Source organism: Engystomops pustulosus, chromosome 5 (genome assembly GCF_040894005.1).
Source record: "Engystomops pustulosus chromosome 5, aEngPut4.maternal, whole genome shotgun sequence".
Taxonomy (NCBI): domain Eukaryota; kingdom Metazoa; phylum Chordata; class Amphibia; order Anura; family Leptodactylidae; genus Engystomops; species Engystomops pustulosus.
Window position 1 is genome coordinate 187,204,759 of NC_092415.1, and position 137,398 is coordinate 187,342,156.

Sequence of the window (137,398 nt, forward strand, 5' to 3'; positions counted from 1 at the left end):
TAGACCATGAGTAGGGGCATGCATGAGGGAACATTATACCATGAGAGGGGCATGCATGAGGGAACATTATACCATGAGAGGGGCATGCATGAGGGGACATTATACCATGAGAGGGGCATGCATGAGGGGACATTATACCATGAGGGGGGCATGCATGAGGGGACATTATACCATGAGTAGGGGCATGCATGAGGGGACATTATACCATGAGTAGGGGCATGCATGAGGGGACATTATACCATGAGGAGGGGCATGCATGAGGGGACATTATACCATGAGGAGGGGCATGCATGAGGGGACATTATACCATGAGTAGGGGCATGCATGAGGGGACATTATACCATGAGGAGGGGCATGCATGAGGGGACATTATACCATGAGGAGGGGGGCATGGAGAAGGGGACATTATACCATGAGGAGGGGGGGCATGAGGGGACATTATACCATGAGGAGGGGCATGCATGAGGGGACATTATACCATGAGGAGGGGCATGCATGAGGGGACATTATACCATGAGGAGGGGGGCATGGAGAAGGGGACATGCATGAGGGGACATTATACCATGAGGAGGGGGGGGGGGGGGCATGGAGAAGGGGCATGCATGGGGGACATTATACCATGAGTAGGGGTATGCATGAGGGGACATTATACCATGAGGGGGGGGGCATGCATGAGGGGACATTATACCATGAGGAGGGGGGGCATGCATGAGGGGACATTATATCATGAGGAGGGGGGCATGCATGAGGGGACATTATATCATGAGGAGGGGGGGCATGCATGAGGGGACATTATATCATGAGGAGGGGGGCATGCATGAGGGGACATTATACCATGAGGAGGGGGGGCATGCATGAGGGGACATTATATCATGAGGAGGGGGGCATGCATGAGGGGACATTATATCATGAGGAGGGGGGGCATGCATGAGGGGACATTATATCATGAGGAGGGGGGCATGCATGAGGGGACATTATATCATGAGGAGGGGGGCATGCATGAGGGGACATTATACCATGAGGAGGGGGGGCATGCATGAGGGGACATTATACCATGAGAGGGGCATGGAGAAGGGGACATATTATGAGGGGGGACATGCATGAGGGGACATTATACCATGAGGAGGGGGGGCATGGAGAAGGGGACATCATATTATGAGGGGGGCATGCATGAGGGGACATTATACCATGAGGAGGGGGAGGCATGCATGAGAGGACATTATACTATGGGGAGGGGGCATGAATGAGGGGACATTATACCATGAGGGGGGCATGCATGAGGGGACATTATACCATGAGGGGGGCATGCATGAGGGGACATTACACCATGAGGGGGAAATGTTTATTATGAGGACATAAATGAGTGGGGCATGTTAATGATGAGGGGGCATGTTTATACTGAGGGGACATATTATTGACTACTGGCGGAGAGCATATTACTGACTATGGGGGCATATTACTAAAATATTATTAAATACTATTATTAAAATAAGATATGTGCAGTGTACAGAGGAATTTCTTCTTTTTTTTAACTTTAGTCCGGCCCTCCAACGGTCTGAGACACCAGGGAACGGCCCCCTATGTAAAAAGTTTGGGGATCCCTGCTTTATTGGATTGAGATCTGGTGACTGTGGAGGCCATTTGAGTACAGTGACCTCATTGTCATGTTCAAGAAACCAGTCTGAGATGATTCCAGCTTTATGACATGGGGCATTATCCTGCTGAAAGTAGCCATCAGATGTTACAGGGTACATTGTGGTCATAATGGGATGGACATGGTCAGCAACAATACTCAGGTAGGCTGTGGTGTTGCAACGATGCTCAATTGGTACCAAGGGGCCCAAAGAGTGCCAAGAAAATATTCCCCACACTATGACACCACCACCACCAGCCTGAACTGTTGATACAAGGCAGGATGGATCCATGCTTTCATGTTGTTGACGCCAAATTCTGACCCTACCATCCGAATGTCACAGCAGAAATCGAGGCTCATCAGACCAGGCAATGTTTTTCCAATCTTCTACTGTCCAATTTCGATGAGCTTGTGCAAATTGTTGCCTCAGTTTCCTGTTCTTAGCTGAAAGGAGTGGCACCTGGTGTGGTCTTCTGCTGCTGTAGCCCATCTGCCTCAAAGTTCGACGTACTGTGCGTTCAGAGATGCTCTTCTGCCTACCTTGGTTGTAACGGGTGGCGATTTGAGTCACTGTTGCCTTTCTATCAGCTCGAACCAGTCTGCCCATTCTCCTCTGACCTCTGGCATCAACAAGGCATTTCCGCCCACAGAACTGCCACTCACTGGATGTAAACCCTAGAGATGGTTGTGCGTAAAAATCCCAGTAGATGAGCAGTTTCTGAAATACTCAGACCAGCCCTTCTGGCACCAACAACCATGCCACATTCAGAGGCATCAAATCACCTTTCTTCCCCATACTGATGCTCGGTTTGAACTGCAGGAGATTGTCTTGACCATGTCTACATGCCTAAATGCACTGAGTTGCCGCCATGTGATTGGCTGATTAGAAATTAAGTGTTAACGAGCAGTTGGACAGGTGTACCTAATAAAGTGGCCGGTGAGTGTATATACACAATATTTGTGTTAATATGGCACCTGGTGCTAATTTCCTTAATTATCACAAACCTCATAAAACTGGCACTCAGTTTTCACAGAGTTTGCAAAAATGCTGTGCCGTTTCCAAGTGGCAGGAACCCTCCAGATGAGGGCCAAAAAGCGTGACCCTATAAGCCAAAACAAGAGAAGTTTAGTTTTTCCAAGTCTTTGATTTCTAGAATATTGCGTCATTACAACATCACAAACTCATTTAAGTCCCCCTGTAGTCACCCTCAAAATACAAATGCAAGAGAGGACAGGATAATGTGGAGAATCTCCATTTGTAATCGTTTCAGAACTGCAATTGTTTGAGAGTTTAGCACTGAAAGGATCTGTCTTGTGATACAATATCCCAACATTTAACAGCATTTGGTCTCAAGTCCACTCTGCAGTGACCATACCACACATTATTATAAAGGATCAAAAGGCTAGACTAACTTTTTCGAAGGAGCATATTGTGTAAAATAGGAGAAGTGGTCTACAGTTCATTTCATTTTAGTGATTTCATTAATTTGGGTCTCATGGGAAACATTATGTTGGTCAACAAACTGGGGAAAGACTGAACCCAAAGTGTGTAAAGAAGTCAGTGAAAGTTGCTCGGTAAAGTGTCATGGTTTGGGGAAAGTTTTGAGTTGGACCTCTGATACAACATATGGTTCCTTCCTGTAGCAGTAGACTTATGATTCATCCTGCTCCCTCTGTCCTTTCCTGTTTCTGTAACTGAGGACTGATAGTGATAAGAGGGATACAGTGGGTGATGCCATGACAACAGCCTAGAGCAGTTAGAGAGTGGAAGCTGTATATATTTGCAGAGGGCAGCATGGTGAGAACAGGGAAATGCTGAAGCTCTCAAAGTAGGCAAAGACACAGGTACATATACATGCAGAGACATGCCTAATGGAAAAGAATTGTTGAAAATATTTTTACCTCTGCTGGGTAGTTCCCAGTAGGATGAATACAGCCCTATGTTTATTTGGGGATTTGGACTACAACTTTAAGTAAAAATTGAATTAGATTTTAATGTAAATCAAGCCCAAGTGTTGCAGGGTGTCTTCGGGAGCTCTGGCAATAAGACGCCCCCCTCTGCACTCCTCCCCCACCTCCCTGCTCCCTCTGCACTCCTCCCCCACCTCCCTGCTCCCTCCGCACTCCTCCCCCACCTCCCTGCTCCCTCTGCACTCTCCCCTACCTGATGTGTGCTGAAAACTTAGGGCAGGGCAGAGCTCTACTCTATAACACATAATGGGAGCGGGTAGGGTTGATGTATGTTCACTTATTTTTTCTATATCTATTTATTCTACAGGCGATTTATTTGACTTGCACAGATGGTCAAATTGTGGCGTTTTGTCAGACAAAGGCTACATGCACACTGCCGTGTGCCCGCACACGGCAGCGCGGGGAGAGGAGGAGGTGAGCACGGCTCACCCCCGCCCCTCTCCATAGGAAGATATGGGCCTCGGCGCCGTAATACGGGAAAAGATAGGACATGTCCTATCTTTTCCCGGGCTACGGAGCGGTACGGTGCTGCACGTGTGCTGCACCGTACCGCTCCCGTAAGGGCTGTGAGCCCATAGAAGTGTACGGGGGACGTATATCGGCCGTACATACGTCGGACGTATATATGTCCCCCATACATGTGTGTGAATGCAGCCAAACAGAGATTCTGAGATATTTAGCACAAATTATTTCCTTTGTGCTTTTTGTTTTGAATGAAACTCTACAATATATTACAGTCTCTGACCCAGATTCAACATTAGTAACGCAACGTATTTACAGTATTAACACATTTTAATTGAGATGACATCAGTCTATATTCGAACTGTATAAATAGCAATTTATAATAGAAATCAAATTAAGGTATTCTTTTTTTCTGTTGAGTTTCCTTCATTACAAATACTTCATTCATATTTTAATTGGGTACAGCAGTGAATTGTGTAATTATCTCATTGAGATAGCAGCATCAAAGTTCATGAAGGGGAGGGAGAATAGTGAGCAGATGCACAGAAGCAGAACGGAGACACATAGAGATGCTGGTGGCTTTCAGCTGTATAGGGTTCACATCTATACTGCTCAGTACTGCTGTGTGGTGTCATTCAGGCTGCTGCTATTGCAAATGAATTTAGAGGTTATAGTCAAGGAGACTCTCCTGATTTTACTCCACATTCACTGAGTTGGAGACATACAGATACAGTACAGACCAAAGGTTTGGACACATCTTCTCATTCAAAGAGTTTTCTGTATTTTCATGACTATAAAAATTGTAGATTCACACTGCAGGCATCAAAACTATGAATTACCACATGTGGAATTATATACTTAACAAAAAAGTGTGAAATAACTGAAAATAGGTCTTATATTATAGGTCCTGCTTTGATTACTGCTTTGCCAACTCTTGGCTTTCTCTTGATGTGTTTCAAGAGGTAGTCACCTAAAGTGGTTTTCACATCACAGGTGTGTCCTGTCAGGACAAGTGGGATTTGTTGCCTTATAAATGGGGCTGGGACCATCAGTTGTGTTGTGCAGAAGTCAGGTGGATATACACCTGATAGTCCTACTAAATAGACTGTTAAAATTTGCATTATGGCTAGAAAAAGGCAGCTAAGTAAAAAAAGGTGGCCATCGTTACTTTAAGAAATTAATGTCAGTGAGTCTGAAAAATTGGAAAAACTTTGAAAGTGAAGTTACAAAAACCATCAAGCGCTACAAAGAAATTGGCTGACATGAGGACCACCCTAGGAAAGGAAGACCAAGAGTCACCTCTGCTGTGGAGGATAAGTTCATCCGAGTCACCAGCCTCAGAAATCACAAGTTACTAGCAGCTCAGATTAGAGACCAGGACCCTGCCGCACAGAGGTCTAGCAGCAGACACATCTCTACAACATCTGGTAAGAGGAGACTGTGTACAGCAGCCTTCATGGTAACATAGCCGCTAGGAAACCACTGCTAAGGACAAGCAACAAGCACAAGAGACTTGTTTGGGCTAAAGAACACAAGGAATGGACATTAGACCAGTGAAAATCTGTGCTTTGGCCTGATGAGTCCAAATTTGAGATTTTTGGTTCCAAAGAAGAAGGTGGCTACTTTGAAGAACCTAGAATATAAGTTGTTTCAAACTTTTTTGTTAAGTATATAATTCCACGTGTGTTAATTCATAGTTTTGATGCCTTTAGTATAATTTTTATAGTCATGTTAATACAGAAAACTCTTTGAATGAGAAGGTGTGTCCAAACTTTTGTTCTGTACTGTATAGTAGCTGTATAGTCTCCATTACTGGCTAAAAGAAAAATGACAAATACAGATAGAGCCTGTTCAATGGAAATCTGGTGAAAAATTGTGTACAGAAAGTGAACAGATGTCAGTATATCCAGAGATATCACCTGAACCAACATATAAGATCTTCAGATCCATAAGGTGAGGGGCAGTGTGCTCCCTTATAATGATAAACAATAGGAAATAAGTCTTGATCTGGAATTTTGGGAAAGTGATGATAATTTACTTTATTGTACAGTGAGAAAATTGTTGAGACTTGCAAAATGCCAAGGTCAGATCCATCAGTAACAAGTCACTGATATCCGGAATGTTAACCACAAATCATACAATGGGGCACATTTACTTACCCGGTCCAGTCGCGATCCAGCGGCGGGTTCTCTGCACTGGATTCGGGTCCGGCCAGGATTTAATAAGGTAGTTCCTCCGCCGTCCACCAGGTGGCGCTGCTGCGCTGAAAAGCATTTTAACGCGCCGGAATTCACCGAGGCCGTCTGAGTGAAGGTAAGCGGGTCCCGAGCGACACATTTTCGGTTCTTAAATGCGGCGGTTTTTCCGAATCCGTCGGGTTTTCGTTCGGCCACGCCCCCCGATTTCCGTCGCGCGCATGCCGGCGCCGATGCGCCACAATCCGATCGCGTGCGCCAAAATCCCGGGGCAATTCAGGTACAATCGGCGCAAATCGGAAATATTCGGGTAACACGTCGGGAAAACGCGAATCGGGCCCTTAGTAAATGACCCCCAATGTGTCATTATCTAGAGATTAATATGACATCCTTTCCTTTCCTCCGGATCAGCACTGCAAGGAATCATAATGGGTTAAAGCTAATAGCCTGATGTGACCTTTCTTGCTGTCTACCCCACACGGCACATAACCTGAACTATTTTTACTACCTGATGATTATGACAGCAGGCACAGTATAAGTGTTGGCTCTACTTTACTCCTTTTTTTTACATTCTATAAACATAATTTACCATATTTTAACATTATCAGATTCATACTCCTAATGTCCAAGTTTACATACTGAACTAAGAAACGTTTCACAATGACCTTTTAATAAGCCATCGTTTTAAATATTCGTGCTTGGAGGGTACAAAACAGGGATCTGCTCTGTAAAAACAGCTGCTTCCCTGGCATACCTGGTATGTCTATTCATTAAAGGGACTCTGTCAGCAGTTTAGGCCATAAAAAGTTGTAGACAGTGTTAGGTAGTACATCTGGAGATCTCTGTAACCGTGTCTTTCTTTGTGTTGCTGGTAGCAGCAGGACTGTGAAAATTTATATTCCAGGATTGTATCTGGACTTGGAGTACTGGGGTGCAGTGGTGTGCGAGATATCTTCACTAAATACAGCACAGCCTCTCCCCTCTGCTGTAGCAGTCTTCTTTATAGACATGCAACATAAGTTTCTTAGGGCAGGGTCGGCACCTGCACTGGGCGCACCTGGGAAATTGTCGGGGCCCAGAGCTGCTGGGTGGGCCCACATAAAGCTCTACATGAGGAATACAGTTACTTAGGGCAGGGTCGGCGCCTGCACTGGGCGCACCTGGGAAAGTGCCGGGGCCCAGAGCTGCTAGGGGGGGGGGGGCACATAAAGCTCTACATAAGGAATCCGGGGGGGGGGGGCTTTTGTACATAAGGAATCCAAGGGGGGCTTTATATAAAATAGGGGCTGTTTGGTATGATAAACTGGGGAATATTTTAGGGAACAGGAGCCTGTTTTAGTTTTTGATGCAGCCATGTGAGTTCACTCCAAAGGGGCCCAATGACGCTCTGTCTCCTTTAAACTTGGAGTCGCCCTGACTTGGGCGATAGTGGCTTTGCTGTGAGATCTCACACACCAAATCCAGTGTTCCAAATCCAGTTACAGTCTTAAAATATCAATTTGTTATTTACAGTTCTGCTGCTACTAACATCACACGCAAAGGTATGGTTTACACAGATCTCCAGGGCTAATAGCTAACACTGTCTGCAGGTTTGTATGACCAAAACTGCTGACAGGTTCCCTTTAACTTGAATGTTATGAGCCTAGTTGGCTACAACGTAATGTTATGTTTACCCAGTTGTGGTTTAGGCAGGTGAAGTGAATGGCTAGACATTTTCCCACTGGTGATAATGGTTTTGTAATGCAGCGGATGTGGACCAACTCTACCACTAAACTCCAAAGGGGTTGATTAAGTTGTCCCCCAATTTTCGTTGCACTGAGAGAAATGGACATAGCTATGGTTGATGGTGAAGCTAAGGTCAGGACAGGCAGTGTTCTCTCCTAACTCCAGAACTGGCAGAGGTCGGGGCATGTAGGACACATTTTATGGGGGTATTCAGGAATCTAACTGGTGGCAGTGCAAAGGATCCCATCGCATCTGGGCTCAGGAGGCTTAGAGGACCCATAAGGTGCATCTTTTCCATGTGAGAAGGTATTTTAAGCAATATATTAAAATTTGGGGCCTGGCACAGATTTCTACCAGCTTCTGACACTGTTTCTGTTTGCTGTGTGTTGCGTTAATCACGTGACAAGTAAGTAAAATTAATCTAGGAGGGTCTTGAGGGCTGGTTAGAGGATCCTCCCACACAGCTATGTATAATTGTTTCTGTATTAAAATAGAATTAAATTTTGTAAGATTTTGTATATTTGCTGTTACCATAGAAACACAATCACAAGGCAGCAGTAAAATCACATTGTTGACTATAGCCAGAGGAAAACTATTTCATATGCTTGGAAAACAATAGCAACGCTCATCCCTGTTCTTAACCTGTTTTGAACAAGTTTTTTTTTACACCAATGAAGCAATATTGGGCTTGTTTTTTGCAGTATATATTGTAGTTCTTACAGATAGCATTTGTGGGTACATACAGTACCATGTATCAAAATGTTTTATAATTTAAGATGACAAACCAAATCACTATTTTGCAATGTTTTTTCCCTTTTGTTCATAACTGACAATGGCATTAACATTTATATTTGAATAAATATTTTAAATGTATAGATATATGTGTTATACTGTATAGAACAAATATATTCTATGTTTATGGACAAAACGTGTGAATATTTACAGGAAAAATTGTTGATCAGAAACCTCTGCCTGATTTTAGATTTGTCTACTTGGAAAACCCTCAACGGATTGAGGAATGGGCCAGTGTAAGAAAAATAAAAACGAACTTACCTTGCTCCAAGTGCCGAGTCGCTTGGTATATCCGTTTACAGCCTGTTCCAGTGGATCAAGTGACCCACTTCATCCAATAAGTTGCATTATAGGACAAGAACATCACTTCCGTTTTCCAGGGGACAACTCACTGGATGAAGAGGGTCCTTGGACCGCCACAGGACTTGTGATCAGACGCAGGTCTGAAATCCGGAGTACCAAAGCAACATGGTAACAGGTTGTGGACCCACTGTGCTATCCAACCGGTCTGACTGGACAACAGACTAAGGCTGTGTTCACATGAATGTATGCCTGCCGGGCTGTAGATGCCGCGATAGAGAGGAGGAGGGGTGACCCCTCTCCAAAGCGATGCATGGCGGACCGGGCCGTAACACGGTGAAAGATAGGACATGTCCTATCTTTTCCCTGTGCACGGAGCAGTACATGTGCGGCACCGTATAACTACGTGCAGCCATTGCCGTCTATGGGGGACGTAGGTACGGCCACAAGCTTGTGGCCATATATACGTCCCTCTGACGGTCATGTGATGGTCCCTGTATGGATAGCAACGTTGGGTATAAAATGGGTTGTCATCATTTTATCAGTTTGACTCCTCTCTCTGGAAGAGTTCTCCCAAATGTTGATGGATCTGACACATTACAAGTTGCACATGTCTCACTCGGCATGTTCTGAGCCAAATACAGCCTTGAAAATTGAAAAGATTATTGTACTGTACCAAATGATTCATTGGTTTGTTTCCTAGGAAACCTGACCTGACATATGCTGCTTTGCAATGTGTACCTAGTGAAAGTTATGTAAGTAGCTCTGCATGTTCCAACAGATTATCTTGTATGAATAATAACCTGCCCAAGTCAAGGGAAACATTGCCTTTCCCCCCCGATAAGCTTCACACTTCTGGATATTTTAGAGCGGATGTGTCCTTTTCTCAATGTATATTGTTTTGTTGGCTTTTATAATGAGAACAGTAGCATACGGCTGCCCATAGTAAAAGGATAGCCACAAGTAGAAACCAGGGGCTGCCCCTGTGATTTATGGAGATTGGCCAAATTTTTGCAGCTTCACCCGATCCTGTGTGCTGGTGCCAACCTTCTTGTAGTGTGAACAACAGGATCTGGCAATTATCCATCTGTTCTGATTGAAGTCGACCCTTAAAAATTGCAGCGTAGGGATGTGAGTGTAACAGGCTGAGACAAGCCAACGCATTGGTGAGGTGATAAATCCAGCTATGTATGTATTGTATGGGGCGCCTAAGGCACACGTATAGCAGCGAGTGCACATACCAAATAGTTAAGAAGTAGTGAAGAAATTTAATGCACTTTATAAGTTTTATAAGTGTGCGCTATAATAAATCATTAACCCCTTAGGGATTTGTGTCGTATACTATAGGGCAAAAGTTGAAGAAACCGCACACTTATTAGTAGTTGGTGCTCCTGTTGGACTCTCACTCCCAATACATATAGGGGCTCATTTACTAAGGATCCGTCAGACGCATTTCCGTCGGGTTGAGGAGGCCAATACAGTTGAAAGAAGAAGGGCAAATTTGGGCTCTCATTGCATCTTTTCTCCAGGGTTCTCCTGTAAATGAAGAAACATGGGTCCAGCAGGTGGAACCTCAAAGATAATCTGGCCCTTTTCCCATGATCTTGTGATGACGTGAAGCCAATGATGTGTTGCTTTAAAATAGTGCTGCATATCTTGAGTTGCCTGGGAATGCAGGAAGATTCTTTGAGTCCTCTCTGGTGATCTCTGTGCTGGGTTGATGGCTTGTGTGTCCACATAGAAGACTCTTAGTGCCACCTCTGGCACACATGCCATAGATAAGTCACCATATCTGTCATAGAGTTTGTAGTCTTAACTGGCCCCAGGAGCCTTGGGGGGGGGGGGGGGTCTACTAGTGCTCTCTTCCCTCTACGAAAAGACCAGAACCATAAATTATACATTATAGTTAGGGTACTATTATAGACTTTAAATAAGGATCCAAGATCTTAAAAGTTACACTTATAAGCGTACTGCCTCTGCACCTAGGAAGTCAATTCTTATACAAAGCCATGCTCCCATTACAATTTATGGAGATAACTGTATGTATGGCACTGCCAGTTTTGTAATGACCAACCGAATAAAAGCTGACACAATGGAGCACATTTACTAAGGGTCCGCGGACCGTGATTCTGTCGGGTTTCCCGAATATTTCCTTTTTGCGCTGAATTGCCCCGGGTTTTTGGCGCACGTGATTGGATTGTGGCGCATTGGAGTCGGCTTGCATGGGACACAAATCGGAGGGCGTGGCGTCGGACAACGCGACTGATTCAGACAAACCGCAGAATTTAAAAACGAAATTGTGTCGCAAGATCGAGCACTCACATGCACCAGGAAGAAGATGGTGAACTCCGACAGACCTCAGCGGGGAAGCGACACATGCAGGAAATTGGACACACGATCTTAGTGAGTCGCGGCAGACCCGAATCCTCTTCGGACAATGCACAGTGGGGATCACGACGGGGCGGGTAAGTAAATGTGCCCCAATATTCGAACCCCATGGCATCTAGATACATAAAAAAGTTAAACAATGTTGTATTTGCAGTTTTTTTTTTATCACAAACTGCACTACAATGGTGCCAATATCCACTACAACCCATCCTGCAAAAAACAAGCAAAATATTATAAAAAAGGTTATCATTCAGTTCTGGTTCTTGCAATGAATCAATGAAAAATTCCTGGGTCGTAAAGGACTGAAAGAGGCTGGGATTGAAGAGGTTAATAAGCATTGCTGTATGGTACGAGTTGTCGCGTTTTAACTGTGCATTTTCTGGAGACCTAATAACTTTGTGTGCGTTAACTTAGGAGTGGTTAGTTTCTTTTTTTTTTATTGGAGTGTGCCGAAGTTCACAAAGATTATTTATGAAAATCATTTCAGGTGACTCAAGTTGCCGATTGCAAAAATTCCAAACATATTTTTCAGGGATTAGCTATGATTTTCTCTCTCCGTGTAGCTTAAAGCTGAACCCAGAACAGCAATGTAAAGAGCCGACCACAGGTTCTTTACGAGACAATACATAGTGACTATAAGGGGATGCACAGATACAGCGCAAGCCACAGCAACACCTAAAGGAAATCTACAATTAGTTGTTATGCATTGTGAACCAAACATACCTTGAGAATGCTGTAGCGACACTGATGCAGAAACATATCTTGTTTAATCCCTTATCCAAGTGGTTTTGTTTAAAAAAACATTATAAAATTCAGGACCTTGGCTTGGGAAAGCTGGATTACATGCAGGCTGCCTACATAAACACATTACATGGAGCTTCCTGAACAGTCCAGACAGGACTAATCAACCTGAGGTGGATGACTCATACACAGCAGGTGGGGGATGGTGCAGCGATTGATTACTTCACCCGTCAGGGACAACGCAGTGATGACGTATTTTCGGCTAATGCTGGAGCAGTGCATAATTAGGGTGAGGAGAAGCTCCGGGCCAGCCACAGGAGCGACAGAGACACATTATCATAATTTTATAATAGTTTTTTTTAGCAACACCACTCAGTTCAGGGATAAAACATGATATGTTTCTGCATCAGTGTAGCTCCAGCATTCCCAAGGTATGTTTGGTTCATAATGCATAAAAACAAATAGTAGAATTTCTTTAAAGTATGTCTAACTTTTCAACAACCATTGAAGAAATCAGTAGTGCAATCTTTAGTTTGATTTCCTGTCAACGTTAGTTGGTGGACACCTAGCTGCTATGACTCTCTCCTCCCCTCTCTGGTAAGGGTTAGTGGAGCCAACTTCCTTGCTGATTTCTAGATCTCTGCTTGTTGTCCTCCAGTGTATAAAAACGGGGTCATGGTCATGTGATATCACACAGGTGCACTGCTGGTTATATCCTTGGTCATGTGACGTCACACAGGTGCACGGCTCATTATATCCCTGGTCATGTAATGTCACACAGGTGCACGGCTCATTATATCCCTGGTCATGTGATGTCACACAGGTGCACGGCTCATTATATCCCTGGTCATGTGATGTCACACAGGTGCACGGCTAATTATATCCCTGGTCATGTGATGTCACACAGGTGCACGGCTTATTATATCCCTGGACAAGGGACCACTTATTATCCACAGGAAGTAAACAATGAAGCTTCCTACAGAATAACAGCAAGCAGAGATCTCGAAAACTGTGGGGAACTGATACAGGAAGCATATTTTAAAATGGTTTAACTTTTCATCATACAAAAATATCAAGTATTTGCTAAAAGCAGACAACCCCTTTTACTTTTATATGTCTCTTTGTATCTTGCAGTAAGCTCGGCCAAAAAATCTCACAGGGAAAAGAAAAATTCCTCAAGCTGCCAGGCCTGTGGAAGCAGCCTACACGTCTGCATAATTACTTGCTTTCTTGAAGATTATGAAAGATTATGTACCATTATTTCAGAAACCCTCCGTGATCCACAGCTAGATAACTCCCTCTCTCCGACTTATTTCTAGATTTCAGCATTTCTTAGAGGCTTATATGGATTTCACCAGGGGATCTGAGGACTCCAGGAGATCTTGCATCATCTCTAAGGTGAAGGTTGGTGGAGACCTGGTAGATACAGTGGTGGGTAATAAAAGTGGTCAAAATTATCCCTACTGCCAATAGTGTCAATTAAATTATTATTTTATTATGCTGCCCCCACCATTAATTATTTCCTATGCTTCCCCCACCATTATTTCCTATGCTGCCCCCACCATTAATTATTTCCTATGCTTCCCCCACCCATTAATTATTTCCTATGCTGCCCCCACCATTAATTATTTCCTATGCTGCCCCCCACCATTAATTATTTCCTATTCTGCCCCTCATAATCAATTATTTCATATGCTACCCTCCACCATTAATTATTTCCTATGCTACCCCTCATAATAAATTATGTCATATATTGGTCCACACCGTTACTTCCTATAATGCCCCCTGTCACGGTTACACCCCCAATCCTCGGTTCGGATCGTGGGTGCACCCTTGCCCACTGCTCTGGTCCCCGCTCCCTGGGTCTGTACTTACTACGTCCCGTCCAGGCTGCGGGCCTGCTTCCTGGCTAGGCCGAGCGCTACCGATGTTAGGGCACGCTCGCACCGACTCCCCAGGAACTTAAAGGGCCAGCGTCCTCCTCATTGGCCCTGGCTACTTCCAGGCTCCTATATAGCCCGTCGGCTCCCAGCATCCCCTGCCGGATCTTCAAGTCCTTCCACTGAGGTGAAAGCCTCCTGAGCGTTTCCAGGCGCCTCCACGTTTCCTGTGTGTTTCCAGGTGCCTCCGTGTTTCCTGTGTTCCTGTGGCGGTCCTCTGTTCCTGTGGCTGTCCTGTGTGCTGGTGACCATCCAGAGTTCCTGCCATCCAGAGGTTCTGCAATCCAGAAGTCCTGTCGTTCAGAGGTCCTGCCATCCAGAGGTCCTGCCTACCCGAGGTCCTGCCTACCCGAGGTCCTGCCTACCCTGTGTCTCTACCTTGGCTGCCACCGCGGGCCTAGTTGCACCCGTGGGGACGAAGACCAGGAGTCCACTTAGACTCTGCTCCCGGGTTGCAGCTAGTACCATCTTTCCCCGCGGTGGTCCAGGGAGTCCACAGACTCTTATGTAATATATTGTGCCCCACCATTATTCCCTATAATGCCCCCATAGTAAATGTCATATATATCGGTCCCCCGGCCGCCACAATCTTTCTACTGCTGTTAAAAAAAAAAAACAACAACAACAACGTTGTACTCACCTCAGTCTCTTGCGTGATGGCGTCGTCACGCGGCTGCACAGCCTAGTTCATGGAGCGATGTGCACGGAAGTTGTCTTCCGGCCACATCCCTCCAGTAACAGTGCTCAAGCGGACGTTTCCGGCCGCATCGAGCACTATACAGTGAGGGGCAGGAGTTTCCTGTCCGGACGGACGAAAGCCCCTGTCTGACTGTCGAAGGCCGTGGGGGCCGTAGTTTGGGGACCCCTGCTCTAAAGTATAAGGGAGGTTGCTGACTATCGGCAACTTTGGACCTGACACATCACATAAAAATAAGAATGTAAGAATGAATTACAGCTCAGCTTTCATTTTACCAGTGCTCATGAATATTTTAAAGGGGAGCTGTGATTGGTTGCCATGGGCAACTAAGCACATTCTTACTTTTAGAAAGCTTGATAAATCTGCCCCAATTATTGTTCTCCTCAATATTACAACATACAAAGTGTCCCTCAGCCGGTATCTGCCCCCTGCATTACTGAATATGCTTTTCTGGGAAACCCTGGCATCTGTTTCCATGCTTGATGCTATTTCTGATCAAGATGCCCCAAAATATAGGAATTTCTGGTGAATGCTCCCTTCTTAACACTCAGTATAAGGCTAGACTTAGTTTCAATCTACACATCCGGATGGAGAGGCGGAGGGATGAGCGCTGCTCGCCCCTCCATTCTCCATAGGGACTAATGGAAACTGGCCGTAAACGCGGGAAAAGATAGAGCATGATTTATATTTTTCCCGGCGATGGTATAGTGCGGTGATGGTACCGCGGCTGGGCGGCATAAGTGTCTATGGGGACATATAACTGGCCTCAAACTTGCAGCCAGATATACGTCCCCACGCCGTCAGTGTGAAAGTGGCCTTACTCAGGTCCATTGGCAAATCCTTGCCCAAAAACTTAAATACAGCCAATCTTCATTTCTGGCCACTTCATGACAGGACATGGCTGCCTATTCCGGACTGGGGGTAGTCAAATGATTTTACCACATGTTTTGCATGTAAATAATGCAACTTACACGCCATATGTGAACGCAGCATCAGGGGACGTTCGCACGTGGCGTTTAGCTTGCGTTTATGCATGCGCTTCTTTGTTTTGAAGGAGACGCTGTGGCCACGTGTTTCGTTACTTTCTATGGGGGAATCGGTTTAGGGGTTGGACTCCCTGCAATGTCATCATATCAAGTCAATCTCTGACCTCCATAGTCACATGACGTTCATTCACATGAGGATGTCATGTGCACAATTGTTGTGATATCATCACTTATTGTCAGTCATGTTCACACTTAGCGTTCTAAAACACAAGACCCAATCGCAAATGCGTGTCTTCTGAATTACTTGCTACGGGCACCGCGTGTTTTGTATTGTTTATATGCAAAACGCATGGAGATGGTTCCTGATATCAAGTGAAAAGCTCCTGGAACACAGCGTTTGCTTTTCAACACAAACACTGAGGGGCACATTTACTTACCCGGTCCAGTTGCGATCCAACAGCGCGTTCTCCGACTCTGATTTGGGTCTGCCAGGATTCACTAAGGTCCGTGCACCCAATATCCACCAGGTGTCGCTGCTGCGCCGAGGTCCGCTGGAGTTCATCGGTGCATGTAAGTGCTGATCTTGCGACACAAATTTTTTTTAAATACTACGGTTTTTCCGAATCCGTCCGGTTGTCCGACGGCCATGCAACACAACCCCCCCCCCCCCCACCGCCCCCGATTTATGTTGCGTTAAAGCCGCGCCAAAATCCCGGGGCAATTCAGGGCAAATCGGAAATCGTTGGGAAACCTGACGAAAGTGCGCAATTCGGACCCTGAGGCCGGCCACGCGTGGCGCTTTGTCTGCACTTGCAAACGCAGACAAAGTCGCGCCCACCGGGGCGGGCCTCGGCCTGATCGCATCGGCGTTTCTATGGAAACGCCTGCGATCGGGAACGAGCCGCAGGTGTTTTGCATTAATTTAACGCGAAACACCGGCGGCTCGTTCCTGATCACAGGCATTTCCATAGAAACGCCGATGCGATCGGGCCGAGGCCCGCCCCGGTGGGCGCGACTTTGTCTGCGTTTGCAAGCGCAGACAAAGCGCTACGTGTGGCGCCAGCCTTAGTAATGAGCCGCTGTGTGTGAACACGGCCAGAAAGTTCTGGAACGTAGTGACGCTTTCACTAAGTGAAGGGGTTAAAAATTGATGAGGCAAATTTTTTTTTTTTGTTTATTTTAATTCATAAGTCTATTTTTTTTCTTGGAAAAACTTCTTTAATAAGACTCCTTAATGGTGTACAACTTTGTAAGATGCTTTTACATGGTATTTTCCACTCTATACATGATGATGTGACTCAGTCACAAGGGAATGAACCTGTGGATACCATTCAGTGACCATTTCCCTCACTTTCTAGTGAGACTACAGCAGAGACCTGTGACTGGTTTATGAGGGTTACATCCATCTTTCCTGTCACACAGCTCTACAGTGTAATCTCCCGCCCTCTCCATACACAGAGAGGAGTTCCGGCAGGAGGTGGGGTGGGGCTTAGTCAGGGACAAGGGCGGGACGGAAATGCGAGAGTAGGAGGAGTTGTGAGGTGACGTCACGGGAAGGCCGTGACCCGGTACTTGTGGGCGTGGCGTTGGCGCAGCACTCGGGGGGCGGGGCTGCAGCACAACACACAGAGGAGACTGCGTGTTGACTTCCTCAAAGTGGTCACTGTGGCGGCTGCTGCTCCGTGCGCTCTGCCCGCCGCCCCAGGAGCTTGTCTTAGGAGGTCACTCTCCGGTGGTCAGTGACGGCGGTAAGTCCTGGCGGAGGGAGCGGGTCACTGAGAGGTCGGGGTAGTATTGGGGGGGGCTGCACTTGCCCCTTTGTTAGAGGGGGCTGCTATAAGTTACGGGAAGGGAGGGGGATCAAAAAGAGTAGAAAGTCGCATCTGATAAAAACAAAAGCATCATACAGTACAGTGTGGGGAGAGATGTGTCAGTGGCTTCCTGTGCCCTGTCCTGAGCGGACACTTCCTCCTCCTCCTCCTCTCACCTGGAGGAATGACAATCCTGCCTCCACCCTGTCCTGGTGTCACCTGCCACCACAGTTACGTCACTAGCCCCCTGGCCGCTCATCAGCTGTGGACACATTGCCCTGTGTCCAGGACACTATTGCCCCTCTCACATTTTTAGGGTGCTGCCCTTTAGGACATGTTGTACATAATGGGCAGCGCCGTGTCACCCCCTGTGGGGCAGCGCCGTGTCACCCCCTGTGGGGCAGCGCCGTGTCACCCCCTGTGGGGCAGCGCCATGTCATACGGCATAGCTCGGGTTCAGGGCGGTCATTGATGTCGCGCTTGTGTCCCCGACAGGTAGAAATTGTGTGCAGGTGACGAAGGGATCATAAGTCATTTATATCACTCCCCTTGTGCCAATTCTATCCTGTGCCAAAACATAAGAGCTTTTATTGATCAGGTGCCACCTTTGGCATAAGCGTTTTGGGTCACCGTATTACTGAAACGTTATAGCGGAAATCGGAACCGGTGGCAAACCATATACCCGTCAGAAATCAGGGCAAAGGTGCCAGCAGACAAGATGGCACGAGGTTTTTAGTCTCTGTATAGATAGACGGGTATCATCTGACAAATCCCTTTTGGGTACTGAAGAAGTCCTGCTGCTAAAATATTTGACATCTGACTTAGTTTTTTTAGTTGTTGTGAGGCCTAAACCATAGATCTAACATGCAGGTCACAGTGCCACCTAATGGCCAGAAAATTGTGATCTGTACAGCCAAGTTCTGTTTCTTAAAACTTATGCTGTAGCCCCATAGGTGCCAGGGTGACTGCTGTGACTTATTTGTCTAATATTTGTTTCGGGTTGATGGACACTTACACACATTACTAATAATCTGCTCCGCTGTTTCCCTGCCACACACTATATACATGTATTCAATGCTAACATGCTATTGCAGGAATTTGGGATACTTTGACCTCAGCATCAATGGTGGTACCAGAGGTCACCCCCTAATATCTGACTTATACCACAGAGGGTCCTTGCCCATCTTACCCATTCACTTTCCTGCAGTGTTATTGTATTGTTATAAGGGACTCACAGGTAGGTACTGTAGTTTTATTTTTTTGTTTTACCCCCCTCCTTATTGGACGCTTTCCCTGCAGTGACTTTGCACTGAATGTAAATGTACAGATGGCAGCCGCATTCTTATGTAAAGCCATTGCAACGTCACCTCAGCTCTGCTACATCTGCTCGTGCTTTCAGGTTATGACAAGCAGGTTGAGCTTGCCGTGTGACGCGTTTCGGCGTACGACCTCTGCAGTGCCCTGCTGTCTGTACTGTGACTTTATGTAGATTTCCTTCTGCGGGATGTTTGTTTTTGTGTATTACTAATGCACTTGTACAACAGCCTTCCCCGGTAGAACTGCTTTTCTTTCTATTTTTGGAGCCACATTATTGGCGACGTTGTGGAATTGCATCGTTAGCGATTGCATCGTGTGATATGTAATTTTTTTTATTGGTGTCAGATTTTACAGGCAGGACGAGTTTTGTGACTAGTAGGATACAGATTAGTCCTGCTAAATCTCGTAGACCATATGTTCACCTACTTTTCACGGTCTATGGCCTTGCTACTTTGCTGCAGTAGTCTATAACGTATAGGCTGCTGGCTGTGCATGCTGGGAGTTGTAGTTATGCAGCAGATTAATTGCCTTACAGTATGTCCTATGCAGCATCCAGAAGATGGTTCTGTATTTGCAAGGATCTATGGATAAAGTGGAATTACGCTCCTATAGGAGACCTGATTGTCTGCGTCGGTGGTTAAAGGGGTTGTCAGAGGTTGAAAACCACAGGTGCTTTCTTCCTGAGAGGGCGCCACACGTGACTGTGGTTTGTGCCGGTATTACAGTTCAGCTGCACAAAAATTTGTGGTGCTTAGATGCAATATGAAGCATTGCCCTTGGTCAGGTGTAGCTTTGTTTTTGTAAGGATAGTGTTCAATGTTTTTCGGACAACCCCTTTAAAAGCCTGAATCTATGAAGGGGGTGGGGGGGGGTGTCAGGAACAGCTAATTGGTGACCCACCACGTGTTGATTAACTTTTTTGTTGAAAGGGTATCAGTATGGGAACGAAATGGTGTGTATCTATCTATCTATCTATCTATCTATCTATCTATCTATCTATCTATCTATCTATATCGCTTAAAGGGATTGTCTTGTATCAGTAGTGCTCATTTAAAGACACTATAATTTCTAACTTTTACCCAGTACAGTGGCTATGCAGAGTATTGCACCGTAGCCTTGGGCTTGCGGATAGGAAACTGCTTCCAGCTTCCCCTCTGATGTAATATTGTATTTCGTAAAGCTAGAATGCTCCTTTAAGTTTCCCGTACTCATAGATTGGGCACTTTTTGGGTATACACTTTTGTCGCTGACTACCTGTTGATCTCTATGGGATTTGTTGAGTGCAAGCAGCAGAGCAGGCGGCTAATAAGCGCAGAATAGCGACTATAAAGACTTGCCGGTGTATTACACGTATAATACATCATAAATAGGATAAAGGGATTTTGTACGTTTCTCACTAAAGGGATGTTTGCCGCTCTGTGATTCCAGTCCAAGGTTGATTTTGTCAAAGGGGCTTACGAGGCATTAACGCGGTTAACTCTGTCGCGACCAGAGGCGCCGCACGCTTGCCCGTGTCATCTGCCTGGTACCACCTGTGTAGCGGTGGTTACATTTGCAAAAAAAAGTGAGTCAAGTGAATTCCTGGCCCGAGGTGCTTTGTAATGGGGGGGGGGAGCGCTGGATACACGGGCACATGGAGCTGGAAGCAGCAACATGTGGTGGGAGGAGGCGCAGGCATCAGTGTTTGCTTCAGTTGCTCGGGAGTGCGTTTTCTTTTCATTGTCAAACCGCTTAACCCTCACCCTCCCAGCAGGAATTTTAATTTGCACTGTAAAAATGTTTTTTTTTTAAATTTTTCAGTGGTTGCACTTGCTCGCGTCTTTGTCGTACAGAAAGCGGTTCTGTGCATCCTGATCTGCTCTGCGGAGGCTTGTCATAGTCTGCAGGATGTGGTGGCCAGGTTGGCACAGCCATTGACTGATACCAGTAGAATTAAAGGGAACCTGTCACCAATGTTTACCCCGTTAAACCACCAGCCCTCTCCGGTAGGTGTCAAATTTTGTTTGTAGAATTCCCTATTTTTTTTGGTGAAACGTATAAGAAAAAAATCTTCAAAGTCATGTGCAAATGAGCTGAGAAGAGTCTTATTTGCATGGGATGAGTCAAGTTTAGAGGCTGCAGGAGGAGTGATACATCTATTTTTGGTTCTATAGCACCTAGAAATATGCTTCTGGTATCATATTAAAGATAATAATCTCATCTTGCAGATCTCATCAGGCTCGTGGTTCTGTGATATACACCCCAAGCATGCATGTATATGGGATTATCTATCTATCTATCTATGTATCTCATATCTATCTATCTATCTTTGCTGTCTAGTTGACTGTTGTCTATTGTTCCCTGTTATCAGTCATCTCCAGTTTCTAGCTTATGTGTAAGTGATATAAGGGGCCCTTTTGTTAGTTTGGCAATGGGGCTGTCAGCTTAGATATTGAAGTGCACAGAAAGCCGCTCAGACTCGGGACATCCTTCGAAGTCTTGTAACCACAAGATTGCTTCCTTTTCCTGCTACCTGTTTGTGTATTTCTTGCTTCTGAGCAATGCACAGCAAGCAGAGGAAACGGCCCATGTATATGAATGCAGAATTTTGTATTTTTGTAACAAGTTGCTTTTAATATAATATATGAAGACATCGCCCTGGTCACTTTAATGTAGAATATCTAATGTAGATGTGATGTTTGTCTTGGAAGTTTCCAGGCCTAGGTCTGTCTTTATTCTTAGACCCTATTCACACATCAGTTTTTAGAATTTTTAGAATTAGAAGAAAGACTTGAATTTCTGTTATAAACTTTTGATGATGGGGGAAGATGTCACTTAAAATGCAAATGATCTTTTTACTTGCGGTAATATGGCTCCTTCGTTGCGTTGATTCATTCTAGGGTTAAACATTGTTTATTTGAGCCATTAACATAAATGTGATCATTCTGGACAGAAAACCCTCTGTGCAAGCGAAATGTAGATTCCCGGGATTCTGGTGTTGACTTTAGGCTTTGGACAGGCCGAAACACGTCCCGCTCTGCTGTAGGTGCTGTCTGCTTCCGTAAATTCGCCACGTGATGTTGGTGCAGCGAATTTCTGATGTAACTGTAACCGTTTTCTTTACATGTTGATATTTACGTGTCGGCGTGGCATCGGTTTAAAAAACGGTTAGGAAAACGGTCGACATCGGTGGTCGTGTGCATGAAGCATAAACTTCACGGCATTACGGCTTTGTAAATTCCATCAAATACAAAAGCTGGACTATGGGTATGTTCACACTGCAATATAATGATCAGTATTTCGCATCCGTGATGGCAAAACCTGGAGATTTTCCAAAATATGTCTTTCCATTATGACTTCTGTCCAATGATTCCTTTCCTGATCTTGGTTTAAGACCTCATTCACACTACTGTGTTGTCCAAAATGGACCCTAGTTTGCGTTCCGTTTCGGCCAGTGGGCATTGGATGTTTGGTGGGGTACCACTTCCCCATCATTCACACTACCATGTGTCCGAAACGGGTGGTAATATAGATCAGTATTTCGCATCAGTGAGGGCAAAAGATGGAGATTTTCCAAAATACGTCTTTCCATTAAGACTTCTGTCCAATGATTCCTTAGCTGATCTTGGTTTAAGATCTCATTCACACTACTATGTTGTGCGAAATGGACCCTAGTTTGCGCCCCGTTTCGTCTAGTGGACATTGGAGATGTATGTAAGGGCACTGCGTCCCCTGCCGTTGTCCACATAAAGCAAGTGGCTGTGTGGCAATCCGGCAGGAATAGTTCCCGCTCTATATTTTGGGCAGTGGTCACCCGACATAGTCACAGTGCAGTGATACAACAAAAGTCTTCCGTCAAAATTATGGTCACAGAGCCTTAAAACTACTGACCAGAATACTGCAATGTGAACAGACTCTTAGTCTCGCTAGGTTACCAGCACCTGGGTAGAGGACAATGCAGGTCTTGTATAAGAACATCTGTTCACCAGAAGGTCCCAGCTATTAGTGCCACGGGGGATCTGGTCACTTCTGGCCCCAGTAACTACCGGTTAATGATTGTGGTCTCTTCTGTTCCTAGTTAAATATTGGCCAAAATTCTGTATCTTGTGAGAAACTTTTTTTTTTTCTACTGTTTTTGTGTGTTTTTTGTTTTTTCAAGGTTTTTCCCGGGATAAGTAAAGATGTCAGACCAGAAGCATGTGGCCGGCAACCATGTTGTAGTCTGATTTTTGCCGTTGCTGAACCCCCATTCTTCTCGGTGCATCGTCATCCGATACTCGCTCTCTACATTCAGCCATTGGCGTCTGAGAAATCTTTGAGACCTTTCACAATGCACCTACAATTTCTAGTAAGCGACTGGAGCCTCGGATTACCAGTGTCTACGTGTTTCGCGTCAAATGGTCACTCGAATTACTGCATTTTTTTCTTCCTGTTTGGATGTAGAGAAGTAGTTGAATGATAGAGACGCTGGATTGTTTTTTTAAATTAATTTTTTTTTTTTTTTTTTGGTGCGGATTTTGCAGCAGGAGATACAAGTCTAAAGAACCTGTAACCAAAACAACCCCTTCAGTGGGAGATTTCGGTAAAATAAAGACCTCCTATCCTATTGGATAAGAATGATGTGAGACCCTCACCAATCCTGAGTCCTGGGGACCCTGTGTATCTTTGTTTCAATGGGGCTGTAGGAATTTACGGCAGTTCATGTTTTACTGCTTAAAGAGAACCCGTCATGCAAAATAACCCCCCTAAACTAAATATATTTTCATAAACTGCCATTAGAGAGCATTGCCTCTATCCCTTCATTGTCCCTCTACATGCCTGTAAACCTAAGCAATGAGGTCCTAAAGCTGTATGCAAATGACCTGTGAAATGTCCAATGAAGCATTAGCATATTCAAGCTGTCCACTCTATTCATGAGTGGGAGGCACAGCCACACCCCCAGTGCATGACTGACAGCCTGTATAATGAGGTGAGGCTGTATAATGATGTGCTTCCTGGTGCTGGTGGCCACGCCCCCTGCAGCCTGTGTGTGCATGTGTGTGTGTGTATAGGAGAGATACAGCAGCTCCAGGCAGCCATGTTACAGCAGAACATGTCAGATCCATGTGTAGCTGATGTCTGTGTCTCTCACCTGTATATTAGGAGGATGCAGCATGTCAGCAGGTACAGCACACACACTAGCCATGCTTTACTATACATTACACACAGACATGAGCAGGGGGAGGAGAGGGGAGGGGTAATGGGTGACATCACTGCCTCTGACCATGTGACCAGCTTCATTTACATAATAAAGAAAAGATGATTTTATAATGATTAATGTATGAAATAACTAGATAAAGGCTGGGATGGGATCCTTGTGAGCTGCTCCAACAGGTAGAGGTGACAGGACTAGTGACAGAGACCTGATGACAGGTGTCCTTTAAAGGAAGTCCTATCACCTCCCCAGCATTATAATGTTGTAAAGAAATGCACCCTGAATCAATATTTCTTTATTATTTTTGTCCGTTATACAATTTACTGGAAATGTCCTATTTTAATCTGTATGCTAATGAGGCAGTTGGTGCACCAAGAGCATGTCCTCAGCACCCGGAGCACTGATAATCCTGCATGAATGTCTCACCACTCCATCCAATAAGCGGGAGATGTGTCTTGTGGGAAGCATGGTGCAACGCTGGGAGAAGAGGATAGTGGCCAATACAGGAATAGCAGTGCAACGGGTCCTGATGGTGCCTCATTAGCATATGGATTATATTGGGAATATCTTGGAAATGATAGAAATAATAAAGGAATGTTGTTTATTTTTGCTAACACATGCTGCCCGCAGATTATAATGCTTGGTGGTGGTGGCAGACTCCCTTTAAAGAGGAGCTTTCACCATCTCCAAATCTTTGCATCTGTTTCTAGGTGCCGCTTGTACTGCTGTAATACTTACTACATCCCCCATCATTCCTTAGAAATCGGTACTGCTAGTTTTGCACCGAATATGCTAATTATGATACTATGAAACGGACAGACTTTGACTATTACTGGGCTACCTACCACTATTAACACCAATATCTGTCATCTCTCTGTGGGGTCGATTCGGCGAATAGCTGTCCAATTAACCCATGCCCCTTATCCAATCATAAGGGGATGTCACGGGGGTCGCTATAATCGGACCTGTCCTGTATGGGGACATAATCGTTCAATCATGGACTTCCAGTTTCCAGATGACGACGCGTTTTATTGTCTTTTTTTCCCCTTTTTTCTTGTGCTTTTTCCTGTCCTGTATCTTGTTTTGCGCTGTTGCTTCTGCCATTGTACTGGATCTATTTTCAGTTTTGTGTTTCTGGACTGTAGATGAATGAACCTTTCATCCCCTTTGTGTATCGCCTGTAGGTGACATAATGAGCTCCTTCTGCTTTATTAGTTGTATTGTTTGTATTTCTGTACAGTAGTTATCACCTCTGTCAATTCTTCATACTTCTTCCTTACGACACTTCTGCAGTGAAGCCGGCTATGCCTTTGTCATTTCTATAGATAGATAAGCTGAGACTTACTGTATTTATGGACAGAACGACGGTAATTTTTTTTTTTCTGTATTTTTGTTGCATCACAAAATAAAATCGGATCAAAGGGAAGTGTGGAAGTTGCATTGCGTTCCGTTACTGTATGGGTTCTATGTTTCTCATCTATATGAGCTCTCATTTGGGACAGGGTGGTGGTTGTATACCCCCTTGTTGATGGTAATTGCTGTGCGTCGGGTGAGCCCCTCTGTGCAGGGGTATGGATGTGGTCTAGGTACAGTCTGTAGGGCTACATTCTCTCTCTATGAGGATGTTCTGCAATGTAATCACAATTCTCTAGTGCCAATTTGCTGTGTGGGCAGAAGCCGTGGCAGCTCTGCTGTGTGGGCGCAATCTCTCTGTTTGAACTGCGTTTTGAAAGAACATATATTCTTGACAGTATTGAACGCTGGGAGGCAACTTTTTGTCTCCCTTTGGATTATAAGCTCTGTTATTTTGGGTAAATGTTTGTTCCATTTTTTATATCTTTATTGTGTTAAAGGGTTACTCTTTCACCTTGGGATAAGTGATCCATCATAAAGTGGGAGAGGACGACTCCCAGCACCCCAGCTGTTGTAAGAGGGCACTGCATTTGCATGGGTGCTGTGGGCTCCTCACTGTCTACCAAGCATCAGGTACTGCAGATAAGATTGGGGCTCAGCTCCCTTCTCTTGAAGCCAACTGTGATCCCCTCATCACAGGCCCTGGATGCAAAAGTGACATTAATTGCATATTGATATTCTTAGAATAGGTGAAGAGTAAAAACTAATTCCAGAAAAGGGGTTGGCCAGGGATATGAAAGTTTTTAGCCAGGTAAGTGCAAGACACTAATAGGGTCACCTATATCATAATAAGACTGTCGTTGCGGGAACGCATGCTCTGTTTCCCTGTGTTTATGCCTCAATATGGATATGGAGAGGGGAGGGGTGAGGAGCGCTCATCCATCCTCCTCTGCAGCGCACTGCCACGCATGCACAAGGCAGTGCGAAACTAGCCTAGGCCTCATGCCGTATAACATAGGTGGACAATACAGCTCCCCACCCATGTCTGTAGGAGCTGGAGGGACTCTACTTGCATACGGTGCACCATGATCGTGCTCATTAGAACCCTATGGGTGCAGCGAGCTAGCCACAATTCCCCTGGTAAACCATGCTCTATCCCAGTGGTGGCGAACCTATGGCACGGGTGCCAGAGGTGGCACTCTGAGCCCTCTCTGTGGGCACCCAGGCCATCACCCAGGTCACCATTTAGGACTCAATACCTTCTCGTGCAGTCACAGGCAGCCCAGGACGTGCCACGTTCAGCGCTATTTTAAAGTGACTAGAAGTGCAGGAGGAGCACGAAGGTGTGAACAGAGCTGGATTATCATTGTAGACCCTTCTCCGGACCTGTGATTGATCCTGTTAAGGAAACTACAATAATAATCTGAATTTCTTCTTTCTACTGTATAGGTGTCCTCAGGACGCCAGTACGTTTGAAACCTGTGAGTTACTTTAGTTACTTTAAATTGGCATTTCGCACTCTGTGAAAAATATGTGGCTTTTGCTTGTAGCTTCGGCACTCAGTCCCCAAAAGGTTCACCATCACTGCTCTATCCTATTTGTGGCCCCTGTACGTTACAGTGAGTATTCGTTGTGCTCACCGTACCGAGCCCGGGCGCCACAGCCGCTTATGGTGTACGTATAGCTGGCCGGCTGGATATACTCCCCCTATACGTTTGCATGAATACATCCTAACCCTAACTTACATGTTCTTCAAAAAAAAAAAAATTTATGTACATTATATAGTTTTTTTTTTTTAATACCTTTTTGTCCTTTGCCTGTAGAATTCTCCTCTCCCGCTGTCATAATGTGCACAGTCCTTCTAAAGAGGTGATCAACATCCTTACAAGATGGCTGACAAAACCGGCAGGCCCGCCCCCGGACCTGTTTTCATCGAGGTTGACTACGACTACGAATATGAATATAAGAACAAGAGGATTGTTATAAAACAAGGCGAGCGGTATATTCTCATTAAAAAGTCCAATGAAGACTGGTGGCAGGTCAAGAAGGATGAAAACTCCAAGCCCTTGTACGTTCCGGCTCAGTATGTAAGGGAAGTGGGCAGAAAGGCTTTGATGCCTCCTATCAAACAGGGCGTCCTGCCTAATAGCCCCCTGAAGGTCATGCAAGGACTGCAGAGGTCCACTGAGAATGTTAATAAATCCCCAGAGCTTTCGAGTTTTGGGAAAACCTCCTCTATTCGGGATGCCAATCAGAACTTTGGACCCAGTAGTAGCCCTGGCCAGACGAGAGGACTGACTCTAGATCTGGTGCATAACAATGGTAAGCTGTGTACAGATTTGCATTCACCAAAGGCCACTAGCCGGAGCCCCTCGGCCATGCACTTTCCTGTGCCGGAACTTATGGATATTGAGAAGACTAGCTTTTCTAATGATCACTCTGATTCTGCCGGGGAGAACTCCGAAAAGCTTCTTGCGGATTCTGAATCTGGAGATGAGCTGAGCAGCAGTTCTACCGAACAACTACAGGTAACTTTCTCACTTTTTTTCTTTTTGGATTCATCATTGATGTTTCTTGAGAAAAAAAAATCTATAATGTTCGAGGGGTTGGTGTAATCTCTGCCAATTACCCTGCTGCCCACATTCTGGTAATAAGGTACCCGCTGTTCTGTACTACTGGCTTATAGTAAATGTATTGTGCGGAATTCTCTTTATTGACTCTTGTAGTTCCCTTTGTTGGAATGAAGATACACGTAGTGTATGTGATTTCATAATGTTTTATGGGAGACCCCCTGTCATGTAAAAAAAAACCCTGTATGCAGCATGTTATAGAGCAGGAGGAACTGAGCAGATTGTGCATAGTGTCCTATCTGCAGGCAGCATGTTATAGAGCAGGAGGAGCTGAGCAGATTGTACAAAGTGTCCTATCTGCAGGCAGCATGTTATTGAGCAGGAGGAGCTGAGCAGATTGTATATCGTGTCCTATCTGCATGCAGCATGTTATAGAGCAGGAGGGGCTGAGCAGATTCTGCATAGTGTCCTTTCTACAGGAAGCTTGTTATAGAGCAGGATGAGCTGAGCAGATTGTACATAGTGTCCTATCTGTAGGCAGCATGTTATTGCGCTGCAGAAAATGAGCAGATAGGATACTATGTACAATATGCAGGCAGCATGTTATATAGCAGGTGGAGCTGAACAGATTGTACATGGTCTCCTACCTGCAGGCAGCATATATTAGAACAATATGTATAATATGTATAATCTGCATCCTCCTCCTGCTCTGTGGACAGGCCATTATAGAGCAGGAGGAGCTGAGCAGATGATAAAAAGTTCATTCATTGAACTGTCACGCCCACTGGACTCCTTGGGATACAAAAGGGAAATGTCATTGAATAAAATACAGTTTCTACAAAGTGTTTTTTTCTCAGACCTGTATATGTTCAGCTCCTCCTGCTTTATAACCTGCATGTAGGACACTTTGTACAATGTGTATACTGCCCCCTGTGATGTGATGTATAATGTGTCTTCCTCCTCGCTGAGGGCTGATAGCAGTGACTCATTTATTTTAAAGTGCTCTAAATTATATGAGTTTTTTTTTCTTTTTAATTTCTGGCATGTAGTTCTGGTTGTACTACTTTTGTGTCCTAGATACAGCCGAATTACACCCCCCCCCTCTCTTGATTGTAATATCACCGCGTAAATTTGTCGCTAGGAGCAACGGGCCTCTTTAGGGATTTTTGGCATGCTGTTCCTTTGTTGCATAGGAAAAGCAATTTGTATGATTTCTGCTTGTAAAATAAGGTCACGCTCTCGAGACGAAACGTCCTGCAGCCTCCGCGTTGGTAGCGTTACACGTGTATTATCCTGAGAAGCCGAGGGCGCCATCCTGGCTTATATGTAGTGCAAAAGACAGAATTTAGGGCAAATATGGACGCTTCTTGTTCCTAAGGAAACGCATTGTGCTATTCCTTCAGGAAATTACCATATACATTGTATACATCGCAATGTTTAAAGGGCACCTACCGCCAGGATGAAAGACTGTATGCAAATGAGCCTGAGGGGCTCCAGGCTCTATTAATACCTATGAAGCCTGGAGCCCCTCAGATTCATTAGCATTCTGTCCTTCATCCTGGTGGTCGATGCCCTATAAGGATGTGCATAATTGATAAGGGGGCAGTAACACTTAGTTGTAAATGTATTGTCTAGGATGGCTGATTGGACGGGTGCTATGTACAGATATAAGTGCAGTCTATTAGTCTATTAGGGGCAATCTAACCACCAGCAGGTCTTTATATGCGGCTGGGGTTTAGCTTTCCAAACCTGTATTGCTCACCCCCCAATTGTCACTGTAGAGAACGCAAAGAGCAGATGTAGAGGGGTAGGGGTGACTTAAGTCCACTTTGACCTCCCCAGTGTGTGTGCACCAGAAGAAGCAGAAGTCCATGCATAGTATATTGAGGTGTACAGCGCCTCGTCTTCACCAGGTCTAATGCGCATGCACCAGGCCATCGGACCTCATGGACTTCTCTTCTATAACTGACTCGGAATCTGACAATCTAGGGTGATCCCTAAGCAACTGGCAAGTTCACTTTATAGGGATTTACCATGAACTTTGGGTCTGGGTAAGATGGGGAAAAAAAAACGCACTCTCCCTTTCTTTGTCTTTCTGACAAATTTGGTTTTGGGCCGGTCTCCAACCGAAATTTCATGGGACCTACTTCATACAATCTGTGGCCTCCTTGGACTTGGGGGAGGGGGGGGGGACACAAAGTAGAAATGTCTCTGGGAAATATAGTAAAGTTTGTGGCCACTTATTGGTAATGTAGATCCTTTAACCCTTTAATTATCATTTGAAACCAGGTCCAGAACCAGAAGTTTTAGGGTGACTTGAGAGCAGGAGTGGGGTGAGAATACATTCTATTTATTTTTTTTTTTTTCTTGCCACGTTGTGCATTAGGTTCATGGGACCCACCTCAGTCCATGACTGGCCTCTTCGGATCGGCGGATATCACTTCCGTTTTCCAGGGGACATCACTTCCTGTGTTGTCCCCTGGTCCGAGGAGGCCAGTCATTGGGTTAAGCAGGTCCTGTGACCACCCCCAGAACTTCTGGTCAGCACTGGGCCTGAAAGTGGAAGTCCTCAAGCGGCCCAGGAGCCCGATTGTGTGTACTTTTAAGAAATTAATGGAAAACTCCTTTAAGAAAAGTGGCTCCGGCAAGTGTCATGTAAAGCGGATCAGGAGAAGTTCCCAGTCCTCTATGGCGCAGCTCTGACATTAGATTGCCAGCTGATCCCATCAAAACCCGCGCTCCCTGCCAGATCCAGGCTAGCGCCTATGATCCACTCTCTCTCCTCGGCGCCCCCCCCCCCCCCCCAGCGCCGCTGCTCTTTATTTCTGCAGAAAGTCTAAATAAATGATTGATGAAGAAAATGGAAATTAGGCGGCTTTTTATTTTCCTGAAAGTCCAAAACCATTAAAAATGTGTAAATATTTCATGTTCTCCGTGACCGGGATTCAGGTTTTTTTAAAGCTTTTTGTAAATTGTTTTAATTATCTCGGCCAGAAAAAAAGAAAGAGCAAAAGAACAAAGTGCGGAGCCTCGCTGATCTGTCATTACCTACATTTATTTACAGTGGGGTTTTTTTTGTGTTTGAACGAAAAATTGATCCCTCTGTATTGTATGTTAATGGTTACATAGACGGGCAGAGAACGAGCTGCCCCCCCCCCCCCCATTCCTGAGATCTTTGCAATCGTCTATTATCTATGGTGAAACTTTGACATTACCCTGCAGCGCCTCCTCAGGAGAAATGAAGCATTACACTCTTTGCATTAAAACTTTTTTTTTTTTTTCCTTCATTCAAATATATTTTTATTTACAGTTTTTTGCATAAAATACAAAACGGAACATTACAAAACATTCCCATCCCAACCCCCTCAAGCGCGTACCAAGTTTGGATTGGATATAATTAACCAATTACAAATCTCCTAATCACATATCAATTATTTTTTTTTTTTTTTTGTATTAAAATCTGTGTTGCCTGTTCCTATAATGCATCAAAGACATAAAGGAGCGGAACAGAAATTGAATCCTTATGGGTCCCATTATAGTCACTGGGATCATTGGGCCCACGGATATCCTGGGCACACCTGGCTGTAATATGGGTACAGAAGTGTCCTCTATGCTGTACCCTGCAGGTGCTCTCTACTAGGGGGTGATATGGGTGTATAATATGGACTTGTCGATCTTCTCTTGACACGTCGGATGTGTACCTGATATATTCGGATGTGCAGTGACTCGGGTTCAGTGAACGTTGCCTGTATATGGAGCGTCAGTGTCGGTGAGTGGTTTATAGTTCCTTCTGTTGATCTCTACAGCAAGCGCCTTGTTATTTGCTCTTGTAGGTGTACAGCGGCACTCCCTCCGTATTAAAGGCACGTTATTATCCTTCACTGTGATGGTGAAAGATCAAAATGTTTCTTCCCACTTCTGTAGGAGTGACAATAAAAAGCCTTATATTCACAAGAAAGCACGTGAACGCCCCGCACCACGTCAGGACCGGATGGCCGTCGTCACTTTCTACACTGGCCACACACTATGAGGATGAGTCAGGGCCTGACGGCAGCGACTCCATTGCTTAGTGTCACTGGATGAAGCTCTATGGCCCCCTTACTATAGCCCAGCGTATATGTGGCTTAAAGGGGTTTTGATTTATTTAAAGTCTCCTATCTGCAGCCAGCTTGTTATAGAGCAGGAGGAGCTGAGCAGATTGACTTGCCTCCTCCTGCTTTTTAACATGCTGCCTGCAGATAGGACAATATATATAATATGTTCACCTCCTCCTGCTCTATAACCTACTTCTTGTATGCATGTTATACAGCAGTGATGACGAACCTTTTAGAGACCGAATTCCCAAACTACAACCAAACCCACTTATTAAATGCAAATTGCCAAAATTGTAATTTAAGCAGTAACCTGTTTCTACCCAGCTATTAATCGTATTGACGTCCTGAGGACACCAATACAATTAAGAGAAAGAGGAGAAATTCAGACTATCATTGTAGCTTCCTTGCAGAGTCCCCTGAACAGGAAGTATTGCGGGGATTGCAGCCTTGTCTGCACTTTCTTGCATCTCCTGTAGTCCCAGTCAGCTAAGGATGTGTAGCTTTAAAATAGCGCGTATCACCGCACCTCCTGGGTGGCCAGGGACTGCAGGAGGAGGTTTTGAGTCTTGTCTGGAAACTCTGTGCTGAGGCGATGGCCTGGGTGCCCACAAGGAGTGCTCTGAGTGCCACAGGTTCGCCACTACTGTTATAGAGCATGAGCAGAGGAGCTGAGCAGCTAGGGCACAAAGAAGAATCTGCTCAGCTCCATCTGCTCTATAACATGCTGCCTACAGATGGGGCACAATGTAGAATTTACTTACCTCCGCCAATATGTACAGTTTGCTTTGCTCCTGCTACATAGCATACTGCCTGCAGATATAATGTGTTCAACTCCTGCTGCTTTATAACATACTTAATCTGCAGGAAGAATTCTATAGAGCAGGAGGGGCTGAGCAGATAGGGCACAAGATAGAATCTGCTTACCTCCTTCTGCTCTAGAACATGCTTCAGATTGTACATGATACTATGCATAATCTGCAGGTAGCATATTGGAGAGCAGGAGGAGCTGAGCAGATTGTACATGTTGCCCTGTCTGCTTAGCCCCTCTTGCTCTATAACATGCTGCCTACACATAGGACACATGTGTACAAGCAAATGTACATTCTACAGGCTGCATGTTATAGAGCAGGAGGTACCTCCTGAACATTTAGCTGAAATTTCAGGTACAGATTGCTGCCACGCAATGTGTTATTTGGTGGGAACTGGAGCCAGCGATTGGGTGTAGTAGTAACCGTCCCCCTCGATCAACATGTTATTTGACCACAGAAGAGGAATTGTAGTAGTCAGAGGTCATTGCCTGATTCTGCAATGGAGGGGCGACGTATGATTGTTTCGTAACAGAGCGATAAAACTGCAGCAGTGTGAACAGAGACCTACATTTCATTCCTCTTTACATAGTGGTGGTAGTCCTCATCGGTGATGGCATCTGACACGGACAGGATCTTATTTGCCCACATTCCCCCTTATCAAAGATCATGTGAATTTCTTCGCGTGAAGCTTTCCTGACTCACCGTATGCGGCTCTGTGATGCCGCTGTCATCTGTTTGATATTTAACTATGATCTGCGGGTTAAGATGTCATCCGGGAGATGTGCGGCCCTGGTATGAGTCAGGCAGTGCGCGGCTAGTGCCAGCCTTCTCCACGGGCGCAGCCCCCATACTTGTTATCATTCAATAATACTCATTGTTCTCCATGAATCAGCTGTGCAAAATGAGCAGAGTAATGAGCAGAGTAATGGGCTCCTTTTCCAGTCTCTCGCTAGAACACGACGTCCCCCCAGAAACTCGCAGCACATACCAAACCCAACGCCCGGCTGTATCCTAATTGAAGAAAATAGGACACTTCTACCAGGCTGCTGCGTCTATCTGTGGCATCAAAATAGGGAGACGTCTAATAAATCAACAAATGCAAAAAATGGCAAACTGAGCTGCGACCCTCCAATCTACCTGTTCCACCCCAGATGCACCTGTAGCAGCATGTTATAAAGCCGGAGAAGCTGAGCAGTTTATACATTAGTATACTATCTGCTTGTAGCATGTTATAGAGCAGGAGGGGCTGACCAGATTACATAGAATATCCAAACTGCTTGTAGCATATCAAAGAGCAAGAGGAGCCAAGCAGATTGTACATGGTGTCCTATCTGCAGGCTTCATGTTATAGAGCAGGAGGAGCCAAGCAGATTGTACATGGTGTCTGCAGGCAGCATGTTATAGAGCAGGAGGAGCCAAGCAGATTGTACTTGGTGTCTGCAGGCAGCGTACCGTAATTTAGAGTTTGTGACAAGATCTCTCCATTTCTTCTATGCTGCATAATTAGAGTTACTGTCTCATTGGTGACAGCGCGATCATAGAAGGACGAATGTTTATCACTGATTTCTTTGCCAAATTGGCTTATAACTTGCAAAGAACCGATTTTTCAGTAGATAAATGACAAGTTCCACTGAAACTTTTTCGCCACTTTTTTTTTTTATATCACTCTATGACCTGCAGGTGAGAAAGTATTGTCCACGTGGCATGTTTTCTCTAAAGTATATCCTCTTCTGGGTCTTCTGCACCAGGAGGATCAGGATGAGCAGACCTGTAGGTAATAGCAGAATGTAACACTATGTATATAAACTGCGTACATTTGAATAAATAATGGTAGTTATCATTAGTTTGGATTATTTTGTCTTTCTTTTATGATTCCATAAGGATTCAGTATACAGACGGTCCCCTACTTAAGAACACTCTCATTACAGACGACCCCTAGTTACAAATGGACCTCTGGATATTGTTAAATTACTGCACTTTAGTCTTAGGCTACAATAATCAGCTGTAACACAGGTGTTATCACAGGTGTCTGTGTCTGTAATGAAGCTTTATTGTTAATCCTGATTCTTATGACAATCCAAAATCCAATGGTCACAAAGACCAAAAAAAATTCTGTCTGGGATTACAATTATAAAATATACAGTTCCGACTTGCATACAAATTCAACTTAAGAACAGACACTATCCTGTATGTAACCCGGGGACTGCCTGTATATGCATTTACCTTCGCTCCTACGTAGATTTTTGATGTTCCTGCTATTGCTGACCTTTGATCCCTGGCACCCACTGACTCATATCTATAAATATTAGTGGTGGTGGATGTAGAGGGGCGTGGAGATACAACCCCTCGGCTCCCAGGCCTCATAATGAGATCTTCACCTCCGCATGTCGTATAACAGATGGAGAGCTGCATCCCGTGATCGGTGCCCGCAGTGCGGCTCTACACGGGGCATGACGTGGGTACAGAGCAGGATGGAGGAGGTGAACGCTGCTCTCGGCTCCTCCGGCGTCTTCTGTGTCGCATTAGATGGAGGCGTTATAGTATAGCGGAATAGTTTATAGGAAATCTACCATGATAAACCAGGGACATTACTCATAGATCCAGGCACCGGGACTGTGGGAATCTTCTTATATGTGTTGTACATGGCCTCCTGCCTACTAAGATCAACTTTTAAAATTAATGAGCCAGAAGGCCGCTGGGGGGTGTTAAGAGAGCCCCTCCATGCTGCAGATTGACAGGCTGTTACACTGTGCAGGAGCATTTTCCCCCTCCCTCTGTGTGCTGAAACTTCCCCTTCCATCTGCCTAATGCAGTGATTTTCAACCTGTGTGCCGCGGCACACTAGTGTGCCGCGACACAAGGTTGAGTGTGCCGCAGGGGAAAGTTGCCCGAACTAGGCTGCCCCGGTTTTCTGCCCCATACTTACCTCCAAGTCCCACGTCGGCGAGCCGCCCGTCTTCTGTAGCTCCTGTACCGCGCGGCCCATGTCACGTGACTGACGCGACCTGACGTCAGGTCGCGTAAGTCACGTGACCAGAGGCGCGCGGTGCAGGAGCTACAGAAGGTGAGCGGATCGCCATTAGGAGTGAAGGTACGCGGAAGAAGACATCAAGGGTAAGTATATAGGGTTATTATTTGTATAAGGAAGGTAGCTAGGGTCTTTTTTTTTATTAGTAAAGGTAGGCTGGGGCTTTTTATTCGTTAAGGGGGGCCTCTAGGGCCTTTTAATTAGTAAAGGGGGGCCTCTAGGGCCTTTTAATTAGTAAAGGGGGGCCTCTAGGGCCTTTTAATTAGTAAAGGGGGGCCTCTAGGGCCTTTTAATTAGTAAAGGGGGGCCTCTAGGGCCTTTTAATTAGTAAAGGGGGGGCTCTAGGGCCTTTTAATTAGTAAAGGGGGGGCTCTAGGGCCTTTTAAATAGTAAAGGGGGGCCTCTAGGGCCTATTAATTTGTAATGGGAGACCGCTAGGGGCATTTTATTAGTAAAGGGAGGCAGCTAGGGCCTTTTTATTAGTAAAGGGAGGCTGCTAGGGGCTCTTGATTAGTAAAGGGAGGCCGCCAGGGGCTTTTTATTAGTAAAGGGAGGCATCTAGGGGCTTTTTATTAGTAAAGGGAGGCCGCCAGGGGCTTTTTATTAGTAAAGGGAGGCCGCCAGGGGCTTTTTATTAGTAAAGGGAGGCAGCTAGGGCCTTTTTATTAGTAAAGGGAGGCAGCTAGGGCCTTTTTATTAGTAAAGGGAGGCAGCCAGGGGCTTTTTATTAGTAAAGGGAGGCAGCCAGGGGCTTTTTATTAGTAAAGGGAGGCATCTAGGGGCTTTTTATTAGTAAAGGGAGGCCGCCAGGGGCTTTTTATTAGTAAAGGGAGGCAGCCAGGGGCTTTTTATTAGTAAAGGGAGGCAGCTAGGGCCTTTTTATTAGTAAAGGGAGGCATCTAGGGGCTTTTTATTAGTAAAGGGAGGCCGCCAGGGGCTTTTTATTAGTAAAGGGAGGCAGCCAGGGGCTTTTTATTAGTAAAGGGAGGCTGCTAGGGCCTTTTTATTAGTAAAGGGAGGCAGCTAGGGGCTTTTTATTAGTAAAGGGAGGCAGCTAGGGCCTTTTTATTAGTAAAGGGAGGCAGCTAGGGCCTTTTTATTAGTAAAGGGAGGCTGCTAGGGGCTCTTGATTAGTAAAGGGAGGCAGCTAGGGGCTTTTTATTAGTAAAGGGAGGCAGCTAGGGCCTTTTTATTAGTAAAGGGAAGCAGCTAGGGCCTTTTTATTAGTAAAGGGAGGCAGCTAGGGGCTTTTTATTAGTAAAGGGAGGCAGCTAGGGCCTTTTTATTAGTAAAGGGAGGCATCTAGGGGCTTTTTATTAGTAAAGGGAGGTGGCTAGGGGCTTTTTATTAGTAAAGGGAGGCAGCTAGGGGCTTTTTATTAGTAAAGGGAGGCAGCCAGGGGCTTTTTATTAGTAAAGGGAGGCCGCCAGGGGCTTTTTATTAGTAAAGGGAGGCAGCCAGGGGCTTTTTATTAGTAAAGGGAGGCCGCCAGGGGCTTTTTATTAGTAAAGGGAGGCATCTAGGGGCTTTTTATTAGTAAAGGGAGGCAGCTAGGGGCTTTTTATTAGTAAAGGGAGGCAGCTAGGGCCTTTTTATTAGTAAAGGGAAGCAGCTAGGGCCTTTTTATTAGTAAAGGGAGGCAGCTAGGGGCTTTTTATTAGTAAAGGGAGGTGGCTAGGGGCTTTTTATTAGTAAAGGGAGGCAGCTAGGGCCTTTTTATTAGTAAAGGGAAGCAGCTAGGGCCTTTTTATTAGTAAAGGGAGGCAGCCAGGGGCTTTTTATTAGTAAAGGGAGGCATCTAGGGGCTTTTTATTAGTAAAGGGAGGCAGCTAGGGGCTTTTTATTAGTAAAGGGAGGTGGCTAGGGGCTTTTTATTAGTAAAGGGAGGCAGCCAGGGGCTTTTTATTAGTAAAGGGAGGCTGCTAGGGGCTTTTTATTAGTAAAGGGAGGCTGCTAGGGCCTTTTTATTAGTAAAGGGAGGCCGCCAGGGGCTTTTTATTAGTAAAGGGAGGCTGCTAGGGCCTTTTTATTAGTAAAGGGAGGCCGCCAGGGGCTTTTTATTAGTAAAGGGAGGCCGCCAGGGGCTTTTTATTAGTAAAGGGAGGCAGCCAGGGGCTTTTTATTAGTAAAGGGAGGCAGCCAGGGGCTTTTTATTAGTAAAGGGAGGCCTTTTATGACTGTTTTAGTGTCATTTTGTGCTATTTTGGTTGGTGGTGTGCCCCAGGATTTTCTAAGTATAAAAAGTGTGCCGCGGCTCAAAAAAGGTTGAAAATCACTGGCCTAATGTAATTTCACTGCAGCAGAGGAAGTGCTGAGGGAGCAGTAGGGGAGACAGTGTAACAGCCTGTGAATCTACAGCATGGCTGAATTTTGTTATGGAACATCAGTCATCTCATGACCTTCAAGGTGTTTTCCTGGATTTGTTCATTGATCACCCATAATTGAGTAAGGTGGTATCCCTGGTGATGTGATGTCACACAGGTGCACAGCTCGTTATATATCCCTGTGTGACATCACAACATGACCAGGAAGATAACGAGCCATGCACCTGTGTGACATCACATGACTAGGGGTATAAGGAGCCGTGCACCTGTGTGACATCACATGACCAGTGACCTGTGTTTTTTCATAGAAAGTAAAAAAATTTGTAGAACTTTTTCATTACACAAACAATATCCATTATTTTCTGAAAGTGGAGATTTCCTAACAGTTTCTCTGTGATCTCCGTCTGTGAAGGACATGAGGACGTGTCGCCCACTTACAATCTTTTAATAGAGCCAATTCACATAGGAGCCATGATGCTGCCTCCAGACACAGATGATGGGTACAGCTAATCCGCGCTCCATGAGGGGCCTGCGGCTTATCTCTAGTACCGGGAAAAGATCTGTCATAGGAAAAGCTGGAGTTATGTAGATTGTCAGCAGTGTAATCTATTCTCTGGTGCCGGGGTCTCTCCGGGTTATTCTGCGCTTCCCTTTTGTGGTCAGTGGGAGATTTGGGACTTTGCCATGTGTCCTGACAGCTGGCACTGGGAGGCACGGGCTGGCATTACCATCTCCCACAAGGTTCATGTATGTGTATGGGCTCTATGTATTCCATTATAGTACAGAGGCAGCATGGTGGCTTAGTGGTTAGCATTACAGCCTTGCTGCGCTGGGGACCTGGGGTCAACATCTGCAAAGAGTTTGTATGTTCTCTCCGTGTTTGTGTGGGTTTCCTCCGGGTCCTCCGGTTTCCTCCCACAGTCCAAAACATACTAGTAGGCTGATTTTATTGTGAGCCCCATTGGGGACAGGGACTGATCTGACAAGCTCTGTGCAGCTCTGCGTAATCTGTGTGCGCTATATAATTAAAGGAAGAATAATAATAATAAGCCCCCGGCATGACCGGTTACCCTGCACACGGTGACCCTTATACCCGCCCTCTCCCAATACGTTTATGGCGTTTGCCAGCACACGAGGCGCTGACCTATTTGCAAAGGTTGTTGTTCGTCTTTTATCCTCTTAAGTAGTTGACTATTGCTTCAATTGTTCAGCCGGGGGATTATAAGGCGGATGACTGTCTTATTTTGATTGATTGTGAGTGGTTAAGCCCCTCTCGTCTTGTACGACACCATTTCTGCCCTTTTCCTTGGCGGCGAATGTTTCCAAACGCCATCAAAGCTATTTCCATCACTTTTTATGTAAACGGAGGTTAAACTCTGTGTCCAATGACGAATGAAGTTCTGCTTTTTCGTTTTTAAATAAACTTTTGTGTTTCTCAGTTCCTCCCTGTTTTTTAGTATCCACTTGCTGTCAGTAAATGGAAACCTGCATCCGTGCAGCGCTCTGGCGTTTGCTACAATGTATCAGCCTGCAGGTTACACTGTATAAAGGGGTCGGACCATGGAAATATAGAATTCTTATCACCTGCCGGAAGGTTTGATGGCTTTTACCTCCCCTCATCCCAATCAATCATAAATATGAGGGTCCTGAGGTGCCAGAGAGAGAACATAGCAGTGGTCATACAATTACTCTTAACCCCCCAACCCCACACACATTCATTGTGTCAGGGCCATAGACATGGGATATATGTCTAATAACTTCTCCCTCTCATAATTATTGGGGGGGTTATACATTTACCACCACATCTTTGTCGAGGTTAGGTAAAACGTAATAGTTGAACACCTTTAAATTGCCCTGTCAGCAGATTTTACCCCGTTAAACTACCTGATATCATAAGTTCTATGGATGTTAACCTTCCATAGGCTGCTGTACGCACACATAGTCTTATAGACACTTCATCTGGACCACGAATTATGCCCCCCCACTCTGCGTGGTTGCAGTGTGATGCCCTGACCAGGCAGCTTCCCCTTTCTATGTCGGGCTACTTCTCACACTGTTTGCAGCTCTTAGCAGCGTGTTTAGTGAAGGCGTGATAATCGCTCTGCCAGGAGGAGGGGGGAGAACAATTGTAGAGCCAAGCGCTGGCAGCGGAGACTGCGGTTTCGTAATGCAGCAAGTAATCCAGGCTGGGCCGAGGTCACAGTGTCACAGCTAGGGGTTAGAGGCCGTTCTGTGCTTATCCGTGCGCCAGTCTCGCTACCAGTGTCTGGTTCTATGATGGGTTTGATCCGTAATGACTTGGTGTGAAGCTTATAACCATAAACAGGTAGTGATGCGTCCTGTACTCCATACACGGACCATAACTGTAATGATTACATCTGTTCTAACATTGAGAGCAGGAATGGGATATGTCTATGCCTTGATGGAGACCGGACCTACCCAGTCACTGATCAGACTTTGATGTAGACGCTGATGCCTTGGGCACATTGGGATGGCACCACGATACTTCCTACATTGCTCGTCCTTCTGCCAAACCACTATAGACCCTGTCAAGTTGAACCCCCATTGAACTTGCTTGAAGGTTACAAAGTTTGCCAAAGTTTTTGTTCCTTTATAGTACTAGCTCCAACTTGTGCCAATTTATAAGCATATACTGTGTAGATGTATACCATGTACCAATGTATACCAGCCCAATGGAAGCCAAAAGTTAAAGGAACCTGTCATTATATTTCACCCCATTAATCCACCAGTCCCCTCAGGTAGGGTATAAGGTGCCCATTTACCTATTCAAATATATATCCTCCCAAGTTATGTGAAAATGATCAGAGATGAGTCACTTTTTAGAGATTTGGAAGGGGAGTATCGCTTCAGATGCCCCTGTCTATGGTACTGTCTGCATTTCCGTTTCTGTAGATCACCTTAACACAAGCATAATGTCATCTGGAAGATGAGATTTTTATCTTTTAATATGACAAGAAACATATTCTAGGTACTACAGAGCCGAACAAGGCGGGTGTTTGAAGTGACACTCCTCTTGCAACCTTTAAAGGGAACCTGTCACCAGGAGACCCATTTTTATCACTCCCCCAGTCCCCACAGAGCACAGTACATACCCTGCCAAAGTGTTTTTGTATAAAAAATAGGTTTTGCAGAAAAAAAGATTTGTTATATTGTACCTTTCATTAGCATCTGCTGTGTGACTAGGTAGTTGCCAATTGGGAGGGGCTGGAAAGGAGCAGTCCCCCCCACCCTTGGGAAACAGCTTCTCCATGTGACCTTTTCAAATATATGAAAACACCCATCACTGGGCTTAGCGACGCCCCCTGCTCCTCTACAGCCAATCCCGAGTGTGAAAAGGTCACATGTTTCCCAAGGGTGGGGGGGGGACTGCTGCTTTCCAGCCCCTCCCAATTGGCAACTGCCTATCACACAGCAGATGCTAATGAAAGGTACAATATAACAAATCTTTTTTTCTGCAAAACCTATTTTTTATACAAAAGCACTTTGGCAGTGTATGTACTATGCTCTGTGGGGACTGGGGGAGTGCTAAAAATGGCTCTCCTGGTGACAGGTTCCCTTTAAATTGTTTCATCTTTTGGTCTTCTCTGTTACTTGATACTTTGTATCCATTTAATTGGGTTATGTTAAAGGAATGAAGCCATTTGGATACATTTGACATAAATCCAATAAGCTTTTCTATTATGTTCTGTAAACGTAAAGGCTCAAAACCGTAATATTCCCTGCCTAGAACTTACTGACCGCTCTGTATAAGCTGAAATGTGACAGGTCTAGTTGATATGTTTTGGGGGAACCTTCTACATTCCAGAGAATCTTTGCTGGAAAACCCTTCCCTAGTGATACATTCCTGTGTGTGTCAGGCGGGTGACTCACATACATGCTCCGGTTTTGTCACATATTGATGGGTGTGTTCCAGTAAGGCCCAGCTAACATAGTGTACAGCTACCCCCTCCTTATACAACAAAGTACAGCGCAAATCTAGAGACCGCATGGCTGTAATGTCTCCGGTGTGTCCTGAGGTCTTTGCATTGAACTGTTACAGGCCCCCCCCTGCTCTGCGTCACTGCTGTATATTTCAGACTTTACTCAGAGGAGTAGTGTGTAGCTTGATATCTCTCTCTCTTGAGTTGATAAGAAATCCTTTATCCCATATATAAGCCTCTGCGGTGCCCACACAATATCCCCTAACACTGCCCATCACTTTCTGTAAATGAGTAAAATATAGATCTTGCAGATTGAGGGAAATACAGATTTTGGAGAAGTGTCTGGGAGAAGGGAGTTCCTGCTACTGTATAGCGAGTCAGCAAGTCCCCAGATTATTCTCATAGACGGCTGTCAGGAAGATACCGGACCTATCACCAGATTATTAGTAGTATTAGTATTAATTATTTATTATTTTAAGGAAAATATGATTTTAACGATCGCCTCGTATTACATAAGTGTTGGGAAATTTGTACTAATAATGGAGTGTTGGGATTTCGGCTGAACGTTCTGTTCTCATAAAGTAGTTTTACTATGATAAGTGATGGATTTTTTTAGCAGCTTGTAATTTATAAATGTGATGTCCCCTCAGACATGTGATCTATAGTCTCCCATTTCTTCTCTACCTGGGTGTAATGACCTCACCGGGCCTAGAAGGAGTATAAGTTCTGCCTTTTCTTTTCCCGATTCTTTTTCTTGCTCGCTTTAGCTCGCTCGCTGTTGCTCACAAACTCTCGCTCTCTTTTGTTGCCCGCCCGCGCTCTGGTTTGTCGCCCGCCCGCGCTCTGGTTTGTCGCCCGCCCGCGCTCTGGTTTGTCGCCCGCCCGCGCTCTGGTTTGTCGCCCGCCCGCTCGCTCTGGTTTGTCGCCCGCCCGCTCGCTCTGGTTTGTCGCCCGCCCACGCTCATGTGCTGCAGGATAACATGACTGTGTTGCCTTACAAGAGTCTGGAAATCCCAGAAAATAAGTCCTGTATATTTTGACTTGCCTGCAATATCCGTCACACTGACGCGTCCTCTCCAGTGACCATGTACGGATGAGAATCTAGTCCACCTTCTGTTTGTTGAACTTTTTAGACCAATTGCTTGAAATGCGAGCTGGATTTCAGGTGGATTAGAGGCGGATTACTGCAGCATGGATGGATATCCTGATCCGGTTGTATCATCAGGTGATAATATCCCATAACCATCTTGTAAATACCCGGTTCAGACTAATTAGAGATTTGCCTCCTAGAAAACGTTTAATAATTGCCTTGTGTGTCGTTCCGTTTGCGCTGTCAGGATTGACTTTTATGAGTGTTTTTTGCGCAGGTGGAGTTTACTTAGTGCTTCTGCAGCGTTTGTAAGGAACGTGAGGACAGACGTTGGCGGAAGTGGGCGACTGAGGCGGAATAGCATAAAATATGTGACTAGTAATGCCGAGATCAAAGGAGGAAACTAGCGTCCCCATCAAGAGACGGCATAGAGGGAAATATTGTTTGTGAACTGTGTATTTATGCTTAAATGGATGCTTTAGGGTCAGCCATCCTTAAATGAGGGTCAGTTACTCGTTGCGTGACCTTTTTGTAGCCCGGCCCTATTCTAACTAATGCCGTCGAGTAGCGATACCAAGCATAGCCACTGTACATTGTACAGATATGTACTGAAAGAGCTGATAGTGGGGGGTCCTAGGGAAAAATGAGCAATTTAAAAAAACCCTTTAATAGGCAGCTGATAAAATTATATGTGTATTTAAAGATTTGAACATAAATTTTTTTTATTTCTATAGCGCATATCATATTCATCAGTGATTTACAGATGATGGTGTACATCTTGTACATGAAGCTGAGTATATCTGTGTAAGTCCGCTAAATTAATCTTTAGTGTCGCATTTGTACAGTCACCTCCTCTGGCTTGTGGAATGTCATACACTATGTTTTGAATAGAAATATTAACCCCCTTTTAGCTGCTGAATAATACACTTTTGAGAGAAATGTTGGCTGTGTGTGACTTGCTGAAAAAAATTCCCGAGGAAGGAGGGAACGAGGGAGTTGAGAAGACGTCTGTATGTTACTCGTTGAAGAGAATTCCTGAGGAAGGGGTGAATGAGGGAGTTGAGAGGGAGTCGTTTTCCATGTGTGGCTTGCTGAAGAGAAATCTGCTCCCTCATTCACCCCTCCCTCATGCTGTAGGTGTGGCTGTGGGGGAGACGTAAGTTATCACTAGTGAAATGAATGGAGTGACCCTTAAAGCGTGGGTCCTTTTGCTACATCCACTGTCTATGAGAAGAGCTCGGGGGCAATTTCTGGCGCTCCCATAGTATTCACGACCTGCTGCTCCATCATTGGTGGGAGTGGAAACCTCGGTCAGTGAGCGGGACCAGCAGTAAGAACCCCATTCGTCAGGTTGCCATCCCATTTCCACAACAGTAAAACTTGTTACAATGAAATAGTCGAATGACAACCTTAGACCTTGTATGACCCAAAGCCTATCCCAGCAAATGTTTGGGCCCTTTCTTGGGAAGAATATCTACTCAGCTTGGCTATTTTTTTTATATATGAGACCTGTAAGAAATGCCTTCTGTGTGCCCCTATAAAAATCTGGTGCACAGATTTGCATATTGATTATGTTTGTATTTCAAAGTTTGGAAAGTTCTGGCTCTGCTTTTGCTGTGAGTGATCCGGGATTGTGCTGAGCTATCGGAAAAGCATTCATGTATGACAGAAGCATCCAGTCCTGTCATGTCGGAGCGCACACAACGTGCCCTCTATAGTACACCGTGAGTATGTGGGGCATCGGGCCCCTCATGTGCAGCAAATTGAGAACTTTCTGCCCATCGTCACCCCTTGTCCTCCTAAATGCTGATCTCAAATTATGGGTGAACCCTGTGGGAGGGGAAGCGTTTGTTATAATATATGGCAACGCTCCAGATTCTGTTCGCTGCTTCTTAAGCACAAATCTAGAAGTCGCTTCCTGCCATCTCAGCTATAATAACGTGCAAGTGGATTTATATGGGGGTCATCCTGGCAGCGCGGTCCGGTTACTTAAAGGGCACCTACCACCCCGATTCTACCTATAAAGGTTGAAGGGGTGGTAGGTGGATGGATGGCACGTGAGGAGAGCCCTTTTTTGGGCTAATCCTCACGTCCCGGGTGTCTTTTACAAAACTTTATTACATCTATATGCAAAATTTTTTATGCGGCTACTGGGGAGTGGAGTAGCCGGACATGAGGCTACTAGCCGCGGCTACTCCACGCCCCAGTACCCGCGATATTCCGCCTACCAGGAAATCTTCGGCCCGCAGCTCCTGGTAGCTGCGCGCCCTCGTCCGGGTCCCCTGCGTTCTGTGCGACCGCGGCTCGGGGGCCGGAACTACTGCGCATGCGCAGTAGCCGGGGGACTCGGACGAGGGCGCGCACCTACCAAGAGCTGCGCGCCGAAGATTTCCTGGTAGACGGAGTAACGCGGCTACTCCACGCCCCAGTAGCCGCATACAAAATTAGCATATAGATAAAGTAATAAATAAAGTAATAAAGTTTTGTAAAAGACACCCGGGACGTGAGGGCTATCCTCACGTCCCTTCCATCCACCTACCACCCCTTCTACCTTTTATAGGTAGAATCGGGGTGGTAGGTTCCCTTTAATATTCCAACAACATTCCCCATGGGCAGCAGCTTGGGACAAAGTTCAATTTTATCATTTTAACTTTTTATTGGGCCATGAGGAAGTGATCCATCATTAATGTGAAGGGTTAATGATAGCTAGAATTTGGAAATTCAGGTTTAACCGTAGTCATTATTTATAGAATCACAGCATGGGGGATGGGGTGGAGTAGAAGTCCATGGAAGCTGCTGTGATTTCATGTGATCAGATACATACATGGGGTAGACATTGCAAATTTCACTGGGTAAAAGGACCTTAACATGTCATGTGACCAGGGTGATGTCATCTGAGAATAGGTGTGGTGAGGAGTAGATGGGAGGGGCCAGCCAAGCAGGACATGCCCCTTCTGATGTCAGGTAATGTAACATGAACTTGATTTATGGGGGTGACAGGTTGCCTTTAAAATCTGTCAAAATGCGCTGCTTGGACACAGGTACTTAAAGGGGTCATTCATGTTTTATAATACCTCCTTTTAATTGTTTTGTTTATGCCAGAAAGTGCAACAAAATTTTCAACCTTTGGTCATGCCCACTTTCTTCAAAGCCACACCCCATTTTTGTACAAGCCATAAAGAGCAGCTGAACACAACCATAAAAAATTCCCATTCCTCTTTGAAAAGGACGACACATATCTGTAATACATGCTGAACTTTCTAACGATTTAGTCCCTGTTTCCATTATTTTAACGGGCCGTGTGAGCGATCCATAAGGTACAGCATGTCCCGGTCAGAACCATTTTGCACAGATTTCTCTCAAACTATAAAAAACAGACTGATCCAAATATCCATTTTTCAGGTATGATTTTTCTAACGCTTGCATGTAAGTGGCCTAAATAGCATTTGGAAACGAAGCACGTTTTATTAGAGCAAATTACATGCTTGTTGGTTTTGAATATATTGCCTTTTCAGCAGTGTAGTAAAGCGTAGCCACATGATAAATACTGCAAAGTTAAAAAGTTTTTCAACAACAAAGAACTATTGGCTTTTTCTGTTCTTAATGGAATACAAAGTGAATGAACACAAGAGAAATCTAAATGGACTCAATTTGCGCACAGTTTTTGAAGGAACTCGGCAGGGAGGTTGTTCCAAACATCTTGAAGTACTAATCACAGATCTTCTGTGGATGTAGGATTGTTACTATCCTTTTAATATTCTATCTCTATGATATTGAGATCAGGGATTCGCTTTCTCTAATATCTTTTCACTTATTTCCTTGGATTGTTATTGTTTTATATAATAATTTCCTAATTGTTACATAATTCCCTGCGCTTTCTATCCATCAGTTACATTTGTTTCTGAGCTTTTTAGTCATTCGAGGCTAAGTTGCGCTTTTATTCTGTCTCTGAGCGCTGATCTTGAGGGCCACAGATACAGGAAGAAGGAAATTCCTCACATATGATGTATTGCAGTCAGTACACGCACATGTTGGCTGCCTTTTGTGATTGTTGTATACACACTTGTCTTTAAGGAAGGGAATACTTTGCCGAGGGGTTATGTGTATAATCTTTATAAAGCAGCTGTAGATCCCAGCAAATAAAAGTATTGTATAATACACTAGACAAGCAGCATGCGGAGTAGAAGTAGAAAAATATTCAGTAATATTAAAACCTCTGTTGCTAAGAATGGAAATTGTTGGCAATGAGTCATAACGAATCTTTTCTAAGGCTGCATTCACACGACCGCAAGGGGGACGTATATACGGGCGATATACGTCCCCCATAGACGGCTATGGGCACGCCGCGCCCTACGGGAGCGGTACGGTGCCGCACACGTGCGGCACCGTACCGCCCCGTACCCCGTGAAAAAATAGGACATGTCCTATTTTTTTCAGGGCATACGGTGCCGTGCGCCATGCAGGGCCGGATTAAGGTTGGTGGGGGCCCCTGGGTGCAAAATCTGGTGGAGGCCCCCACTGATTGTAGCGTGCACACACGTCCTCCTGCTCACTATCCACTATCCCCGCAGTAACACCGCTACATACAGCCGCCTCGCCTCCAGTAACACAGCTACATACACCCGCCTCGTCCCCAGTAACACCGCTACATACACCCGCCTCGTCCCCAGTAACACCGCTACATACAGCCGCCTCATCCCCAGTAACAGAGCTACATACAGCCGCCTCATCCCCAGTAACAGAGCTACATACAGCCGCCTCATCCCCAGTAACACAGCTACATACAGCCGCCTCATCCCCAGTAACACAGCTACATACAGCCGCCTCACCCCTAGTAACACAGCTACATACAGCCGCCTCCCCCCCAGTAACACAGCTACACACAGCCGCCTCATCCCCAGTAACACAGCTACACACAGCCACCTAGCCCCCAGTAACACAGCTACATACTGCCACCTAGCCCCCAGTAACACAGCTACACACAGCCGCCTCATCCCCAGTAACACAGCTACATAGAGCCGCCTCATCCCCAGTAACACAGCTACATACAGCCGCCTCATCCCCAGCAACACCGCTACATACAGCCGCCTCATCCCCAGTAACACAGCTACATAGAGCCGCCTCATCCCCAGTAACACAGCTACATACAGCCGCCTCATCCCCAGCAACACCGCTACATACAGCCGCCTCATCCCCAGCAACACCGCTACATACAGCCGCCTCATCCCCAGTAACACAGCTACATACAGCCGCCTCATCCCCAGTAACACAGCTACATACAGCCGCCTCACCCCCAGTAACACCGCTACATACAGCCCCCTCGCCCCCAGTAACACAGCTACATACAGCCCCCTCGCCCCCAGTAACACAGCTACATACAGCCCCCTCGCCCCCAGTAACACAGCCACATACAGCCCCCTCGCCCCCAGTAACACAGCTACATACAGCCCCCTCGCCCCCAGTAACACAGCTACATACAGCCCCCTCGCCCCCAGTAACACAGCTACATACAGCCCCCTCGCCCCCAGTAACACAGCTACATACAGCCCCCTCACCCCCAGTAACACAGCTACATACAGCCGCCTCGCCCCCAGTAACACAGCTACTTACAGCCGCCTCGCCCCCCTGTAACACATCTTTATATCTACCTTCACCGCTACCAGATATGCAGTCCCATGTAACATACACCTCAGCCCGCACAGCAACACACACACACATTCACTATATAGAGCATATACATAGCATATATAAAAACACACATCATATATACATATATTTAAAGGTGCACCTATATATGTGCATATAAATTTATGCGTGTATAAATACAGTACAGACGGTCCCCTACTTAAGAACACTCGACTTACATACGACTCCTAGTTACAAACGGACCTCTGGATATTGGTAATTTATTGTACTTTAGTCCTAGGCTACAATGATCAGCTATAACAGTTATCACAGGTGTCTGTAATGAAGCTTTATTGTTAATCCTTATGACAACCCAACATTTTTAAAATACTATTGTCACAGATTCCAAAAAAGTTCTGGCTGGGATTACAATGATAAAATATACAGTTCCGACTTACAAACAAACTAAACTTAAGAACAAACCTACAGACCCTATCTTGTATGTAACCCGGGGACTGCCTGTATATGCATCTATGCATATATCCACAGCATATACATATATACACAGTATAAACATATATGCACAGTATATACATATATACACAGTAGATGCATATATACACATATATACACAGTATATACATATTTAGGGCTCATTCACACGGCCGTCTGGGGGGACGTACATGCGGCCGCAAATTTGCGGCCTCATATACGTCCCCATAGAGGGCAATGGCGGCCCGGCAGCGGTACAGTGCCACACATGTGTGGCACCAATCCGTGCCATACATTGCAGAAAGATAGAGCATGCTCTATCTTTTTGCGTGTGTGTGGCCGCTCAACGCTTTTTTCTATGAAGAGAGGAGGGATCACCTCCTCCTCCTCTCCAGCACATGGCGGTGCCCGCATGTTGGGCATACCTCATGTGAATGTACCCATACACAGTAGATACACAGTATATACACATTTACACAGTATATACACGTATATACAGTAGATGCATACATACACATATACACACATTTACGCAGTATATACACATATATACACGTATATACAGTAGATGCATACATACACATATACACACATTTACACAGTATATACACATATATACACGTATATACAGTCGATGCATGCATACACATATACACACATTTACACAGTATATACACATATATACACGTATATACAGTCGATGCATGCATACACATATACACACATTTACACAGTATATACACGTATATACAGTCGATGCATACATACACATATACACACATTTACACAGTATATACACGTATATACAGTCGATGCATACATACACATATACACACATTTACACAGTATATACACGTATATACAGTCGATGCATACATACACATATACACACATTTACACAGTATATACACGTATATACAGTCGATGCATACATACACATATACACACATTTACACAGTATATACACGTATATACAGTCGATGCATACATACACATATACACACATTTACACAGTATATACACGTATATACAGTCGATGCATACATACACATATACACACATTTACACAGTATATACACGTATATACAGTCGATGCATACATACACATATACACACATTTACACAGTATATACACGTATATACAGTCGATGCATACATACACATATACACACATTTACACAGTATATACACGTATATACAGTCGATGCATACATACACATATACACACATTTACACAGTATATACACGTATATACAGTCGATGCATACATACACATATACACACATTTACACAGTATATACACGTATATACAGTCGATGCATACATACACATATACACACATTTACACAGTATATACACGTATATACAGTCGATGCATACATACACATATACACACATTTACACAGTATATACACGTATATACAGTCGATGCATACATACACATATACACACATTTACACAGTATATACACGTATATACAGTCGATGCATACATACACATATACACACATTTACACAGTATATACACGTATATACAGTCGATGCATACATACACATATACACACATTTACACAGTATATACACGTATATACAGTCGATGCATACATACACATATACACACATTTACACAGTATATACACGTATATACAGTCGATGCATACATACACATATACACACATTTACACAGTATATACACGTATATACAGTCGATGCATACATACACATATACACACATTTACACAGTATATACACGTATATACAGTCGATGCATACATACACATATACACACATTTACACAGTATATACACGTATATACAGTCGATGCATACATACACATATACACACATTTACACAGTATATACACGTATATACAGTCGATGCATACATACACATATACACACATTTACACAGTATATACACGTATATACAGTCGATGCATACATACACATATACACACATTTACACAGTATATACACGTATATACAGTCGATGCATACATACACATATACACACATTTACACAGTATATACACGTATATACAGTCGATGCATACATACACATATACACACATATATATAGTAGATGCATATATACACAGTATATACACATATATTCAGTAGATGCATATATACACAGTTTATACACATATATACAGTAGATACATATATACACATTATATACACATATATACAGTAGATGCATATATAGACATAATATACATATATACAGTAAATGCATATATACACATAATATACATTATATATACACACAAATACATATTTATATACTTACCTTTAAGGGTTACTGGCCACAGCGTCAGGCGGGTGTTCGAGCCGGTGGGGGGTCTTGCAGGTGCTTGTTCGGCCGGGGGGGGGGGGCGCGGGTGCATTTTTCAGACGGGGGAAGCTGGGGAGGGCGGGTGCTCTTTCGGGCGAGGGGCGGCAGGGTTGCTTGTTCGGCGGAGGTGGGCGGTGCAGGTGCTTTTTCCAGCCGGGGGGGGGGGGATGGGCGGACGGAGAGAATTGCGGAGGGCAGGTGCTTTTTCCAGCGGGGGGGGGGTTGGGGTTGTGACGGAGGGAGTTGCGGAGGGCGGGCGTTTTTTCCAGCGGGGGGGGGGGAAGGGGGTTGTGACGGAGGGAGTTGCGGAGGGCGTTTTTTGGGCGGGGGGCGGCGGGAGTACTAACATTGTAGCGCAGGTGGATGGGCAGGCATGTTGGCGGTCGACTGTGCAGTGGGCGTGCAGCTCGGCCTTGCAGGGGGATGGACGGGGGGCGGTAGGCTCGGACATGGAGGCGGGTGGGGAGGAGGTGACCTATGCCGTGGAGGCGGGCAGTTGGAAGTCACCTGTGGCGGGGGGCAGCCGGGCTTCAGGGAGGTGGCGGCACAGGAGTTGAGCCGCGGGGGTGCAAACTGGTGGAGGCCCCCTGGGGGGGGCAAGATGGTGGGGGCCCCGGGGCTAGAGCCCCGTGAGCCCCGCCTATAATCCGGCCCTGGCGCCATGTATCCCAATGGAGAGGGCCGGGGGTGAGCAGCGCTCTCCCCCTCCTCCTCTCCCCGCACGCTGCCGTGTGCCCGCCGTGCTACGGTACGGCGGGCACCGGTCGTGTGAATCCAGCCTTACAAAGTATATAAAAACCTGCTCAGCTCCTCCTGCTCTATAACATGCTGTCTGCAGACAGGACACCGTGTACAATCTGCTTAGCTCCTCCTGCTCTATAACATGCTACCTGCAGACAGAACACTATCTATAATCTGCTCAGCTCTTCCTTCCCTGACTTGCTGTCTGCAGATAGGACAATATGTATATTTTTCACAGCTTCTCCTGCTCTATAACCTGCTGCCGACACATATGACACTATATACGTCATTGGCTTGAGGAAGCACTCCATAGTGCGAAATGGCCTATAGCCTGTGCCATGGATGGCATCCCCCCTGCATCATAGCACTAACTGAAATAGGATTTTGTTGTTTTACCGGGAGACTATTTCTTTCTCATTATACATACATTCTGGTCTATAACATGCTGCCTGCAGATAGGACACTATGTGCAATCTGCTCAGCTCTTCCTGCTCTATAACATGCTGCCTGCAGATAGGACACTATGTACAATCTGCTCAGCTCCTCTTGCTCTATAACATGCTGCCAGCAGATAGGACACTATGCACAATCTGCTCAGCTCCTCCTGCTCTATAACATGCTGCTCAGCTGTTATTTCTGTATACCGCTCTGTGCAGGTGGATTACATTTTCATTACTTACTCCCCCTTCCTGGTAATGTTCCTCCATGTCGCCTCCCCCCTCCTCAGCTCTAGGTCAAGGTTCTTATCTTTATTTGCAGCCTCCTGGTGCAGGAATGTCATACTGGAAAGCCGCTCCGCGCACATCTGTTCCCCATTGTAGGGCGGGAAGCGGCTTTCCAAGAAATACTGACCACTATGTGTAATCAGTTCTTTCCTAAATCCCTCATAAATGTCTGTGTGATGTTCTCCGGAGCAGCGTGCACAGAGGGACAGTGTTGTCACACAGCGGAGTCCTGGCGCTGTAGACGTGGGCCGCGCGGCTGCTAGATTTCACCGGCTTTGGAATGTTCTGGTGTCGGATCGCTGTGACATTGTATCGTGTTTGCGGAATGGAATGGTTTTTCCTCATTCCACAAAATTTTTTTGTAAGACCTACCTGTCAGCACTCCGGACATGCTGGATCTCGTAAATCCATGCCTACAAAATAACAGTTCTGTGTATTTTTTACACATTTTCTGCAATGCTTTGCCTCGGTTTTGTTCTTGGGCAATGATAGGAAGTCTCAGTATTTCTTCATCCATTTCCAGACACTGTATGGGGACATACATCCTGCACACTGACTCTGCATCTCCCTCTCAACGGTTTATTAATATATTTTTTTTCAGGAGCATCAAAACAATGGGAAGATATAATAAAATATATTCTTGTCTAGTTATCTATGGGAAAAGGGGTGTATCAGCTGTGATGCGGGCTGAGCCGCTTGCCTCAGGCTGCACCACCTGCAGCAACATGGGGGGGGGCAGCATCGGGGGTACAGTTACCTGATTCAAAGCAGGAGCTGACACTTAAAGGATGTCTACCACCAGGATGAAAGACTGTATGCAAATGAGCCTGAGGGGCTCCAGGCTCCATTAACAACTATGGAGCCTAGAGCTCCTCAGGTTCATTTGCATACAGTCTTTCATCCTGGTGGTAGATGCCCTTTAAAAATGTCTCTTCACACCTGATGCCAGCATGGGTGTGAGATGCTTCATGTAGAACCCACTTGTTTTAAAAAAAAAACAAAAAAAAACTGTGGTTTGGGGGGGGGGGGGTACTGCTGTTGTATAAAGACTTGCAAAGTGCTGCTGCACTGAGAATTTTGGTAAAGGGATATGCAAATAATTTTCCCTGTATGTCTCCATTGTCACTTTGTAGAAGGCAGCTCCCTGACTATGAAGAAGCCTTGTGACATGACTTGGGGTGGACTATTCCTGTCCCATGTGCAGATGGTTGTTTCGTAGTACTTGTACCTCATCAGTGCAGAGCAGGGCATGGGTTTGGCCTGGTGAGAAGTAATCTACAAATTTATGTTGCTTAATCGCAGTTTGGTATGCAGGGCCGCCGCACAGGGATCGGCACCAATCAGCAGAAGTAATCTGTGTGTTGTAACCTCACCCAGGATGGCGGCATGTCACCCAGGATGGCGGCATGTCACCCAGGATGGCGGCATGTCCCCCAGGATGGCGGCATGTCCCCCAGGATGGCGGCATGTCCCCCAGGATGGCGGCATGTCCCCCAGGATGGCATATTTGAACCCTGTATATCAACCTTAGATGCATCAAAGTTGCTTGTGTGCATTAGTCCTAACGCTCATCGAGTGCTTGCTGGATTGTCCGGCCCCAAAACTCAGCAACCGGTCCAACAAGCTATAGGCTTTAAGGGGTTGTTTTTTTCCAGGAATATGGAAGAAACCCCCAGGGGGCTGGATTTGTTTCTTGCTTCACTTTGATACTCATGGTAAATTGGCCTGAACCCAGCTGGAAGTTCTACGTGTTATTGGACCTGCTTCATCCAATGCACATGTGATGTCACTTCCTTTTTCCAGGGGACTTTACTTCCTGTGACCCTAGATTTGTGGAGGCTGCTCTTTGTATGAAGCGGGTTCAGAGGCCCCCCAGAACTTGAAGGCCATGAGAAGGCCCATTAACCATAAGTAGCAGATCGGCAATAGAATTGGGATCTGGTAACTAGGTTGCTGTTACTTTTTTTCCAATCCCCTGTGGGTTTTCCATATTACTAGAAAGGGCAGTAGGGCAGTGGTCCGCTATGCGCTTTGCTGTACCTTGTAGCCCATTGGCTACCAATGACTGATACTGAAAGATCCTGCGGCCCATCTTGAGTTACTCTAAAGATGCTTCATCCGAAATCCATGTATCCCCTATTCACAGAGCGCAGTCACATCGGGCAGCCGGGTACACTCTGCCTCTTGTATCTCCGGGCTGAGCCGCTTGCCTCAGGCTGCACCACCTGCAGCAACATGGGGGGGGGCAGCATCGGGGGTACAGTTACCTGATTCAAAGCAGGAGCTGACACTTAAAGGATGTCTACCACCAGGATGAAAGACTGTATGCAAATGAGCCTGAGGGGCTCCAGGCTCCATTAACAACTATGGAGCCTAGAGCTCCTCAGGTTCATTTGCATACAGTCTTTCATCCTGGTGGTAGATGCCCTTTAAAAATGTCTCTTCACACCTGATGCCAGCATGGGTGTGAGATGCTTCATGTAGAACCCACTTGTTTTAAAAAAAAAACAAAAAAAAACTGTGGTTTGGGGGGGGGGGGGGGTACTGCTGTTGTATAAAGACTTGCAAAGTGCTGCTGCACTGAGAATTTTGGTAAAGGGATATGCAAATAATTTTCCCTGTATGTCTCCATTGTCACTTTGTAGAAGGCAGCTCCCTGACTATGAAGAAGCCTTGTGACATGACTTGGGGTGGACTATTCCTGTCCCATGTGCAGATGGTTGTTTCGTAGTACTTGTACCTCATCAGTGCAGAGCAGGGCATGGGTTTGGCCTGGTGAGAAGTAATCTACAAATTTATGTTGCTTAATCGCAGTTTGGTATGCAGGGCCGCCGCACAGGGATCGGCACCAATCAGCAGAAGTAATCTGTGTGTTGTAACCTCACCCAGGATGGCGGCATGTCACCCAGGATGGCGGCATGTCCCCCAGGATGGCGGCATGTCCCCCAGGATGGCGGCATGTCCCCCAGGATGGCGGCATGTCCCCCAGGATGGCGGCATGTCACCCAGGATGGCATATTTGAACCCTGTATATCAACCTTAGATGCATCAAAGTTGCTTGTGTGCATTAGTCCTAACGCTCATCGAGTGCTTGCTGGATTGTCCGGCCCCAAAACTCAGCAACCGGTCCAACAAGCTATAGGCTTTAAGGGGTTGTTTTTTTCCAGGAATATGGAAGAAACCCCCAGGGGGCTGGATTTGTTTCTTGCTTCACTTTGATACTCATGGTAAATTGGCCTGAACCCAGCTGGAAGTTCTACGTGTTATTGGACCTGCTTCATCCAATGCACATGTGATGTCACTTCCTTTTTCCAGGGGACTTTACTTCCTGTGACCCTAGATTTGTGGAGGCTGCTCTTTGTATGAAGCGGGTTCAGAGGCCCCCCAGAACTTGAAGGCCATGAGAAGGCCCATTAACCATAAGTAGCAGATCGGCAATAGAATTGGGATCTGGTAACTAGGTTGCTGTTACTTTTTTTCCAATCCCCTGTGGGTTTTCCATATTACTAGAAAGGGCAGTAGGGCAGTGGTCCGCTATGCGCTTTGCTGTACCTTGTAGCCCATTGGCTACCAATGACTGATACTGAAAGATCCTGCGGCCCATCTTGAGTTACTCTAAAGATGCTTCATCCGAAATCCATGTATCCCCTATTCACAGAGCGCAGTCACATTGGGCAGCCGGGTGCACTCTGCCTCTTGTATCTCCTCTCTCTCTATGCTCCAATTATTTCACTTCACCTCAAAGAAATTGCAAATCAATCATAAGGAACCCTAACCTTTCCGTGCAAATTAATAAAACGGAAGCTGCTACCATCACTCACATATAGAGAAATCCATCAGACCCGGAGCTATGGGAATATAAAGTGTCCGTGTTTCTGGACTTCCCGTCAGTAATTCTATTAGTTCTGTTAGTTATGAACCGATTCTATTTACCAGTTAAATGCAGATACAATGAAAGGTTAGTGTTCCTTTACATGTATTATGACCGGTCTATGCATTCTCCATAGGTATAGAATATATACTGCATGCTGTATACAGCGCTATGTCACATTATCCAATGTTTGCTTTGTGGTCATTGATTTTTACTTATTCTTTTTATGAAACCGGATGCAGGGAAAAAGTGGACATGATGATAGCATTAGAATCAAATGAGTCCTAAAATACGAAGACCAATTTTCCACCTTCTCACTGTATTAGTTTTCATAAATGACCCTTTATAATTTGTATAAAACTGCTGATTTGGGTATTGCTTCCATTCATTTTTACTCTAAAAATGTTTTAAAAGCCGTTTTTTGTTCATTTTTTGGTACTAAAAATTGAAAGCGCTTAAAGGGAATCCTACTATCAAAATCCACCATGATAAACCAGGGACACTTACTCATAGATCCAGTCACCGGGACTCTAGTAATCTGCTTATATGTTATCCATGGCCTCCTCCCTTCTAAAATCAACTTTTACATTTATGCTAATGAGCCTGAAGGGCTCCTAGGACAGGTCCTACAGCACAGATGGGCTCTAGGAACCGCCCCAGTAGCCCTTCAGGCTCATAAGCATAACTTAAAAAGTTGGATAACAATTATAAAATAAAAAAAAGATTGCCACAGTCACAGTGCCTGGATCTATGAGTAAGTGTACCTGGTTAGCCATGCTTGATTTTTGATTAGATTTCCTTTTGAAAGGAGTCTATCAGCAGTATTGACTGTACAAAGATGGAGATCCATGTAACCATACTTTTGTTAGTAGCAGCAGAACTGTAAATACATTTATATTCCAGGTTTGTTGCTGGACTTGGAGCAGTAGTGTGTGATCTCTTTCCTGAACACACCACCACCCTTCTCCCTTGAGTAAATGGTGTAGTATTCAAACAGAAGCCTTCTACAGCAGTGACTTATAGCGGGGGGGGGGGGGGGGGGGCTGTGATTGGTGTAGAGATTTCACTCACTATTGCAGCTACAATCCTGGAATAAAATCACAGTTTTGCAGCTACACAAACGCACACACACACACCTCCAGGTCCTGTGTGTAACGCTGGGTACTGCTTTGTATGGTCTAAACTGCTGACAGATTCCCTTTAATGTGGTGGTGTACCTCTTTGACTGTGATCCTCTCTTTTTGGTTGCGAAAGATGCCCTTTAGCAGCAGCTATTGAACCCACTTTCAGCTGTCAACTAGAGACCATGACAGGCAATGAGGGCCAGTTGCAACCTTCGGAAACGCCACATGTTTTCGGAAATGGGTGAAAAAACCCACTCAAAACCTTGAAGGCAATTTACCTGAATCCTAAATCTTTATACGCGGTGAGCCAAAAGGACAGCCATTTATTTCAGAAATGAAAGGGAACAGGACATATCTGATTAACCTGCAAGTAATGGGTGAGGGGGGGGTCTGTCTTTTAGGCTATTCTGAAAAAATGTCTGCCATCTTGGATGAATAGGATGATGGTCATGTAGCATGTGGGCAGCTGTACTGTGTTCACAACTCATTATCTTTTCCATTGTGATGGGGAGTAAATAGATTAGTTCATCGTAATTTCCCCCCCGAGAGGATCCGCAACTCAACCGTACAGGGACAACAGATTATTAGCCATGAAGAGGCCTTCTCTAGGGACCTAGGTGACATGCAAAGAGCACGGCTCCAGGTCTCCGCACTCACTTCTCAGGCTTTGAGTTGAGTTAGTCTTCGTTACAATGTATACACCTAATTTATTATCTCTTTACCTCTTTATTCCTTATTTAAAGGGAACCTTTCATGAGGATTTAGCCCTATGAACCTCTTATCTATTATAGTGTCAGATTCGTATTAACGTCCTCCTAAATTTGGGAGATGATCTGTAGACAAATTACTTTCAACCAATGACAAATATGGAGTCTAGTATACGCCGTACTGGCATTTTATAGGCCTAAATCCTCACGGTCATATCCCTTTAAAAATAATCTTGGAAAATGGCAGCTGTGTGAGATATTTAAAGGGGTTGTCCAACTTTTTAATTCTCTCTCAGGGGGTATTAAAAAAGTTTTAAGATTTCTCACCCCTTACCTGTTCTGCGCTTTCTAGCCCTACCCAATCCAGCTCATCTATCTAAATCTAGCCAAGCTGATGCCAGCAGTTGCGATTGCTTGGACAACCCCTTTAATGGAGCAGGGACTTTATTCTGGGTGATCGGGTCTTCTCCTTCTTTAGTAATTGGAAACTTCTTTTTTTTCTTTCCGCTGTCTGTTGTCTTCAGTTCTCTGTCTCTCCTGCCACTGCAAGACCTGACTCTCCTGTGTATGCAAACCTACAAGAACTGAAGATTTCTCTGTCCAATCTGCCCCCTCATCCTCATGCGCCCGCAGTTCAGATTACTGGGGAGTGGGAAACGCACAAAGATAACACTGGACGTTTCTATTATTATAATAAAACCACACAGGAACGGACTTGGAAGCCGCCGCGCTGCACTAAAGAGCCAAGCAGGGGGGAGTCCTTCTCTCTGACGGATCATGAGGTAGGTAGTACTACAGCGGGACCCCTTGGGGTGTGTTTACATGTTGCGATATGTCACCGAAGGAATGTATGAATACGTAGACTTCAATTATCATACCTAAAGTAAAAAGAAATTGGTTAAAATCTTGTTTTTGGGCAAAACATTTTCTTGGGTTTAAAATATACCTTGCTAAACATCATGCTGAAGGGACTACATACGCTAAATGCTTAAATCTTTGTTTTATTATCCAGTTACTCGGCAAAGTTAAAGGAACCTGTCACCATGTTTTTCACTAGAGATCGATTACCATAGAGCCCTATAAACTAAATGCTACCCTTCTTTTAGCTAAAATAGTTTCCCTCACATCCCCATAAAATGAACTTTGTAATCTTTCCTTGCATATAGCCAGATCTACAGCAAGTCGGAGGGTCGTGGCTGAATGTTGAGAAGAGACATAGGACATGGGGAAAAGCTGCTGGAGTCGGCCATGCCCCCTCCGACTTGTTCTAGATCTGGCTAATTTGCAAGGCAAGTTTACAAAGTTGATTTTATGGGGATGTGAGGGAAACCTTTTTTAGCTGAAAAAAGGTGTCATTTAGTGAATAGGGTTTTATGGCAACCTGTCACCAGCTGTGAAAAAAAATTTGTGACGGGGGTCCCCTTAAAAGTAAATTTGATTTAATAAGGCCAGTTTTGGTTTTGTTACATACCTTGTATTATGGAACAAAATGAATAAACCAGAACCATTAACTATATAATAGGAGTGAATGCAGTTTTTCCATTCTTATGTGAAAATATCTGTATACATAACCCATAAGGAATTGTTTTAAAAAAAATTATACAATTCTATCAAAAGGATTATAATTTCGGACAAGATTTCTTTGGTTTAATTTCTATGTGAATAAGACAGTTGGTGCACTCGAAGCACCTTGTTTCAGGGCTAGTCTCCTCCCCATCATTGCCCAGTTCCTGCCACAAGAAATTTTTTTTTGAAACATCCTACATACGCTACCAACATCCCCCATAGTAGCCTGAACTGGCAGGACAGTATAGAGAGATGGCACTGCGTATGCGCCAGGACTTCAGCAAATTTCGGCAGGATTTCGGTTGTAAAGCCATGAAATAGGATGGAATAATTTGTTCGATGGAGCGATACTGGGAAGAGAGAGGATGGAGATTGCTATGAAAACCACTGCCCTAAGTGCATAAGCTAAGCCCCGAGTGCACCAACTACCTAATTTACATGTGGACCAAAAATATGAAATCTGAGCACATGGTACTGAAGAGAACACTGCAGATAATTGGCGCTACAACTCCATGGAAATGGTTAAAAATACTTAAAGGGGTTTTCCCACCGTCTGCTCAGTTATTCTCTGGGAGCGACAAGGGGTCTGACTGAGGTAACCGGAACCCCATCGTACCCCTCATTTTCGTGATCTGTGGGGATCTCGTCACTGAGACCCCCACCAATCAGCAAGTTAGGCCCTATCCTGTGGATAGGGCCTAACTATGATGCGTGGGAAAACCCCTTTAAGAATTTTGGAACCATATGTAGCAGTCTTCTAATCCACGGAACATTCCGATCACTGCAACAATGGCCAATGGGACCACCCAGTGATGAGGGGCATGTTCTGTCACATAGTGATGAAGGTGAACCGAGTGAGCATAAACATCGACACTTCATTCAGTTACCGCTGCCAGAGGCACTTGAGGGACCTCCTTCCAGATTTCAGACCCTTGGATATTGAACTCTTATACTTTATCCTGTTTCTTTAATCCCAATTATTGTCAGCTTTGTGGTGTAATATTGTGCTATAAATGATTGTATGGCAGGGAATGTCACCGTTTCTTGAGTCAATACACTTGTTTGATCTGGTGTGGTCAAATATGTGAGAGATTAAACCTTAGAATGACTTACAGTCTGGTGATCTTGTGCTTGTTTATTCCCTCTATATTATTCTTACCTTTTTTATTTTTGCTTTCCCCCCCCCCCCTGTGCTAATTCATGCCATAATATATCTGATACTTTTCACAATTACAAAAAAAAATGCAGTGTGGGTATTGCTGTTATGTGCTTTTTATAGCGCCTCATGGTGGTGATTTGAATTCTTCTCAGAATGTCCACTTACTGTGATTGTTCCTAGTGGTCGCACACGCTCAGTTTTTTAGTCCCACCTCCTTGACGTTGTATATACAATTGATTCCTGCTGCTGTCCGTACTGCAGCCGCTTATAACCATGAAAGAGGCTTCTTCTTACCAGCTTTTAGGTGAACAATAAGAGAAGAAATCAAAAGTACAGCTTGAGGCGCCATAATATTTTAGGAAAGGGGCTTATCGGTAACTTTGGAAATTTCCTGGCGTTGACTCCCCATCTCGTTGTTGTATCTCCTGGTATGTTTTTTGATGCTCCCCAGCTGGGCTGGAGGTATCGGCGATCTTGAGTCCATTCAGGTGGACCCTTCCAACCTCCCCAGAAGTGTCTGCTTACAGATCAGGAGCTGTACTGCAAGAATGGGGAGTTTAGGAATTTAGGCTTCCTAAAGGGTTTTCCCAAAATTACCAGCAAACCTTTTAAGCCTAAGTAGATACAGTGCATAACATTGGGAAATTATGGGATGTCCCTTACAAACACAAAGCTACTCGTGTGTGTTCTCTGTTTCGGCGCCAGCTGTTGTGATCTATCCTGAAACTGCAGGTCTTCTCACTGCTGCAGCCTATGACTGACCTTGGTGGTGACCTCTACATCACCTGGGCTTAGCAGAGATCAGTGATTGACACCACAGCAGCCAATCGGCAATCATATGAGGACACACAAGTGGGGTGGGAGGGGCCAACTCATTGAATCGAATAAGAAGCATCTAAGCAGGTTTGTGTTTGTAGTGGACAACCCCTTTAAGTGGCAATTTATTTTTATTTTATACATATATATTTTTTTTTTTACTCTATTTCTTTGCTTATTTTGCTTGGTGATTTTCCGTACTGTCATTGATTTTTGTCTTTTTATGCTTGAGCTTTACTTTTTTTCCAACTCTTTGTAGCAAATTTCAGCCGAAGAAAATTATCACAACGCTTGTGACAACAATCAATCAGATAGTCTGTACGGTTCTCCTCCCAAGGGGTGGTCAGAAGAACTGGATCAGCATGGCCATATTTTCTTTATCAATGACCAAACCAATGAGAAGGTACACCTGGCATCATTCCCACTTTCTGTTGACTGTACTTTACGCTCTACCGGCTTTTCTTATCGGCCTTGGGGTGGATTTACACGTAGCGTGATGTTACGCCCAACAACAGTCTGCCACAAAATACTCATGTCTTTACAATTTTTTGTGAAATGGAGGGAGATTTTGATGCAAAATTTGTGCATATTTCACCTGTTGACGGCATCAAATCTCAGAAATGGGAATTTTTGACCTCTCCGCCACAGGTCAATCCACCCTTGGTGTCAAATTGTGGTTATCATCGCTTCATATTTGGCCCCAACTTCATATTTGACTCACTGTATTATAACCTTGAGGTTAGCTTCTAACTAGTAGTAGATAAGCAGTTTGTAGTAGACACTCATAGTATGTAATATCAAAAAACATATGTGAAATAACCGTCTCATTACAGTGGATAAAACATGTGGACGATCAAGGTAGACCCTATTACTACAGCGCTGACGGATCACGCTCCGAATGGGAACTGCCAAAGGTAAGTTTGCCGTGTGCCGATTGGTAAATTTTGCTCATCCCAGTAAATCAATATCAATGAAATCTGAAAAATCGAATGCCTTCTTGAAGCTGGCCATACACATAAGAAAAAAAAATATAGCAAACTAAAAAAATACGTTAAAAAAAACCCCCAAAATGATAAGCACACAGTCATTTATGATGATCTATTAAATGTAGGGTTGGAATTTCTGGTCCCTGAATGCAATGATCCGCCCACTTGTACAAAGAGTTCAACATCCAATTTCTCAAATTGTTATACAAATGTTTATGGCCAGCTTATAAGCCTCAGGTAGACCTCAATGTGATGGCAGCTTTACCTGCAGACTCAGATTCACTTTGCATGGCATATTTGTAGAATTTAAGCTCAGACAGACATCAAATACCATGTTATTTCCCATTGTAGTTTGCAATAGTAATCAGATTTTTCTTAGTATTTCTTGAGAACCTTTTTCAAGACGGAACTGTGAATTAAGACGTTAAAATTTACATTTTTAACCCAAGCTGAGGTGAAAAACCTGATGCTTTACCACATCATTCACACCATGTTGTTTACCGTTTTGGTTTGCAATAGTAATTAGATTTTTTCTTAGTATAGGTTGAGAACCTATTTCCAGACTCAACCATGAATGTAGATATTAGAATTTCAGGTTTTTATCTAACGTCCTCTGTTATGTGGAAAAACCTGATGCTTTACCACATCATTCACACCATGTTGTTTACCGTTTTGGTTTGCAATGGTAATCAGATTTTTCTTAGTTTGGCTTGAAACCCCATTTCAAGACTGAACTTTGATTTTAGATGTTAGAATTATTCGTTTTAAAGAGGACCTGTCACCCAATTTATCGGCACTAGGAGATGTTACTAAAGTAAGCAGCTCCTAGTGCTCGATCAAACGCCGCAGTGTTAGAGTGATAGCGTTACCGGAAACCTCCGGAAACGCTATCAAACACTACGGCGGGGTATAGTGTAATCATTGGACAGCTTGCCTCTACCCCAGACCGCCCCGCTCGCTCCATAGGCCAGCATTGACTGCCGCGCGCTAGGCGGCAGTCACCGCCCAACCCCGCCCCCTCATAAATACGTCGGACAGCTCGCACTATACCCTGCCGCAGTGTTAGATAGCGTTACCGGAGGTTTCCGGTAACGCTATCCTTCTAACACTGCGGCGTTTGTTCAAGCACTAGGAGCTGCTTACTTTAGTAACATCTCCTAGTGCTGAAAATTTAGGTGACAGGTCCTCTTTAACCCAACCCTCATCTGTTAAGTGAAAAACCTCATGTTTCACCTCGTGCTGTATTAATCTCGAGGTGCTGTATTAATCAGATTTTTTTTTTTAACAATTTAACATTTGTGGAAACTTCTGAATTCATCTGTGGTTGAGATTATATCGACCATCTACTCCAGCATTGCTGTTCTGTTATGACCACTTTGTCTTCATTCATCTGAAGTTCCACAATGTTACTTTTTTTTGTATTTTTTAGTATAATTCCTTATTGCCACCTCATCAGAGAGAGATCACTAAGAGCCGGAGTCTTGATAGAAAGTTCCAAGAACCCATTGTTTTAACCAAGTGGCGACACAGCACATATCTGCTGGAGGCCAATGATAAGGTAATGTTATTTCTTCCGTTTTTTTTGCTTGGTAGATCTCCGTGAAATGACTGTGTCATCCCTAGTTGTGGTTATTTGCTGTGTATTCTATATATGGCCTAAATCACCTGCAGCGAACCTTGTATCACGCGGAGCAGCGCTTCCCTCCAGGAGGAGTCCTGCAAGAGACATTTGTAATCCTATAGCTCCGACAGAGGACAGTAATGACATTAACAGGTCCGCTTTTTGTTTTTTACAGTTGCATATCAAGCAAAAGCGTAATTCCACTGAGTATTACATACCTAGCCCCGGTTTTTTGACCTCATCTTATTCGATGAAAGTTAGTATTCTGTCTCCGGTGTGTGCTTGCTTGCCAACACATGTCCACATTCCAAAAATTCTTCAGATCTGTGAATACGCTTGCCTGCCCGCTGCTGCGAAATGACGGAAAGAAAAGTGCTTGTGAGCTCTGATGGGAAGACTAATAGTTTTTATTAGGGCTATTTTAACACCTCTTGTTACAAAGCAAACCCTTGCATTGTACTGTATGTGTACGTCCATGCCCAGGATCCATTGTATATCACTTTTCATTAAGTTAATTTGCTGCTCTTTCAGGTATCGAGGGGGTCTATCAGTGCCTTTCTCAGAAAAAGAACTTTTACAGCCAATTAAAACTTATAAACTTATCTAAATTATATACAATCTACCATCAAAATCAAGATTATATTTGTTATCCATGACTTTCTAAAATCGACTTTTATAATTATGCTAATTATGCCAGAGCCCCTCTGTGCTGCAGATTCACAGGCTGTTACACTGAGCAGAATATCTCCTCCCCCCTCTCACTGTCTCCTCCTTACTCTGCTTGTGTAATCTAGCAGCAGCAAGAAGTGAAGGGGAGGAAACCTCTGCTCAATTTATGGCCTGTGAAGCTACAGCACTGGGTGGTAGGTGTCTACAGAGCCCCTGAGTCCTTCAGGCTCATTAGCATAATTTTAAAAGTTGATTTTTAGAAGGAAAACAAATATAATAAGATTACCACACTCACGGTGCCTGGATCTATGAGTAAGTGTCCCTGGTTTATCATGATGGATTTTAATTGTAGATTTCCTATTTGAACACGTAAAACTGCAAACAAAATTTTAGGTATTATTCCACGTTTCTCGAAGTCTGCTACCTTTTGCATGAGGTGTTAGTAGCAGCAGTACTATGAAGAATGTGTTCATATTCCAGGATTGTAGAACTGGAGGAATGTCCCCACACTGCTGTGCTCTTTAAGTAAAAGGGAAGAGGTGTGGAGCCATGAAAAAGCTACAGGAGTAGTGTATACAGGTGTATACAGTAGTGTATATCGCTACGTGCTGCTGCTATTCATGTGATGATGAGAACATGGCATGGGCACATCTCCCTAAGGTAGCCCTACATGAGCAACAGGATTCAGATTTACTCTGTGTGATCTCCTATTAGTAAGGCCAGAAGGTTAGTTACAATTCCTTATATCCCACATGTGGATAAACCAGGGACATTACTCATAGATCCAGGGACAGTGACTGGTAATTTTATATTTTTTATCCATGGCCTCCTTCCTTCTAAAATTTTTCTAATGATCCAGAAGGGCTTTGGCGGGGGTTCCCAGAGCTCCTCCATGCTGTAGCTTCACAGGCCGTGCAGGAGCACTTCCCCCGGCTTCTGAGGGCGCAGATAGGAAGACAGCCTGTTAAGCCAGACAACAGAGGGGGGCTCTGGTAACAGCCCCCTAAGATATTCTGGCTCAGAAGCATCATTTTTAATGAATATCTATTTAAAATATGTAAATTTTTGATGATGAATAGTCTTTAAATGGCAATTTATTAGGTACCAGACTAGATTTAGATTTAACGGTGTAGATACCCTCATAGACAAGGATCCTGTCTAGTTCATCTTATGAATATTTCACTTTAGCATTCGGGATGTTTTGCCTTTTCTTTCCGTTTCATTCGCAGTTTTGTTATTATATTGAAATAGTTGACCAAAAAAAATCCAGATCTCAAATAACCGACCAAATCATCTCCATGTATCTGCATACGCATGTCATTAATTCCCTGTGATTGCCCCTAATGGGCTGAATTTTTAACATTTTTTTTTTTTTAGGGAAATATAAGGTAACTTTACTAACCGCAATTTCTATTTATTTAATAATATTTTTATCCGCCCCTTCCAAATTCATTCTTATGTAAAAGTGCCTGTGCAGATACAATGTATTCTAGTCTCTGACCCATTCTGCTTCTCGACCCGAGGGCCAAGTAAGTAGATTGCCATTCAATTTGTGAAGGCTCCAGCATGGTCAAATTGAATGAAAGGTGGCGTCCGATCCATTGGGCCGATCACTCTGGTCATTGGTATCTTACTTGCAACTTGATTTTGTGATCCAAAGACAACTGGCAATGCCCACTGTGCAGTAATACTGAGGATTGTGGAACGCTTGATCCGTACACTGCAATATTATCAAGGGTCTAGGAAAACCGGTTTAAGGGGGTGTATCACGAAAACCTGCCGGGTGCCTTTCTTCAGAGCAGCGTGTGATAGACAGATTGAAGCAGAGCTCTGTTATGTATTGATTTATATCATTTATGATTGGAAACTAGAGTAAGTCCGTACAGGACTCCTAGGGGAGACCGTAAGAGTCCTGATTACTCCGCCCACACACAGTGATTGACAGTGAGAGTCCCGATTACCCTCTGATTGTCCTCTTTAGTAACTGGGTATCAAACTTTGTCATCCCCCTGTGCCTGTGTAGCTCCATTTTTTTTTTAATCAAGCCTTTTGGGTCTTATGCAAAGAGTACTGACTTCAGGATCCGACTACACAGGGTTTGTTGTCTGTTACCATGGAGTCACATCAATCTGCATTGAGGGGGTGGTTTTCTTTTTATTATGTCAAATTGAAACGAATTATTTTTTTTAATGTGTACACGTGGCTTTTAAATTGAACTAAATGGACCTGCAGGTTTCCACACGCACAAGGCCACATTTATCCCAAAGCAAAAAGAACACTTTTGATGGAAAATCGGAAGTGTTCTATTTCGGTGGATAGTAACACAGAAGTGAGACCTGGATGGATGCTGTGTGTAGCAATGTGGCACCTCTTTCTCAAAACTGGTATTGCAGTGTTGTTGGTTCAATTGTAACCATGATCCTCAAACATTTTCTTCCATTTTGGGATTTTGCAAGGGCTCTGGCATTTATTGGATCACAGATATATACAATTCATCTTTCGGACTTGTGCAGACCATTCCCACTACTTCTGAGGCTGCCTGTGCGTGGTGTCATGTGTTCAGGTTTGCTTTTTGATGTAGTGAACAGTTTGCTGGGGTTTTTTTTTTTTTTTAATTTGTGTAAAATGAGCCTCGGAAACTTGTCACTTCCCCGTTCCCCGTACCTCTACCTGAAAATGTAACCTTTGGCTTCCTTTTATAGGAATCGACCACTCCAACCAAGCAAAACTTCCCTGACGTAGAGACATCGCCATCGTCCCCAAAGCACCAGTCTACGGTCAGTGCCGAATTATTAATACTTGGCTATTGGAGGGTAATGTCAGATTGCATTGAGCCTGGTGATTTTTAGAACTTGATCAGACCCCTTCATATCACGAGAATGGGGGGTTCCTATTCCCTCCTAATTGAATAGAACAGCTATGATCGAAGGGGGTATTCAGTGGTAACAGTATATTTTTGAAGTCATTAAAAGTAGGAACCCCTCTTTTAAGGCCCCTTGCACATGACTGTATTGGGGACCAAAAAATTACGGTCATTACGGCCCTCATGCACCGGTCTATTACACCTCATCATGTTTTTGTGCATGTTTGTGAGCAATAAGTGTCCTTTTTTTTGTTTGATGTATAGGCCAAATAAATTATGGTTTTTTTTTTTTCTTTTTTGTTTGTTTTGCAGGATCAAGAAAAGTACGGTGTACTAAATGTTACCAAAATCACAGAAAATGGGAAAAAAGTCAGGTTAGTGTAACTATTGACTTCAGATTTTGTTATTTTGTTCGTGAGGGAAAGTCTGTGACTGTTTGGATCGCTCCTTTTTGGATCGCTCCTTTTTGGATCGCTCCTTTTGGCCGGCAACGAAAGAAATCAAACTTTTATACTTCTCGCCACCTGCACTGTGATGCACGGAAGTCACTGGGGTGCGACAGGGGTACATCGGAGCCCCATTCAAATGATCCATGGGTGTCCCACACTGAGAATTGCTTTTTTTTTTTTTTTTTTTTACTTTAAATACTCCAAAAGGAATTCAGACTGTCCCATCAAAAAGCCCTCATGCAGCTCTGAATGGCTCCGGATCCAAAAATTATAATGCTGCATTATTTATTCCTCTGTTATTCCTCCTGGAAACACAATGTGTTGCTGCACGGTTGTTCAGCGCTGAGGGTGTCGTGCTGTGTAGGGTCTACACATGGTGGACGCCTTGGTAAATCATTACAAAGTATATCCCACAGCAGTGGCTGATACAGATATTGCTGATCTGCTTCAGTCCTCTGTATCATTACCCATAGGAGTTTAATTCATTTATTGGATAATTATTTTGCCCTGTTACAATATGGTCTTGTGTTACGCTGCGATAATAGGGATGGTATTAAATAATCTCTATTCATGTTTCAGAAAGAACTGGACAGCGTCGTGGGCCGTGCTGCAGGGGGCGTCTATATTATTCCAGGGCACCGGAGCCAGCTGGGTAAGGGGATCCACACATCATCCTCTGGACTGTAGGAAACACTATAACTACACAGGTTTATCATATGGAGCCCCTGGTGTCCTGGCTGCCTGATTTTTAATTAAAGAGGAGCAGGAGCATCTGCCAAATCCTAATTTAATTCAATTTCCTTTTTATAAACTAATTGGCCTCTTCTTATATGAGAGCGTGTTGAGTCAATGCTTGGGGGACACGTTATTGGAAATTTTTCTCTTAACCACTTGATGGTCAATCTATTATAAAACTGTGAGGCAGGAGATGGCAGCTACGGAGCGCGAGTGGAGCCTAGTTAGAGGATTAAGTCTTAGATAGTGGGGATTGCTCTTTGCCAGGCAGGGCTCCAAGCTGGAAAAGTCCCCATTTTCTGGGCAAAATCTATTAAAAGGAATCTGTCAGCAGTTTTTACCATACAAAGGTGCAGATATTGGCCAAGATATGTGTAACTATAGCTTTTTTTGTGTGTGTTGGTAGTAGCCAGACTATGAAAAATGCTTTTATATTCCAGGATTGTTGCTGGATTCGGAGATCTCTGTTGCACTAGTGTGTGAGATCTCGTTAATGTTCTACTCACAGTTCTCGGAGTCCAGGTACAATTCTAAAATGTAAGCGCATTTTTCACAGTCCTGCTGCTACTGACAGCCCATACACAAAGACGGTATTCTTGTGTGGGTTGAATATAACATATTATCGGAATACTCCTTTTAAGAATATTGGGACCTGGGGGTTAAGTAATGATTGTGCCCCCTATGATCTATATCTACCTACCCTCCTCGCCATGTAGTACATTGTATATGTGAGGGAAGTTGTACCTGTCTGTCTTGTCCTAATATGTGCCTCTTGTTATTCCGAGACTCTGCCTCTCTTCCCTTTCTCCTCTACAAGTCCTTCTGCTCCCGTTGTTCAGTCTCTGTGCTCCTCCTGTCACTTCTCTCTGCCTGGAAAAACACTCTCCATCGTCCGCTTTTTGTCAACTATGTAAATGTCGGTCCTGTATCTTCCATTACTGCATGTGCCCGTTGCTGTGCATGTCCCCACGTCTACAACAATTTATTTACTACAGACACACAGCATGCACTTTGGTTGATCCAAGTATGATTGGTGGCCCTTATGCGCAGGATTTGAGATAACAGTCTGATCGGTAGGGTTCCTACTACTGGGATCCACCACGATTATAAGAAATTCAGAAAACGGGGGCCCTATTCTTACTAAGTAATGGAGCTGAATGTTAAGCATTTGTCCTGCTGCTTCATTCAATGCTAAGGGAGTGTCGGTAATTGCTGAGCACAGCCCTAGGTCTCTCCAGAACTGAGTGCGGGAGGTTTTGTTGGAGCGGCTTGAAAAAAAAGACCCCATTCTCATTACAACCCCTTTAATGTATTAAAGTCACAGGAGTAATTCTCAAGACCCTCATCTTAATATGTAGATGTTCCCCAGTAGTATGTTATTTCTTAGTGGCTTGTCCTTCGAGGGGCGTTTCAGTAATAACAAGCTGGGGGTCCCATGTCTCTTGATTTAGATGGTGCTGTGGTCCTAAAGCATCACTGCACACAAGTCCCTTGTGCAATCGGTGAGGGTCCCATTAGTCAGATGCCCTCCGATCTAGAAGGTGTCCCCCTCTCAGTGACTTAAGGATCATTTGTTATTACTGGAAGTCCCCTTTAAATTCTGTTTTCTCCAGTGTCTCTTCCTCCAGGTCTGTGCCTCCATTCTCCTCATATTCACCCATCTTTCCTTTTATAGAGAAGATGTGATTGGTTGTTTATGTGCACTTTTGGGAGAAATCTCTAGGATGAGAGCGTGAATGTGACATCTGTTGCCCTACTAGATGGCATTTCATGCCATCCAGGTATCTATAGGTCCTGACCTCTGCGTCCTATACATTACATACCCCCCACACGTGTCACACACTCCGTGCCCCCGCGCCATTACTCGCCTAATCTATCATTTCTTGTTTGTGTTTAGAAGTTTGGCGGAAATCAGTCGAAACCAGAATTCACGGTGGATCTGAAAGGAGCATCTGTGGAATGGGCCGGGAAGGACAAATCCAGCAAAAAGAATGTAATAGAGGTAAAACCCCGTCCCGTCTAACCAAAATAGGCAAAACAATTCACATTCTTTCCCTCTTATAATGAGGAAAATTGTTCACATCTGGAGGTTTATTCGTGTCGTGACAGTGTAGCGTGTAGGAGTCTGCACGGCCCGGTAATGTCCACCAGCTGTGAGCGAGCACTTACAGGAGTATGGGCTGGAGAAACATCGGCCAAGAGCTTACTGTCCACACCGACAATACACAATGCTGCAATATTAATACAATATTTATACATCGGGTGTTTTTTTTTTCATTTCTTGCTGCATTAATATTTGATAATTTTTCTTTTTTTTTTTGCATGGTGGCTCATTTTTTAACCTTTATAAAAAAAAAAAAAAAAAAACAATAAAATTGAATAAATCTTTGCCAAATTATTTTAAACATATGTACAGCCTCAATCTGTCACCCTTCCCCAGGCTTAGCTACAGGTGCAGAGGGTGCATGTACCTCTGTAGACTGTTAGCTAGGTCCCCTGCGGGGGATGGACAGCTATATCTTCTGAAGTGTGGCATCACAACACAGTTCTGGTGTCACTTTAAAGAAGAAACTCTACTTTATAAATTGCACCAGTATTAGATTTTGAAATGCCACAGAACTTGAAATGTCCACTCTTACATTTGCAGTAAAAATGTGATTTTTATATACAACTCCCCATGCTAGACTATTTCTTTAACAGCTGCCGTCTCCATTTCTGTGAATGGTGGACCAGGGGCAGGACCATACCTGATAGTACACCCATCTACCTCTTTCTATGCAAAACATGTCAGTCCTTGTTCAAAGCGGTGCTGCTGGTTGGTTCTGGGAAGCCCAGAAAGATGAAAGCTGGTGCAGTACCAGAAATGGTCGTGTCCCCGAGAAGCTCATTTGCCTAAATATAAAAACAGAATTTTCTCTAAAATGAGAGATCACTGGGAAACAAACTATAGATTTGGAAATCTTACAGAGGGTAAGATGCAATGCTATGTTTACTTGCTAGTGAGTTAGGAGGTGGTAGCCCCTCACCGCGAACCCAAACATAATGATCCAGTGGAATTCGGTTATAAACCCAGTTACTGATCTAACAGAGCTAGAAGGAAACATGCAGAACACAAGAGGAGCGTTGTAGTGCTCCTCCGCTATATCTCCGGCCACTATCCCATCACATTTTATGCATGTCCCTTACCCAAATATGTTTTTTTATTACTTCCTACAGCTAAAAACTCCCTCAGGAACTGAGCTACTGATACAGACGGAGAATGACAACATGATCAAAGAGTGGTACACGGCGCTGTGCAACACCATCGGCATCCCGGTACGACATATCTGTCTTGTTGCTCGTTTGATTCCCCTTTAATCCGCCCTTTTTAAGTACAAGATTTTCAAGGGGAAGATCAAAAAAACGAAATCCCTGATCACCGCGATGAAGGAAGAGGAGTCTTGTGTGTATTTCCAAGAATTGCTATACTCGACAACATTGAAACAACGTTGAGTTCGGAACTGTATTTTTAGCTGTATCCCTTGCTTGTTCAGTGTCTGCATAGAGACTGCTCTGATGAGTTGCAGGCAGTAAAGGATAGTCTTCTATAGGCACTGAACCGTGATTTGGTGTAGGGAAAACGAATTATTAATTAAAAACTAGTTATTCTGTCGATAGGGGATAACAATGTGATGTGCTTGAGCCCCCACCGATCATGAGAATGGACCCCAAGCAGTCCTGAGAACAGGAGTTGTGACAGTGATTGGGAGATACCTGAGCTCTGTGCTTGGTATTACTGACTCTTCCATTATGTTGAATGGATGCATGTGCTACCTGGCTCGGTGGGGGTCTGTTCTTGTCATAAGTGGGGGAAAACCAGCATTGAGTCCCTCACAGATCAGATTGTTATCCCCTAATATTCCCTGTACTAGAACAGTATTTTCATAGTAATTGATACTTGAATAAATGTATCTTGACTTTTTAGATTCTGGAGTCTGAAGAGCCCAATGAGGATAACGTCCCGGACTCTCCAATAGAGAAAGTTGGAAAAGATAAACACGAGAAGGAGAAGGATCACGACTCCAAAAAGAATCGCTGTAAGTGACAGCAACAATGAATATTCAGCACTTTAGGCTCAGTCATTGGGTAAAAAAAACCATACAATATGAAATCTTCTATGTGTGTTCTATATATTTGTAGCTGTCAAACAGAGCTCGATTGATAATTCGGAGCAGAAGAAGACCAAAACCAAGTTAAAGAAGTTTCTTACAAGACGCCCAACGATGCAAGCGGTGCGAGAGAAGGGCTACATTAAAGGTAAATAAAGAATTTAGCTGAGATTAGAGTACATTGATGCCAGAGTGTTGCTGGTGCTTTGGCATATCCTGTAAATGGTTTCCCTCTGAGCCATGTAGAAAAGGTAACATTCCTTTAATAAGTGGTAATTGGAAAATTTCAGGGTTATTAGACAATATATGATAAAGGTAAGGCTAGGTATAGAAAAATATATAAAGAAAATGTATCAATAATAATATGTTGGATGCAGTGTTGTGACCCACCAGGGCTTCTGCAGTGTACTTGATTACCCTCCTGCTCTCTACTAAATTATTACCATCTATGGTACACACTGGTTATGGTGACTATTGCTACAAACCTATAAATTGTTTGCATATGACTATGGAGGAGTTGAGTCCATGTGCGCCGAGTTGAGTCACTTTTAGAGGCTGCAGGGGGAGGATAACTTCAGAAGCCTCTATCAAACATGCCTTTGGTATCATATTAAAGAAAGGAATCTCCTCTTTCACATCACATGAAGCTCGTGGCAGATGCACATCCAATTTCTGACACTATTTGATTCTGTAGCTCACAGAACAAGCCTGATGGCATCTGAAAGATGAGATTCTGACTTTTACAATGACTCCAGAACCATTGTATAGACTCATATGCTATAGAGTCTCAAGATAGGAGTGTCTGAAGATGAATTGGGGAATTAAATATTCTGGTCCCTACAGAAAGACGAGCCTGAATATTATATTTCTCCTGCTGCTTCTATTAGAAATTTCTATTTTAAATTTGTACAAGTATTTAGACTGAGATCCCTTCTTCGGCGGAGGCTCAGTCATTATAACGGGGAAGGGGGGAATTTGGCCGTATTTTCTATGTTATGAAATAAATCCAAAACAGAAATCCTAGCGTCATTGTGAACAGAGACCAAGTCACCTGTAGTTACATGTTGAGTTACGCATGTCTGACAAGTCCTCAACCTCCTGTGCTCCTTCTTCTTCCAGACCCTGTATTTGGCTCCAGCCTGGCCAGCCTCTGTCAGAGAGAGAACACTACAGTGCCAACATTTGTAAGGATGTGCATCGACCATATTGAAGAACAAGGTATGTAATAAACGTGACTGAGCTACCGCAGTACCAGGCACGGCCACAGCTTAACGTGTGGTGCTCTGCGACATCACAGTGATGGCCTCAAAATCGAAGCCATGAACTTTTATCCCCTGGACAGGATCAGTGCAAGTTTCAGCCGATTGATAAAAACAAGATTTGTTTTTTTTATTCATGGTTTTTCAGTTTTACTATTTTGTTTGCCGTCAAAGTATGAAAAACTTTAACAACTTTACTATACAGTGTTATAGAGTGGTAGTCACTCATGATGCTGATTCTTGGTTAGAGGAGACCTGTGTTACTTTATCAGCTCCATGTGTTGTGGTGATACAAGTGATCGGGAATGACACATTTTTTAAATTTCTTTGCTTGTTTTTCCAGGTCTGGACGTGGACGGCTTGTACAGAGTCAGTGGAAACCTCGCTGTGATACAGAAGCTCCGGTTCGCAGTGACACATGGTAAATTCCAATCTCCCTAATTTTCCATTTACTTCATTCTTGTCTGATGGGAAGACTTGCCATTGTATAAGGTGTATGTCTTCAGCTTAGATACTGTGGATCACACACTGGAGCGGAATACAGCAAAGGGGCTTCAGGTTAAGGATCCCTTGGGATTCAAGGGTTCACACAGGATAAGGGAGTGTGCTGCGCTTATCCACAAGTTGTGTAGTATTGTACTCTGAGCCCCATTCACTCTAGTAGTGCAGAGCTGTAATACCAACACAACCCAGGTGTGGCGCTGCTTCTAGGTTTTTTAAGCCTAGTAAATTGTCTTAGACTTCTAAGTTTTAACTTGAAACACAGATGATAATAACAATAAATCTTTATTTCCATAGCGGCATCATATTCCGCAGCGCTGTACAGGTCATGGGGGACTTGTACAGAGGATTACTGAGTAATAACATGGTCATCAATAGGAATGACGGCCCTGCTCCACAAGAGCTTACAATCTATGTCCATTTTATGTTTATTATTTGTCCCTGTATAATTAGCGATTACTGTTTTTTTTGTGGTTTTTTTTTAGTTTTGGGTTTGTTTTTTGTTTTTTAATAGTGCCAGGTATTCTGAATATGAACTTGCATAAAGCTTGCCCTAACTTTTTCTGAAGCTTTGTGAGTATAGGGGAATAAATCTCAGGAGGAGCAGACATTCGCCTGCATATAGTTAGATGTAATTGTGTGTACGTGAGAAGACATTGTAGGGAAGATGCGTCACAATACACCATGGTTTTTCTGATAAATTTGCTACCACAAAACTGCAGATCCTAACGATCCAGATTCCGCTTAGAATCCTATGTAATACACAACATTCCGTCTCTGCTGCAGATGAGAAGCTTGACCTGAATGACAGTAAATGGGAGGATATCCACGTGATTACCGGAGCGCTGAAGATGTTCTTCCGAGAACTGCCGGAGCCTCTCTTCACCTACAACCATTTCAATGACTTTGTGAATGCAATCAGTAAGTAACAATTCAGTAATCAGTACTAAGGGGTTTTTCCATTAACTATAACTACTAAGCTATTCATGATTGGAAAGGATAGGAGGGCAGTGAAGGGGGATAGGGGTATAAGAGCTGACACCTCTGCCAGTCAGCTGCTTGTAGTAGTGTCCGCGCTGCTACACTACAGATGGAGCTGTACCAGCAGATACATTGTGGACTGTGTTCTTGCTCCACTACTAGTCGTGCGGCAGGCCATGTTTTCCACCAACACAAACCAACTAATGACCTATCTATGATATCTGACCTATAACAATAGGGTCAGACACCATGGAAAAACCCTGCAGTGAATTTGCATGTTGCAAGAAGACTTTATAATGATTTGGCTGCGGATTTCATCCATTGCATTGCAGAGGCTGAAATCCACTGCAATCCCCAAATCCCAATAGGCAAATATGTTCTTATTTCCATATTGCAATTCAATGAGAAGAATCCCACTGTATGCAGCAATATTTCAATATTTTTCAGTCCCACAATCTTACAATCAGTGTGATGTTATGTTGCTCCCTGGTGTGTGTTTTGTGCATTGGATCAATACTAATACATAATGTACATGTATCACCCAAGTCTCTTACATAATATATCCACACCCCACCAAATTATATACATTTATTAAAGGAGGTGCAGCACACGGTATTCCAAATGTGTGTGCGAATGCATTTACATCTAAAAAATAAAATAAATGAATACATTTGATTTAATTTGGGGTAATATCACATTCACACACAATATGAGTCGGTGAGGATCTAACTGAAGGAACTTCCATGGATCTTGAGAACGGAACCCCCAGCGATCCGGATTACAGGGGATCCCATTCTCACTAACTGGTGGAGGGGGAGGTCAAATATATGTCATGGGAATATTGAAAATTGGTGTGCACAGCGCTCTACTATCTCCAGCACTCACTCATGGGAGTGCCTGTGATAGCAGTTTCAGATACTCTCAAGGTATTGAATGGAGCGCTGCTTATCCTATCACTTCACCCATTAGTGAGAACAGAACCCCCATTCTCTGAATTGCTGGGGGTCTGTTCTCGTGAATGCTGGGGATTCCAGTAGTCGGACCCTCACCGATTATCTTGCTTTTCCCTATCCTGTGAATAAAGGCTAATTTGCAGGTTTGGTACAACCATCATAGGCCTAAATTTCTATCCCCTAATCGGTCGATAAATGGATGTATGGTCTTTATAGATCTTGCATAGCGGCCTCATCTATTTCTGTCTTCAGGCTGCGTTCACACAATCCAACCGGAGCAGGGACAGGCTTGGTCCGATCAACTGAAACGCATGCAGTCTGAAAGGTGGTACACATGTGTTTTGCACTGTCTACACACCACACGGTCTTGTTACCGATCGTTTTAGTGGAAGTGTTTGTGCGATCCGGCCAAGCCCCTCGTCCCTTCCAGATGGATTGCGTTTCTAAATAAATTTAACGGAACGTGTGAACACCGCCTCAAGCTCTCAAATCTCACTTGTAGTATCCAGAATTTTAAAAAATGATAATGGTGCTTCCTGATTGTGGCCACTAGGGGGCAGTGCAGATCTAGATATCGCGTCTGTAGTTAGACCTTGGGATCAGCGCACACAATGCATCACATGTAATTCTCCTGTTTTCTCTCTCTCTCTCCGCAGAACAAGAGCCGCGGCTACGTGTTCAGGCAGTCAGAGATTTAATTAAACAGTTGCCAAAGCCGAACCAAGACACAATGCAGGCGCTCTTCAAGCATCTCAAACAGTGAGTTAAAAGTATTGAGCACCCCATAGATTTGTCACTGGAATTCTTTGATTATTTTTTTTTTCCCCTCTCCACTTGTAAGTGTTTTTTTTAGCTGAGCTCCGTTATTTTCTTGCGCGGGAATCTGAAAACCTGGGAAAGGTTATAATTGGCGCTTAAAATTCTGAGAGGCTGTCACCGCTTGTTTCTTATGATGGGGGATGCGTGAGGATAATAAATAAACGTGAGCGGGGCCTGGGGTTTGATGGAGGTGAAAACAGTGATTCATCACATTATAAACCAGAAGTTTTCAAAGATTTATAAAGCGAGTGACGGCCCCTGACTTATAGGGATATACAAGACGTCTCGCTGGAGAGGTATGAGGTGTGTGGTGCCTCATCCTATGTCTATCAGCTATGTGACAAATAATACTCCTGTATATGATTCATGTCTCATCAATGCAAAAATACATAATACCGGAACATTCATTATGAATGTTGTTTTTTTTAACTGTACACAGAATTTATTTTTTATTTTAAAGGGATTTTAATAAGATGCGGCTGTAGCTGCTGGTGCACCAATTTTTTTTCTTAGGACTGGGAAGTCAATCCTTCTTCAAGGAAGAAGAAGTATGTGCACCAAAAGCCACCGCCAAGCGGTCTCTGCACTAACTCTTAAGCAAGCCTCCCTTGAAAGATGTACTTGGTTAAGCCCTTATTAAAGGGGTTTTGCAGTGAAGTAGAATTACAGATAAAAGGGATCTGCTGGTGGCCAGTAACTAATAAATCTGTACTGGCTGCTCTCCCGCTGCCCCGTTATCGCTGCGCCTGGTCTATGTGGCACTGTACTTCCTGTATGTTTTATGACATCACAGGAAATGGTAGAAAAGACCATCCAGCCAATCGGTAGCTGGTGATCAGCACTCCCTAGTGTTCCCTGTAGTGATGGGACTAGCAGAATCTTTTTGCTGAACTTTTGTAATAGGAAGGGACTGCTCCGACTCGGGTCCCATCTCCATTGCAACCTTCGGCCCCGTCTAATCCATGCCAAGGCGCATGATTGCAAGAGGATGGGTTAGGGGTGGCACAGAAAGCCAATGTCAGCAAGAGGTGAATGGAACAGGAATCCAAGTGCCAACAAGAGGGATGGGTTAGGGATGGCACAGAAAGCCAAGCGCCAGAAAAAGGCTTGGTTAGGGACGCAGTAGAAAGCCAAGTGCCACATACACTCCACACGTTACCTCCTTCCATGTGGGTTTGGCATTGATCATATGAATGGAGCTCGAAATATTATATTATGTAACAAATAGTAAAAGACAGTGCGGGACCTATGGGTTTGCTGCTTAGTGTAAAGCCGGCAAACCCTGGCTCTACACCGCTGGTCGCACCTTCACCGATTACTCACATATTCATATTTGTTTTCGTAGTGTTGTGGAAACTGGAGAAAAGAACCGGATGACCGTGCAGAGTTTAGCAATCGTTTTTGGACCGACGTTACTGAAACCGGAACAAGAGACTGGTAATATCGCCATCCACACGGTGTACCAGAACCAGATCGTAGAGCTCATCCTGCTGGAATACAGCTCCATCTTCGGCCGCTGATGTCACATTTCTCGCTAGGAGCAACCACTGACCATCTCATTCTGAAGGACACGTCTATAATATTATTATTTACATCACTGATATTTTTATTCTTTTTTTTTTTGTGTTCTGTTTTTGGACCAAACAGTTTTTTGTGCTCCGTTTGCACTTGTAAGAAGATGGAGGGAACCTCCTCCTGGGGGTTGGACGTTTTGACTTTTGCGACTTCCTCTTGACATTATCCATTCATGACTCGTTATATCATATTTTTGTTCTATTTTTGCTCTTTTTTTTTCCTTTTTAACAGTACTGCAAGTCTAACACAGACACTGGATTGACTGGAAAATAAAACTACTAATATCACAGCGTAGATATTGCTTGCGCTGCAGTGTTTTGGAGCTGGTGGTGAATCATTCGTGGTGAAGCTGCATCTCGTAACGCGTCCTGACAATGGCATACGCCGTATACCGGTCACTAGAAGCTAACGCTCTATCTACCAGCGCACAAGCTCAATATTACCGCTAACATTTTGGCTTCTGTCATTATGGCCTTGGAAGAACTGCACAGTACGAATAGTGTCCTATTTATACCACTGAAATCCTGTCCGGGATTCTTGTATTGTTCTTGAACTGACTTCTGATTGTGTGTAATAGTTGGGTATCCTATTACATGACATTACTGTGTGTTAAAGAGCGCCTGCCCCCTAAAATTAAAATATAGAAATTTACTATACGGTTCAGCGGAAGGACCTGGCTGATTTTGGCAATGCTATTCCTGCAAATTTCAGTCTTTGCATTTATAAAGGTTGGAAACCATTTGCAGCGAAAATTTTGGGTGTTCGTTGCTGAAGATTTTAAGATTGTCGACCACTCCCGATATAGTTATCTGTCTATAGGAGATCTGGGTGATCACCACTATGTACAGCTTTCTATAGGGGCCACTTACCTTCCCTAACCCTTACTGGTATGAAAAGATCATATTAAAATTTTATTCTGTTAACATGTTATCCGCTGTCTAATAATCTGATATAAATAGATATCTAACCACCGTGACCCCCTACCAATTATTAAAATGGGTGACCCAGAGTCCCACTAGGACTACAGATAAGGAGCCCATTATGCTACTCGGCCTCTGAGCTGTAGCATTAGTTGGTCACCAACAAAACCCGTCACCAAATTTGTAACCCTAATCAAATTAGGAGCATGAAATGTTCTTTCTAAAATTACCTTTTTACGTTATATTTTTGTTATGTTATATTGTTTTTTACCTTTAAAAACCCAAATCTTGAAGTTTTTATTGAATCATTTATACAAACTTTTTTGTTTCCCATAACAAACAGAACATTGAACCCCCGCCCCCCCTCTATACACTTAATAGATATATGTACCTGGTATCCCCCCCCCCCCCCCACACACAAACTTATACACATTATAAAAAACATTAGGTAAAGTGGTCAACCCCTTCAAGGCAGTTTCCAGGCATAGAACGTGCAGTTTTTTAATAAACAGCGCCACACCTGGCCATAGCAAGTATTACAGCTCAGTCCCTTTCACCGGCTGTAATACCAGATGGACAGGAGTGAGTGTGCGCTTCCTGGGAGAATTTTTTCTAATCCTAGACAATCCCTTTAAACGCAAGAGGTCAATTTGTGAGTTTGTATGTTTTGGATTTTAGTGGGCGTGCTCTGTATCCTGTGCAGGCTTCTGCTGTATACCGTGGCCATGATCCTGATATTACACTGATGTATATAGACGCCGGGTAGCTGTATATAATGATGGCTGTATAGTCTCTGATGCCATACAGGCAGCTTCTCCTCTCTTCGGCCTCCGCACTCTTACTATATGCACTTTTAGATGGAAACGATTTTATCTGCTGGTCGACCTTTTATGCATTTGGTACTGGAAATATTTAAAAGGCTCAAGCCGACGGGTTATTTAATATGTACAGTCTATTTTAGAGAAAACGGATGCCGCAAGAAGAAAATCTCTATATTTCATTGTGCCTGTGGGTGAGGAAAAAAAATTAAAAGGTGCCCGTTTATGAATTGGTTTGGACTAAACAGAACAAATCACGGACCTGTGAAGTTGAAGTATTTCTATTACATTTAACAATGTAAAACCAATTTGTAAAATAAAAGTGAAATCGGAAGATTTTGTTACTGGGAATTCAGCGTCACGTTCATTATTGGTCTCCATTTGTGTTAGTGTTTGTGTACAAAACGTCTTAAAGGGGTTGGCCGGCATGATCCCCTATGCACTCCCTCTCTTACTAGTGCATGGGCCAGATGGGGTGACATAGGAGCAATAATCAGAAAATCTGGATTACAAGAGCCCCATTTATTGCTAGATATCTATTGGTCTATACACGGGAGCCCGTTCTATAAAAGATTGGGCGTTCCGGTTGCGGGTTTTGGTCCTTGAACCCGCTCCGTACACACTTACCCGACGTGCTGTACAGTTTTGGGTGCTGTGTTTCGTTACAGGGTTATAGGGGTCGTCCGAGGGTATTAAAAAAAAAAAAAAAAACCTTGAGAGGTTGTTTGTTTTTTTTTTAACCCACCAATTTACCTCTGTGGCGCCCTTCAGAGAGATTGCAGCACTTGAGGCAGGGGGGGGGGGGGCATTTTAAGGTAAGTACATGTTTATTTATTTTAACCTGTCCCATCCCAGCCACTCAAGGGTTTCTTCTATACCCTCGGACAACCCCTTTAAAGGGGTTATCAGAGATTAGCAATAAATTATGCCTCAACCCATTATGATCCACACCTGCTTTTGGCTTCAGAAATTGCATCTGACAAACTACACAGTGCACTGCCCCATGTATTTCTATAGGCTCATACACATGGCTGTGGTTTTCACTGACCCTTGTGTGTTGTGAATGGCTGCGTGGCACAGGCGTTATTCCTGCTGTTTTTGTGAAAAGAAGCACCTCCCCCTGGATGGTAAACAATGTCAAATTACCTAATATCCTGCCCCCCACACTTGCGCGCGCACACACAATATACACAAAATCAGGTAAATTGGTCAACTCCATTTTAATAACTGTAAAGGTTTTTTTATTCACAAATCAATAGCTCTTGGGATGTAAAACAACTTTGACTATTATCTTTGTTACCTATATCCAGCACTTTCCTTGCTATCCCCCTAAGGTTATCTCATTGCTGCAATAGCTGCTTCCTCTCCATGTACTGATAAGCCCTGGATTCTAGTTTGTTTATCTGACAGACTCCTGGGAGAGGCTGCTGCTCCCTGCTCTCAGAGGAGGAGGGCATGTGACAGAGCTCTCTGTGTATGTAGCAGGGCTGGATGTGTTCAGAACAGTGGATACACATGGCTCCTGCACAGACTACTGAGGTACAGCATCTCCCCTGTTCCCTATAAGTGCCTCCATTCCAGTCTGTGATTCTACAGAACTTTCTCTCTCTGCACCACATGCTGCTTCCCTCCCCCACCTTGTCATCAGCGCTTTGTGCACTGTGAAGATAAGCTATTAACCCTTAGTGCTCACACAGCACAGGCTATAGACTGCCTGTAACTGATTTACTTATGATTTCTACCACTTGTTACATATTCCCTGCTCCTCCATGTGATGGAAGCTGCCAGGCTGTCACTATATACATCCTATATGTTCAGTGTTCAGTAGATTTACTAAATTACTTTGAGAGAGAACACAGGGCATAATGGGATCTATGGGCAAGCTAACTGGCCTCAGCTTGGGGGCATAGACTGGCAGATATTAGTCTCCGCCCACTTCAGAAAATGCCATAATTGTGGAAAGAAAAGGCTGAGCAGCACAAAGTGGGGAATAACATATAATAATTTGGTAACTTTAGAGTTACACTTTAAATGATTGGAGTTACATGATTTCAATCTAACTCTGCTTGTAATCTGCTTCTCGGCTCAATCCTTTCCCAGCTGAGGTCAAGTGGGCGCTGCCCTTCATCTTCTGCATATGAAGCCTTCATTGTGATGACATAATGTGTCTCCTCCATAACGCCTGTAGGACTTGGGAGGTTCCTGGGAGGTCACGATGACCAGCATACACCATCCCCCCCATAGGTCACCCGTAACAATGAACCACAGTTCCTATTACATGATGGAGCCCATTGCTGTGGTCTGGGTATTAGGTCTGTTTCCCAGAATACTCCGGCGGGGAGAGGGACGCGGCTCCTGCGGCCTTGCTTGGTTTTGACAAAGGGCGTACTGTAAGTCTTTCTGTGTAATGTCTGGGAATGACAATGTGACACATAAATCTCTGCGGGCGCTCAGCAGAGCTGCTGCCTATAAACCGCACAAAATATGGCTCAGCATTCCTGTATTGTTTATGACGGTAATAATGTCAGGAAGAAGGATTAAAAAATACTGCGCACAGCCCGCTGCACCCCCTCTCCCGTGCACCGCAGGTACAGTGCGCTACTACCTCGCCTCATTCTGTTAGCAGATTTCTTACCCCAAAAAATAGAATCTATCGAAAAACCTTGGTTATGAGAATTAGGAGGATCGATTGTGTGTCCATATTAATAAAAAGTACTGAGACACCTACATTGGGTGGACTCCAGATTGCAGTAGGCCCCTGGGCAGCAGAGCCTCAGTGGGCCCCTTTGCAGTAAACTTATATTAAAATTTCAGAAACTCCTGTTCCCTCAAATATTCCCTAGTTTATCATCCCAACCAGTCTCCTCACACCCTTTCGATTCATTAGATACAGCCCCCCCCCCCCCCCCGACTCCCCATGGATTCCTTATGTACAGCCTTACCTCATCAGCCAGACATTCCTGTCCTTAAAATGGCTGCAGATGGAGGGTCATGTGATCTCTGTCCATCCATGAACAATCGCCCTGCCAGGACCTTGCTCTTATAATCATGAAAACTATCATAATGTCCTGGCAGGGTGATTGCTCATTGCCAGTTAGAGATCACATGACCCTCCATCTGCAGCCATTTTATGGTCAGGAATGTCTGGCTGATGAGGTAAAATGTTTGTATGCTTCAAAATTGATGGAACAGTTTGGGGAATTCCCTTTATTGTATTCCAGCATGACTTTTTTTTTTTTTATCCCCATGTCCATTAAAACATTGTTGGGCGACTTGAGTGGCTTGAAGAACAGAAACTTGATCTCAACCACATACAACATCACCTTCACTATGAGGTACAATGGAAATTTGGATCAAGACCTTCTCATCCTACATCTAACCACACCAATGCTCTTCAGGATGAATGGGGAAAGAGATTCCCATAGACACATCCAAAATGTAGTAGGAAGTCTTCCCAGTAGAATGGAAACTCCATATTACTGTCTATGGATTACAGAATGTCATAAATGAATAGGATATGGAATAACTTGTGGTGGGATTTCCAGCAGTGGGACCCCATGAATTAGGACCGTGGTACCAGTAGGATATTGAGGCTGGTTGCACTTGTGCCCTATGGCAATCATATCATGGAGAAAGGGGGACACAATACTCGGCCATAGACCGTGAATAGAGCGACACACCTGCCCACCCTGTGGCTCCATTCAATGGACCATGGGCCCCGTTCTCTTGATCGGCGATGCCCTTGTTATCTTCTGACTGAATAACCCTATTGGTATTGATTGACATTTCTATCCAGCTTGGCCATTTTCTCATATCTAGTACAGGGATATCTGCCTTTTTTTATTTTGCTCATGTTGATCTTAAAAGCCCATAGGAGGCGGCGCTGTCACACAGGAGATGTGTATGTTACCTATTACCTGTACATAAAACATGGAAGCTGTCAGGCCGGCTCATGGCGGCGTAACTCCAGATAAGTATAATCCATCAAACACGTGCCAGCAGCAGATCCCGCAGCAGCAGTGATTAATATCAGAGCGGCTGTCAATATCTGACGTGTACCGCCATGATGTGTTATACAGACAGCACAGGATGGGGGGAGGGGATTTTATATCTACAGCACAATAGGCCCATATCCTATATAAGGTGCCCATAGTATACTGTATACATGCAATAGTCCCCATGATTCCCATCTGTAATGTATATGATTCCTTTGTGATCCTGACCCGACCATGAATATATAATCTACCAACCATCAATCAGGCCGAATTACATGTATTACATCTGTCATCCGATGTAACAGGCCAGAGTATACCCCCAGCCCAGACTATACCTGGGGTCATTTTATACCCAAGCCATTTTATACCCCATTGGTAACACTTTGAAATTTCTCGATTTTCTCAAATTTTAATTCCCTAGTGACATTTACCCAATAAAGATCATTTTACCCCCTTAATTTACAATTTGACTCAGTTTTATTGCAGTTTTAGCTCCTATCATTCAGTGATAGTCAGTGTCAGATTCCAGAATGTGAGTGGGGACTCTCTAAGCAGACACTTCATGATCCCTCTAGTGCTATGAGATGCTGTGTGCTGACAATGTGCTTAGATTATCAGGGTACAGGGTTTGTCTACACTTTTATTTAGCTTCTCAACATTGTACTAGTATCTGACACAGGAAAAGAGAGATAATACAGTTCAGAGACAATGAGATCCATGAGATGGATATAACACACAATGACACTCTCAGCTCTGCTACTTCACCTAATCAATAAACCACACAGTCGGCTCTGCTATAAAGACCTTATAGACCTGCTCTACTATAAAGACCTTGTTGCTTGTAGGAAAGTCTCTGCACAAACCTGCTTGACGGCAGGAAGTGCCTGTGTCTGAGCTGGTCTTGTAATGCAGGAGGCAGAGAGCTCTGCAGTGTGCAGACGAGAAGCTATTCATGAAAAGAATCTGACCATAGTCAGAAGATTTACAGTCGTATCCAGGGGCAAATAAAACTTGTATTCACCAGGACTGATACAGTGAGAGAGGTTGGTATTATATCTGTGAAATGCTGTACTTTTGTTAATAACAGTGAATTAGAGATGTGTTATCCTGAAGATATTTAAAGGAAACCTACCACATAAAAGTGGTAGGTTTATACACATATACATGGCACCAGCTCAGGGTGAGCTGGTGCCAGAGCATATTTTTGTTAGGGGAACAAAGCCCCTATCGCAGAATTATAAGTTATATTACCTTATAACTCGGTGCACCATGCCGGATTCTAAAGTGCTGGAGAGCCGGTGACGTCACCAAGCTCTCCGGCACACACGCGCCTGCGCAACTTAGCACGGCCTGTTTCCCCTCATGCACACGAACATATAGAGGAACATGATCCGGCCACACAATTTGCAGCCAGATCACGGCCTCCATGTACCTCTATGGCATACAGTCACGGTGAGGTGAGCAGGTGCTGTCTCACCGCAACGTGACTGAGCCAGGCAACTGCCCGTAAAAATATAGGACGTGTCCGATATTTTACCGTACTATAGCATACCTCCCAACCGTCCCGTTTTTGGCGGGACAGTCCCGTTTTTTAACCCTTGTCCCGCCTGCACGGACCGTTAAGTGAAAGTCCCGGTTTTTTTGCGGTTTCACGGATTTTTCCGTTTTGTCCCGCCCCCGAGTCCCGCCCCCCCCCGAGTCCCGCCCCCGAGTCCCGCCCCCGTCCTGCTCAGGATACAGAGAAGCCAGGGGGCGGGGTACAGCGTCCTCCTCCTCTCCAGCTCCCGGGCTGTCTGCTGCAGAGCCGGCACCTCCCCCATCCCCTCCCCTGGGAGGCAGAGCCCTCCCTGTCCTCAGGCTGCCACTTGCAGGCACATGGATGGATGGATGGATGGAGCAGTGCAGAGTGTCATGTTCTCTGCACTGCCCCTGCACAGCAGCCCCAGGGGATCATCCTCCGTGCAGGCAGGAACTCTCCAGCACTGCTACATCAATGGCTCCCTGCCCCCACCTCCTCCTGCTCCTCACTGAAGTTCGTCTGATGAAGCAGAGCCGAGTGTGTGCAGCTGCTGCAGTGTGATAACAGGTACTCTACAGTGACTGCAGGCAGCAGCTAAAGGGTTAAACACTTTCCTCCATAGACCCCCTGCCCCCATCCCTAACCCCCCCAGTGCCCTTCTATTCTGCTTTTATTGTACCATATACTTAATCCCTTAACCCCTTAAGGACGCAGGGTTTTTCTCTCATTTCTCGCTCTCCAACTTCAAAAATCCATAACTTTTTCATTTTTCCGTGTACAGAGCTGTGTGAGGGCTTATTTTGTGCGTAACAAATTTTACTTTCCCGTAATGTTATTTATTTTAACATGCCGTGTACTGCGAAGCTGCAAAAAATTCCAAATGTGGAAAAAATTTTTTAAAAAACCGCACATGTCACGTTCTTGTGGGCTCAGTTTTTTCGACTTTGACTGTGCACTCAAAATAACACCTCAGCTTTATTCTTTGGTTTGGTGCGATCGCGGTGATACCGGATTTATAGGTTTTATTGTGTTTTAATACATTTTCAAAAATTAAACGCATGTGTGCAAAAAAAAAAAAAAAAAATTTTTGCCATCTTCTGACGCTAATAACTTTTTCATATTTCGGTGCACGGAGCTGGGGGTGGGGTCATTTTTGGCGAAATGAGCCGACGTTTTCATTGCTACCATTTTGAGGTCTGTGCGACATTTTGATCATTTTTAATTTCATTTTTTATGTGATGTAAAAAGGTGTAAAAGTCGCATTTCGGACATTTGGGCGCCATTTCCCGCCTCGGAGGTCACCGCCGCCCGTAACCGTTTTTATATTTTGATAGATCGGGCATTTTGGGACGCGGCGATACCTAATATGTCTGTGATCTTTACTGTTTATTATGTTTTATATCCGTTCTAGGGAAAGGGAGGTGATTAGAATTTTTAATATTTTATAAATTTTTTTTATTTTTAAAACCTGTTTTTTCTTTTTTTTCCACTATTTCTTAGACCATCTACGGTACATTAACCCTAGATGGTCAGATCGCTCCTACCATATACTGCAATACTTCTGGCTCATTGTAACGAACCTGCAGAAGCCATGTAGCCTCGTGTCAAAAGAAGACCCGAGGCTACCACAGCAAACGATCGCCGCCCCCGATGACGTTCGGGGGCACAGCGATCGTAAAAAAGACTTTGCCGGCGACAATGACCGACTGCGGTTATTAGCGGTGGGGGTTTTCTGCAACATGCAAAACCCCCCACCTTGTATGAAGAAGACTCAGCCCGTGAGCCCTCTTCATACACTCCTTATACTCTCTGCGTCGTAGAGCTACGGCGCAGAGCGTTAAGGGGTTAAAGGGGTTTTCCCACAAATACAAGTTAGGCCCTATCCATAGGACAGGGCTTAACCTGCTGATGTGTGGGGGTTTCAGTGATGTGACCCCCATAGATCATGAAAACAAGGGGTCTGTTGGGGTCCACATAAGGTCCATGTCATCGCTCTATGACGGTAATGGAGCAGAATGGTCATACACGGCCGCCTGCTCCATTACTCTGACGGAACAATTTTTGCGTTTCCATATTTCACTCCCCACTTTCAAAAATCAATAACTTTTTTATTTTTCCACGTACAGAGCTGTGTGCGGCCTGTTTCTGCGTAACAAATTATACTTCCTAGTGACAGTATTAAATATTCCAGGCCCTGTACTGGGAAGCGGGAAGGAAAATATCAAATGTGTTTTTTATGGCTTTCACTGCGCGCTCAATAGGACTCCTCCCCTTTACTGCGCTCCATAGGACCCCTCCCCTTTACTGCGCTCCATAGGACCCCTCCCCTTTACTGCGCTCCATAGGACCCCTCCCCTTTACTGCGCTCCATAGGACCCCTCCCCTTTACTGCGCTCCATAGGACCCCTCCCCTTTACTGCGACAACGAGCATGTCCCCCCCCTAGACAACGAGGATTTCCCCCCCTAGACAACGAGCATTTCCCCCTGCTAGACAACGAGCATGTCTCCCCCTGACCCCTAGACAACGAGCATGTCCCCCCCCAAGACAACGAGCATGCCCCCCCCCTAGACAACGAGCATGTCCCCCCCCCCAGACAACGAGCATTCCCCCCCTAGACAACGAGCATGTCTCCCCCCGACTCCTAGACAACGAGCATGTCCCCCCCCTAGACAACTAGCATTCCCCCCCCCCCTAGACAACGAGCATGTCTACCCCTGACCCCTAGACAACGAGCATGTCCTCCCCTGTGGCTGCGTGCCCTTTTTTGTGTGCTTGTGTTATTTTTGTCTTCCAGGACCGTGCCTGCTGTGGACTGCTTCGGATTCGAAGGATTACGTCTATGACCGACATTTCTAACAAATAAAATGGTCAACGAGGGTGTGTCTGCGTCTTTTGTTCAATAAAATTTTCTGAAAACGGTGTGATTATTTATTTTTTTGCGACACTCTTCATAGTTTGCCGTAGTAGTGGTGCCGGCTAGATGATGGTGCTCATTACTAAGGGCTGGCCTTAGTGTTTGCCTTAATTTTTTTGGCAAATTTACACTAACGCCCATACCATTACCCCGGTACCCACCGCCACCAGGGGTGCCGGGAAGAGCCGGGTACAAACCAGTACCTGACCGTCTATAGATGGTCAGGTGTTGGGGCGGCTGCAGGCTGTTATTGTTGCGCTGGGATAGCCCCCTAACAGTGGCCTATCCCAGCTCAGTAATAGCAGGCTGCTGCTGCTTTTTTGTATCTGGCTGATTTGAACAATAGGGGGCACCCCATGCCGTTTTTCCCCCCCATTTTTTTGTAAAAATGGGGGAAACAGCCTGGGAGCCCCCTTTAAAGGGGGGACCCCACGCATATTTTTGTCAAAAATTTGAAGAAAAAACGGCATGGGGTGCCCCTATTTTTCAAATCAGCCTGATACAAAAAAGCAGCAGCAGCCTGCCATTACTGAGCTGGGATAGGTCACTGTTAGGGGGCTATTCCAGCGCAACAATAACAGCCTGCAGCCGCCCCACTACCTGACCATCTATAGACGGTCAGGTACTGGTTTGTACCCGGCTCTTCCCGGCACCCCTGGTGGCGGTGGGTACCGGGGTAATGGTATGGGCGTTAGTGTGAATTTGCCAAAAAAATTAAGGCAAACACTAAGGCCTGCCCTTAGTAATGAGCACCGTCACCTAGCCGGCACCACTACTACGGCAAACTATGAAGAGTGTCGCAAAAAAATAAATAATCACACCGTTTTCAGAAAATTTTATTGAACAAAAAACGCAGACACACCCTCGTTGACCATTTTATTTGTTAGAACTGTCGGTCATCGATGTAATCCTTCGAATCGGAAGCAGTCCACAGCAGGCGCGGTCCTGGAAGACAAAAATAACACAAACACACAAAAAAGGGCACGCAGCCACAGGGGGGGACAGGCTCGTTGTCTAGGTGGGGGACATGCTCGTTGTCTAGGGGGGGGGGACATGCTCGTTGTCTAGGGGGGGACATGGTCGTTGTCTAGGTGGGGGTACATTCTCGTTGTCTAGGTGGGGGTACATGCTCGTTGTCTAGGAGGGGGTACATGCTCGTTGTCTAGGGGGGGGCATGCTCGTTGTCTAGGGGACATGCTCGTTGTCTAGGGGACATGCTCGTTGTCTAGGGGGGGCATGCTTGTTGTCTAGGGGGGGCATGCTCGTTGTCTGGGGGGGACATGCTCGTTGTCTAGGGGGGGGCATGCTCGTTGTCTGGGGGCGGACATGCCCGTTGTCTGGGGGGGACATGCTCGTTGTCTGGGGGGGACATGCTCGTTGTCTAGGGGGGGGCATGCTCGTTGTCTGGGGGCGGACATGCCCGTTGTCTGGGGGGGACATGCTCGTTGTCTAGGGGGGGACATGCTCGTTGTCTAGGGGAGGACATGCTCGTTGTCTGGGGGGGGCATGCTCGTTGTCTAGGGGAGGACATGCTCGTTGTCTAGGAGGGCATGCTCGTTGTCTAGGGGGAGTGGAATATGCCCCCCAATTATATACATAAATATACATTGGTGCCAGTGGATGCGTTGAAGGTATGAGCAGTGGCGTGGCCAGGGGGTGTGGTTAGGGGGCGTGGCTAGGGTGTGGCTTCTGTGGGTAAAAAAATCGCCGCGGCGCGCTTCGCGCGCCGCCATTTTGTCCCTCTTTCTCCTCCACAAAAGTTGGGAGGTATGCTATAGTGCTGGCCACTCGCCTTTCAGTGGAGAAGAGAGGGGTGAGGAGCGCTCACCCCTCCTCTCTCCTTCACAGCACTCAGCTGTATGCTACGACCCAGGAAAGCTGACATTATTGTGCATGAGGCCTTATGATGATGTTCCAAAAGATGAAGATATGATTATATTTGAACAAGTGTTGATTTTTTTTGTTCAAGAATAAATGTGGATCCCCAAAAATAAGACCTAACCCATTTCTCAAAGCAAAACATAATGGGGCACATTTACTAACAGGGTCACCAGAGTTCACAGAAAGTGCATTGTCCGACGATAATGCCACGATTCACTAAGATCGTGCGCCCGATATCCTGCATGTGTCGCTTCCCCGCTCAGGTCCAAGAGTTCACCATCTTTTTAGTGGTGCATGTAAGTGCATTGTCTTGTGACACAATTTAAAAGTTAAATCCCGCGCTCAGTCTGAACCAGCCGGATCGCCCGACAGCACGCCCCCTAATTTGTGTTGCATGGAGGCCAACACAGCTGCGCCATAAAAAGGGTCTCATGCGACACAATCGCAGTGCAGACACTTCTTAAATACCTGTCCAAGCCTTGTCATCCCTGAAAAAGGTGCACAGTCCGACTAAAGTGCACTGTGCGACCCTTAGTAAATGATTCCCGGTAGGTCTTATTTTTGGAAAACCACGGTGAAAGTAAAAATAATAAATTGGAATGCATGAGCCTATTCCTGGTGAAGGTAAGTGCGAGTCCAGCGACACTTTTTTTAAAAAAATGCAGCGGTTTTTCCGAATCCGGCGGGTTTTCGTTCGGCCGTGCCCCCCGATTTCCATCGCGTGCATGCCAGCGCCGATGCGCCACAATCCAATCGCGTGCGCCAAAAAGGCCAGAATGTCCTTCAAAAAGGTTTTTGCCTAAATTTAATAGTCCTAAATCACTGATCTTCCACTATATATATATATATGAACATTGTATTAGCCCCACTGAGCCTTAGCAGTGGGTATAATGAACATTTTTGGATCACAATTCCAGTTGAACGACCAATCCAATATGATATACCCGCCATTAGTTTGCTGAAGTATAAGTGGGATTGTGCAGAAATTTCACCGCAGGATTAACCCAAAATATGCTGTTAGTTTTCATGGCACAAACATTTCCCCTGCATTTGGGTCTTAAAATCCTTGTCCACACGCATGATGGGGCTGCTTATTTCAAATTGCTATAGAAATGTGGATGTAACATACTCCTACATTGTAATCTTTATTAGAGGGAGACTCTTTAGTCAAACGTGTCGGCTTCTCCAAATCCTTAGAAGTAAACTTCCCCCCGGGCTCCAGATTGAAGCGTCCTATTGATTCCTCGTCTCCTTTCTTTTCTTCTTGGCAGCTGAAGGTAAGAATTAGGTTATACTGATTCCCTTAGAAGCAAATAAATAAATAATTGGAAGCGAGTCTGTGTTTTTTTCGGAGACTTTCCCATTGGAGTGTGAATGTAAAGTAGCTTGCCCACGGTGCCCGGTGCCCGTCTGTTGATTAATCTCCATAGTAACCCTACTTGAGCCAATTATTATTCTCCCCTCATGCGCCGTTATCTCTCCTGTTTATATATAAGATTAAGGACTTTTTTTCCGCGTTCTTCAGAGGTTGACGTCGGCTTTAACCCCAATTAATCTGTCAGTATAATATTTTCTGAAAGCAAAAGCAAGGTGATCCTTCTGTGTCGCCCCTTGGCACCGTTCCCTTGGAAGAATCGATGCGGGAGATTGGTCGGAGTCTGGGATTTTGCACGTCTCGGGACCAATGAGAGCTATGACCCTGGATATTGGGATTGGGGCTCCCGGTGGTGTTATGACATTGTGTAATTATTGTAGCAGACAGCTGAAAGCTGCAGGGTTCTCGCCTCTTCTACTCCGTCATCCTGTCCCCAGCGCTGGCAGAGAAAAATTATCTGTAAACAATAATTACGTCTGACAACAAGCTGCTGCGTGGGGAGGGGGGAAGGTGATGGGGAGGGGGGAAGGGGAAGGGGGGGAGGTGATGGGGGGGGGAGTGATGGGGGGAAGGTGACGGGGAGGGGGGAAGGAGAAGGGGAGGTGATGGGGAGGGGGGAAGGAGAAGGGGGGGAGCTGATGGGGTGGGGGGTAGGTGATGGGGAGGGGGGAAGGAGAAGGGGGGAGGTGAGAGGGGGGGTGATGGGGGGGTAGTGTTGTTAGTTCTTTTTTTATAAATTTTTTTTTACGGAACTACAAATGACCTGGATTTTCTTTCCTCGGCTCCGCGTTTCCTCCGAGGGCTTTCATAATCCAATTAAGGCCATCATTTGTACAGTTAATTAAATGGATGTTTATTACTCATGTTAAAGTTCATATTTATGGATATATATGGATACGAAGTCTTCCTGGCCGGGAATATACAGGTCACGGAGGAGTTTTCTGGGAAACTGGTGAATGTATTATCAGATTTTTTCTTTGATTTCTCGCTGCGTTATATCTAGACTTCTGGGTTTGTTCTATTGATCATAGATAAGGTGAAGATTCTTCTGTGATTTTAAATACTTTTGTGCAAAAAAAACAAAACAAATGAAAGTGCTTAAAGGGGTTCTCCCAAGATTGAAAAACATGGCTATTTTCTTCCCAAAACAGCGCCACACCTTACCATGGCTAGTGTGTGGTATTGCAACTAAGCTCCATTCATTTCTATACAGCTGCAATACCTGCACAAACCATGGTCAGATGTGGCGCTGTTTTTGGAAGAAAGCAGCCATATTTTTTAACCTTGGAGAACCCCTTTAAGGAATGATACCTGGCAATGGACAGATATGGTGTAAAAAACCTCAGGTGTAAAGGGAACCTTTTACCAGGTTTTGCCCCTCTAAACTACAAGTCTCCTCGGGTAGGGTGTGAAAATTCATTTCTAGAATTCCCTTTTTTATGTTAAATCTCCGCCAAAGTCAGGCAAATATGACTCTTCTCACTCCATTTTCACATGAGATGAGGTTGCAGGGGGAGTGTCTTTTCATCAGCTCATATCTTTTGTTCTATAGCACCTAGAAAGATGCTATTGTGTCATATTAAAGATAAGAATCTCATCTTTCAGAACACATTAGGATTATGGTTTTGTGAGCTACAGAACTGGAGATACAGGCAGTTATAAATTAGGCAGGAACTTCATCTGCAGATTTCATCTCCAACTATGTTCTGTAGCTCCCAAAACAATAAGCCTGATGTGATCAGAAACATAAGATCCCTATCTTTATATATATCTATAAAATGAAAGATAAGGGCTTGTGAATTGTCACTACCCCTTCAACTACTAAACTTGACTCATCTTATGTAAAAATGAGGTGAGATGAGTCATTTTCCTGACTTTGGTGAGATTTCACATAAAAGAAGGAATCCTAGAAAATACATTTCATTCCCTATCTGAGGGGACCAGTAGTTTAGTGGAGTAGAACCACTGACAGGTTCCCTTTAACTTATATAACGATTGTTTGCACAAGGAGATGGATCACCTTACTGGCAAAGTAGTCAATTAGAGATGAGCAAATCAATTTGTATATTCACTAGGAATCTGCAATTTTTCAAGCAGTGAAGAGAATCCGAATCTTTCTGAACTAATCTTGTAAAATGCCGGCTAGTTACTGCTGCTCATCCGTGAGGAAAATGATAAAATGAGTTAAAAATGAACAAAACAAGATAGGACCTTCTATCTAATATATAATATATGTGTGTGTGTGTATGTATGTGTGTATGTATGTATGTATGTGAAAGACTCACGTGTATACGAGCCGAAACGTCATCTTTTATGGATTAAAACCACCGTTTTTTTCAACTGAATTTTTTTGTGCTGCCTTTTCATCATTTATTATGTGTGTATGTATGTATGTTTGTATGTGTGTATATGTGTATGTATGTGTATGTGTGTATGTATGTGTTTATGTATGTATGTGTGTATATATGTGTATGTATGTATGTGTGTATGTTTGTCCGCTAAAGGAATCAGCACTGTCACGTTTACAATCACCAAATTTTGCACAGCTGCTCTCTGTCACTCAGGGAACGTAATAGACTAGGTTTTTGAGCTAAAATTTTCACCCCACGCTTTCCAAAATCCATTTATTAACCACCATATACAGGAGCCATTGTCTGCTGCTGCTGTGGCTGTTAGCAACCAATCACAGCTCAGTTTCTATTTTGCCAAAAGTCATTAATATGAGCTCTGAGATTTGATTAGTTACTATAGACAAGTATAAGACAGCTAATGTGTGAGGTAATATGGATAGAGATAGCGAGACCGACAGAGAGAGACACACAAAGAGAGAGAGACACAGATATATATATATACATATATATATATATATATATATATATATATATATATATATACATACATAGAAAAATAGATAGATAAATAAAGATAGATGGATATAAAGAGATAAGTATAGCGATAGATAGATACATATAACATATTTTTTGTTAACCCGTTCTATTTTGTTATAGCTAAGAGCAGTTACTTACTGTTTCGGGCAACGGTGGGGGCTACAGCTATTCATATATATGTTTTAGAGGACAAGAGGGGGGAAACATACTAATGTCCAGGACATTTGGAGCAACATTTGTTAAAATGGAAAAGATCTGCACCTGAACGGCGTCTTTTGAAAGCTTTGATCTTGTTCTTATTTGATGGATAGTTAATCTTTTGTATAAATATTTAAAGCGCGCACCCTGGAGATCTGTGTAGCCATATGTGCGTTTTGTTAGTAGCTGCAGGACTGTGAAAATAGGATTTATATACCAGGATTGTATTTGGTACACTGGGGAAGTGTCCTCACACTGCTGTGCACTTATTTCTTTGAATTGAGTTGTTCCACAACCCCCTCCCTTATGTTCTGTAAATGCTGTCGCAGTTTTCTGGTGGCAGTCACTCAGAGCAGAGGGGAGGGATTGTGAAGAAAATTTATGGGAAATCAAAATCCATCATGATAAACCAGCGACAGTCACTCCTAGATCCGGGCACTGTGACTTGTGGGAATCTTCTTATATTTTGCTCGCCAAAAAAAAAAAAAAAAAGAATAGACCGCATATCAGTGAACCCACGGGATAGGGCCGAACTTGCTAATCAGTGGGGGCCTTAGTGCTGAGACGAGGGGACCCCTCATTGCTCCGTCAGATTAATAGAGCGGACGGCCGCGCATGACCGTTCTGCTCCATTAATCTCTATGGAGCTGATGGAGATCAGTGAGCGCTGCGCCTGGCAATTTCCATCAGCTCCGTAGAGATTAATGGAGCAGAACCATCATGCGCGCCCGTCTGCTCTATTAATCTGACGGAGTGACAAGGGGTCCCCTCGTTTCCGTGATCTGTGGGGGTCTCAGCATGTAGACACCCACTGATCAGCAAGTTAGTCCCTATTCCATGCATAGGGACTAACTTTTCTTTGTGTCCGGAGACGGAAAAACATGGCTGCTTTCTTCCAAAAACATTGCCACACCTGACCATATTTTGTGTCAGTATTTTAACTCAGACTAATTCATCTCTATGCAGCTAAGTTGCAATACCGGCACGAACCATGGTCAGGTGTGGCACTGTTTTTGGAAGAAAGCAGCCATGTTTTTCAATATCCCGACAACCCCGATAAGTGGCAGAAGCTGGTGTCTCATGGTCCCCATGGCCCATCTGCTTTATAACAAATGGTAAATGGGGGATCGGTGCCACATTTTGCGATGGGGTACTTGTTTTAGTCCTTTTGGTGCTTTGTGAAATTACTTAGTTGCGGCTCCACTAGGTGGCACTATCCTCCTATGACTGATAGCGTAACCTGCCCTTGTAGCAGCCAATAGGAGCTGTCCATTCCCCCATTACTGCAGTCACAACTCATTTTAAAGGGGCAGAGCTCCAGAATTGCTTCTTCTGACCTAATTTCTACATGTTATCAGGTCTGATCCTCCGGGAGAAGGAAATTTTGCATCTTCTTATGGGAGGATCAGGGCTGATTGGGACTAATTGGTGTCAGCGGATGAATAAACGAGGTGGACTCATATATCACAGATCCTGACGCGTCCATATTAAAGCGCAATGTAAATGATAGGTGACACAGACCAGATGTAGCTTCCTATATAGGATCAGGACGTAAATGAGGATGAATGGAGAGAAGATGGTGGAGTCGGAGGAGAACTTTTTTGAGTGATATATTACTCTTCACATCCTGAAATATCCACTGGCGTTGATTTTCAGAGCGGTCCACCAGCTCAGCACAAGGATTCAGAAAACAAATATAGAAGCAGCCCCCGGGTTACATACAAGATAGGGTCTGGAGGTTTGTTCTTAAGTTGAATTTGTATGTAAGTCGAAACTGTATATTTTATAATGGAAGTTCTAGACAATTTTTTTTCTTTTGCCCCAGTGACAATTGGAGTTTCAAAATTTTTGGTGTAATTGGACCAAGAATTATCAATAAAGGTTCATTATAGACACCTTACAGCTGATCATTACAGTCTGGGACTATAGTAAAGCATCCAGAGAGCTTCACCAGAGGTCACAGTGGGCAGAGGGGTCCGTCTGTAACTATGGGTTGTCTGTAAGTCGGGTGTCCTTAAGTAGGGGACCGCCTGTATTGCAATTGGCCATAATTGCACCACGTGAATTGCATTACTTAGAGGGTTTTTTTAGAATTTGGAAAACAAAAACACTCATCATTCCATTGTCAATGCTCTGGTCATCCCAACACAGCAGGAACTTCCTGCATCGGGGACGTGACCTACACCCACATGGTCTCTGTAGCCAATCACTGGTCTCAGTGATAACGGCATGTACTGATGAGGCCAGTGATTAGATGCAGCCATCACATGGCATCAAATTTGAAAACCCGTTTAAATAGGACTTTTAGAAATAAAAATATTTGTGGGCAATTTTAAACTGATTTAGGTGCAATTGCAATTTTTCTTCTGTAGTCCCAACTATTCCTGGCCATAAATGAAAGCAACAGATATGCAAATTATATTGGGCAATATCAGGTCAAAAATCACGATCAAGTGGCAGCTAATTAGCATACTAAATTAAACAATTAATGGCTCAAATTACTTGGGAATAGTGGTAGCTAAAGAAATAGTTACAAGTGACGCAAAAGCAATGGGACAACACCTGTGCAACTCTTTAGGATCTAAAGAGCTGAGTCATCTGTGTGACATCTCATGGCCAGGGATATAATGAGCCGTGCACCTGTGTGACATCACATGACCTGAGACATAGCAAGCCATGCACCTGTGTGACATCACATGACAAGGGATATAACGATTCATTAACCTGTAGCACCAGACATACCCAGGCAAGTGCCGGGGCCCAGAGCTGCTAGGGAGGCCCACATGGTCAGCATTGCAGCATTTGGTAAGGCGGGCTGTATTTAATGAATCCAATGGGGGCTGTATATAAAACAACAGTTTGTGTATTTTTAATGCCGCCACATGAGTTCACCTCGTCTGTTGACGAGGGACCTGCTGAAATCCGGAGCCAAGCCTGCACACAGTTGTTAGTGAGTCTTGATTACCCCACACCCACACACAGTGATTGGCAGTGAGAGTCCTGATTACCCCGCCCACACATAGTGATTGGCAGTGAGAGTCCTGATTATTCCGCCTACACACAGTGATTAACAATGAGAACCATGATTACTCCTCCCACACACAGTGATTGACAGTGAGAGTCCTGATTGCCCCTCCCACACACAGTGATCGACAGTGAGAGTCCTAATTGCTCCACCCTCACACAGTGATTGACAATAAGGGTCCTGATCACTCTGCCCACACTCAATGATTGACAGTGATGGTTGTGATTACTCCGCCCACACACAGTGATTGACATAGTATTATGTGTATTATAAGAGCAGACAATGCTTAGTAATTGTGACTCGTTTGTTTCATGGTGAATGGTTAAAAACCTGCAGAAAACCTACAATTTAGCTCACATCATCTACCTGTACAACGTGAGGAGTCCCTACAACATTCTGACTTACCTTTTCATCTGAATTACGAGATGATGTCAGAATGTGATGGAATGAAATTCCAGATGGAAATAGTAATAATACATAAATTACCAGCGTCGCCACTTTTATAAAATGTAAAATTAGAAACAGAAAGAGAGAAAAGAACAACAGGAAATTGCTTAATAGATCCAGGGTGGGATGAAAATGCAGGTCAGGAAACGGTTGTGCAGATAAGGCATTCTGCTGCGCGTGCGAGACGGGGAATAATAGTCCAACCTTTACATCCAGTGACATTCACCTCGGCTAACAATGGTGCTTGGGCTCAGGAAGGATGTTTGTCCTGATGTAAGTCTCTGACCATTTCCTCCTATAGCCACAAATGATCATAGACCTGTCTAAGCGAACAGGATAGCAATCAGGTAACAGGATGGAGCTGGAAGGTCACCGAGACTATGAAGCACCTTTAAAGCGTAGCACGTGCGTCGCCTGGCGGCCGCCGCTACCTAGTGTTGTGTCGCTAGATGAATGGGAATAGCGGATCACATGGAAATCTGTCGGGATTGTCTATTGTCTTGTATGAAAACATGGGATGAGACATCTCTGCGCTATGTGTTATCCGGTTGGTAGTGCCATCTTCTATTATTACAGGATTGTTATTATAACGTCTGATCTCCAGGTGCCAGTCTGGGTTCTGCTTTCTTTTTTACGCCGACATTCTTTCTTAGTAATCAAGCCAACTTGTACAAAGCCGCCCACTGCTGTCTTCAGTCAACCTATAACTTTGCTTTTGTACTAGGTCCATCTTCTCATCTTGAGCGGGGGCGTGGATACATAACCCACCTCTGCTTATATTCATGGCAAACACCCAGGGGGCCAGAGTTAGGACAAGATAACAAGCACTTACCCTTTTCCAGCTACCGGGTCTTGCGTCACTTTGGTACTTCTAGTTTTGGACCCTGTGTTTGACCTCGCGTTTTCAGTTGGTCATGAGTCTGCTTCATCCATTGAGTAGACACTTAGGACACTACTTCTATTTACTGGGGGACTTCATTCTTTGTATTCCCCTGGTCAAATAAGGCCACTTATTGGATCAAGTGGGTCCCTGGAACCCCCCTGGAACCTCTGCTGAGCGCAGGGTTTGAAGTCAGAGCTCACCGTGAACAAGGTGAGAAAGCCCTTTAAGGGAGTAGTATAGATTGGCTGGCACCCAAGGTTTGAGGCAACCACTGATGAGAAGATTCTTTATCACTACTACTATAATATTCTATAGTGCTTTTATTAGAGGGTTTCCAGAGTCATTGGACTTTACAGCCGGGCATCACTAGTCCTGCTTGCAGTGTCCCATGTCTGGCCCATTTGGTAGCATCCAAGGATGTGCTATAAGGTAGAGGGAGCTGGACTTGGATAGGCAAATTGACACAGGAAATAACATAATATAAGTAGAAGGATTATATAACTATTTTGTTCCCTTATGTATGACCCCATACTGTAAAAGACTCCACAGAAACCTGTTATTGTGTTATAATTCCATACTTGTAAGTTGTACAGATCCACAATGTATTCCATGTGTGGTCTGACTAGTCACATAAAAGTTTGGAACATTGTATACAATTTCAATACATTTTCAGTACAATTTATGGCAATTGGATTAGAGTACAAAGAAAGTTGATACCAAGATCTTTTTCATGATCTTTTTATACCCAGGCCTGTAATAATGAGACTAGAGTAGAATCAACTATCACCATAGACAGGAGGAATCCCCTACATCTAGAGGAAAGGCAATTCTACCATTACCATAGACAGGGGGCATCCTCTACACCTAGAGGAGAGGCAGTTCTACCATCACCATAGACAGGAGGAATCCCCTACGTCTAGAGGAAAGGCAATTCTACCATCACCATAGACAGGGGGCATCCTCTACACCTAGAGGAGAGGATGTTCTACCATCACCATAGACAGGGGGCATCCTCTACACCTAGAGGAGAGGAGGTTCTACCATCACCATAGTCAGGGGGCATCCTCTACACCTAGAGGAGAGGAGGTTCTACCATCACCATAGTCAGGGGGCATCCTCTACACCTAGAGGAGAGGAGGTCCTACCATCACCATAGACAGGGGGCATCCTCTACACCTAGAGGAGATGCGGTTCTACCATCACCATAGACAGGGGGCATCCTCTACACCTAGAGGAGAGGAGGTTCTACCATCACCATAGACAGGGGGCATCCTCTACACCTAGAGGAGAGGTGGTTCTACCATCACCATAGACAGTGGGCATCCTCTACACCTAGAGGAGAGGCGGTTCTACCATCACCATAGACAGGGGGCATCCTCTACACCTAGAGGAGAGGAGGTTCTACCATCACCATAGACAGGGGGCATCCTCTACACCTAGAGGAGAGGTGATTCTACCATCACCATAGACAGGGGACATCCTCTACACCTAGAGGAGAGGAGGTTCTACCATCACTTTAGACAGGGGACATCCTCTACACCTAGATGAGAAGTAGTTCTACCATCACCATAGACAGGGGGCATCCTCTACACCTAAAGGAGGGGAGGTTCTACCATCACCATAGACAGGGGGCATCCTCTACACCTAAAGGAGGGGAGGTTCTACCATCACCATAGACAGGGGGCATCCTCTACACCTAGATGAGAGGTGGTTCCACCATCACCAAAGACTGTGGGCATCCTCTACACCAGTGATTTTCAACCTGTGTGCCGTGGCACACTAGTGTGCCGCGACACATGGTCAGGTGTGCCGCGGGGAAATTTCCCCAAACTATGGTGCCCCCTGTGTTTTTGTTACAATGTAGGAGACGTGTACAATAACACATGTGCAAGCTTTGAACCTCGTGCGACAAAATGACGCCACCAAGGCCGGCGTATCATCCTAAGAGTGGAGAGACTCCCGCATTTGCCCACCGCCAAGGTAATGCCCACCAATAATGCTGACTATATGAGCTTTTGACTGAGTAGATGAACTGTTGGCAGAATACTCAGCATATGAGCTGGTACTTTTAGTACTCCAGCAGTATACTGCATATAACAATGAGAAATACTATAGTCATGAGGCTGGAGTACTACAAGTACCAGCTCATATGCTGAGTATATGAGCTGGCACTTGTCCTCTGGCCTCATGGCCATAGTACTTCTCATTGTACCCCTTTATTTTGCAGTATATGAGCCACAAAATAATCAGCACCATATACTAAAAACAGGGAGAAACTGAGAACTGTTGAGGAAGAGCTTCGTGTGTGTCTTTCCACCATTCCTGCCAGGATATCCCTTTTGTGTTTATCGAAACAGGCCCAGGTTTCACACTGAGTGAGTAAAATAAATTTAGAATCTATATTATTAACTATATGTATAATATGACTGTTTTAGTGTCATTTTGTGCTATTTTGGTTGGTGGTGTGCCCCAGGATTTTCTAAGTATAAAAAGTGTGCCGCGGCTCAAAAAAGGTTGAAAATCACTGCTCCTAGAAGAGAGGAGGTTATACCATCACCATAGACAAGGGGCATCCTTTACACCTAGAGGAGAGGAGGTTCTACCATCACCATAGACAGGGGGCATCCTCTACACCTAGAGGAGAGACGTATCACCATCATCATAGACAGGGGGCATCCTCTACACCTAGAGGAGAGGTGGTTCTACCATCACCATAGACAGGGGACATCCTCTACGCCTAGAGGAGAGGCAGATCTACCATCACCATAGACAGGGGGCATCCTCTACACCTAGAGGAGAGGCGGTTCTACCATTACCATAGACAGGGGACATCCTCTACACCTGGAGGAGAGGAGGTTCTACCAGCACCATAGACAGGGGGCATCCTCTACACCTAGAGGAGAGGTGGTCCTACCATCACCATAGACAGGGGGCATCCTCTACACTTAGAGAAGAGGTGGTTTTACATCCCCATAAAGAGGGATTCTTTAATTTAATAGCAGTGACAATGAAACAATCTTCCATTCATTATACAGTAATATACTTATTATTTTAACTGTTAGCCTTCTTCTGAATCCTCACTTGGACTTGATGGACCTGAGTCTCACTCACCCTGATCTACTATTATATAATTGTAGTATGTATGAGGCCATATTTATACTACTATGAGGCCTATACCTGGAAATATCCGTCTTCATCTCCTCTAAACTCTGGATGTGACCTTGATGCTCAATCTTTACCCTACCTTAATAAATGGTTATCAGATGCTGCCCATATCTCTAAGTAACCTTATTACTGATCCTATCGAGGGCTTAACACGTATGTCCACAAAGAAATTTCCTTCTTCGACTCTTGGATCAATTTAAATGTAAATGACAGATTCTACCATCAATAATGGAGATCGAAGATTAATTGTGATCAAACAACTGATAGAAGGAATGACAGGATCTCCCTTTCTGGATTGTACCATAGGAGAAGAGAAATTCACAATTCTACATCCTAGAAAAAGGCTTCACCATTGGGCAAAATTATGATGACTCTCAAGCCATAAATTATCTAGGTAACCCAAAGCAACCACAGAGTTTGTTTGGAAATATAAGCTTTGTTGTGATTGGTTTATTGATTTGGCTTTATTGTTAAGACTTTATTAACCATTGATAGTTTTAGATGAAGTTATGGAGGAGAAAATGCAATTTTTTCGACAGGTTTATAAAAAATGTTTGCAACTTTTCCTAGGGTGGACCCTTTGCTGAGCTCAGGTCTCTCAACCAATACTGGACACCAGAGTAGAAGACCACCCAGTTTGGGAGCTACTAGGGTCCACTCTCTAGGGGTCGATGGAGGGTAGGCCCAAGGAATCCAACACTGTTGCCCTTAATGGAACACTCCAGTCAATGCTAATTCATTGAATAATACACGGTGCAGAACCTGAAGGGAGGAGCGGGACTCATTGGGGCACATTTACTTACACGGTCAACTCGCGATCCAGCGGCGCATTCTCTGACGAGGATTCTGGTCTAATTCACTAAGGTCTGTGAGCCCTGATGAGCCTTGGTCGCTGCTGCACCAAGGTCCGCCGGAGTTCACCTTCTTCATCCCGGTGCATGTAAGTGCTGATCTTGTGACACAAATTATTTTTTAAATTCCGCGTTTTTTCTAAATCCGTCGGGTGGTCTGACGGCCACGCCCCCGATTTGTGTCGCGTGAAAGCCGGTGCCAATGTGCCACAATCCGATCGCAAGCGCCAAAATCCCGGGGCAATTAGGCGCAAATCGGAAATTGTCGGAAATCAAAAGTGCGCGATTTGCACCCTTAGTAAATGAGCCCCACTGTTATTGTATTCCTAGAACCTTGCTAGAACTTAGGGTCATGTTCCCTCCCTTTAGGCCCTGCACAATGTATAATTCTATGAATCATCTGTGACTGGAGTGTTGCTTTAATAAACGTCTTAAAGGTAGATCTTCTCCAAGGTCTTCTCCTAAAAAGTAGACCTCTTACCAAGCAATGGGACTGTGGGAAGATTTGTGTCTACATTTCCATGGATTTATGCTGTAGTCAGTATTATAAGGTGAATTTACATGTATCCATATGAAAAAAATATACATTTTTTACCTCCATGTACAATTCTATACCAAATATTTGACCTGCTTTACACAAATAGGAGCACCCTAAGGTTTATACATTTATACATGAAGGTTTATACATTCGTAGAAGTTAATCTCTTATCAGCAAGTCACACTCGCAAAAGGGCGCAGCTTCCTAATCTTACAGCAAAATCCCACCATTATATAGGTTTAAATTCCTGTTCTAATTTATCTCTTATGTATTTCATTATTTTTCTTATACAGAGCTAAAAGTCCTCTGCATAGACACAGATTTAAAGGAGACCAGCACAGAAGTTTACTACAAATTATTTGTACTATATATGACCCGCTATAATCACGTAGTCAGCACTGAGCTCCTATGCTCCCTCTGGTGGTGATTGCAGGAAGCCAAAATTTTATAATTTAAATAAGGGGGACTTGGAGTTTCACATCACAAAAAACTGAGCTCTTTTAACAGTGTAGGGTTATGTGTGCAATGTTTCATATTAATGCAGTTTGTTGTTTTGCTGTTCATGTAAGTTGGGTGTGGACAGAGGACACTTTAAGTATTAAGAAACTTTAGTTACAGTTGAATAAAATGGGCATTAGGACAAGACGTCAACTTGACATTGGACTTGGATTTGTTGGGAAGGGACTGAGGTGGTTGAAGAGATCCAGTCACAAAGAGCATTGGCGAGATGGTAAGTGCCAGGCTGCTACGCAAAGAGGACTCAAAGATTAATATCTGGTGACAGAACTGGTGCCATAAAGGTTGCCAGCCCTAAGAGGAGCCACCAGTCTTGCCAAACCAGCCTGGTCCTAGTGTAGAGCAAGGACTTTCTTGATGTTCAATAATGATTTTGGGGGGTAATTTATTGAAATAGTCGCAGTTCAAGGCCATTCACCAGGACCTTTCCAATAAATCCCCTCTAAAATCTTTATTGAACACCAAAAAAGTATTGGTTCCCCACCAGGTTTGGCTGTCAAGACTGTTGGTTCCTTGCTCCCTCTCTTACGCTCACTCCCCTTAAGTAGGCAGGGGGGGGGGCGTGGAGTGTGCATTAGCATTGCCTTGCATAGGATTAATCCAGGTACATAAATTTCTTCTCAAGTACGACATGAAGGGCAGGGGAACATTCCAAGTGCCAGCTCTTCTTTGAGTTTCCGCCCAGGTATGCACCATCCATGAGGCGAATTGAGCCACTTGCCTCGGGCAGCACCACCTGCAGCAAGATGGGGGCAGCATCAGGGGTGAATAACCTGCTATAAAGCCTAAAAACTTAAAAATAGTGTCTCTTGACACCTGATGCCAACATAGGTGTGAGGCACTGCATAAAGAACTGATTTACTTAAAAAATTAACCTGATATATTACTTCTGGATGGCAGAGGGGGGCGCCGTTCTATAGCCTCAGACAGCAGACCCTTTACATACATTTCCGCCTCCAAGTGAATTGTGGTAGGTTGGTCCAGATATGTAACACTGCGACTGCTCTAGAGATAAATTACATATTTAATATATTTTTACTGATTTTATATATGTATATATATTATTGATTTAATATACCGTATGTAGACATGAAGATAAATTGTGGAGAATAAATGTGAAACTACACCTGTAATTTTTTCAAATTCCCAATATCATCATTTCCTATATGGAGGCCAGACAGACTAATGGCTGATGACGGCAAATCTCTGGGAGCAGGTGACTCCGGAGGCTACGGGGAGCCGGCACGCTTTGCCATTTTGCGACTTCATTCCATTAAGCTGTAATTGTATTAAATGTAAATCTAATTTGCAAACGAGGAACGATTTTCTGTGTCTCTTAGAAAATGACTTTCCGCACAAATAATCCGGTATTTTATAAAACTGCACTCGCGACATCTTTTCTTCTCTCCGGTTCGTTCCGTCCTCTCGTCCTTTCTCATTAATTGGCGCGCGGCCTCTGATTGTGTTTATCTCAGGCCCCGCTTCCTTCCAGGAAAGGACAAACGCAGGTAATCTTGGATTAAATGTGCAATGATTATTTGCAGTAACCCTAAAGGGGAATTATCACCTTTTTACAAGTCATGTTAATTAAATAGAGCATGTTAAGAGAATTACCATGACACGTCCTTGGGACACGGATGAAGGGTATTCCAAATTCATTTCTCTGTGAATCCTTGCATAAATTATCTACGTGCTTCTGTTAAACAAATACCTATTTTATAGCACAGAAAATTATGCATTTGGAAAGATAATTTTTCAGATTTCATATGACACAATTCTTTTCTTTAGATATCAACAGCACCAACTACAGGCTAAAATGAGTACTACACTTAAATTTAAAAAAATCTATATCATAATTTTGGTGGCAATACCTAATGAAATGAATCCTAAATGAAATTCTTTTCTTAGTTATATGCCAGGGTTAGTGCCAATTTGCCAATGTCCAAATATTTTACAGCTTCTTCATCACGATTGCCGAAATAGTCTAAATAGCTTGTACAGACCTCTACATTTTTATAGTTGGCAACTACCTATTGAGAAGTATATTGGTCAGGTAAATGCACAGAAGAACGGCACATGTTAAAGGGAACCAGTCAGCAGGTTTTACCTCCATCAAACTACCAGCCCCCTTAGGTAGGGTATAAAATGTCCATCCCATAATTCCCTCTTTTAAGTGAGAATCTCATCAGTTTACCTAAAAAAAAAAAAAATCTCCTCCAAAATCAGGTAAATATGACTCGTCTCCCCTCATTTTGACAAGTCAAGTTTAGTGGTTGCAGGGGGAGTGTCTTTTCAAAAGCCTAATATATACTATATTACCAAGAAACATGCAGCTGGTGTCATATTAAAGATAAGAATTTCATCTTTCTGGTCACATCAGACTTAGGGTTCTGTGAGCTACAGAAATGGCCATAAAGACAGTTAAACATAAGACGGAACAGAATCTTTATCTGCAGCTTGCATTTCCAACTTTGGCCCAGATATATTATTGTATCTGCGCCAGTTTTTTTTGTCTAAGAGCACCCACAGGGGCGTGCGTGGAAGTGCTTAGTTCGAAGTTTGCACCACAGTTATTATAACACTTTGCCAAAATTGTGGTGCAACGGCATGAAACAAAGTGTGAAACTGTGTGGACATCCTGAAAACTGCCCAGATTTACTATAAGCACGTGCCACTTTTGGATTATCTGGCCCAGTGTGCACATTAGTGAGGCAAACTGCTTTAGTGAGGATTTAAATGATGATCACAAGAATTCGGGAGCCCTTAGTCCCCTTGTAAATGGAATCCTGGTCATGGCTGACAATGGCTCCAATCACAGTACAGTTTTTCAATCAGACCAATAGAAGTGTTAGATTGGTTTCACCGGGAGGCCCCCATTTTTAGTGTCCTACAACTGGTCTTTATTGACTTTCATATAGAGTGAAGAGTTCACCGGCACTAATAGAAGACACGGGGGAAGATGTACCAAACAAATCTTCTTAATCAAAGTACTTGGTCCAACATCAGGTAAAAACGATCAACGGGTTTCAACGTAATAAGTCTTAATCGTGATCTCATATTGGTCTTCCACCCATCTGTCCGGATTTTCTATAGCAGCAGAGACTGGCCACACTCTGAAGCCACGTTCACACATTACTTTGAATAAATTTTGGAAACACATTTGAGATGAATTGGGGGAGGAGCTACCCCTGAACGCAGATTAATTACCTCACTTACCTTACCTGGCTCCAGCGGCAGTCTCCACGGTCCCAGCAGGAGACGGGGACGCGCACGCTAGCTCGGTAAGGTTTAAAGGCCCAGCGTGCCGATAATTGGCGCTGGCTGCCCCCTTGCCCTGATAAATTCCCAGCCCCTTCCTGTGTCCCCTGCCGGATGGTTGTGCTTCTACGCCACAGCAAGTCCATCCTGCTTTGCGGCGGGCTCTGGTGAAAACCGGGTGCCACTTCCAGGTGTCGGCTTATGTCTTCTTCCATGGTGGTCCATTGGGTCCACTACCCCTGACAGCAAACAGTCCCTTTCAAGTGAATGAGGTAGAGCTGCTATACCAAGAGGAAGCTGAAGAAGCTGACGAGCAAAACCCTGGGTCGGGTGATGACTTGGCGTCCTCGTGGATTTGTTATGCGCATTTTATCTGATAGAATTGAAAATAAATTATTGCATTTTTTCTCTATATAGCGGATATGCTACTAGGAGAATGTTAAGGACTAACATCTAAGTGGTTCCGTGTCTGGATGGTGCCTTATTTTTCGTCTGAGGCGTTAATGGTTCAACAGGTCAAGGGACTCCATTGGAAGATATATTTGTAACACGTATGAATTTGGAATAAAACTGAGCGACTAGAAGATTATATTGAGCTCCGGTCACACTACTTAATATTCTATACCAAGCACAACCCACTGATAAAAGTGGTGACATTTCTGGAAAACAAAGAGTTTAAATTTCCCAAACTTTAAAGCATGATTTTTGTATAAAGATATATTTACATCCAATCCTTGTGGTTTTAGTGCTCCATGTTCGTGACTGGCTGCCATCTTCTTATCCATCTGCTCCGTGTTTTTTCCTGAGGTAATTCTTTAAATTCCATCTTGACAGCGGCGCTGTGTACAGTCAGGATTTATGAACTAAACACTGACTGCAGGTGAGCCCACTGGGAGCTGTAGTAGGTAAAACGTACAGCGTAATGTAACAGCGAAGCACAGCAGGACACCTGACTCTGCCAGGAGCTTTACGATGTTGTTATACAGAGTACACAGCTTCATGTCCCGCCGTCTACATAAAGAGGCCCAGCCTTGGGTTTACCTACAGCCAAACTAGACGATCTGCCAGCAACGAGTGAGTAGCTCCTCTACGTTTCTGCCAAGATCATAGACGGCCTCTGGGGTTGTTAAAGTAGATATCCAAACCCTCTAAATTATATTGTTAAAATTAGAACATGGAAATATAAAACACTAATATAATTTTTTTTTTAATCGATAAAGGATAAAACTTTATTAAAGGGCATTTGGAGATACAATGGGGCACATTTACTAAGGGTCCGAACAGCGCATTTCCGTCGGGTTTCCTGACTTTTTACCGTTTCGCCCTGAATTGCCCCGGGTTTTTGGTACACGCGATCGGATTGTGGCGCATTGGCGCCGGCTTGCATGCGACACAAATCGGAGGGGGCGTGGACGTCGGACAACCCGACTGATTCAACAAACCGCAGAATTTAAAAACCAAATTGTGTCGCAAGATCAGTACTTACATGCACCAGGAAGAAGAAGGTGAACTCCGGCGGCATCGCGGCATCTCCGAATCCTCATTGGACAACGCACAGCAGGGATCGCGATGGGACGGGTAAGTAAATGTATCCCAATGTATGCAATGAGTACAGCACAGAGTGGTTTTTCAGGATCGCAAATATAGGAGAAGAAAAAAAACGGGAAACAGCGTATAGCTATACAATATGCATACTTGGTCTGCAACCATAGACGGATCTTCTCCACAGTAAGAAAGGAACAGAACATCTAGCATCCTTATAGTCATACATGTGCAAAGTGCATCGTACAACAATAAGTTCAAATAAAGTTTGCCACATACCCTTGTAACAATAGACAAATTTAAAACACAAACAGCACAAAGCACCCGACCACGCACCTGCACCATATTCCCACCGCCACTAATGGTGTTCCCAAATAGGGAGACTCATATACCAGAGTGTGCCTAGGATGGAATTTGGGGAACCGCGGTAAAGTGAGAGTCAAGCCATTTATCCCAAATGGCATGGAACCTCCTATCCTTCTTTCTATGAATAAATAACCACTTTTTGAGCTCGAGGGTGTTATTTGCTGCCTAGATTCAGTCACAAAGAGAGGGGCGGGGGGGATGCAGCCATCCAGAACCTAGAAATTGTCTTCCTAGTTTCGGTAATGAAAGCTCGTTCTGCAATGGATTGGAACAATTCAGGGTCTACCAGAAGGAGACAGAGCTTGGGGTCGTCAGGGACAGCCACTCCCATTTTGTCAAACAGAAATTTACAAACCTGCCTCCAGAACCCTCCAACTACAGGGCAGGACCATAATAGGTGGAAGAAGGTCCCTGAGGTCTCAGAGCACTTAGGACAGAGGAACCCAGGGCAAAACTTGCTGACTCTACTAGTCATTAGGTATGCTTGGGGGAATATATATACCTAGGACATTCTGTCTGGGTTGGGGGAGCCCAGTTTAGGCGAAGAAAGGTAAGATCCCACTCCTCGTCCGTCAGGGGACCAAGGTCAATTTCCCACCATGGCCTCGCCAGTGCAGGTGTTCATGAGTGGTTGGTAACTCTCTGTACAACCGGGATATGAGGACCTTTCCTGGAGTCTGGAGGAGGATGAGGGGAACAGGAAAGGAGTTTTCTACCAACTGATCACCTCTTAGATCTCACGTATTTGAAAAATGAGGGTTCATTTACAATTTCTTATGATGCAAAGTGCCTTTAGCTACTATTTATTTCTTTTTCTAATTCCCATAGACTTCAATATAGATTTCTGGTGCAAATACATCTGAAAATGGGATTTGAACAGGGGTGTAACTTGAGGAGGTGCAGAGGGTGCAGTCGCAACAGGGCCCAAGAGGCTTAGGGGGCCCATAAGGTGTCACTTTCCAATATGAGAAGACTAGTACTATAAACCATACATTAAAGTTGGGGCCCTGGCACAGACTTTTCACTGGGGCTCATCAGCTTCAGGTTACGCCGCTGGATTTGAGGACCTCTTTTCTCTATAGCTATGTGGTCCCAGAGGTAGATTATGTGACAAACATGTAAACCTACATAAAATCTATTCTGTAGAAGTTTTGCATGAAATCTTACTAAATGAAGGTGATGCTCTGCCCGTACATGAATGAACTGATGTATAAACCTATTTTGTGTGGAAATGCTCTTGGAGAAGTGTCGGACAAGTTGCCAGCGCTATGCAGCAATGACCCTTCCAGTTCTAATCAGGATACACATTTCTGCTAAGATGAAAAAGTTACGGTCAATTACGAAGCTCATTGTTTCAGCACTCGAGCTCCTTCTTATGCCAGGAGCTTATTCATTACTGACACATTTAAATATTTGGAAGTTATTACTTACAGGAAACTGTAATGGACATTGTGGAGGTTAATGAGCGAACTGCAAAGTCATATACAGCGCGAGACACATCCACTGTGACACCAGATAGCAAATCTCCAACCTATAGGATTAGAGATATCAAAGGAAGCAAGTCATGAAATATAGGAAATAGAAAAAGGTATTGTGTATGAAACATGTAATAATAAGCTACAAAGTAAAAATGCTTTCAAAAATCTAGCAAAAAGTGGATAAATAAAAAAAGAAATCTAAAAACACATCAATATTTGGCACATCGGTAGCAGCCATATTAGCTGCTACGGGGTCTGCAGTTTCAGGGGGCCCCGTTATCTGACCTGACACTCAAAAGAATGGAGGACGTGCACCATTATATACATGTTATACTGTACATTGTCCAGGATAATATGTATATAATAGTGCATATCTTCCACTGTATATAGAATAAATCGGCAGCTTAGATAAGAAATGTCGGGGGAGAGGGAGCATAGAGCAGACGGACAGGAATAGGGATTACTCATTTCTATCTCATGGTGGCTCAGTGGTTAGCACTACAGCCTTGCAGTGCCGGGGTTCTGGATTCAACTCCCATCCAGATCAACATTTGCAAAGAGTTTGTAGGTTTTCTCCATATTTGTGTGGGTTTCCTCCGGGTCCTCCGGTTTCCTCCCACACTCCAAAACATACTGGTAGGTTGATTAGATTGTGAGCCCCATTGGGGACAGGGGACGATTTGGCAAACTGTGCAGCGCTGCGTCATCTGTGTGCGCTATAAAAATAAAGAATTATTATTAATCTACCTCCTGCCATCTACTTCCCCTGATGTGCTCAGCAGATACTGGGACAGATCTGTGTTAGTGTATAAATGTATACAGGCAGTCCCCAGGTTACGTACATAATAGGTTCTGTAGGTTTGTTCTTAAGTTGAATTTGTATGTAAGTCGGAACTGTATATTTTATAATTGTAGCTCCAGACTAATTTTTTTTGGTCTGTAAGTCGGGTGTTCTTAAGTAGGGGACCGCCTGTATATCAGTTTATAAATGTGTACACATGAGTGTGTGTGAGTATATAAATATGTATATTTTCTGGGGGGGAAGGGGGCCCCATTCAGAAGTTTGCTATGGGGCCCTGCCTCTCCTAGTTACACCCCTGTTTGTTACAACCACTATTTGCCTGTATTTGCATGCAGGAATTGGGCAGGGAAGTTGTTTAAAACATCTTGGAGAACAGATCTTATGTCATATATGGGCTTTACTCAAATCTTTCAGTATTTTTATGTAGACAAAGACAAAGATGAGATCGGGGCCCAGTGGGGACTACATGATCACATCTCGGACCCATTGTACTTCTTTTTGGTAAGGATAGAGCTTAATGACACAGGCAGAATCTTTGGGTTTGTGGTTCTGCTGTTGGTTTTTAAAGAATCTTTGCACCATTTTTCTACCCCAGCCTAATTAGATTCATTTTTGGTCTTGGTATATCTGTGCACCTACAGTGACTTTCATGATATAGAACGGAGAATTACAAGGATGTGTTAGTAGCAGAACCTAGTTACACCTCCTGGTACCTTTAAATATATCCTTACTAAATAATATTATGAGATCCCAGCCATAAAACCATAAAATGTCAAAAAAAAATGTAAAAATCCCTTCCAGGTAATGTAGTAACTATTAGCACCTCACTTCACTGTCACTGCACTTTCTCATCTCTTCATAGCAGCCATAAAACCTGAGCACCCTGTAATAGAGGAGCATTGTGCCTCTACAAATGGCTGACTACATATTGTGAATAGATAAAGGAGGGTGTGTGGATATCGGGTGGATGTGTGAGATGTGATCATTTCACAGCTTGCAGTCACAGGTTTCCATGGTTTTGGTAATGAAATAAAATGTTCGTGTATACAAAAGATGGCAATTAAAATTTCCAGGTGTTAAAATGGAAGAATGAGGATTGAAAATTATCCCTGGATGAATTTCTGTAATTATTCCGGCTGTTTAGAGGTCTCATCCATTGTTTACCTTCTTCTCTCTTTTTTTGTTATGAAGTATATTGTTCAGATTTTATACAGAAGAATCTTGTCCACCATTATGTTCCTGAAACATATGGCTCGTGGTCCTCAATCTCACACCCCGCAATCTACCTAATGAGACTCTATAACAGTGATGGCGAACCTATGGCACGGGTGCCAGAGGTGGCACTCAGAGCCCTCTCTTTGGGCACCCTTGCCATCACCCCCAGGGCAGAGTTCGCCAGACAGGACTCAAGGCCTCCTGCAGGCCCAGGCAGCCCAGGACCCTAGAAGGAAGCTACAATGATAATCCGAAACTTCTTCTCCTTATTTCTACTGTATTGGTGTCCTCAGGTGTCTATACAATTTAAACATGTAACAGAGCAGGGAGTAATAAGTTACTGTTTAAATTGTCAAATCGGCACTTTGCAAAAAATATTTGGGTTTCGGTTGGAGTTTTGGCACTCGGCATCAAAAAGGTTTGCCATCACCGCTCTATAAGATTATTGGGGAGGGGGGAGACATGGCTTCACCACTTCTTATGTCCCAACGGTAGTCACTTGTTCAATGCTGGAATCGGGAGTCGGACCAGGATAAGCACACCTCTGTCATGCCCATACCCATGCTCCAAGAATCAATGGTCCATTAGCTGACCATGAAGAATATCATTGCTTCCACTTCCCCTCTCCATAGAGCTCCGATCTAATTGAAGACTTCTGTGAGCCTCTGTCCATCTTGCTAGCAAGATGGAATTAAGCACACAGATTATGGAGTTCGAAGAAAATTAGGATGGAAGGATAAAAATCCTGAAAAAACACTGTGGGCTGGAGTATTTTTCCTGCTCCACACTACAGTAGACGTATTTGAGGGGTAAGTCGAAGTGTCATTCCTTGGTCTGAGCAGACCACTAACTGGCCAAAGCTGGTCCTGTGCTCCCTGACACTTCCAGCAGAGTTGACACTGCAGGATGCAAAAATCAGGAGCGTAGGAGGAAGTGTTGTGCCTTCACCCAAGTGGGCTGCTAACTGTCCATGAACTTGGAAATCACAAGCCTTTGAAAACCCCTTTAAAGGAAATCAACCATCTTACAAAGCAGCGTCACTGACTGAATCCACTTTTCACCCTGATACTGGATCTGGCCTTGTAAATTCTAAAGTAGAGTCACTGAATCCACATTGCACCTTGATGCCTTGTAATAGTTTTTTTTATGGTCTCCTTTTCCTAAAAACGATGTTTTAAAAATAAGTTAATGAGCTGCAAGTGCTCCAGGGGTCATGTGATTACCTGTGTAGCCGAAGCCTGGAAGATCTCCAGTGACGCCCCCTGGAGCACTTGCAGCTCATTAACATATCTTTAAAACATCATTTTTAGGAAAAGGAGACCATAAAAAAGCTATTAAAAGGCATCAAGGTGCAATGTGGATTCAGTCAGTGACTCTATTTTATAATTTATGAACCAGACTGTAAATTTCCTTTAACCTGAACCTTCAACCTGATTTTGTTTTAACCCTTGTTGATAAATTAAAAAGGTTAAAAATCTTCATAAAAGTTGTTTTACATACGTTGAGAGGTGTAGTTTCTAAAATGGGTTAATTTATGGGGTTTTACGATTATTTAGGCTTCTCAAAGGACTTGAAAATGGAGCAGGTCCCTCGAAAATATAATTTTGATTTATGGAAATGTGAAAAATCGCATCTAAAATTTCAAAGCCGCATAAAATTCTACAAAAATGAGACGGCGTATAAAAAATCTTGTCAGCTAAAAGCAGAAATTCTGGTAACTGTTTAATATCAAGTTATTTTGGTCTTATGACTGTGTTTCCAAAAGTAAAACATTTTGAATTTTGAACATTTTTCCAAATTCCAATGTATTTGGAGATATTAGATTTTTATGTTAAATGATTCTAAATGTAAATAGTAAAATGATCCTCAAAGATGAAGAAGCTTCAAGAACGGAGAAGACCAGAATGTGCTGAATATTTGTGGATCTGTTCATTCACTTAGTAAAATTATGGCTGAAATATCCGACTAATTAAAAATGAAGCAACCATCGATGCGACTGCTGAGTAAATGTTGAGCTGCTCATTGGGATGTTCCAATTCTATAACGTCCTGGAGAGACGGAGATTACAGGGTCTGGTGTCTTCCCAGCAGGAACCATTATCATGACATTTCATTTCTAAATCTTGACAAAATTATACGTCAACACGGGTCAGAACGGAGAAAAATAATACTGAAGAAAGATTAAATGAATTATCATTACGTTTCTCTGAATGCCACCAGCATTTGTTCAGCCGAAACATTTTTTTTGTGGTTGCAAGAGAAATGAAACAAAAAAATGAGTATTTACAAAATAAATGCTGAACGATTTTCCTCGGAGATGAAATGAAGATTTTTCTTTGATATTTTTCTATTGAATATGGTAAAAATGATAGAAAAGTGATTTTATATTAGGAATCAGGGCATTTAAAGGGGTTGGCCACATTTCCTAAATTTTTCTTTTTGTAATGTGCGTGTAAGTGTGTGTGGGGCAGTATATTAGGAAATTTCCCAATATACATAAATTAAATGTTCTGCCCCAATTTCTTGAAATGTAAAGTGAACCCCCTGTCCATAATATGGCCGCAGATGGAGGGTCATGTGATCCTAACTGTCCATGACAAATCTACCCTACAGGATCTAATGATAATATTCATTAATACAAGCTTAGGGTGCATGCACCGGAATGTGTGCCCACATTAGACACGTTGGAGAGGAAGAAAAGGGAGCCGTGCTCATGGCCAAAAGATAGAGCAGGCTCTATCTCATTTGCGGCCACGGCACGGTGCAGTGAGCACACTTTGTGCTCACCGTACCGAGCCTGGGCGTCATAGACAACTATTGGGCCACTATATGTGGCCAGTGTCGGACTGGACCACCAGAGTACCAGAGGATCCTCCGGTGGGCCCTGGCTCAACCCAATGCTGAACCCCAGAGGTCCATCAGAAAACACCACAATTTGGAAGCTGCTAGAGTATATTTCCTGGGGAATAATGAAGAGTGGGCCTCCAAACTGATTTTCTCTGATGGGCCTAAGGAAACCCAGTCCGACACTGTATGTGGCCCATATATAACCATTTAGTCTGCCCTTTCCATGCCCCCATCATGCTCTCTTCCCAGAAACTGGAGAAATCAGTAAAGTACTACATTTGCACAAATGGAGTAGAAAAAGAAGGAAACAAAGTTTACACTTTTTTTCTATGTCAAATTAGGGATGATAAATGCCCCCCTGAGTTTCCTAAACTCATACAGATTTTTAATGTCTCTGATGCTGGAGGTGAATCTGTTGTAGGTTATGATCCTGATGGACTATTAACTATGACTTAGTATGTTTAGTTCGAAGAAAAAAAATTGGCACAATTTTTGGGACGCCGTCACTTGATCTAGGCCATGCCCACTTTTGTTGAGACCATGCCCCTTTATCAGTAAAGCACTCCTTTTCTTTGTACTACCTAAAATACTTAGCAAATGTGGTGCAAAAGTTTATCTGTTCCCTAATACAATTTTTCCAATGCCTGATCTAGAAGTTTGCATGTTTGTATTCAGTTTCATCACATTACTCACACGATCAATGTGTTTCAGCCAAAGTCTTAGGGTTAATGGTTGGCCACTTTAACTCATGTTTTTGCAATGTGTATATAAGTCTGGGGGGGGGCAGTATATTAGTTAATTTACCAATTCACGTCTATTTAAGGGTGCGTTTACACGTAGCAGTAATGCATGCGTTTTCAAACACTTCATAACAGGAAATTTACCCAATTGCATAGCTGTTAACATAGGCTTAAAGAACACATGCATAAAACTCATGCGTTTGCAAATGCTACTGATATAATATGTGTAAGGAAAAGTTATACAATTTTCTGCTTGCTGCCTTTGTATATAAATTTTATGTGTTTCCTTCCAGTGGATAGAAATCTGTCCATGTGATGTGATGGGGACGCAGGTGAATTAGCACACATCTCCTATTACTCTCTAGGGCTCATTTACTAAGGGTCATGGATCGACTTTTTTGGGATTTGCGCGGCTTTGACAGGTATTTAACAGGGGTCTGCGCTGGGATTGTTTTGCACATGATTGGATTATGGTGCAGCTGCGCTGCTTTCATGTGACAAAAATTAGGGGGTGTGCCATTGGACGATCCGACTAATTCGGACTGAGCGCGGGATTTAATTTTCAAATTGTGTCGCAAGACAATGCACTTACATGCACCAGGAAGAAGAAGGTGAACTCCAGCGGACCTGACACATGCAGGATAGCATGTACACAATGGGGCAGATTTACTTACCCGGCCCATTCACGATCCAGCGGCGCGTTCTCTGCACAGGATTCGGGTCCGGCCGGGACTTATGAAGGTAGTTCCTCCGCCGTCCACCAGGTGGCGCTGCTGCGCTGAAAATCATCTCAACGCGCCGGAATGCACCACCTCGGACCAGGTGAAGGTAAGCGCTTCCTAAGCTTCCTAAATGCGGCGGTTTTTCCGAATACGACGGGTTTTCGTTCGGCCACGCCCCCCGATTTCCGTCGCGCGCATGCCGGCACCGATGCGCCACAATCCGATCGCGTGCGCCAAAATCCCGGGGCAATTCAGGGAAAGATCGGCGCAAATCGGAAATATTCGGGTAACACGTCAGGAAAACGCGAATCGGGCCCTTAGTAAATAACCCCCAATCTGTAGACAGACAATGCACTTTTAATGAGCTCCGTCGGACAGGTAAGTAAATGAGCCCCAATGTGATATCATGTGATATAATGGCTCATGCACCTGTATATCCATCACATGATGCTGGACAGATGTATATCTACAGCCATTACACACATTACAAAGTGGCCAATCCTATAATCATGATCCAATATGGCCGCACTTTCTGTTAATTTTTGTCCACCACATTAAAATCAAAGCTAAGCTACTAAAATACACCCAATTATTTGGTCGGAAAATCTTTGTTAATTTCTGAAATACTTGTTTGCATTGACCAGAGATGGAACTGTCAGAAGCTGCCACCTAACAGCCAACACATGGCTGATATCCATGACATTATATGGTCCCCTTGGGATTAGTAATGGAAGTTCTGGCAGGTGGATCTGGGAAGAAATTCTGCTCCAAGACTTTTCTCACACTGCTCCCCTGGATGCTCCGTGTAAAGGGATGACTTTTTTCCAAACTAAATCTATAAAACATTTTTATAAACATTTATAATGTTTGCTTTTCGTTTCAAAGAACAAAAAAAAATGTGTAAAGTGTCTTGTGCCATAACTTACAAGGAAGAAACAACTGCTGAAACACTAAAAGTCCTATCATTTAATCTATCCGCCTTGTAACAGCGCTCATATTGGGAGTCCTATTTTATAGAGAAGAGACCCCACTAACCTTCTAGCCATTGTCTTCCAAAATATTGCTGCACCTTCCCCATTGGGTTCCAGCCTACACCTATATAGACCCTTGTCAGACACCTGAGGGCCTCTGTGCGGGCCCCATCCACCACCTTCATCACCATCTCCAGACCCACTTTTCTCTAGCTGCTATCTCAACTCCTGGCTAATAAAGCAGGGTCATACAATTAAGGAATCCAAATATAGCGTACAAAAGCTGTGCTCATTTTTTCAACTAGTAGTGATCTACGGCAATGAGCGGTATTACATTACTACTCATGGTCTATGGCGGCTCAATAAAACAATCGAACCATCTAGCTGCTCATATTAAAGGAACAATCTCCCTAACACTCCCCCAGTTATTACACTGTTAAATTTCTAGCTTTAATTGGAACATACCAAAAAGCTGTGAAACACTGAGGTACTTAGCAGTCCGATAGATGGACTAGCTTCAAATGGTCTGCCATATTCACAAAGGGGCCATGTGAGGAGCAGTCATCGCAGCATTAAAGGGGTATTCTCGTCTGGGCATTCACATTCAGTGTCATTAATCTGCCATATATAAACATTTCTTCAATTAGATGTTATTAAAAAAATGTGTGAAGATAATTTCTCATAAATGTAGTGATATGGTCCCTTAGAAAGAAGACTGTGTCATTGGATACGACCACCTCTGCTGGAGGGATGCACAAAGAAACAAAAGGTTTTTGTATATGAAACGTCCGGGAGTTACTGTATATACTACAGCCGTCCTGTGGTAATGATCCCTGAAGCCAGGTGGTTGGGCAGGGCTCAATAGTGCATGTCTGGCCATCGCTGCCAAAATGTGAGGTGGTCGTATCCGAGGAAGCCACCTCGTTTCTAAGGAACAACATGGCAACATTTATTAAATATCTTCACACAGTAACATTTTTTTTAATGACATCCAATTGAAGAAATGTTTATTTATGGCAAATGAATTAAATGAAATGTGAATGGCCAGGTGGAAAACCCCCTTTGAGCCTAGCAGTCACCGCTGGCATTTGGTGTGTGATGGTGGTCCGGTAGAGAAGCTGAATATGCCGGTATGCTTGAAGCTAGGTCCATCGTTAGGACCGCTAAGTTCCTCAATGTTTCACAGCTTTTCGGTAAGTTCCAATAAAGCTAGAAATTTAACATTGTGATAACTGGGGGAGGAATAGGGAGATTCTTCCTTTAGTTGAGCAGCTAGATTGTTTTATTGAGCTGACAGGTCTTGACCACCAGTCGATAGGATCGTCGCTGGTGGTCAAGAGACTAAGCATGATTCTTGTATAAAAATATTCTGGGGCCAGAGCCAACTGTCTGGGCCCTTGTGTAGCTGAGTATAGGCTTAACATGCAGAAGGTCCACCCTGGAGCCTGTTGCCAACAGCCTGGTTCTTTAGGAACCCAAAACATCTTTTATGTCACCAGCTTTAAACCCCCAATCTCCCAATACCTCTGTGCTGTAACATGAGGGATCAGAAAACTACACATTTGATGTCCTTGCCCTGAGATTATAGCCTCACAATGTATAGATCGCAACACCATTGATAATTTTAGGGACAGTAGGGGTCCTGGACAATATTCCACTTCCACACCCAGTCTTTGGCCTTACTATCACTACCCATTATATACACTTTGACTAGTTTACCCTACAAGATCTACTGTAAATCTTTTAGCCATACTATCGGGCCCTTATAACATTTGTCCGCATCCTTCAACTTTCAAAATTTTTTAAATGTACTTCAACACATGGACTGACTGTTCCCCTGCTACGCTATACATCCCGGCCCTTGACAAGTTCCACTGTCACGAGATAATCAATGTCACCGACTTCACCTGTCACTAGTTTTCATCCTATAGCTTGTAAGTGTATATAGATATATGTACTTTACCCTTGGAGACAGAATAATCACACTCTATAGGAAGAGCAGCGAGGAGGAATATCTAATGCGATACGGCAACCCTGAACACAATAGTCATCATCGGCAATGACAGGAGGTTTTACGCTAATAACATACTGCAAAGACTTTTCTGCTCTTACCATCGTGGTAAAATAATATGCAAGTTTCTGAAATACTATTAATAGCTTTAACTTTCACACTGCCAGCGATGCGTACAATGTGTCTCCACACCAAGGATGGATTTCTTGTCATTACTTAGAATGAAGCCAAGTAGATTAATACAGGTATTAGGAGGTCAATAAGAGCAGGGCTGTGGAAGGGTGAAGGTTACCCTACTGTATAGTCATGTATATTCATATGGATCATATGTGGACAGTAAGGGAACCAATAGACCATGTAAGAAGAAGAATTCAGTGACTCCTAACAATAGGGAATCATAATATAGGCAAATTGGGCAACTACCCGAGGCCTAAGCCTCCTGGAGATCCTATGATCACCCAAATGACCCAACAAGGTTGATTCGGAGGTGTAGAAATATGGGCCTACAGAGCTGTACTCCTCATATATATTTGGTGGAACCCAACACACCTTTATACAGGAGATTTGTCAGGACCTTTGGCAATCCTCTAAAGGTCTTCAAGCTACAGAACTATACCTACTTGTATCGATATAGAAAGCTTGTTTCTAGTACTGGGTCTCTGTAGTAAGCAAAGTTCTGGTGCTGTACCCAAGTAGGAAAACTGGTTCCATTACTATATCCAGACCATCAATGTCCAACCCTTTACAAAAAATAAAAATAAACAAGAAGAACATTAAAGGCGATTACCAGGAATTCGGAAAACCCTGCGAGAGCTGTGGCCGGGCTGGTAAATAACAATTAAAAAAAAAATTACTCCTATCGGGCTCCCAGTTGCTGTATTTCTCTCAAAAATCTGCTTTTTGGGATAAGAGCATAGAAGTTTTAAAAAATGGTGATCGCTTACCATTTATTACCAGTTGTAGTGAGACCAGTTCATCATAAGTCAAAAGGCAACACAAGAATGAAAGAAGTTCCAGTGTACTCTTCTGTGATTAAAAAAAAACCTCTTTATTGAAAAAAAACCAAAAAAATAGCAAGGGTACATTAGGCAAGAAGGTTAGGGAGAAAAGTAGCACCTTCTGTGGTGCATTTGAAACTAAAATTGTGAGTTCTTTGTGAAGCGGATTTCGGGAGCCTCTGGCAGAAGTTCTGGGGACCCGCTTTAGCCAATGGTCTCCAGGTGACAACAGAGAAAATGAAGTCCTTTGGAAAATGCATGTGATGTCTTGTGGTCCGAGGAGGTTACTCATTGGCCAAAGGGTGTTCTGTGATGCAGTGCCAAAAGCCGGAAGTACCAAAGAGGGAACTAGAAGCTCGAACACATGATTCCAACAGTAAAAAGGACGTCTGGTCTTCTATCCATTCCTGATACTGATAGACCTTGCTACAAGATAGGTTACATACAAGATAGGGTCTGTAGGTTTGTTCTTAAGTTGAATTTGTATGTATGTAAGTCGGAACTGTATACTTTATCATTGTAATCCCAGCCAGAACTTTTTTTGGTCTCTGTGACAATTGGATTTTAAAAATGTTGGGTTGTCATAAGAATCAGGATTCACACTAAAGCTTCATTACAGACACCTGTGATAACTGTTATAACCTGTTTATTGTAGACTAGGACTAAAGCACAATAAATTACCAATATCCAGAGGTCCGTTTGTAACTAGGGGTCATATGTAAGTCGATTGTTCTTAAGTAGGGGACCACCTGTACTTTACTGAAAGCTGTTTTCTAAGTCTTGAGAACAAGGGGTGAAACTTTTGATTGTCACAAGTTAACCTATACAGAACTTCACCGAGGACATGGCCAACAACACTAATCATGTTTAATTAAGAATGACTTACACCAGTCCTACTAAATTTTGCTTTAATGCTAGTAAGGTTCTGTATCATTAACTTCACACAATTAGGTGGCTCGTAACTACCATGTACAGTACCTCGGCTTTCATGACTTTGACTTTGATAAAGGCAACATTTGCAATAGTTATATCCTTATGTGTTGTTACTGGTTTGGTTCAGTCTGTAATATCTATAGGGAACAATTTTTCTTTCCCAAGTGTAGACTGGTAAATCCATACATTCAACATTGATTATGGGCTGTCGTTGGTCAACCGGATCAATTATTCTAGATATTTTTAATGTATCTATCCATATATCTCCATGAATGAAGCATAATTACCTTTGTAGATAACAAGGCTCTCAAAATTACTCCACCCAAGGAAAAATAAAACTTTATTCAACTGAACGATGGCAACACGAAAAACTGATTCTTCATTGTTTGGCATTACAGATCCCTCCTACTATGGATTTTTAGTTGAGTTAGAGCTTTTTGGGTTTTCTACATACAGAAAATTGAATTTAAAGGATTTCCATATATAAGGAAAGTTTATTCAAACCGGTTTGTTAAAATTGAAGCGATAAACTTTTTAGGCTAAACTTATAACTCATGAAGAAGGAACAGTTGAGTGGTCGAGAACCTATTGGCCTAGCACAATCCTGACACTTTTTGATTCCCAGATCTTAAGACTCTATTGTCTGAACATAGAAAAATATGACAGTGCCTGGGGTTTAGGGAAGGGAGAGATAGTTTTGCAGATTTTATTTTTTGTTTTAAAATTGTAACTATGCCTCATCTTTTCAAGTTGATGCTCCAAATATACCCCACTTCTATGATACTATAGAAGAGCCCGAATTCCAAAGCTACAACCAAAATCTACTTATTTAACATGGAAATTTAAAGGAAATCAGGCACTTAAAAAAACCCACACTAATACTAGTCTTGTAGTATAATATTTTATTCTCCTGTGAATATAAAATTGTCCTTTTTAGCTATTTTACTTTTCAAATGCTAATTTTTGATTTTTTTTGCTAATTTTTTTGCCGATATTTCTTTCCTATTTCAAACTGACATTACTACGGCCCTCCACACACCTGCCCCCACATCTTTTCCAGTTGATGGCCTCAGGAACACTCCGTGGTACTGTAGATCCTTGTAGAATTCCGCATCTGCAGAGCCATTCTGTGAATTATATTTCACGCTCCGGTGAATGGAGAAGGGTCCTCCGGGATGGTGTGCACGTTTATCACACATTGGGAATGCTTGCCAGTAATAACGTATCCTAAGCTCATGAGAGCTCCGTCCTGACACATAGTAAAAGCTAAAGAGATCAGTGATATCACATCCTGTCACAATGAGAGACTTAGCTCCCGAGCTTCATTCAGTCTAGAATTTCACAGTCAAAGGATTATTCAGAAGAGAGGAGATGTCTTTCTTCGTTGCCATCATCTTGGCCGAGATCCCTGGCCCGGTCAACGTCCCGCCATTCGTGCAGATTAAAAGCCAATCAACCTTGTGTCTTTATGCTCCATACATATAATTACATCAGCTGTGTTTTTGCGCAGAGACCAGGACGGGCTCAATGGGTCTATAATATGGCAGCGTGTTCCATGGCGCATCCCTTTGTCTCACCCGCGCCCATTTGCATTTGCTTTGATAACTTACAATTTCTTTTCTTTCAACATGAGACAGAAGTTTCAGGGCTCCGAGGAGGGATGGAAGAAATATTTCTTTGTAATGAAGTCTCCTGTTGTGCTTGTTATGTCAGCGCTATTGTATTCCGCTGCGATGTGTTTCGACGACTCATTTGTTCTAAAGTCCCAATAATAACAGACTTTTCTGTAAAACAGACTTATGTAATTACTGTATCTTGTCAGCTAAATAGCTACTTGTGCGCAAGACCAAGCTCACGTCACATCAAGGACAGGGCCTTTAATTTCTCTATTGTACCTTGTATATTTTAAGACTTTTATCTCTACGACTATTTAAATCCTTGCAAAAAGATGTTATTTTAGTCCTAAGAAAAGATGCTAAGCAACAGTGTTACGTCTTTGCCTGTATCGTCTTCTGCCCGCGGTATGCGGCTTAGAAGGCGTTGAGGTTGTTCAGTGTTCCTGTGTGTGAACTGGGACTGAGATTGCTGCAGGGTTGATTGTTGCACCACACCCGCTTCCCTGCAGTCTAGCAACAGTTAACCTGCTGTGAATGACAGATCTCTCCTCCAGTCACCTTGAGGGGAGGTTCCCCAGTCACCTGTATTACTTCCCAGCACAGGTTCCCCAGCGCTGGTAATACTCGTATTTTCAGCTCCCCAGTTCTTTCAGCGTTTTGTTTTATATTGACTTCTCTGGCATTCTGACTTTGGCTTTCGTTACTTACCTCGGCTTTCGCTTTCTGATTCTGCTTATATATTGCTCTCTCCGTTGTGACCCGGTTTACCTGACTTCGCTACCTGTGTGTATTGTTTGTTTGTCGTGTTCTTTGTCTGCACTGTGGCCTAGGAAGGGATCGTCTTCGTGGTTGTCCCGTATCAATAGGATACCGGAGGCAAGTAGGCAGGTGACAGCATTGGGGGGCTCAGACTTAGGGCTCACTGTCTGGTTTGTTGCCCCTGAATCCCCGAGCCATCATTACAAACAGTTTTTAAACTTCAGGACCCACTGCCCTTTTTTTAGTCACCAAGGTGCTCCTGCCCAAGATGATAAGACCACACCAAGACTTAGACTAGCTATGAAATGGTCACTCATTAAACAGGTTGCCCATATGGGCTCACTGAAAATTGGAGATGGATAATAGGGTTGTCTTATGATAGCATGTTGACCTGATCCAACGCATTTCGAGTTCTGTACCTCCCTCTTACTCATGGATAATATGAAAATATATATATATTAATCGTGTTATTCATGATACATGTAATATATCCATGAGTAAGAGCATGGCATAGCCCTTTAAACGTGTTGGTTGAGGGCAACTTGCTACATGCACACAAGACAATTTTATAGAATAATTTAAAACCTCAATAAAGGATTTGGATTTGTTGCACTGGATCGAACTTTCTTCTATTGTTGGATTTTATGTATACTTGTAAGGGTACATTCAAACGAATGTGTGCTGGGCCGGCGCTGGAAAGGAGCAGAGTGCTGCTCAACTCTCCCTTCTCTATAGAGCAGCGCAGGGCAGGCACTGTAACATGACGAAATACAGGACATGTCCTATATTTCGCCTTGCACGGTCATGGTGTAACCGGGAACCATAGTCGACAAGAGACAGATATCTGGCTGCAAATGGTCCCCATTACATTCGTGTGAATGTATCCCAAGTGTAAATTTTTGATGCACAGTAACGGAGTCATTAGTGCTTGGTCAGAAGTGATGAGAAAGCTAGGACAGGGGAATGGTCAAGACCAGATTTGTATGTTAAGGAGACAAAGACAGGCCCAGGAATTACAGCAGCTCCAAGAAAAGTAAAATTTCATTACCGGTAAGAAGAAAAGTTTTGCATGTTCTGGCACACCCCTGCTTTCGGGGACTGGATCGGATTAGTTAAAGCTATATTACCCCTAAACGGAGGATAACAAAGAGATCAGTAAAGGTCTGACTGCTGGAATTGCCACTGATCATGAGTACTTGTGAGTTACTGGAGTAACAGTACTCCAGTCCCATGGACCCATGGTTAACCATCATCAGCACTGTGCTAGGCGATTTCAGACACTTCCTTACTACGGAGTGCAGAGACAGGATGCATACATGTTCTGACACTCATTCCTGAGAATGGGTTCCCTATCGTCTTCATTGCTGGGGGTACTATTCTTATGATCAGTGGGTATTGTAGCTGTCAGACCCTCACCAATCACATTACTATCCCATATCCTGTGCCCAACCCCATTCAATGGATATTCACACGACATGTCAGATACAAGATAAACATGCGCCTATCTCAAAAATGGGGATCAACGGAACCCAATCCCCGCTTTCCATTCAAGTGTATGAGAGCACTAAGAATACCACATGCTCAGCCAACTCTCCACTCAGTCCAGCGACAGTATTGGCTAGGGAGCAGAGCCCAATCTTCAAGATGCGTCTATCATGTATTTATGCTCAAAGCAGGCCGAATTCCATTTCCACCAAGAACATGTTGAATAGAGACAACTATATCCGATTGCATAATTGATTGGGACCAAAGGGGAGAGATGGATGATGTGCAGTCCAGAAAATTGAGTTTAGTTGTGTTGAGTGTTTATTACTTTCATGTTCTATGAAAAGATACTATAGATATAGATGTATATAGCCCAAATCGGGCCCCTTACATCATGAAAGTGGAGTTTGGGCCTGGTTGTGTAGAGGATTTCTTACTCTCATGTTCTATTAACAGATATTATTGATGGATATAGTCCTCATTGCCCCCATTCACTCTTCTAATGGCCCTGTGTTTACCTGCTGTGTTTCCGGGATCAGTAGGCCTAAGTCCCTGATCCTGTTTACATATGATCTGCTATTTGCGGGCGTTATACTGAGAGGTATCGATGGGTATTAGTTACTGCTATGAAGTCCGTGTCCTTTGATGTTCAGTTATACAGTTTTGTCACACTTGTAAAATACTGATAATAAAACATTGATCTGTATAATGCAGATTAGCGAGTAGCGGCACACGGTAATATTTTCTTCCTAGGATTGCTACAAAAATCCCTTTACCTAAATGTACAGTAATCAATGTTTTCCTGGTCCTGAAGACTATTTATAATTTATCAGGCGGGCGATCAATATCCCTGGCACCGGCACCGCGTCCACAGGACTGTAAATAATGCTGCGCGGAGGCCACTGCCGGCTTCTTTCTGACAAGTTGCTTAGTTTTCTGCTTGTGTCCGCACAAAATCTAATCAAAGAAAACCCTTTCTATGATACAGATTTGCAGCTGGGGAATGCAGTTTTATGTCGGATCTGTCCATATTTTATTCCTTACTGAAGGTAAAAAGAATGATTTACCTGTAATACACAATTATCACCAGGGCTGGTTGCAGGGCACCTACCATACATATAAATCTTACTATATACTGTATGTCGGGTTATGTGGTTCTAGAATAACAGAAGGGTATTCCACCCACATACCATGAGTAGAACAATCCCAGTACGGTCTTGTAACCCTTTGCTCCTCTAGAACCTGGTTTACAAGACTATGGAGAAGCGGGTGTGCCGGCTGTTCATCAATCTCCCTATTATAGTTCGGAATATTGTCTCCAAACTCTAGGCTCAGTATTGAACATGTGATTCCATTGTTCTCTGTGCATCTTTAAGAGTCACAGGAGGCCTCTCCATTAGATATGTATAAGTCATGACTTATAAGGGTTGGTATTATGTTGAGCAATACTGATATATGGGAATTTAAAGGGAACCACTCATCATGAAGGCCATTTTTCAGTGATGAAAGGTTGCAAAAGGGCATGTAATGCTCAATATAAATCATGTTTTGGTTAGTCCTTTAACCGTTTTACTTCTCTACAATCCTTTATTTTATCTTACCTGGCTCCCTGCCAGAATCCTGTGCTGAGCCCTGAGGGGGGGAGCACTTCAAATCTAAACAGTCATCTGCAGAGAAGGAGGAGAAGGAGGAGAAGGAGGATGTGGAAGGGTTTGGTTTGAAGAGAAGTGAGGACAGATGATTTGGCAGATGAACCGCTTAGATTTAAAATGCCCCTTTCCTGGGACCCAGCACAGGATTCTAGCAGGGAACCAGACAAGATAAAGGATTGTAACAAAGTAAAATGATTTAAGGACTAACCAAAACAAGATTAATATTTAGCATTACATGTCCTTTTGGAACCTGACATCAATGAAAAATGCCCTTCGTTATGACAGGTTCCCATTAAGGGGTTGTCCCAAGAGTAGTGATGAGCAGACCCATCGGGTTTGCTCTAGTGTTAATTCTTTTTCTAAAACATAACATGCTCTAAGTAAATCTTTCGAGGATATTTGGCATCCATAGAATTAAACAAAAATATATACTGATTTTCTGATCCAAGTCCAAGTGGATACTGAGCTAGTTGATAGAGGTTTTGTGGAATCGGATGGTGCATATCCTCCCCTCTTTAGCATGTCATGCCAAATGATGGGTCCCCTTGTTACTGTGGACCCCATAGTAGCTGCTATGCCTGCTACCACTGTACCATATTTTTCGGACTATAAAGGCACAGAAAAAATCCTTTGATTTTCTCAGAAATCAAAGGTGCGCCTTATAGTCCAGTGCGCCTTATATATGAACCGTACTTACAGACAACAGCTGCCTTGAACTGTGCACAGGTCTGCCACCTGCTGGTCATTAATCCGTATAATCAGGTGCCTTATAATCCGGTGCGCCTTATATATGAACCTAGACGTTTAGCAGCCATTTATTCATGGTGCGCCTTATAATCTGGTGCGCCTTATAGTCCGAAAAATACGGTAGGTACTCCCCTGGTGAGAAGTATAACGATATATAACAGATTACTTAGTAGTCCAAGCCAGGGGAAAGTCCACTCACTTTTCTAATTGGCAAAACCCTTTTGCTCCACAGAAGTAATTAAGCTGAAATAATATTAGACGTCCGCGTCCAGATGTGAATGAGTAATTTGGACCATTTACACATTCAATGACTTCAGAGATGAGCATAAATTATTTCTACTAGGTACAATCCCCACATTATTACATGACATGATTGCGGCGAGGACCCTATACTGGTAAGATTTTAAATCATCTCACCAATGGGGGGAGGAGGGGGGGTGTAAATAACCATTTTTAATCATATTGTAAAAAAAACAAAAAAAACTTCACACTAATAAAAACATCCAAACACCTGAATATGCGGAATGTCTCTTCTATATACATCTACATACACCGGCCACTTTATTAGGTACACCTGTCCAACTGCTCGTTAACACTTAATTTCTAATCAGCCAATCACATGGCGGCAACTCAGTGCATTTAGGCATGTAGACATGGTCAAGACAATCTCCTGCAGTTCAAACCGAGCATCAGTATGGGGAAGAAAGGTGATTTGAGTGCCTTTGAACGTGGCATGGTTGTTGGTGCCAGAAGGGCTGGTCTGAGTATTTCAGAAACTGATGATCTACTGGGATTTTCACGCACAACCATCTCCAGGGTTTACAGAGAATGGTCTGAAAAAGAAAAGACATCCAGTGAGCAGCAGTTCTGTGGGCGGAAATGCCTTGTTGATGCCAGAGGTCAGAGGAGAATGGGCAGACTGGTTCGAGCTGATAGAAAGGCAACAGTGACTCAAATCGCCACCCGTTACAACCAAGGTAGGCAGAAGAGCATCTCTGAACGCACAGTACGTCGAACTTTGAGGCATATGGGCTACAGCAGCAGAAGACCACACCAGGTGCCACTCCTTTCAGCTAAGAACAGGAAACTGAGGCTACAATTTGCACAAGCTCATCGAAATTGGACAATAGAAGATTGGAAAAACGTTGCCTGGTCTGATGAGTCTCGATTTCTGCTGCGACATTCGGATGGTAGGGTCAGAATTTGGCGTCAACAACATGAAAGCATGGATCCATCCTGCCTTGTATCAACGGTTCAGGCTGGTGGTGGTGGTGTCATGGTGTGGGGAATATTTTCTTGGCACTCTTTGGGCCCCTTGGTACCAACTGAGCATCGTTGCAACGCCACAGCCTACCTGAGTATTGTTGCTGACCATGTCCATCCCTTTATGACCACAATGTACCCAACATCTGATGGCTACTTTCAGCATGATAATGCGCCATGTCATAAAGCTGGAATCATCTCAGACTGGTTTCTTGAACATGACAATGAGGTCACTGGACTCAAATGGCCTCCACAGTCACCAGATCTCAATCCAATAGAGCATCTTTGGGATGTGGTGGAACGGGAGATTCGCATCATGGATGTGCAGCCGACAAATCTGCGGCAACTGTATGATGCCATCATGTCAATATGGACCAAAATCTTTGAGGAATGCTTCCAGCACCTTGTTGAATCTATGCCACGAAGAATTGAGGCAGTTCTGAAGGCAAAAGGGGGTCCAACCCGTTACTAGCATGGTGTACCTAATAAAGTGGCCGGTGAGTGTATATACACACAGCAGCTTTCCTTTCCTTATCCTCAGAACACTCGGCTTCCCACTAGATCTCCACGTGGTCATTACTTTAATTTGATTTCTTTTATATGGAGAAGGAGTGGAGAAGTTTCTCTACAGGGGATGGAAAGTTTATACTGAGAGGGCGATGAGAAGATTACTGGTGATGACTGTGGGGTTTGTCTTCATCGTTCCGCACAGAATTAGATGATTTTTTTCTTTATGGTCTTATTACATGTAGTTCTATGTCCTATAAGCCATAATTTACCTATAAAGAACTTGATGAAGATGTGTTCCAGATTGTATGTGTTGTATGGAGATACAATGTAGTGAATTGTGTCCGGGGAATGACCACATGACACAGAATGGAAGCAGATTATGGTCTTCTATTAGGGACAAGCTCTTCGGCCAAAGCAATCCCGGTGAAATGTACCCTCCTCTCATCCCAAAATGCAATAGTTTAGCATTCATGGTCACCTCCGACATGACCCGCTTCAATATCCCAAAGCATATCGGTGCCATAATTGCTCCATCACCAACCTCTCTCCATCATAGGCTCCCAGAAATATTGCCGTCCATCTGCTCGATTCATGTAAGAAATTTCACCCAAAAATATTCAAAAATTACAGACTTGCAACATTTTGGGAACTAAATGGAAAATGACAACGGAATTTAGAAATAATTGTACCACATCTAGAATCAACTACAGTTGCAAAAAAAAAGAAATGAAAATATTTTGGTAAATTTTTAAGAATTAGCAGCCCAATCTTTAAGTACCTACCTTACAATACATACTCACACTGCATCTGCTTACATAGGGCAGTCTTTTGTATCTCAGCGCAGTAAAGTGAGAAGCAGACTCCTGTGAATTGGCAGCACTTTGTTTTCCCTCATCTTCTTTTAAAACATGTTGATGGCAGAATCATATCTTGATGTAAAGAATTATATGGAGCACGAGAACACTTAAAGGGGGTGTCAACTCTTTTACATAAGATGTCCATTTGCCTTTACTTTCTTAATAATAATCCCTAAATGTCTAAGTGATTCAGCATTTCAGATACTTACTTTAGTGTGGTCTGCGGACTCTCTGTGATTTTTTTGTTTATATGTCTGAGCTCTGATGAATAAGAGGAGCTGCAGCAGGAGTGTTATGAATCCTGCTCTCCTCTTCACGTGTCTGTCAGAAAGACGGACTGTGAGAGAAAGAAGTATAGTGGGCAATGCCATGAAGACGGGCTGGACAGGAAACAGGAAGTTAGATATGTACATTCCAGATTGTATGCGTTGTATGGAGATACAATGTAGTGAATTGTGTCCGGGGAATGACCACATGAGCACAGAATGGAAGCAGATTATGGTCTTCTATTAGGGACAAGCTCTTCGGCCAAAGCAATCCCGGTGAAATGTACCCCCCTCTCATCCCAAAATGCAATAGTTTAGCATTCATAGTCACCTCCGACCTCAGCATGGTGAGAACAGGGAAAGCCCGAAACTCTCAAAGGAGCCTTTAGATGATGGGAGAAAAAAAAGAGTGAGTTCCCTTAAGGGGAGTATTTTTACCTTTAGCTTATTTTTGTGTATCCTAAACAGTGAGGATCGATCAAAGAAAAGAACTTACGGATGTTAAAAACTGACCATATTTGCAATATCTGAGTAAGGTTTTGGATTGGCTAGTTTGTTTTTTGGGTTAGTGGGAGGCTGAATAGTACTAGAATAATTGATATAAAAATTAAATTTAGGATGAAATGTAAAATCATGATTCCATTCTCCAGTAATCCCTCTACGATACGGCCATTTACTACGGTGGTTTTCTACTTACTGGAAGTTGTACGGAATACCATGACAAATCACAAGATTACAATACAATTAGATGCTAATCTGGTTATTATCCGTGGTATTGTTTCCATTCATTTCCAGTAGATCGCTTCAGGACACTTGAATGATGCACGTCATGTGTTGTTCTAATCTAATGAGAAAACTAGAATCATTTATACCATTTTGGATTGTGGTATGTAATTAATAATCACATTTATGGAAAGAATTTTCCAGCAATTAAAGGAAATCTACCATCAGAATCCATCCTGATAAACCAGGGACATTGCTCATAGATCCAGGCACCGGGACTGCGGTAATCTTCTTATATTTGTTATCCTCCTATCAGAATTATACTTCTTCGCCTGCACGGCTACAGAGGCGGTCCCCAAGCCTCTCTGTGCTGCAGATTCACAGGCTGTTACACTGTCTCCCATTTCCTCACAAAAACATTACTGCAGCACTGGAAGTTTCAACACAGAGTGGGAGGGGGTTAAAGCTCCTGCACAGTATAACAGCCTGCGAATCTACAGCATGCAGGGGCTTTGGAAACTGCCCCAGAGACCTTCAGGCTCATCAGCATAATTTTAAAAAGTTGATTTTAGAAGGAAGGAGGCCATGGATAACAAATAAAAGAAGATTATCAGAGTCACTGTGCCTGGATCAATGAGTAAGGGCCCTTGGTTTATAATGATGGGCATTAAAAATATATTGAAGAGCGTTTTCTGATCAAGAGTCGGTTTGACATCCACACTCCATAAACTTATTTTTGAGAAGACTCCAGCTTTTGGATTTGTGGTCTCTTCATGATTTTACTGCATCAATGCTTCACGAATAGCACTTAGCTGTGACCCTGCCATATGAATCGTTAGACCCGACAACCCTGCCATCGGAACCAGCAAGCACTGGAATTTGAGAAGCGGAGGAGTCCCACTGTCTGGTGGAATATATCATCAACATTCAAAACCAGACATCAATATCTTAATAGGCTTCTCACTTTTTCCCTGTCACCTTAGCGCAGAAGCTACCTGGGTCCACCTGCTTTTTACTTCTAGCAAGGAAAAGGGCTGAAAAACCTTTGAAATGAGATTTAGTTATATAATTAAAGGACATTTACCATCAGGATAAAGGACTGTATACAAATGAGTCCGAGGGGCTCCAAACTCCATTAAAACCTATGGAGCCTGGAGCCCCTCAGGCTCATTTGCATACAGTCCTTCATCCTGGTGGTAAATGCCCTTTAAATAACCACAAAGACTTATATTGCTATAGTATTTTTTGTGTTTGAACAGAAAATACAAAAAAGTTTGACTATTGGAAGTCTTAACAAAAAAAAGTTTACAGAATCGTTAAAAACTTTGTGATACAAAACTTTGTAAGATGTAAAATATCCTCTCCTGCCTGCTAAACTGCTGAGGTCATGGCTTATGTCTACAGAGGTAGAAAATAGAAGAACAAACATAATAAAGACACAGACAGGTCCAAACAGTTTAGCAGGAGTTGGAGGCAATTCCCATTCCATTTATTACTAAATTTCATATATTAATCTGAAGTAGCACTTATCCTTAGGCCCCTCCCTCACCCCCATTACAATTTAATCCTCACTTCCCAAAAGCCAAAAAAAAATAATATTTTTCCCATTTACAGAGCTATATGATGGAATATTATCTGCTGGACAAATTGTTCTTTCTAGGGGCAGCATTTCATAGTTTCATAGTTTATACGGTTGAAAAAAGACACTTGTCCATCAAGTTCAACCAAGGAAGGGAAGGGATTGGATGAGGAAGGGATTCAGGGGAAATAATTCTATATAACTATATAGCATCTAGACCCTTCTTGAAGCTCTCTGCTGTCCCTGCTGTGACCAGCGCCTGAGGCAGGCTATTCCACAGATTGCCAGTTCTCATAGTAAAGAAGCCCTGTCGCCTCCGGTGATTAAACCTTGATTTCTCCAGAAGGAGACAGTGCCCCCTCGTCTTTTGATTTGATTTAATCTGAAACAACTTACCACCATATTTTTGTATGGACCATTCATATATTTATATAAATTAATCATGTCCCCTCGTAGTCGTCTCTATTCCAGACTAAATAAATCAAGTTGTTTTAATCTTTCCTCATAACTAAGACCCTCCATATCCCTTTTCATTTTTGTGGCTCTACGTTGAACCCTCTCCAGCTCCAGGGCATCCTTTTTATGGACCGGTACCCAGAACTGGACAGCATATTCCAGGTGTGGCCGAACCAGTGCCTTGTATAGTGGTAATATTACATCCCTATCACGAGAGTCCATACCACTTTTGATACATGACATGATCCTACTAGCTTTAGAGGCAGCTGCTTGACATTGCATGCTGTTACTCAATTTATGATCTACTAGTACCCCCAGGTCCTTCTCAACAAGGGACTCTCCCAGATTTACTCCCCAAAGTACATATTTTGCCTTTGGATTAATATTCCATACAATGGGAAGCTGGGAAAAAAATCCAAACTGACCAACACATTTTATGAAATTGAGCCTGAGGGGCTTTAGGCTGCATAGTTTTTAATGGACCCTGGAGCTCCTCATCTGAATAATCTTGAAAGCCTTTTATTCTTAAAAACAAGGGTATAAGAGGTTTACAGAAAAGTGTGCTTGGTTTACAATCCTTGATCCTGGTGGTAGATCTCCTTTAAAAGGATCAACCAGGGACACTTACTTACTCATAGATCCAGGCACCGTGACTGTGGTAATCTTCTTATATTTGTTATCCATGGCCTCCTTCCTTCTAAAAGGAATTTTGAAAATTATGCTAATTAACCTGGGTGACTATTGGGGGGGTTCCCAGAGTCCCTCCATGCTGCAGATTCACAGACTATTACACTGGCTCAACCTCTGTACCCTCAGCACTTCCCCAACCCTCTGCTGTAATCTCACACAGTGGGAGGGGGAAGTACTCCTACACAGTGTAACAGACTGTGGTGCCCAAAGTGGTGCCCTTCAGACTAATAATTTTAAAAGTTGATTTAAGAAGGGAGAAGGATAACAAATACAAGATTACCACAGTCACGGTGCCTGGATCTATGAGTAAGTGTCCATGGTTTATTATGATGGATTCTGGTGGATTTAATATTTCAAACCTCCTTTTTAGTATCACTCTGCATGGGAATATTTTGGATGGAAATACATGTGAGGCTTTTAGAAAGCATTTACTGCGGTGTTTAAATGCGCTGTTCTCAGGTTCTTTATGGAAAAATCTTGTAAACCATGATTCATGTCATCCACATGGAGATTTACGAAGACATTTTCCCTGTGTCATGCAGACTGTGGTCAGACTGCTCTTTTCTTAGCAAGAATACACGGAGTAAGCAGAACTTCATTCCCTGCCGAGCAGATCCCGGTTTTGATAGTCATCGAGAGGCATCGTGTTACCTTCTCATACACTTCAACCCGACCCGTTAACGTAGAAGCTCGAATGATTGTACAAATACAGATGAGCATTCCCTGATTGAAAGAGACATAACATTGATTATGATGAGCCAATGTAATCCATCATGGGATTGGATAGATTGGGCAGAAAGGGAACATCCAAGGTCATTTGTTGGAAGCAGAAAAAGGGCCAAGGATAAAAGTCCAACCAAATTTCACATGAGCTTAAAAGGGGTATTCCAGGAATACGCATAATTCATATTCAAATA

The 137,398-nt window shown here is 43.8% G+C and overlaps 1 protein-coding gene across 10 annotated transcripts; it reads left to right on the forward strand.

Annotated features, from left to right (window-relative positions):
• The first annotated feature begins 17,416 nt into the window (after nucleotides 1-17,416).
• Nucleotides 17,417-80,089, forward strand: ARHGAP12 (Rho GTPase activating protein 12). Of its 10 annotated transcripts, XM_072154049.1 has the most exons (20): nucleotides 17,418-17,578; nucleotides 20,759-20,943; nucleotides 27,308-28,012; nucleotides 59,486-59,743; nucleotides 62,762-62,905; nucleotides 63,336-63,416; nucleotides 64,918-65,046; nucleotides 65,285-65,365; nucleotides 68,481-68,555; nucleotides 68,954-69,015; nucleotides 69,670-69,742; nucleotides 71,723-71,827; nucleotides 73,042-73,140; nucleotides 73,790-73,901; nucleotides 74,005-74,121; nucleotides 75,093-75,191; nucleotides 75,576-75,653; nucleotides 76,520-76,654; nucleotides 78,324-78,426; nucleotides 79,832-80,089. In XM_072154049.1, exons 3-20 carry the CDS (start codon nucleotides 27,374-27,376, stop codon nucleotides 80,004-80,006), a joined length of 2,565 nt encoding a protein of 854 aa, XP_072010150.1. In that variant the 5' UTR covers nucleotides 17,418-17,578; nucleotides 20,759-20,943; nucleotides 27,308-27,373; the 3' UTR covers nucleotides 80,007-80,089. The 10 variants fall into 10 exon arrangements, with proteins under 10 accessions (XP_072010152.1, XP_072010158.1, XP_072010156.1 ...); XM_072154048.1 differs by lacking the exon at nucleotides 20,759-20,943 and having other exon boundaries at nucleotides 17,419-17,578; XM_072154051.1 differs by lacking the exons at nucleotides 20,759-20,943; nucleotides 62,762-62,905 and having other exon boundaries at nucleotides 17,417-17,578.
• The last annotated feature ends 57,309 nt before the right edge of the window (nucleotides 80,090-137,398 follow it).

What these genes read in the sequence shown, in the direction of transcription:
- ARHGAP12 (XM_072154049.1), top strand. Translation starts at nt 27,374, where the DNA reads ATGGCTGACAAAACCGGCAGGCCCGCCCCCGGACCTGTTTTCATCGAG. An exon ending in AGGGCACCGGAGCCAGCTGG is followed by an intron (nt 69,743 to 71,722) that starts GTAAGGGGATCC and finishes GTTTGTGTTTAG; the next exon opens with AAGTTTGGCGGAAATCAGTC. An exon ending in AGAGAAGGGCTACATTAAAG is followed by an intron (nt 74,122 to 75,092) that starts GTAAATAAAGAA and finishes TTCTTCTTCCAG; the next exon opens with ACCCTGTATTTGGCTCCAGC.